Source organism: Bubalus kerabau, chromosome 18, assembly GCF_029407905.1.
Source record: "Bubalus kerabau isolate K-KA32 ecotype Philippines breed swamp buffalo chromosome 18, PCC_UOA_SB_1v2, whole genome shotgun sequence".
In the NCBI taxonomy this organism is placed as follows: domain Eukaryota; kingdom Metazoa; phylum Chordata; class Mammalia; order Artiodactyla; family Bovidae; genus Bubalus; species Bubalus kerabau.
Window position 1 is genome coordinate 73,456,804 of NC_073641.1, and position 142,012 is coordinate 73,598,815.

The window sequence follows — 142,012 nt, forward strand, 5'->3', positions numbered from 1 at the left end:
CCACCTGGACAGGGAGGGGCTCACCTGGGTAAGGGGGGACACACCTGGGCAGGGAGGGGCTCACCTGGGCAGGGAGGGGCCCACCTGGACAGGGAGGGACACACCTGGGCAGGGAGGGGCTCACCTGGGCAAGGGGGGACTCACCTGGGCAGGGAGGGGGCCCACCTGGACAGGGAGGGACACACCTGGGCAGGGAGGGGCTCACCTGGGTAAGGGGGGACACACCTGGGCAGGGAGGGGCTCACCTGGGCAGGGAGGCACCCACCTGGACAGGGAGGGGCCCACCTGGACAGGGAGGGGGCCCACCTGGACAGGGAGGGGCTCACCTGGGCAGGGAGGGGCCCACCTGGACAGGGAGGGACACACCTGGGCAGGGAGGGGCTCACCTGGGCAAGGGGGGACTCACCTGGGCAGGGAGGGGCCCACCTGGACAGGGAGGGACACACCTGGGCAGGGAGGGACACACCTGGACAAGGAGGGGCTCACCTGGGAAGGCAGGGGCCCACCTGGGCAGGGAGGGACACACCTGGACAGGGAGGGGCTCACCTGGGAGGGAGGGAGGGGTTCTTCCAGTGCCAGGCGCTGACCCCAGGACGCACCTGATGAGGCGCTGCCTCCACAGGTATCTCCAACAAGGACACGTGGCTGCTGTTCCTCCCGATCTCCCCCGTGAGGACCAACCCCTGCGTCCTCCTGGCGCTTGGGCTGCTGGTGCTGCTGCTGGCGCTCATCAGCCTGCTGCTGCTCGGCCACCTGCTCTTCTTCCACCTCTACCTGAGTACGTGCTCCCCAGGTCCCCTCTACCTGAGCAGGTGCTCCCAGGCTCCCCTTCTACCTGGGCAAGTGCTTCAGGCACCCCTCTACCTGAGCAAGTGCTCCCAGGCTCCCCTCTACCTGAGTACATGCTCCCAGGCTCCCCTCTACCTGAGTACGTGCTCCTAGGCTCCCCTCTACCTGAGTACGTGCTCCCAAGCTCCCCTCTACCTGAGCATGTGCTCCCCAGGTTCCATCTCTACCTGGGCACATGCTTCCCAGGCTCCCCTCTACCTGAGCAGGTGCTCCCAGGCTCCCCCTCTACCTGAGCAAATGCTCCCAGGCTCCCCTCTACCTGAGCAGGTGCTCCCAGGCTCCCCCTCTATCTGAGCAAATGCTCCCAGGCTCCCCTTCTACCTGGGCAAGTGCTTCAGGCACCCCTCTACCTGAGCAAGTGCTCCCAGGCTCCCCTCTACCTGAGTACGTGCTCCCAGGCTCCCCTCTACCTGAGCACGTGCTCCCCAGGTTCCATCTCTACCTGGGCACATGCTTCCCAGGTTCCCCTCTACCTGAGTACGTGCTCCCAGGCTCCCCTCTACCTGAGTACGTGCTCCCAAGCTCCCCTCTACCTGAGCATGTGCTCCCCAGGTTCCATCTCTACCTGGGCACATGCTTCCCAGGTTCCCCTCTACCTGAGTACATGCTCCCAGGCTCCCCTCTACCTGAGCAGGTGCTCCCAGGCTCCCCCTCTACCTGGGCACGTGCTCCCAGGCTCCCCCTCTACCTGAGCACGTGCTCCCCAGGTTCCATCTCTACCTGAGCACGTGCTCCCCAGGTTCCATCTCTACCTGGGCACGTGCTTCCCAGGTTCCATCTCTACCTGGGCACGTGCTCCCCAGGTTCCCTTCTACCTGAGCACGTGCTCCTAGGCTCCCCCTCTACCTGAGTACGTGCTCCCCAGGCTCCCCTCTACCTGACTACATGCTCCCCAGGCTCCGCCTCTACCTGAACACATGCTCCCCAAGTTCACTGGCCTTCACCCCTGTGCTCACACGGGTCCCCGGCAGGCCGCCCCCTCCAGCAATGAGTTCAGGGTAGAAAGGAACACCCCAAGAGGGCAGAGGGCTGAGTTCTACTCTGAGACCTGCAGAAACACAGAGGGGTATAAAGTGGGTGGTGCCAGTGTTGAGAGAGATGAGGGGATGGAGTCTGTGAGGCAGGAACAGGGCGTTTAGAGAAGCACCTGCCAGAATCCCGGACGATAAGAACATTGGACCCGCCGACGCCGTTTCCAGCTCCTGTGTGGTTGGGGGGCAAGGAGGTGGAGGACGAGCCCCCGCAGACATGGGGCCCGAGGCAGAGCCAGCAGGCTAGCTCACGGCCGCGGCCTCAAGGAGCCTGGCCTGGCTGTGGCGAGTGCTCAGCGAGCCAGGGGGAGATGGCCTCAGGCGGAGGCGTGAGGAGGCTCCGGGCAGCTGCACAGAGGCCGAGGGTCAGACCAGGGACGCAGGCCCGTCCCGCATCTCCTCCTCTGTGGGCTCACCGCCGTCCACGCCCGTGTCACTCCAGGCGGGCTCTAGGAGACACGCAGAGCCTGCCGGCAGCCTGCGTCTGGGGGCCTTTGTGCAGACCCGGGCAGAAGAGTGGATGTCTTCACTAGAATGTCAGCAAGGCCCAGTTCTCATCCCCAGACTGCGACGGCCTCTGAGGGAGTGTGTGCAGTTAATGGAGAAAGAATTGAAGGCCCGAGAAGAAGCAGCCCTTGTAGGAACCCCCGGGGAGGGGCCGAGCCCTGGCCCGCCTCAGGGAGCAGACCCCGGCCAGGGGCTGTGGGGGCGGCGGCCTTCTGTCTGCTCCTCAAGCTGCAAATAGGCTTCTGTGGGAGGCCTTTTCTCTTTCCAGAAATAATTATAAACCATCTGTTCCCATGTTTGTCAGTTTTCGGAGAAAGAGAAATGGAAAAGTTAGGCCCCACCCCACACCACCAGGGCGAAGACACATGACTGGATCGTGTTTCCTTCCGTTAGTGGTGGTCTTCTGTTGACAAACACGTTAGAGACTCTAATAACCTGAGCCTGTCTGCCACGTGCTGGCCGCTATCTCACCTTAATTAAGACAGAGCTGCATCCACACTGCTACGGGCCTGTGAGGCCCCCTGGGGCCAGGGCTGGTGGGCTCCACGGGTGCGGGCACCTGCCGGCTTCAGCCTGAAGGTCAGCCGGGCTCGGGGTGGCCTTCCGGCCGCTCCCCAGGCTCCAGGCTGGGAGCATCTCCCAGCACTGCGGGTGGTGGACGGGGGGCGGTGACTCTGTCTCTTGCCTGCGTTCTCCTTTCTAGTGGCCAAAAGGTTGAGCACGTTTGATTACATGACACAGGGCCGCCAACAGCAAAAGTCAAAACACGAGACAGGGAAGAAGGATGTGAGTTTACAAATGGAAGATCTGTCACAGGTACGGGCGCCCCGCTCCCCCATCTATCCGCCCAGGACGGGGGGTGGCCCGAGGCCACCTGTCACAGGTACGGGCGCCCCTGATCCCCCATCTGTCCATCCAGGACTGGGGGCAGCCCAAGGCCACCTGGAGGCCGGGACCTCTGTGCTGGTGAGGTGGGGGTGGGGCGTTGCACGTACATGTGAGTGTGTGGTGTGTGTGTGTGTGATGCAGTGCACGTGCGGGGTTCTGTGTATGTGGGTCTTTGGCGAGTCCTGTGAGTGTGTGTGTTGTGTCGTTTCTGAATTCACTCTCCACAAGGTCAAGCCCGCGGGGCTGACTCCTTTCAGACCCACCCATTTCTGCAGCTCCTTATCAGAGTTAACTTTTAGTCTTTAAAGGTCACCATTCAGAAAATGAAAATATAAGCCACAGAGAGAAATAATTATTTGCAAATCATATACATGTACCCAGAATATGTATAGAACTTTCAAAAGTCAATTACAAGAACACTGACCAGGTTTTTTAAATGGGCAAAATATCTGAACACACTTCACCAAAGGGGGATCCCATAGGTGGCAGACAAACCCAGATGGTCAACACCAGCATCGTTCCACGTTAAGGAAACACAAGCTAAACCACGATGAGACACCGCTACTCGCCCCCCAGAGCGGCCGTAATCAAAAAGCCCAACCGCCAGGGCTGGCAAGGCTGTACACAGCAGGCTCACATGCGGCTGGCGGGTGTGCAGCTACAAGCCTTTGCAAAGAGTTGGCATTTTCTTCTAAAATAAATACATCCCAGCCTTCTCCTTCCTGTTTCTTACCAATGAGAAGCAGACACATTCACACATGAGCAAGGGCACGGGGAAGGGGGCTCCCCCGTGAGACCCCGAGGCACCTCTCCTCCACGTCGGCTGCAGATGCGCGGGAGCTGTGCTGGTGAGCGCGGTGTCCACAGTGGCCGCATCCTGTGCTTCCCCCCACAGCCTCAGGACAGCTCCCTGGGATCCTCCGAGCAGGGGTAAGTTGCCATTTCCCTAGAGTTGTTTTGTGCGTCTGAAGTAGCTATATTGTCCTCTACTGCCTTGCTTTAAAAAATCGTTCTTTTTTTCACAGAATATCCTCCATACTCCTTGCTAACACTTTCGTAATTTTTATTTGCTTCATATTTTGGTTTTCAAACCATCTTCAATTAATTTTTTTTATTTAGTGAAGTAGGAGCCAAGGTTGTCTTATTACAGCCTAACTGGTGGTTGTTTTCTCGTTAACTAAATGGTCCTCTTTTCCTCATCCAGTCTAAGGGCGCCTTCCTGACACCCCAAGTTTTCCTGGAAGCTGATCCGTCTGCTTCTGGACGCTGGTCTGTCCATCTGCTGTGTGTCCTACAGGACACTGTGCTGTTTAAGGACTGGACTTTACTTGCTGCTGTTCCCTCACTGGGTTAAGTCTGACTCTGCGACCCCACGGACTGCAGTGCGCCAGGCTGCTCTGTCCTCCACTGTCTCCCGGAGTTTGCTCAAACTCATGTGCATTGAGTCGGTGATGCCATCCACCATCTCATCCTCTGTTGCCCCCTTCTCCTTTTGCCTTCAATATTTCTCAGCATCAGGATCTTTTCCGGTGAGTCAGTTCTCGTCAGATGGCCATAGGACTGGCGCTTCAGCTTCAGTGTCAGTCCTTCCAGTGAACATTCAGGACTGATCTCCTTTAGGACTGACTGGTTGGATCTCCTTGCAGTCCAAGGGACTCTCAAGAGTCTTCTCCAGCACCACAGTTCAAAAGCATCAGGTCTTCAGCGCTCAGCCTTCTTTATGGTCCAACTGTCACATCCATACATGACCACTGGAAAAGCCATACCTTTGATTAGATGGACCTTTGTCGACAAAATGATATCTCTGCTTTTTAATACACTGACTAGGTTTGTCATTGATTTCCTTCCAAAGAGCAAGCGTCTTTTAATTTCACGGCTGCAGTCACCATCTGCAGTGAGTTTGGAGCCCAAGAGAATAAAGCCTGTCACTGCTTCTACTTTTTCCCCTTCTATTGACCATGAAGTGATGGGACCAGAGGCTATGATCTTAGTTTTTTTCATATTGAGTTTAAAGCCAACTTTTTCACTCTCTTCTTTTACCCTCATCAAGAGGCTCTTTAGTTCTTCTTCACTTTCTGCCATTAGAGTGGTTTCATATGCATATCTGAGGTTGTTGATATTTCTCCCGGCAATCTTGAGTCCAGCTTGAAGTTCACCTGGCCCAGCATTTTGCATCAGGTACTCTGCATATAAATTAAATAAGCGGTGACAATATACAGCCTTGACGTACTCCTTTCTCAATTTGGAACCAGTCTGTTGTTCCATGTTCAGTTCTAACTGTTGCTTCATGATCTGCATACAGGTTTTTCAGGAGGTGGGTCAGGTGGTCTGGTATTCCCATCTCCCATCACTTGAAGAATTTTCCATGGTTTGTTGTGATCTGCACATTCAAAGACTTTAGTGTAGTCAGTGAAGCAGAGGTAGATTTTTTTTTCAGGAAATCTCTTGCTTTTTCTATGATCCAACAGATGTTGGCAATTTGATCCCTGGTTCCTCTGCCTCTTTGATACCTTCGTGGTCCACTGGAGAGGGAAATGGCAACCCACCCCAGTATTCTTGCCAGGAGAACCCCATGAACAAACAGTATGAAAAGGCAAAAATATAGGACATCAGAAGATGAGTATCCCAGGTCGGAAGGTGTCCAATACGCTCCTGGGGAAGAGTGGAGGACGATTACTAATAGCCCCACAAAGAATGGAGCGGCCAAAGCGGAAACGACGCTTAGCTGTGGCTGTGTCTGGTGGTGAAAGTCAAGTCCAATGGCTGTAAAGAGCAATATTGCATAAGAACCTGGAATGTTAGGTCCATGAATCAAGGTAAATTGGACATGGTCAAGCAGGAGATGGCAAGATTGAACAGTGACATTTTAGGAATCGGGTGAACTAAAATGGATGGGAATGGGAAAATGTCATCCAGATGACCATTGTATCTACTGCTACCGGCAAGAACCCCTTAGAATAAACGGAAGAGCCCTTATAGCCAATCAAAGAGTCTGACATGCAGTACTTGGGTGTCATCTCAAAAAAGACAGAAAGATCTCAGTTTGTCTCCAAGGTAAACCTTTCAACGTCACAGTAATCCAAGTCTATGCCCCAACCACTAATTCTGGAGAAGATGGAGTTGAATAGTTCTATGAAGACCTACAAGACCTTCTAGAACTAACATGAAAAAAAAAAAATATATATATATATATATATATATATATATATATGTCTTTTTCATCACAAGGGACTGGAATACAAAAGCAAGAAGTCAAGAGATACCTGGAATGATAGGCAAGTCTGGCCTTAGAGTACAAAATGAAGCAGGAAAAGGCTAACAGAGTTTTGTCAACAGCCTGCCTGAAGAACTATCGACAGAGGTTGATAACATTGTACAGGAGGAAGTAACCAAAACCGTCCCAAAGAAAAAGAAATGCCAGAAGGTAAAGTGGTTGTCTGAGGAGGCTTTACAAATAGCTGAACAAAGAAGAGAAAGACATACCCAACTGAACGCAGAGTTCCAGAGACTAGCGAGGAGAGATTAGAATGCTGTCTTCAATGAACAATGCAAAAAAATAGAGGAAAACAATAGAATGGGAAAAAGTAGAGATCCCGTCAAGAAAATTGGAGATATCAAGGGAATATTTCATGCAAGAATGGGCATGATAAAGGACAGAAACAGAAAGATCTGACAGAGGCAGAAGAGATGAAGAAGTGGTGGCAAGAATACACAGGAAAACTACACAAGAAAAGGTCTCCATGACCCAGATGACTGTGACGGATGGTCACTCTCCGAGAGCCAGACATCAGGGAGTGCAAAATCAAGTGGACCTTAGGAGTCATTAGTATGAACAGAGTTAGTGGAGGTGATAGAATTCCAGCTCAGCTATTTAAAATCCTAAGGGATGATGCTGTTAAAGTGCTGCACTCAACATGGCAGCAAATTTGGGAAACTCACCAGTGGCCACAGGACTGGAAAAAGCCAGTTTTCATTTCAATCTCAAAAAAGGACTTCATTTAGCTACCTTTTAATACCTGGCAGGTGAATCCTCCTCTCATATTTTTGTTTTTCTTCACATTTGACAATTCTTTCACATTTATTTTTCCCTATAGGCTTAAAGATCATTTTGCGCAGTTCCAAGAAACCTGGGATTTGAACTAGAGTTAGGTTAGGTATGCACTTTATGTGAGAGGGACAAAGCCTACCTTCCCACCTGCCTGCTCAGCAGCTGTGTTGAGAAGAACCAGGAAGCCAGTCTCCTGGGGTGGCGGGGGCATCGAGGGCCTGGAAGTGCCGGGCGCACCTGCCCCTCGCGGCCTCCTTCTTCCTGGAAACCTGCAGGGCAGGCACTAGCGTTCCTGGCGGAGAAGATCGGGCTGCTGGGGCTCCACATCTCCCCTCCCTCCAGCCCAGCTGGCAGAGAGACCCGGGAAAGGCAGGCATGCACCGGGAGTCCATTTCCCCAAAGCTGACAATTCCTGCAGATTTCTGCTTGATGACTAGGGAGCAGCTTAGTGTGAAAGGTCAGTCCCTTTCAAACGTATTAGAAACTTGCTGGCACTTAGTGAAAATCTTAGTCAGCTTGAATTCCACCTTCAAGAATCACCCAGCTGTAGCGTCCTTTACATAAAATCTAAGAATAGTTTTTCCTTTATCCTTTGGTAAGAAACTAACTGGAATCAGTCTGGAAACTTAGCTCTAAAAGTAAACAAGACAAAAGCCTCTTTTTTTTTTTTTTCAAATTGCCTAATCAATGTATACTCATCACACAAAACTGGGAAACTGCAGAGCTTCCCAGTGTGAAGCGAGCAGCCCTCCCCCGGCGGCACAGCTGGCGTGTCGATTAGTGTCTTTCGAGTCTCCTTTAAGAATGTTTTGTGTGTATTAGCATACATCATGTCTTATAAAGTTACAATCATATTGTAGAACTCTTTAGAAGCCTTAAAAACTTCATATATTGTGAATATATGGCTTTTTATGAATGTAAGTTACTGCATCTTTGGAATGTACTGTATTCCTCATTTTTGGAATACTGTTCTTCATTTTCAGTCTGATCTTGCATTCCTTTACTGAGAGGTTGATTGCGTGGGAAGTGTGCCAGTTTCCCACCGTCCAGACCCAGTGAGCAAGAGAACATGCATCCCTTTTGCTGCGGAAACCTTCCTGGGCTCATCTGCAGTCAGCCTAGCGACGGACTCGTTGTTGTTCAGTCAGTCGTGTCCGACTCTTTGTGACCCCACGGACTGCAGCACGCCAGGCTTCTCTGTCCTTCACTATCTCCTGGAGTTTGCTCAAATTCATGTCCATTGAGTCGGTGATGCTATCCAACCATCTCATCCTCTGCTGCCCTCTTCTTCTTTTGCATCAAGTGGCCAAAATATTGAATATTTTGCTTCAGCATTTATCCTTCCAATGAATATTCAGAGATGATTTCCTTAAGGATGGACTGATTTGATCTCCTTGCAGCCCAAGGGACTCTCAAGAGTCTTCTCCAACACTACAATTCAAAAGCATCATTTTTTCAGCACTCAGCCGTCTATATGATCCAACTCTCACAGTACATGACTACTGCAAAAACCAGAGCTTTGACTACACAGACCTTTGTCAGCAATGGTCTCTAAGTGATGTCTCTGCTTTGCAATGTGCTGTCTAGGTTTGTCTTAGCTTTCCTTCCGAGCAGCAAGCGCCTTTTAATTCCACGGCTGCACTCACTGTCCACAGCGATTTTGGAGCCCAAGGAAATAGTCTGCAACCCTTTCTACTTTTTCCCCTTCTATTTGCCATGAAGTGATGGGTCCTGATGCCATGGCCTTAGTTTTTTGAACTAAGCCCTCCTTTTCACTGTCCCCTTTCACCCTCATCAAGAGGTTCTTTAATTCCTCTTCTTTCTGCCATTAGAGTGGTATTGTCTGCATATCTAAGTTAAAAAGAGTGAGAATATACAGCCTTGATGTACTCCTTTCCCAATTTGGAACCACTCAGCTGTTCCATGTCCAGCTTTAACTGCTGCCTCTTGACTCTCATACGGTTTCTCAGGAGACAGGAAGGTGGTCTGGTGTTCCCAATCTCCTGAAGAATTTTCCGCAGTTTATCGTGATCCACACAGTCAAAGGCTTTAGCGTAGTCAATGAGGCAGAAGTAGATGCTTTTCTGGAATTCCCTTGCTTTCTCTGTGATCCAGTGAATGCTGGCAATTTGATCTCTAGTTCCTCTGCCTTTTCTAAATCCAGCTTATACATCTGGAAGTTCTCAGTTCACGTACTGCTGAAGCCTAGCTTGAAGGATTCTAAGCATAACCTTACTAATACGTGAAATGAGTACAATTGTCCTATAGTTTGAAAGTTGACATTGTCCTTCTTTAGGACTGGAATGAAAACTGACCTTTTTGAGTCCTGTGGCCCCTGCTGAATTTTCCAAATTTGCTGATGTATTGACATGCTAACTTTAACAGCACCATCTTTTAGGATTTTAAATAGTTCAGCTGGAATCCCATCACCTCCACTAGCTTTGTTCATAGTGATGCTTCCTAAGGCCCACTTCATTTCACACTCCATAACGTCTGGCTCTAGGTGAGTGATCACACCATCATGGTTATCCGGGTCAGGAAGACATTTTTTATATAGTTCTGTGTATTCTTGCCACTTCTTCTTAATCTCTTCTGCCTCTATTAGGTCCTTACCATTTCTGTCCTTTTCATTCCCTTGATATCTCCAGTTTTCTTTAAGAGATCTCTAGTCTTTCCCATTCTATTGATTTCCTCTGTTTCTTTGCATTGTTCATAGAAGAAGGCCTTCTTATCTCTCCTTGCTATTTTCTGGAACTCTGCATTCAGTTGGGTATATCTTTCCCTTTCTCCCTTGCTTTTTGCTTCTCTTCTTTGCTCAGCCATTTGTAAAGTCTCCTCAGGCAACCACTTTGCCTTCTTGCATTTCTTTCTTTTGGGGATGGTTTTGGTCACTTCCACCTGTACAATGATATTAACCTCTGTCCATAGTTCTTCAGGCACTCTATCAGATCTAATCCCTTGAATCTATTAATCGCCTCCACTGTATAATCACAAGAGATTTCATTTAGGTCATACCTGAATAGCCTAGTGATTTTCCCTACTTTCTTCAATTTAAGTCTGAATTTTACAATAAGGAGCTGATGATATGAGCCAGAGTCAGCTCTAGCTCATGTTTTTGCGGACTATATAGAGCTTCTCCATCTTCAGCTGCGAAGAATATAGTCGATCTAATTTTGGTATTGATCATCTGGTGATGTCCCCATGTAGAGGTATCTCTTGTGTTGTTGGAAGAGGGTGTTTGCTATGACCAGTGCGTTCTCTTGACAGAACTCTGTTAGCCTTTGCCCTGCTTCATTCTGTACTCCAAAGCCAAACTTTCCTGTTAGTCCAGGTATCTCTTGACTTCCTACTTTGCATTCCAATCCCTTATGAAGAAAAGGATGTCTTTTTTTAAGTGTTAGTTCTAGAAGGTCTTGTAGGTCATCATAGAACCGGTCAACTTCAGCTTCTTTGGCTTCAGTGTTGGGGCACAGACTTGGTTAGTGTGATGCTGAATGCTTGGCCTTGGACATGAACAGCAAGCAGCAGACACAGCCTGGGGGGTGCTGCTGGGGCAGGTCAGGCATCTGGGCTTCTGGAGACCTGGGAATATGCTTGAATCCTGGGCACTGCCGTGTCTCACGGGTGCTTAGTGGAAGCACCTTGCAGGACTTTACAGAGTGTGTCTCTGGCAGCAGTGATCCGACCGATTTATGGGGAGTTTTCCTTTTGGATTGTTTGCTGCTGGGGACTGTAACTGGGTTGGATTATTGGGACTGACTGGCCAGGATGAAAACGTGAGTGGGGATGACCGCAGACAGGCAGGCGTGCACTGTCCAATCTTGCGGGTGTGGCCTGCGCCCATGCCCATTGCTACATAGACCAAGTGACAAAGCGGACACGGTCCCAGCAGCTCACATGCCAGCCAGCGTGTTGGGCTGTGCTCAGTGCTATGCGCGGACAGTCAAGACTCCTGGGGCCGCGTCCCCATGGATGGTGGGCCTGGAGCTCTGACCGGCCAGAGCTGCCCTTATGCTCCGCCGTCAGGTCGGTAGTGCAGGGCCGAGCCCCCCTCTTGTTCATGTGATGAGGCCGCCCCCTGAGGGTCCATCTCCTGGGGCCTCCGCAGGGAGGGGCCATGCCATGGCCGCGGGCCCAGCTCTGTGCCCTTGTGCGTTTCTGCAGGCCCCTGCCCCACTGCTGCCAGACTGGCACGCACAGGGGTCAGGGTGCTCGGGGTGGGGGACAAGCCCAGGCAGCTGCTCGGAGCCCTGCAGGGGAGGGGGGCCGTGTGCAGCACCCCACCCGCAGCCAGGCACCCCTGCTGACCGCCCCCACCCCCGTCCTCACAGAGAGACGCCCAAGGAGCTCCTGCCCTCTTCCCGGCACCCGAGTCTGTGTTCCGCCACCACCATACAGCCAGAGGACACCCCGACATCACTGAAGGTGAGCCCCCAGCCCCCAGCATGAGCTGCCCCACCGGGCTAGAGCCAGGGCTGGGCCCAAGGCCCTCCAAGAACCCGGGCAGAGCCGTGTTTGGAACCGCTTGTGTGAACTGCAGCCCTTATGTGGTGCCTGGGGAGTGCTGCTCACAGGGGAATGAGGAGGTGGGGACAGAAGAGGAAGTGAGGGACGGAACTCAGCTGAACCGTGGGCGAGTACTTGTGTGAGTGTGAGTGTGTGTGAGTGGTGTGTGTGTGCGATGTGATGCGTGTGTTTTCTGTGGGGTGTGTATGTGTGTGACGTATGTATTCTGTGCGTGGTGTGTGTGTGCCCTGTGTGTCTGTGTGTGTGTATGTGTGGTGTGAGGGTGACGTGTGAGTATGCTCCGTCATCTCCGCCATCCCAGGATGGAGACAGCGGGGCTGCCACCTTCAGCCCCCAGAGGTCAGGTGCCCCGGGGTCTCTGGTGGGTTAATGTGAGCAGGTTTGCAATTGTACTGATTCCTGCAGGCAACTGGTGACTTCACTTTCTCTGCAGCGGAGATTCTTCTCACGACCCCTGCAGGGCATCAGAGAAGGGGCTTCTTGTAATAAGATAGAACTAGGAAGGGGGTCAGTACCCACCTTCGGCAGCAGTGATGTTTTTCTTGTTTACACTTGTACCAGCAGCTTCCACTCGAGGTTTGGAAGCACATTTATGGGAACCTATAATCCTGTCCCTATCCCAGACTCAACCGCTACATGTGATATCCACTCCAAGGTGGGAGCAGGCAATCAGGGGTTATGCTTTGCTGTTGTGGAAGCCAGGGTGACCCCAGGTCCCAACGTGCCCGGGACAGTCCCACTGGACGCCCGTTGCCAGCCCTGACCATGCAGCCAGCACCCTGACGGACGCTTGTCACTGACCTTTGTGTTAAATCTCAGCAAAGGGTCCCCTGGATGCAGCTTTGTTACATTTATTTGGTGGGAAACAGGAGAGAGCAAGGCAATCTCTAAGACTCTAAGAGCTGAAAGCTTCGTCTCTCCTGCACAGGACACATCAGCTCTGGCATTCAGGAACATGAAATCCAAATCGCCAATGTGCCGATGACTTGCCAATGCAAAAATAATAACGTCATGGGTTTGGGTCTCTTAGACTTTTCTATGCTTAATTATAAGTGTTCCAAGGTTGAAACATGCTTTGTTACTTAAGAAAGGGATTTACCATTCTACTTAATTGATACAAATTACTAAACGATTCAAGAAGAAATAGAAAATTCAAATGGACATATAACAAGTAAAAACTGTGAACTAGTAATTTTAAATTCTCCACAAAGAAAATCCTAGGCCCTAATGGCTTCATTGGTGCATTCTACCTGATGTTTTAAGGGGAAAAAAACCCAAATCAATCATGTGCAAACTTTCAGAAAATGGAAGAGGAAGAAATACCACCCAGTTCATCCTACGAGGTGGGTACATAATCAGTTCAGTTCAGTCGCTCAGTCGCGTCCGACTCTGCGACCCCATGGACTGCAGTGCGCCAGGCCTCCCTGCCCATCACCAACTCCTGGAGCTCAAGCTCATGTCCATCGAGTCAGCGATGCCATCCAACATCCCATCCTCTGTACATATATGAGTACATAATACCAAAGCCAGATCCTGTTGCCAAAAAAGAATCTTATAAGCTGATGTCACTCGTGAATATAGAGGCAAATATCATTGACCAGACACAGGCATATACAAACACACACAACAGGTGCATACACTGTAACTAAGGGAGGGTTATTCCAGAAACGCAAGGTTGGCTTAACATCTGAAAATGTAGTAGCGTAATCAGCGTCACTCCAGTCGTGTCCGACTCTGTGCGACCCCATAGACGGCAGCCCACCAGGCTCCCCCGTCCCTGGGATTCTCCAGGCAAGAACACTGGAGTGGGTTGCCATTTCCTTCTCCAATGCATGAAAGTGAGAAGTGAAAGTGAAGTCGCTCAGTCCTGTCCGACCCTCAGCGACCCCATGGACGGCAGCCTGCCAGGCTCCTCCGTCCATGGGATTTTCTAGGCAAAAGTAGTGGAGTGGGGTGCCATTGCCTTCTCCAATTAATAAAATAAAGTAGAATAAACATGAGCACACCCAGTCAGAAAAAGCAGTTGCCAACAGCACATCTAGATATGATAAAACCATTTCACAGCCTAAGGGTGGAGCCCCCAAACCTGATGAAGAATCTGATGAAACTCACCACTAACTCATACTTAATTCATGCTGAAGCAGTGTCCTTAAGACTTGGACCAAGACAAAAATGTGCACTCCAAACGTCTGTCTGACATTTTACTAAAAACTTCCAGCCAGTACAATAAAGCAAGAAACAGAAGTTACACGCACATCTATCTGAAAGTGCAACTGTGTTTATTTGCAGGTAACGTGATCCTAACAAACCTGCAGAAAAGCTAATAGGAATAATAGGATAACTTAGCAAGGTGGTAGGATACAAAATCAATATTAAAAAATTGAATTATACTCCTGTATACTCGCAGAGAAAAGTCTGGAAATAGTACTGAGGAAACTACTCCTTTCACAGCAGCGTCAAAAAACAACAAAACACAAATACAAAACCCATACATGTGAAGCTACAGCTGCTGTTGAGAGAAATTAAACACAACCCAGATAGATGGAAAGACTTATGATATTTAGGGATTGGGGTACTCAGTATTGTCATGACAGGAGATCTCCCCACACTGATCTACAAACTTAAATGATCCCCGTTGAATTCCCAGCAAGCTTTTTTCTTTAAGGAAGTATCAAGCTGTATGTGGAAATTCAGAACCCTTACGAATGACCAAAATAATTTAGAAAAAGAAGAAACACATTGGAAAGCTTCCATAATCTGATTCCAGAATTTACTACGAAGGTACTGTAAGGTGCCGGTGTTAAGGACAGACATACAGACAGACAAACAGAGTCGAAGCTCCAGAAACAAAACATTTACATTTCTGATCATTGGATTTTAAACCAAGATGCCAAGGCAATTCAATGGGGAGCAATGTATTTTCAATAAATGGTACTGGAATAATCAGATACCCACAAGGAAAAAAAATGAACCTCACGTGCTATTTCACAGCAGATACAAAAGTAACTCAAAATCAATCTTAGAGCTAAATTTTAAGGGTAAACCCATAATACTCTGGGAAGAAAACAGAATAAAATCTTGTGGGCTTGCGTTAGGCAAACTTTTCTTTAACATGACACCTAAAGCGCTATTAAATAAAAATATGAAGAAGTTGGGCTTCATAGAAGTGAAAGCATTTGCCCTTTGGGAGTCACCATTTCAAAAACAAAAATACTTTGGCTGGAATATTTCCAAATCGTCTACTTGTATCCAGAATACATAAAGAATTTTCAAAACTCAATTATAAGAAAAATGACCCAGGTTTTTTTAAATACGAAAAGATTTTAACGAACTTTGCACCAAAATATATATATAGAGAGAGAGAGAGAACACAATGGCACCCCACTCCAGCACTCTTGACTGGAAAATCCCATGGATTGGAGAGCCTGGTGGGCCGCAGTCCATGGGGTTGCTAAGAGTCAGACACGACTGAGCGACTGAGCGACTTCACTTTCATGCATTGGAGAAGGCAATGGCAGCCCACTCCAGTGTTCTTGCCTGGAGAATCCCACAGACGGAGGAGCCTGGTGGGCTGCAGTCCATGGGGTCGCACAGAATCGGACACGACTGAGTGACTTCACTTTCACTTTTCACTTTCCTGCATTGGAGAAGGAAATGGCAACCCACTCCAGTGTTCCTGCCTGGAGAATCCCAGGGACGGGGGAGCCTGGTGGGCTGCCGTCTATGGGGTCGCACAGAGTCGGACACGACTGAAGCGACTTAGCAGCAGCATATATATGTGTGTGTGTGTGTATATATATATATATATATATATATAGGTGGCAAATAAGCACATGAAAAGATGGTCAACACCATCAGACATTAGGGGAATGCAAATCAAAACCACAGTAAGACCCCACCACACGGAGTCAGGGCTTCCAGGTGACGCAGTGGTGAAGAATCTGCCTGCCAAGGCAGGAGATGCAGGTTCAGTCCCTGTGTCAAGAATGGCCCCTGGAGGAGGGCATGGCAACCCACTCCAGCATTCTTGCCTGGAAAATCCCACAAACAGAGGAGCCTGGTGGGCCACAGTCCATGGGGTCGCAGAGTCAGACACGACTGAGCACACACGCACTCGTGCACACCTGAATTGGAATGGCTAACACTGAAGAGGCAGCAACACCAGGTGATGGCGATCCGTGGAGGAGCTGGGTGTCTAACACATTGAAAGTAAGACGAGGACTTACAGTGGCACGGCTTGGGAAAGCTGTTTGGCAGTTTTCTTAAAATTTAAATATATTCACACTCACTAAGGAGAAATTAAGCCACCCTGGGCGCACAGCATGGCTGGGGAGGACAGAAGCTGTCCCCTCGGTGAGGCCTTCCCCAGGCCTCAGACATCCCCGCAGCAGCATCAGGTGAGTCCACTAACAACAGACGTGAAGTTTCCAAAAAAATAACCTCAACGTCGACAATATCTCTTGTGCAACGTTACTGATTTTTTTTTTATTTTCACAGAAATCAGTTGCCAACTTAAGTTCATCTGTACAGAGGTAAGTTAGATCAAATAGTTCGCTTAACATTACTAACAATTACTCATATCTCAGTTTTACTTATTTTGCAAAAAGTACAATAATTCTTCTCAGCCTGCTTTACAAACTAACATCCGGATGAATGCATGAAAGTAAGAGCGCCCATCTATCTTCTGTGCCACCTGGAGAACACGGGCAGTGTTGCGTCTGAGGGTCTTCTGTACGGTCCCCAATAACATTTGGTTTCTGCTCGATGGATGTGAGTCTGAGTGAACTCTGGGAGTTGGTGATGGACAGGGAGGCCTGACGTGCTGGGATTCATGGGGTCGCAAAGAGTCGGACACGACTGAGCGAATGAACTGAACTGAAGCTCCTAAAAGTCAGGCTGGCTCATTCTGAGTCAGTTGATCAGTTAACGCTAACATTTTAGGGCTCCAATGCAGTCGTACTTGGTACTTGTGGGACGTTGGCTCCAGGAGCCCTTGCATTTAACAAAATCCACGGATGCTCAAGTCCCATAGTTAGCCATCCACATCCATGCATTCTGGATCCAAGGGCTCAACCAAACACAGACATTTCAGTCCAAGCTTTGGTGATCCTTGGATATGAGACCCATGAATCCAGAGGGCCAACGGTATACTGAAACACACACACACATGTGTTAACCAGCACAGTCCAAACTCGTGTTGTTCAAGGGTAAACCACTCACCTTTTTTGAAGAGACACAATTTGGTCCACATTGTCTGCCCTCTGGCCCCCGAAAGCCCACTGTCTTCTGTCACACAGAATAATTCACTGCATCACAACTTCCCTGAATTCAAGCATCAGCTCTAAGTCCCAAAGCCTGTCACCTAAGTCATGCAGATCTGTGATGGCTGAGACCCCAGGCAGGATTCATCCTGGACCAAAGTCCTCTCCATCTGTGAACCTGTGAAACCAGACAAGCCATTTGCTTCCAAAATGCACTGAGGGGACCATCATAGGCTAGACACACCCATTCAAGAAGGAAGAACTCAGAAGAAAGCAAAGGTCACCAGCCCCAAGCCTGTCTGAAACCCAGCAGGGCAAATGCCTCAGGTTTCAAGTCTTGAGAGCAACCCCCTTTGGCTTGGTCATCTGTGGTATCGCCAGACCCCCCCCCAGCTCCACGCCAGGAAGCCGGGCTGGTTACCCATTTAAAGTGTGAGAGTTGGTTGAGATTGGTTCCTCACTGCTTCTTCATTATTATGTCGTGACATGGGCTCGTGAACCAGTGTAGAGACAGCGGCACCCCCAGCAGAACCTCAAGGGTGACGCCCGAGCAGCTCTCAGCGCGCTCCATCCACGCATGAAACTCACAGGGTTAGGTGACGCCGCACCTGTCCGTCTGCCACGCCCTCGTTCACACCCCAGCCATACGCCAGGGCAGCTCCTGTCACCCTGCGGGCAGATGTGACCACCTCTCATCGGCAGCGTTGTCCTCCATGGGCGGACCATGCCCTGACAGACCGGGAGGCTCTGGCCTCCTGGTGGTTTGTTCTGACAGCTCTCTGGGAGTGTCTCTGTGCCCACATTGTCAGCTGCACACGTGTGCTGAGTCGCCTCCGTCGTGTCTGACTCTTTGCTATCCTGTGGTCTGTAGCCCGCCAGTCTCCTCTGTCCATGGAATTCTCCAGGCAAGAAGCCTGGAGTGGGTGGCCATGGCCTTCTCCAGGGGATCTTCCTGATGCAGGGACCGAGCCCGCGTCCTGTGCAGTGCAGCTGGGCGCTTCACCGCGGAGCCCCTGAGGGGCCCTGTTGTCAGGTACAGCGGCTTTACTGCTGTCGGACGTCCGAAGGCAAAGGGCTGCCTGTGCTACATCTTCATAAGTCTTCACGATGACTTTCCCCAAAGCTAGAGGGACCACCAATTTCCCCAGACTCTGCAGCATAAGAACAGTATATTTGGTTTTATCCAAGTAAAACAATTGTTTCTATGTGCATTCCTCTTGACACCAGTGGGAACGTACATCATTCCATCTGTCTTGACTGTTCGACAATCTCTCTTGTGTGCATTGCATTAGGTTTTCAAATATTTTCCCCATTTTTATACTGGGGTATTTGCATATTATCCATTCTAAGAGCTCTTTGACTATTGAAAATACTGATTAATTCTTTGTTCTTTGTGTCTCAAATATATTTCATCCAATCTGTCGTTTTAAAAAGTTTATTGTGTCTTTTGCAATGTAGAGGTCACAAATTTTTCTGAAGCCAAATGTGTCAAATTTTTATTTTGTCTTTTAAAAACCTTCTTTGCTTCTGAGTTTTCCAAACATTCCTCCAATCTTTGTAATATTCTTGCAGTTTTACTTGCTTCCTTTGCACTTTGATCCTCAGGCCATCTTAGCTTTTGGATACAACGAGAGAGGGGACAAGCTCAGTGATCCCCATGGCATAGATGGCCCGCTGACCCTCCGTGTCTGGACGCACTTGCTTCTGCCTCCGTCATCTCTTTCTTCTGCAGCCTCTCTTTACTCCCTAGTAGACAAATTCTTCCCAAGCCTTTCTCATTTTTCACATTTTTTGACAATTCTCGCACATTTGTTTTTCCGTGTAAACTTTCAAGTGATTTTGTCCAGTTCCAAGTCACTTGCATTTGGGGTTGGCGTTGTGCTGAATACACCTTCACTCACGGGGGACTAGGCTCCTCCCAGCGTCGCTGCCCCAGGTGGGGGCACAGAGTCATCTCCTTTGGGGGCGGGGAAGGGGCCTGGAGTGACTTCAGGAGGGGCGCCTGGAGCTGGGGGGGGCACCAGGGCTGTGGCCCTGGGGTCACTGCGTCCCTGTCCTGCATTCAGAGGGGCAGAGAGGGCCCACAGAACCCCAGGAGCGGGGAGCTTAGAGAAAGACAGCACTCGGCAGTGTCCCAAAGGCTGAGCGTTCCTGAGGTTCTTGCTTAGTTAGCAGTTGGCCAGGAAATGCAGTTCACCGTGCAAGGCCTGTTTTCTTTCAAACAGCCCAATAACTTTTCTTCCAGGTTTTCTTCCTTAGAAATCTGATTGGCAATACTAACATGTAAATCCACATCATTTTGAATTTCACTTCAAAATATCATTTAACCATGATCCTTTAAGTAAAATCTAGGAACTTTTTCTATTTTTTCCTTTTCTGGTAAGAAAGACAGAAACTTAACTGGAACCAGGATGGTAGACCTTTGCCTTAATTTTTTTTTTTTTTTTAGAATCAACGTGTATTTATTATACAAAATTTGGAAATACAAATTCCCAGTATAAAAGCAGAAACACACAGATTTCCCCACCCACTAATAACTGTTGCTGGGACATTGATTTGTATTTTTTACATCTTTCTTTCCAGTACCTTTTCTGTGCATATATATATATACACACAATGTTTTATTTTATAAAAGAGTGAGCATATACGATTCCTTAGGAGCTTCTTGTTTTACCTCATGTATTGTGAGGTTCTTTCTGTTAAAAGAAAATAACAAGACTTTTACGGGTACACTCACCCCCCTTGGGCAGGTGCCACGTGCATATCTACGGGAACATTTGTTTTCATTTCCAATCCAGCTTGTGTTCCTTCTCCTGGAAGAGGAGCCCGCCCTATTTAATCAAGGGTTAGCAATGGGTAAAATGTGATACAAGTAAGTTACAAATCCGCTAGATGAGATGGGAAGTAAATTCTGTAGTCTTTTGTTGCAGGGAATGTTTTCCAGGTAAAGCAGTTTCTGGGTCCAGTTGAGCAAATTGGCACTGCTGACGGCCATTCCCAGCCCCACTCCCGAGGTTGACCCTCTTAGAGCCAGTTAGAGCCAGTGGGGTCGAGTTCACAGCGATCAGAGGACGTTTCTAAGCCTCGTGACACCTGCCAAAGGAAGGAACACGCCCAGCACACACCCGTGCGGGGTGTGGGAGCTCCGCGGGCACGTTTCAGAGGAAAGCCTCTACGGAGGACGTTACAAAGTACCCCTGGGGGCGGTGGCTGGGCCATTTCTGAGAGAGTTTCTTCTGGACTGTTTCGTCTGTTCTGAAAGGTTAAGTGGGTAGGATGAGAATATGAACAAGGATTATGGTCTCACACGTGAAGACACACCAGCATGCATCTTCTCATGGTTTCCTTGGAGCAGAAACCCGGCCAGGTGAGCCTGGTCTCTGCTCTGACCCCGCAGGGGAGGACCCCAGGAGCGCCGGGAGACGGGCTCACACCCTCCTGCTGCGCCCCTCCCGCCAGCCACAGCAGTCCCAGTCCTCCTCATGTTCCGATCTATCTCAGCTAGCCTTCCCGGGCCCTCCATTCCTCAAGGCTCAGGTGACCACATGTGGATAATTCAACGTGACCCTCCTGTGGCATTTTAGGTTCAGTGCGACGAATTCCCACAAAACGGGGGCTTAAGACAGGAGGCCCCGGTTCTCCGTCCATGTCGGAGGCTCCGGGGATCAGCAGGGCTGCTTGCTTTCTGACTTTTCTGGGGCAGGGGGATCCCGCGACCCATCCCAAGCTGTGAGGTCCTCAGGAAAATGGAGAACCACGACAGAGAGACTTTCTGGGCCCCCAAGAATCCCCGTTTGCTGACACATGCACTTTCTCTCTCCTGTGCGTCCCCACCAGCGTGAAGTCCATGCAACTCTTGCCAGCAGCCCTGGACCACTGGCAGGTCTCCAACCTCAACATCCATGCCAGCAGCTGCTTGTCACAGCAGGTGAGCCTGGTGCGGGGGGTGGGGGCCAGAGGCAGGGGCGCGGCCACCCCGGGACCCCGCAGAGGACTGCACGGCACAGGAGGTGCTGGTCTGACGTGCTCACTTTAAGCGTTTGCAGTGTTTCGGGGCGTGCCACTTGCCCGGGAAAGTGGTGGGCACGCGTGTGAGAGAAGCAGGTGCAGACCACAGGCTACGGAGGCCTGTAGGGCCAAGCGCACTGTGTCTGCGTGGCCCCAGCCCATCTGCTGCGGGTTTGCCCCTCGTGGGCTCAGCAGCCCGCGGGCACGCAGCGCAAGGCTCTCCGAGGCCTCCCGGGGCAGCAGCGTGGACATGGTCCGCCCCTGAGGATGTGCTGGTCCTGGGCCCTCACCGGGTCAGCCTTCAGCAGCAGAGGCTGGTCAGTTCCTGCCGGTCCTCGCAGGCCTGGGTGTGGCCGTCTGGAGACGCTGCATCTGTCCAGTGGGCACCGCGTCTGAGGCCTGGGTCTGGTTAGGGTTGGACAACCATCGTATGGATGCGGCAGTCACTGCAGAGCGAGGACCGGACAGCAACAAACTCCCTTTCATGATTTTAAAACAGCCCCAGCTTGGGAACGCAAAGACAAGATCCCCATTCCCTCAGGGGGCACCTTGAAAGCTCACAGCTAACATCTTACCTCGTGATGAAAAGCTGAAAGCTTCCCCTTAAGACACGGGGTCCGCACTCACCACTTTTACCTGATGTCGTGCTTGAGCCCCAGCCCGGGTGAAGGTGAGGGTTTGACCTCCTGCATGTGGGTCTGTGTTCACTTTTGAGACACGTGTTTGTGTGGGTGAAGCAGGGTTCTGTGTCCATTCTCAGGTCCAGATGGGCACTCAGACACACACGCGTTTCTCCCCGTTTACTGCTTCTGGGATGAATCGCGTGTGGTCTTGTGTTAAGATTTCCTGTGTAGGGTTCCCTTTGGTATGGCGCACAGTGCTACCTGTGAAAGAGGAAGAAGACCCACGCGTCCTTCGTGAGACGACTGCAAGTTCCCACCCGTCTCCTTTGTGTGTGAGAGGCGACCTTGAGACGCACTCTGAAATTGCAAGTTCAGTCACCATGAGGCATGTTAGGTCACTGGTTTACTTTTAAAGGGTCTTCCTTTGGGTAAACTCACTGATAAAGCTTTTGGACCCAGGAATTGCACTCCCAAGAATTAAAATAGACTCGAAGGCTTCCCGGGTCCGACCCTGTTCTGCAGTTACCTGGGCAGGGGGCCCCGCGCACACCTCTGAGCGTGCGGGTGACGATTAAAGGAGACGGCCCGCTGCTGCAGCCTCAGCACGCGGCGCATCGGCTGTCTACCACCAGTAACTTAAAGCCCAACCTCAGAAAAGCAGACAAAGCTCTATGACAGAGATGTTCCCTGTAACGTTGTTTATAAAAACAAAAATCTGAAATAACCTCAGTTCAGTTCAGGTCAGTCGCTCAGTCGTATCCAACTCTTTGTGATCCCATCAACCACAGCACACCAGGCCTCCCTGTCCATCACCAGCTTCCGGAGTTTACTCAGACCCATGTCCATTGAGTCGGTGATGCCATCCAACCATCTCATCCTCTGTCGTCCCCTTCGCCTCCTGCCCCCAAGCCCTCCCAGCATCAGAGTCTTTTCCAATGAGTCAGTTCTTCACATCAGGCGGCCAAAGTATTGGAGCTTCAGCATCAGTCCTTCCAATGAATATTCAGGACTGATTTCCTTCAGGATTGACTGGTTTGACCTCCTTGCAGTCCAAGGGAGTCTCAGGAGTCTTCTCCAACACCACAGTTCAAACTGTAGATTTTAACGAACTCTTCACCGAAGCGATCTATGGGTGGCAAATGAGCACCTGAAAAGATGCCCAGAATCAGGCCCAGAGGACACGCAGATGACAGCGACAGGAGGCGTAACCACACACCTGCCCGTGAGGCTCCAATCTACGGAGGCCACGTCTGAGCCAGAGGCGGGGAGGCCAGGCCTGTGCCCAGGAGTTAGGTGGGCGCCTTCAGAGCTGGGGCTGTCCTGCTCCCACCCTGACCAAGGAGAAGCAAGCGCAGGCGTGTGTTTCTCTGCTGGGGCTGCAGAGGCTGGCCAGGCAGCTCACTTCCTTCTCCCATCCTGGAGCTAGAAGTCTGCGGTCAGGGCACCGCCAGGGCACCTGGCACAGGCCAGGACATCAGGCCTCGTGCTCCGGGACCCACACGGGTGACCTGGCTCCACTGTTAATAGCCTCCGTGGGGCCCCGTTTCCAAGAATGGTCACATGCTGCGTCACGAGGGACAGGACTTCAATCACGGAAGGGAGGGGACGCAGTTCAGCCAGAACTCGAGGGTGGGGCCGGGCGCCATCCTCCAGCGCCCTCCCTGGACCCGGGGCCCCCAGGCGCCCTGACATGACATCCAGGGTGGGGCTTGGCTCCTCCTGACCGGCTGGTCCTCCCCTCCTGCCCGCAGGAAGCTAGTGCCGGCCGAAGCGCGTCCGCAGTGCGGTGAGTTGCCAGACTTTCTACCCGACGGGGGCTGGGGGTGCGCCTCGGCGCAGGTCTCCTAGGAGAGCGAGCATCTGTGAAGGAGATTTGGGGCAGGAAACCCCTGTGCGGATTTCAGTCACTGACTCTGGCTCTCAGCTCTGCCCCAGCCTGGAAGGCACGACCCCTCACGGTCACCCTGCTCACGGCTGGCGCCTGAGCTGGACACCAGGCATCACACTCGTTTGACTTCTGTCTGTGGAAGTGTAGGCAGCCCTTCCGACGGTTCACACACATGCAGACGAGCACACACGCGTGAGCGCGCGCACACATGCACACGGGCACACACACACTCTCCCCTGCAGCCCTCAGACACCCCCCGCCCCGCCCCCCGGCTCCCTCGTGGCGCCGCCCCATGTCTGTCTGTCTCGTCGGGCAGAGTCAAGCGGAAGGAGTTCCTGCCCCCGCTCTCCAGGTGCTCCAGCCTGAGCTCCGTCAGCACCGTCACCCCCGAGAGCTCCCCACCACCCCAGGTAAGCCCGCGGGCCCGGGAGTCACAATTACGAATATTTTAAAGATAGTGCTTTGGGGCTGTATTCACAAATCTTGCACCCAAAAACCTAAAGGAGAGTCTTCGATACTTCCTACCGAAAGTTTAACATTTTGATCTTGAGAGCTGGGTCCTTTCCTATCTGTGGTTGGTGTGTGCGGTGTGAGGCAGGGGTCTGGCTCCCCAATTCCCATGGGATTTCTAGTGTTTCCTGCTTCATTCATGTTTAAGGTAATTAACCAGTAGATAAGGATTTACTTCTGCTACTCAGCTATTATATATATATTGTTCCTCAATTCCTCCATTAGGAGTCGAATAAATACAACTGACTTTCTGTATTTAATTGAACTTTTATGCGGTACCCATTGATTACCTTCTTCCTTTTCTACATGGTCTTTAGTCATCTTAATGGTTACCTTGAGGATTACAATGAACATTCTAAATTTATAACAATAAAGTTATACTTTATTGAATAATACTAATTCAGTTTCAGTAGTATTTTAATTCAGTATTCAATAGTGTTCCAAGACTCTATTCTCATACATTTCCATCTCTCCTCCTTTATGTTGTTAATGTCACAGATTACATATTTGTATACTGTGTGCCCATGAACAAAGATTTATAATTACTGTTTTATGTTTCTATCTTTAAATCATATAGAAAAGGGGAAGCATTACGCATCCAAGCACAACAGTACTGGCTGATAAATTAACATACGTAGTTACCTTTACGGAGAGGGCAGCAGCGCCCACTCCAGTGCTCTCGCCTGGAGAATCCCAGGGGACGGGGAGCCTGGTGGGCTGCAGTCCATGGGGTCGCTAAGAGTCGGACACGACTGAGCGACTTCACTTTCACCTTTCACTTTCATGCATTGGAGAAGGAAATGGCAACCCACTCCAGCGTTCTTGCCTGGAGAATCCCAGGGACGGGGGAGCCTGGTGGGCTGCCGTCTATGGGGTCGCACAGAGTCGGACACGACTGAAGCGACTTAACAGCAGCAGCAACAGCAGCAGCATCTTTTTATTTTAACCTGAAGAATGTGGAGAGACTAGTAAACTGTGTAAGTCTTTTTAGCATTTCTTGTATGGCAGGACTATTGTGATAAAGTCCCTCAGCCCAACTACCTGAAAATGTTAGTTTCTCCATCATTCTTAAAAGATAGCTTTGGGGGGTTTGGAATTCTTGGTTGGCAGTTTTTTTTTTCCCCCTTCATGATCTCATGCCACCCCAATGCCTTCTGGCCTGCATGGAATCTGATGAGAAGTCACTGTTTATCACATTGAGGAGCTCTCCTTTGTGATTAGCTCTCTCTCTTGCTGCTTTCAAAATTCTCTCTTTAGGTTCTAAGAAATTGGCTGTAATATATCTCACTGAGAGGTTTTTTTTAGTTTATCTTGCTTGGAGTTAAGTTAAGCTTCTTGACTGTGTTGCTGTTGTTCAGTCGCTCAGTTGTGTCTGACTCTTTGTGACCCCATGGAATGTAGCACACCAGGCTTCCCTGTCCTTCACATCTCCTGGAGCTTGCTCAACATGTCCATTGAGTCGGTGATGCCATCCAACCATCTCATCTTCTGTCATCCCCTTCTTCCTTCTGCCTTCAATCTTTCCCAGCATCAGGGTCTTTTCTAGTGAGTCAGCTCTTCACCTCAGGGGGCCAAAGGATGGGAGCTTCAGCATCAGTCCTTCTTTGGCGCTCAGCCTTCTTTATGGTCCAACCCTCACATCCATACATGACTACTGGAAAAACCATAACTTTGACTATATGGGACCTTTGTTGGCAAAGTAATGTCTCTGCTTTTTAATATGCCTTCTAGGTTGGTTTAATATGCTTTTCTTCCAAGGAGCAAGCATCTTTTAATTTCATGGCTGCAGTCATCATCTGCAGTGATTTTGGAGCCCAAGAAAATAAAGTCTGTCACTGTTTCCATTGTTTCCCCATTTATTTGTCATGAAGTGATGGAACCAGATGCCATGATCTTAGTTTTTTGAATGCTGAGTTATAAGCCAGCTTTTTCACTCTCCTCTTTCACCTTCATCAAGAGGCTCTTTAGTTCCTCTTCAATTTCTGCTATTAGGGTGGTGTCCCCTGCATATCTGAGGTTATTGATATTTCTCCCGGCAATCTTGATTCCACTTTGTACTTCATCCAGCCCAGCATTTTGCATGATGTACTCTGCATATAAGTTAAATAAGCAAGGTGACAATATACAGCCTTGATGTACACCTTTCCCAATTTGGAACCAGTCTGTTGTTTCATGTCCAGTTTTAACTGTTGCTCCTTGACCTGCATACAGGTTTCTCAGGAAACAGGTAAGGTGGTATTCCCATCTCTTGAAGAATTTTCCACTGTTTGCTGTGATCCACACAGTCAAAGGCTTTGGCATAGTCAATGAAGCAGAAGTAGATTTTTTTTTCTGGAATTCTCTTGCTTTTTCTATGATCTAACAGATGTTGGCAATTTGATCTCTGGTTCCTCTTCCTTTTCTAAATCCAGCTTGAACATATGGAAGGAAGTTCTTAGTTCATGTACTGCTGAAGCCTGGCTTGAAGAATTTTTAGCATTACTTTGCTAGTGTGTGAGATGAGTGCAATTGTGCGGTAGTTGGAACATTCTTTGGTATTGCTTTTCTCTGGGATTTGAATGAGAACTGACCTTTTCCAGTGCTGTGGCCACTGCTGAGTTTTCCAAATTTGCTGGCGTATTGAGTGCAGCACTTTCACAGCATCATCTTTTAGGATCTGCAATAGCTCAGCTGGAATTCCATCACCTCCTCTAGCTTTGTTAGTAGTGATGCTTCCTAAGACTCACTTGACATCACACTCCAGGATGGTGGCCCTAGGTGAGTGACCATACCATCGTGGTTATCTGGGTCATGAAGATCTTTTTTGTATAGTTCTTGTGTGTATTCTTGTCACCTCTTCTTAATATCTTCTGCTTCTGTTTGGTGCATACAGTTTCTTTCCTTTATTGAGCCCATCTTTGCATGAAATGCTCCCTTGTGTCTCTAATTTTCTTGAAGCGATCTCTAGTGTTTCCCATTCTATTGTTTTCCTCTATTTCTTTGCATTGTTTACTTAAGAAGGCTTTCTTATCTCTCCTTGCTATTCTTTGGAACTCTGCATTCAGATGGGTATATCTTTCTGTTTCTCCTTTGCCTTTTGCGTCTCTTCTTTTTCAGCTATTTGTAAGGCCTCCTCAGACAGCCATTTTGCCTTTTTGCATTTCTTTTTTTTAGGGATGGTTTTGATCACCACTTCCTGTACAACTTACGATCCTCCATCTATAGTTCTTCAGGGACTCTGTCTATCAGATCTAATCTCTTGAATCAATTTCTCACTTCCACTGTATAATTGTAAGGGATTTGATTTAGGTCATACCTGAATGATCTAGTGGTTTTCCCTATTTTCTTCAATTTAAGTCTGGATCCGGTAATAAGGAGTTCGTGATCTGAGCCACAGTCAGCTCCCAGTATTGTTTTTGCTGACTGTGTAGAGCTTCTCCATCTTCAGCTGTCAAGAATATAATCAATCTGATTTCGGTGTTGACCATCTGGTGATGTCCACGTGTAGAGTCTTCTCTTGTGTTGTTGGAAGAGGGTGTTTGCTCTGACCAGTGTGTTCTCTTGGCAAAACTCTGTTAGCCTTTGCCCTGCTTCATTCTGTACTCCAAGGCCGAACTTTCCTGTTACTCCAGGTGTCTCTTTACTTCCTACTTTTGCATCCCAGTCCCCTGTGATGAAAAGGACATCTTTTTTGGGTGTTAGTTCTAGAAGGTCTAGAAGGGCTTCCCTGGGGGCTCAATTGGTAAAGAATCCACCTACAATGCGGGAGACCCCAGTTTGATTCCTGGGTTGGGAAGATCCCCTGGAGAAGGGATAGGCTACCCACTCCAGTATTCTTGGGCTTCCCTTGTGGCTCAGCTGGTAAAGAATCTGCCTGCTATGTGGGTGGCCTGGGTTTGATCCCTGGGTTGGGAAGATCCCCTGGAGAAGGGAAAGGCTACCCACTCTGGTATTCTGGGCTGGAGAATTCTGTGGATTGTATAGTCCGTGGGGTCACAAAGGGTCAGACACAACTGAGTGACTTTCACTTTCACTTTCTAGATGGTCCTGTAGGTCTTCATAGAACTATTCAATTTCTACTTCTTTGGTATTACTGGTCGGGGCATAGACTTGGATTACTATGATATTGAATGGTTTGCCTTGGAAACGAATAGAGATCATTCTGTCATTTTTGAGATTGCATCCAAGTACTGCATTTCAGACTCCTTTGTTGACTATGACGGCTACTCCGCTTCATCTAAGGGCTTCCTGCCCACAGCGGTAGATACAGTGGTCATCTGAATTAAATTCACCTATTCTGGTCCATTTTAGTTCACTGATTGCTAAAATGTAGGTGTTCACTCTTGCCATCTCCTGTTTGACCACTTCCAATTTACCTTGATTAACAGACCTAACATTCCAGGTTCCTACGCAATATTTTTTACAGCATTGGGCTTTACTTCCACCACCAGTCACATTGACAGCTGGGCATTGTGGATTTTTTGCTTCGGCTCTGTCTCTTCATTCTTTGTGGAGCTACTTCTCCCCTCTTCTCCAGTAGCATATCGGGCACCTACCAACCTGGGGAGTTCCTCTTTCAGTGTCCTATCTTTTTGCCTCTTCATACTCTTCATGGAGAAGGTAGATTGGATGTGTAGATTCATGTTTTTATCCATTTTGGGAAGTTTTCATTATTTATTCAGCAATTTTTCTGCTCTGTTTCTCTCTCCTCCTCCTGGGAGTCCTACAAGGCATATCTTGATACCTTTGATGGAGACCCACAGGCCCACGAGGCTCTGTTCACTTCCTTTCATTGTTTTTTCTTTACAGTTCAGACTGGATATTAATAATTTCAGTTTAGACAAGTTTTTTTTTGGATGCTTTTTTCACTGGTCAAATCTGTTGAGCTCCTCTAGTGAATTTTTAAATTTCAATTGTTGTACTTTTTAGCTCTAGAATTTGTTTAGTTTCTGTCCATAATTTCTACTTCTTTGTTGATATTCTGATCTGTTCTTACACTATTATCCTGATGTCCTTTAATTCTTCATCCTTGATGTCCCCTGACTCATTGAGTATTTCTGAGACAGCTGATTTAATATTCTTGACTATTAACTTGAAAGTCCAGACTTCCTATTTCTTCGTAATAAATCGTGATAACGATGGAAGTCAGATTTGTTCCTTGGGGATTATAGATTTTTGCCTGTTGAAGGCTGAATTTTGCCAAGAGTGTGTTTCTTGCCACTGAAAATTTTCTTCCATTGCCTGTCTGGTCAGCCCGTGGCCTGGGGAAGACATCCTTGACTGTCTGGCTGCAAGCAGGAGGGGGAAGGTCCTGTCTCTTTAAGTCTTCCACTGGGCGGCACTTGGGAGGCTGTTGCTGCCAAGGGGGCCAGAACCAGGACAGCAGCTGTGCCCACCCCTCAGGGCAGGGCCAGGCCAGCCAGAGTGCACGCCCCCCACGCGCGGCACGCCAGCCACCAACACTGCACAGCGTGGGGAGTGGGGCTGCCCTCCCCTGAAGCTGCAGCTGGACCCCGTGGACTGTAGCCCACCAGGCTCCTCTGTCAATGGGGTTTTCCAGGCGAGAATACTGGAGTGCCTTGCCGTTTCCTCCTCCAGGGGATCTTCCTGGTCCAGGGATTGAACCTGTATTTCTTACCTCTCCTGCACTGGCAGGCAGGTTCCTTACCACTAATGCCACCTGGGAAGCCCTCGGTGGAGAGCAAGCTTCTGCAGCTTCTGACGGCCCCGCTCTCCTTTGGCAGACCCCCGTGTGCTTTGATGCACAGCCCCCCCCACCAGCCCCCATGTCCTCCTACAGGCTCTGCTCCACACCCTCCTGCGCCTCATCCACCCGCTGCGTCGCGTTCTCCTCTTCACCCCACAGCAGCGCTTTGCTCCTGATTCCCAGCGGCGCTTGGGTGTTTGGTGACACCTCGACCCACCTCCGCTTCCTGGGCACCACGCCCTTGCACGTGTGTGTGCTCACACTGCCCTCTGTCCACTGAGGTTACCGTTTTCATGCGGGGCAGGCACCCCGCTGTTGCTGTGGATTCAGGAGGTTTTGCAGCAGTCACCTGCTGCCTGCCTGGCCGCTGGGCCTGCTGAGGCCCCAGCAAGCTATCCATCGGGATCCCCACTCCCACGGCCACCCCGCCTCCCTCGTGGTGGATTCCACGAGAGCCTCACCCGCCGTCCACAGCAGCCTCCTCTGGGCCTCTGCTTTCTCCTCTTGTGGTATCCGTGCTTCTGGCCCAGCGAGGAGTCCCTCCTTGTTTCCCCTGAAGTTGTATCTTCACGCACTCACGTTATCTATCGATATTTGTACTTTGATGATAATTTTAAAGTCCTGGACCAGGGAAGGGTCGAGAGCATTTACAGATGTGCTGTTTGGACTGTTTGGACTGTTTGGACTGAGAAGTCTCCCAGCAAGAGATCTTCTTGTGAGTCTGTCCAGACTCTCAGAAGTTTTGCACAGGCCCAGTCTCTGGGACCGCACGTGCGCCACTGAAAGCTGGAGTGAGTGCATCCCTGACCCTTTGGCGAGTCTGGCAAGAACTGTGGTCACCCCTCCGACCTGCCAGCCAGCGGACGCAGGACAATACTGCCGTTGGTCTGCAGGGCCAGGGCAGGAGACACACGCCTGTGTTCAGATACAGGTGAAATGCTCAGGCTTCTTGGTAGGCAGAGCCCCGCACAGGGAGCAGCCAGCCTTTCTCGTGCTGGGAATCACAGGGGTCTCCCTGGCTTCCTGAGACCCTCACACGCATCAGACAAAGCACACCTGTGTCCGTCCTGACGCACAGGCCGGAGGAGGGTCAGCCTCTCGCTGAGGCTGCCGGGTTCCAGCCCCAGGTTGAGGGGAAGGTTCTGAAGCTCTAGGTGACCGCCGCAGCTCACGGGGGGTGGGGCACAGACCCGTCTGTCTCTGAAGCATCCTCTAAAGTGTCACCTGTTTTGTTCTCTTGGGCAGTATGACGAACCCTACATCACGGATTCCCTGTGATTTCTCTTTCTGTAGAACACAAAGGATCAGAGAGAAAGAAAGCAACTTCGAGCAGGAGACACGGCTGAAAACCAAGCCTCCGCCTCAGGTGAGACCCTTCACAGTCTGGGCACGTCGAGATCTACCTACATTTGATTGTCTAGAATGTCCAATATTCTCAAAAGAAAAAGAAGGAGAGAAACCGCCAGAGAAAGCTAGGGCTGGGACCCTTGTGTCTGTGATGCAGACAAGGGGGAGCCTGCCAGGAGGTCCGCAGACAGCCCCTGCCCCTGCGTGCCAAACAGCGGTGGGCTCCAGAGGAATAGCTGGGCACGGGTCTAAGCAGCAGCAGCAAACATCTGCCCGGGCTGAGGGCCGCCCTGTGTCCTCTCCTGTGGCCCCACCAGAGCTGAGGAGCCCAAGAGTGACGGCGGCTGAGCTTGTGGTGGCCGCAGGGCAGGGTCCTGCAGACACTCGGGCTCAGCTCTGCCGCACCCCGCCCGCCAGGGTCTCCAGAGCTTTCACACAGACCTCTTCATTTGTGAGTCTTCATCCTTTCCGAGTGTGAACAACACCCACCACTCAGCTTTTCAACAATGAACGTTCACGATGCTAACCTCTCACGAGCGTGTGCCCCTGAGCACAGGACACCTGAGCTGTTAACTCTTCAAAACGCCTGACACGGGGCTCGGCGCCTCCGACCCCTGGGAGGGAGCTGGCGGCCGGGAGGGCTAGTTTGATGTCTACGTGGTTCCACGTAAGGACCACAAAATACAAACGTGCTGTCAGTGAAACTGGTGGAGAAGAAGGGAGGTTGTTCCGTGAGCCTGAGCGAGCAGACTGACTCCAAGGAGGAAAGGCACGGGGTGTGCCCCGCATGTGGGGAGGGCCTCTTGTGGGCGGTGAACCCGCTGGGAGGTAAGGGAGTCTCGGGCGGGGACTGAGGCAGAGGGATGCCCAGAGAGACGCCCAGGGCACAAGCCCTGCTGAGTTTAACCTTCACAGACATGAAGGAGACAGAAACAGAGGGCCAAGTCCAGGGCTGACTTGCTTTACGGGTTAAGTTATCCCATAAAACTGGGACCCCCAGGTGTAGAGGTGAACAAGAGGGCCCCAACGCTCCACCCCCAGCCTCAACCCTTGGGGAGAGGGGAAGAGAGCAAAGTCACTGCTGACTCTTGGACCCCGGCCAACCCGACTTTGTGAAAGGGGGTGACCCTCTGAGACTCGCCCTTCATCACGCAACGCTGCTTCCTTGCGGACGACACAGACAGAACACGGAAAACCGGCTGCTCCTTGTCCAAGTGGCTGACACCCTGTGGAGACAAGGCCCCTGAGTGAGAGAGTCAGCAAAACCACGGGAGAAACAGCCCAAGGGCCTTGGGACTCAGCAGGTGAAACCACCAAATAACTACGGGGTTTACTTTGCTTAGAGAAATAAAAGACAAAGTTCAAAATATCTGAAGAGAACAGAAAACTATTAATTACCAAACACATTTGAGGGGCTTCCCTGGTGGCTCAGTGGTAAAGGCCCAACTGCCAGTGCAGGAGACCCAGGTTCCATCCCTGGATCAGCAAGATGCCCTGGAGAAGGAAATGGCAACCTGCTCCAGTACCCTTGCCTGGAAAATCCCATGGACAGAGGAGCCTGGTGGGCTACTGTCCATGGAGTCACAAAGAGTCAGATGCGGCTGAGTATGAGCAAAACACGTTTGAGAAAGAATGAAATAGAGCTTACAGACATGCAAAGGGGCAGGAAGAGGCGCACAGGGCTGAGCCTGGGCTTTGCTGCCAATGCCGGTCCCCGCTGTCTGGGGGCCTGCGTGCAGGGCCCTGTGCGGTGTCTGGGCTCCACTCCCATCCCTGCCCTGAGGTGCTCACGGGGACGTCTCCTTTCTCTGCAGGAGCCCAGGGACCCGAACCAGCCGAGTCCTGCACCCAGGTGTCCTTTTCCACCGGGATCCCAGCTGCGGAGTCTGTCCCGGAAACCCTCCAGCTGCTGTCCCCGCTGCAGGGCCGTGACCAGGACGTGTGGCCCCAGATGCACCAGGACACTGTCCCCAGCCACCAGGAGCCCTGGACCATGGAGTCCACAGTCATCAACATCCCTGGAGGGCTGGATGGCGAGCTGGACGTCCAGCACGTGCCCCGCACGCTGGCGGTGATGCCGTTAGTCCAGGCGCCTGAAAGCCTGCCTGGCATCAAGGAAGAGTGTGGGGAGGAGGGGACCCTGGTCATCAGAGAGATGGGGGTCTGCACCCCCACGAAGGCCCCTGTGCCCAGCAGCCCCACCCCCGTCACCATGATCATGATGCCGGAGGACCCTGAGCTGGGGGACAGGGCACCTCAGCTCGTGTAGAGCCAGGGTGCGTCCCCCAGGCCCCCAGGCCGCCCCTCCCTCTGGCTGGCATTGCCTATGCTGCCCAGCCTGGCTTCCACCTCGAGGAGGACACCTGGGCCCCGCCACCCACCTTCAGAGTCCCCCCACCCCTGCCCCGGCATCAAGAGGGAACAGAGCCGAAGCCCGCTGCTCTGGCTATGTGGAAGAGTCTCATGAACTCGCATCTCCCTCACTCCAGAAGCCGTATCTTAAAGACCCGCCTAGTTTTCTAAACACGTCTATGTTATTCCAGAAAGAAGGCAGATTCACGACGGGCTGGCTGCCATGCTTTCACTTTCGTTGATTATTAGTGTTTTGGACTGTATGACTTTAAGGAGCTTTTTAAGGAAATTCTTCGGAACTCTTTATTAAGTTTTATAGGAAATAATAAAAGTTAATTCTAACGGCAATGAACTTGAAACCAGTCCTGGTAGATGATTTGGGCAGCGGCTTCCGTGGAGGGCTGGCGACTGACCCTGGCCCTCCCCCATGCTGGCGTTGGGCTCTGCAGCCTGGCAGGAACCAGGCCTGGTTTGGGCCTCCAGAACAGGCTCCCAAGCCCGTCTCTGGGGGGAGACCCCTGAATTGAGGTGTGACCCTCCAGGCCTCTCTGGCTGAAACTAAAGGAAGAAAGTGAGCTTGGAGATAAGTGGTGGGCACACAAAAGGGCGGGCTTCTTTGAAACCAGGCCTCGAATCAAAAGCAGGCCTGGGTGCAAGATTCCAAGACAAAGTCAGGGACTGAGGCAGAAACTGAAATAAAGTGGCCAAAGCTGAGATTCTAGATTTCTGAGCACTCTAGATTTCAAAGTTTAAGATCAATGAAAACGAGCTCACAATCAAAGATCAAAAGAAAACACTATCATGAGTAGAAGTCAACAAACGACAAAGGTGGATTCAGGCCCTGGGAACTTGAGATTTGGAATCAGAAATGAGGAGTATTCAGTTGGGTGCATAAAATATGTAAATACATGACAATCACAAAAAATAAGCAATAAGTGGATTTTCTGCATGATCAGAAGGACATGTAAAAGAATTTTTAGAAATAAATACAGTTGTTAAAGTAAATGAAACAATAAACAGAGTTGAAGAAAGACTTATTAAACTGGAAGATAAATGTGAAGAAATTACCCAGCAGAGAGGATGAGATGGACAGAGGAAAGGTCAGCAGAGATGGAGGGCAGAAGGGGATGTCGTGTGTCCAGCTGGAGGCCAGGAAGACGAGCATGCAGGGAGGTGAGCGTTAGGGGTGACAGGGTCCCCTGAACTGACAAAGGATGTGGAAGCACAGATACGGGAGGCATAGCGTGTGCCAAGCTGCGTAAACAGACACCTCTGCCTAGAGATCTTGTGGAGGAGGGCAGGAAGGTAACACCAGGAGGGGTGACATCACAGGGTGACAGAAATAGCAGTCAGTATGGAAGCATGGACTCAACAACGCCAGCATAGGGCAAAGACATTGGAGGGTCAGCACCGCAGGTCTGGCACAAGCAGAGGTGAGGAGGGATGGGTGGGTGGCGGGTCCCCAGACCCAAGGGGAAGCCCCTGGCCTCCTTGCTGAGCTGAAGCCAGGCTAGATTTTCTTAGAAGCAGAGTAAATAACAGGTCCCAGGTCCTGAAAACCTTATTACAATAAAAATTATGGAATCATCTTAAACCATGAGAAATTTATATGGCTTTCTTAATAAGACTGTATGCCCAGATGGTGACTGCAGCCATGAAATTAAAAGACGCTTACTCCTTGGAAGGAAAGTTATGACCAACCTAGATAGCATATTCAAAAGCAGAAACATTACTTTGCCCACAAAGGTTCGTCTAATCAAGGCTATGGTTTTTCCTGTGTTCATGTATGGATGTGAGAGTTGGACTGTAAAGAAGGCTGAGCACCGAAGAACTGATGCTTTTGAACTGTGGTGTTGGAGAAGACTCTTGAGAGTCCCTTGGACTGTAAGGAGATCCAACCAGTCCATTCTAAAGGAAATCAGCCCTGGGATTTCTTTGGAAGGAATGATGCTAAAGCTGAAACTCCAGTACTTTGGCCACCTCATGCGAAGAGTTGACTCATTGGAAAAGACTCTGATGCTGGGAGGGATTGGGGGCAGGAGGAGAAGGGGATGACAGAGGATGGCATCACTGACTTGATGGACGTGAGTCTGAGTGAACTCCAGGAGTTGGTGATGGACAGGGAGGCCTGGCGTGCTGCGATTCATGGGGTCACAAAGAGTTGGACACGACTGAGGACTGATCTGATCTGATGCCCAGCTTTGTGACTACAAGGGTGAACCTAGGGTCTCCAAGGTGAGCATCAAGCACATGCTGGTGCTGGGCGCCAGCCCTGCCCCGAACCCACTGTGTGTCCTGGGTCAGCAACTCGGCCTCTGAGTCCCAGGGGCACTGCCTTAAAGTCGGGATGGCAATCAGGCCCATTCACACCTAGGACCCCGGGGGGTGCTGGGGCTGGTCCAGTGCTCTGCTGCCATCGTGAGATTCTTCACGATCTGGAGCAAGTGTCTGGCCCCTGACGGGCCTTGGCTGGACGTCCACCCCAGGAGGCCTGTATGTGCAGGGGGACAGGGCCCCCATGGGCACAGAGCGGGTCTGGGCATCCCCAGCCGCCACGCTGGCCTGTCCTGAGCATGTTCCTCCAAGAAGCTGACTGTCCACCCTCCCCACACACCTCCCACAGGGGAGGGGACCCCGCCAGGCGCTGACCTGCAGCGAGCTCACAGAGTGGCCCCGCCCCCACGCAGTGTCCATCCGGGGCTCTGCACTGAGGTCTCCCCACTCCCTGGGCTGCACAGAACTCCTCAGGCCTCGTCTGTGATGAAGGGCAACCCTGCCTGAGCTGAGCAGCACCACCAGGAGGCCCAGAGCTCTGCCCCCGGCCCCGGCGAGATTGACGGGCCCCCACTGCCACTCGAGTGGAGCCTGGACACAGCCCGCGGCCCAGGAGTGGCTTCCCACCTGGGGAAGACTGCATGGTCCAAGATGCAGCCACCCAGGGCCTCCAAGCATGTGGAAAAGGATGCATTTCAACCAAGAAGGTGTCCTTCGGGATTTAAAATAAGGACCACGTTCACGCCCAGCATGTGGAGTTTGGTACTGCCCGAGAGCCCAATGCCTTCCTGCCCACAGCCGCCTCCCATTGAAGTGGTCAGTGGGGAGGGGGCCCAGGGTCCAGAGCCAGGCTGGCGCAGTCGAGACACGGGACGCAGAACCTACCCAGGACGCTGGGCTGGGGCCGCTGGGCCGCGGAGACTTAGCGCCCATCCCAGGGGACAGCACAGATGGTGGTCTCTGCAGGCATACTTAGGGGCTCGACAGGAGGGCACCCCAGACGACCCGCATGGGCCCTAAATCCACGCATGTCCTGGTGCAAGACGCAGGGCGGAAACAGACACGGGGGAGGACGCCATGTGAGGACGGAGGCCTGGGTTGGGTGATGCAGCCTGGGGCCCAGGGGCGCCTGGCGGCCCAGAAGCCGGAGGAGGAGGACGCCATGTGAGGACGGAGGCCTGGGTTGGGTGATGCAGCCTGGGGCCCAGGGGCGCCTGGCGGCCCAGAAGCCGGAGGAGGAGGCCATGTGAAGACGGAGGCCTGGGTTGGGTGATGCAGCCTGGGGCCCAGGGACGCCTGGTGGCCCAGAAGCCGGAGGAGGAGGAGGCCATGTGAGGACGGAGGCCTGGGTTGGGTGATGCAGCCTGGGGCCCAGGGACGCCTGGTGGCCCAGAAGCCGGAGGAGGAGGAGGCCATGTGAGGACGGAGGCCTGGGTTGGGTGATGCAGCCTGGGGCCCAGGGGCGCCTGGCGGCCCAGAAGCCAGAGGAGGAGGAGGCCATGTGAGGACGGAGGCCTGGGTTGGGTGATGCAGCCTGGGGCCCAGGACGCCTGGCGGCCCGGAAGCCAGAGGAGGAGGAGGGGCCCCAGAGGCGTTGCAGGGAGCGCCCTGGCTCTGGACTGTGCGGCCTTCTGCTGTTTAAGCCACCAGCATGTGGTCCTCTGCCCCGTGGCCCTGAAAACCAGCAGTGTTCCGCAAGGGCAGATCGTCCCATCCGTGGGCCTCCACACGGCCACGGTGCAGACCTGCTCCTGCCCACTCAGGCTGGGTTGTAATAACTGCAGGGTAGACGGGGATCATCCAGGTCTTGTCAGAGGACCAAGGGCCAGGGGGTGGTCATCCCCCACAAAAGATGAGTCCGGCAGCCACAGATGGAATAAGGGTCCCCTGATCCCAAACCAGGACATAACCTGCCTCCCCTAGAGAAGGAAATGCTCCCAGCAAAACAGCCAACGTCACTATTTCAGGGGATTTTCTGAGTGTGCCCAGAACGGACCCCACGCTACGAAACAGCACACTGTGAACTCAAAATTTCACTCGCAGACAACCAGAGGCAGCCTTCAGAATGGCACCAGGGCTCCCCTCTGCTTCTGGCAGTCTGCACCTGGGCGTGGGGCGGGGTTGAGGGCTGCGGCTCCAGCCATTCTGTCGTTGGGGGGGAGCACATGTTGTGGGAGCCCACCTTGGCCCCCAGGCCCCGTCTCTGCGTCCCAAGGACACTGTCCCTCAAGCGTTTCTACCCCTGAAGCCTGCTACGCGCCTCCCAGAGCGGTTCTCCGTTGGCAAAACCACCAGCGGTCACGTCACGGCATTCGCACTGGTTTTGAAAAATGGATTGAACACCTGCCTTTTGGCTGATACGAAAATGGGGACATAATACTGAGAAGTGGTCTTTGTGACTTCGTTTGCGTTAAGAACAACGTGGACGGCAGTCAGGGCTGTGGGGGCCTGGTAGGGCGCAGCCCAGCATCCACCTGGAAAGTCAGGACCAAAATTGGCCAGGAGCGGGCCTCGGGTGACTCCCTGCTCTTCCTGCTCTTCCTGGTCTAAGATTCTGGACTCACCGAGCTCCGCAGTGCGAACCTTTGCAGAGGAATTAGAACTAGAAGCCCATCTTCGGCCGGTTTTGAGCAGAAGCAGAAACCAGAGGGCTTGAGGGAAAGGCCCAGGGCCAGGGTGGGGAGGGCAGAACTCACCTGCCTGCTGCGCTCCCCAGGGGGAACCGCGTCCTCTCACCTGTGGGGCTGCCTGTCGGTCACTCCTCCTCCAGCTCAGCAGCCTAGCTTCCTCTGCTGCCTCCATGGCCCCCTGGCCTGGCTGGAATCCCAGGTGAAGTCAGAAGCTACTGGCACAATTCTGATTCAGGTGAGACTCAAGTCAAGTTGGGGTGCGGGGGCTTTGCAGCCAGGACAGAGGACAGGTCCTGGGGGTGGGGGTGTGGGGGGTGGGGTGTGTGTAACCGTGGGGGAGGGGGTGGCTTTGCAGCCAGGAGGGGAGGAAGGGCCTGGGGTGGCTCCTTGGCCAGTCACAAAGCAGTGAAACTGGAAACGACCTGAAGGCCACTCTTCCCCAGGAGGTTGGGCATCCCGGCAGCCTGGGGCAGCTTCCTCCACCGGAGGGGCTCCTGGAGGATCCACAGGAAGACCCCTGCACCCCATGCCATAGCACTCAACACTAGCACCTCCGTCACCCCAGCCCGAGAACCTCTGCTGAGCACTGCTGTCCAGGGCAGCGGGGGTGCCCGCGAGCTCACCGCCTGGAGGTGAGAGGGCAGCAGGTGCCCCGAGAAGGACGGAGACAGTGGAAGAGGGTCTGAGGTCTGCGCTTTCACACGGGAAGCCTGGGGTCCAGGCTGTCCGCAGGAAGACCGATCGCCTCCAGCTGGAATGGGGTTACACCCCGCCCCCACCCCCCCACCACCAAAGCGGCCCAACTGCGCACGGCGCCCAGTGCCCGGCCCCGACCCCACCGAGGCGCTCACCGCACGCTCCCGTCGTCCCCCAGCTCTCGCAAGGCGCCCCCACTCCCCGCCCCCTGCACTCGCTCCGTGGGGTCCCAACCCCGCAACCCCGGCCCCCAAAGCGGACCCACAGCGTCTCCGCGGAGAGGCTCGCACCCGACTGCCCGCCCAGGGAGGCCGGTCCGCGCGCCCCTCCGTCTCCCAGCGCCCGGGGGCCGGAGGGGCCGGGGCGACCGGGAGGGCCGGGAGGGGCCGCCCCCGCCCGCGGAGCCGTGTGGCCCCGGGGCCCGCGCCGACCCGCCTTGTAAGGCAGAGGCCGAGCGAGGCCGGCCTCCGGGCGCCGGGCGGCCGGGGGGAGGGCCGGGCGGGGCGGCCGGAGCGCACGGGGCGGGCCGGGGCCGCGTTTCCCAATGAGAGCGCGCGGCGCGCAGGGCGTGGGCCGGGCCGGGCGCGGAAGCGGGGGGCCGGGGGCGGGCCCGGGCCGGGGGCGGGGCCGGCGGCGGGGAGCGGCGGCGCGAGCGCAGGCCGGGCACCGGGTCGCTCGCGGCCGAGTCGCGGAGGCGCTGCCGCTGCGGTCGCCGCATCTCCGAGGTAAGTGGCCGCGGGGCGCTGTCCCGGGGCGCCTGCTTCTCTAGCCACCTGCACCCGCAGGTCGGGGCGCGCCTCCCGCTCCGCGCGCCGGCCGCGTCCCTTCCCCGAGGCCCCGCGCCCCGCAGCTGCCGGCGCTCGGGCCCCCGCGGCTGCGTCCGGACGCGGGTCTGGGGACGGGTGGCGGGGCGCGGGGGGCACAGGCTGGAGCGACCGGCGATGCAGAGGACGGGTTTGTAATCGGCCCTCGCTGGGGCGCCCCGGCCTTTCTGCCCGTCGGTGAGCAGAGGACTGAGCACGCCCCTTGCAGCCCCTTCCCCCTCCGGGTCCATCTGCATAAACAGCGTTCACATGCCCAGGCCCAGGGTGGCGGCTGCTAACGAGACGGCAGAAATTTAGGGCTTGGAGGCTTTGAAAAGGGGCCGCTGTCACGCTGCACGAATCTCAGGGCCACAGAAAGGGCCGTTTGCGTCCGCGGCCCAGAATGAGCGTGATCCTCTGGCGAGAACACCGCCCCTCTGTGTCGGGCATTGCTGTGCCCTATCGGAGCAGGTGAGTGTGTCAGACCGACACTCTGCGACTCAGAATCCGCCAGAGGGGTGTTATGTTTTCTTATCGCATGTGGGCGCATAACCGTCAATCTAGATAAAGAGGTTGGCGGCCAGTGCGTGCGTTCCACACGCCCCTGGGGACCAGAGCCCCGCCCTTGAAGGAGGATCCGGAGAAACCCTTTATCTGCGGCTTCAGTTATGTAAATGAAGCCTGGAAACGTGGTGGGAAGAAGGGCCCCCTGTGCCTGCCGTGTTGATGGGCGTCTTGTGTTCTCTGAAGACCAGACGCCTTTTAGGATAAGCTGGCTGTGCGGTCACGCGTGTGTGTATTTACTGGCTAATTCATCTGACATTTACGAATGATCAAAGACCTAGCTTCCCAGGCCCCCAGCACACATCCTAGGGCTCCCCAGGGCCGGTCTCTCAGGGAGGGGTGCTGGCAGGGCCTCCCCAGAGCCTGGGAGGTGGTCAGTGAACCCTGACCTGAACTCCAAATGCCCTGGGACCACATCCGGGGATGGAGCGATGGGGTGGGGAGGGCGAGCTTGGAGCAGGCAGGAAATGGGGTGGGGCGGGCCGCGGGAGGGGCGCCTTGAGGGGGCCTTCCCCTGGACTCTTGATCCCGGCTCTGGTACCGGCCCCTGTTCCAACCCCGCGGTTGGAATCCCAGGGCTCAGGGATAGCGAGGGGGCAAGCCGGTGTTGGTGAATTTCCTGGGAGTATCTGCCAAACGTGACACACAGGAGGGTGCGTGTTTTCCTGGGGAAAGGGCCCGTGGCCTTCATGGCTTTCAGAAGGATCTCTCAGGAAGGTGTCATCATTTAAGTACTACATTAAAAAATTCTCCTTCATTCTGGAATGACGACATGAGAGGGACCAGAGGAAGCCATCTGGGGCCGTGTTCCTATCGCCTGGGCATCGTTTGTCTCATCTTTGCGAATCCTTTGAAGTCGCAATAAATAAACTGTTTTAACTACATACAAGGTTATAGATGCTCACTGTGGGAAATGTGCAAATCACAGGAGAATTTCGTAAAGAAAATTAAAATGGCTTATCACTGATTGAGGTATAAGAGAAAACCATGAGCAGCCAAAGTGCCCTCGGGGCCGCTTCCGCGTGGCTCCCTTCCCCGGTGGGTAGAGGAACCGTTCCCTGCAGAAGAGGCTGAGAATTAAACGCTTCCTCGGGGAGAGGCTTGCTGACTTAGCGCCAGGGCTATTTATAGCTGGTGATGTTGCTGGTGAGGCTGGAGGAGCACATACAAGAGATGCCATCCGGGGATGTGGGGGCCACGCGGCACCGGGCATCAGGTCCTCCTCGGGCCCCGCCTGTCGCCACCCTGGAGCCACTGCAGACCCAGGGTGCAGGGCACTGTGAGGAGCCCACGCGAGCTCACAAGCCAAAGACCAGGCAGGCCACGGGCACAGGCAGGAGGAGCGACCCGTGTCCAGTCCCGGCCGCTCCATCGACAGGTGTTCCCAGGGCAGGAAGGAGTGGAGCCCTGATGGGGCCTGCGGGGCCCTGGTGCATTCATTCACCATCCAGCCCCTCCTGGCAGAGCAGCTTCCTCTCTGGCTGTGGAGGTGGCTGTGGGGTCACAGTCCGTGGATCCGCAGAGCTGGCACCCTCGAACCCCAGCATCCTCGACGGGACCTCGGTGTACCAGCTCAGCAGTGCCTCTGCGGAGGGCACGTCCTCTGCGGCATTCACGTGGCTGCTTGCTCCTGGGGTGCGTCACGGGGGGTGTCACCAGAGGGGTGCATCATGGGGGGTGTCACCAGAGGGGTGCATCATGGGGGGGTGTCACCAGAGGGGTGCATCATGGGGGGTGTCACCGGGGGGTGCATCATGGGGGGTATCACCGGGGGGTGCATCATGGGGGGTGTCACCAGAGGGGTGCGTCATGGGGGGTGTCACCAGAGGGGTGCGTCACGGGGTGTCACCAGAGGGGTGCATCATGGGGGGTGTCACCGGGGCGTGCGTCGCCAGGGGGTGGGTCACTGGGGGGGTCACCAGGGGGTGGGTCACTGGGGGGTCACTAGGGGGGTGTGTCGCTGGTGGGGGGGTTGCATCGCCAGGGGGTTGGGTCACGGGGGGGAGGGCGTGTTGCCAGGGGGTGCAGGTTCTGTGGTCTGCAGCCTCCAGGAGAGGCGTGTGGGGGAAGGGCGGGGCTGGGAGAGGACCACGGCAGGGTCAGGAGTGCGCTGTCACCCTGGCAGGAAAGCAAGACTCCTTGCAGGTTGCAGAGTTGCCCTTTGACTGTACCAGGACGTGCGGCGACATGCAGTGAAGCTCAACTGCAGTGCAATGTGTAAGTGTCCAAAGGAAGGACCTTCTTGGCTGGGAACACGTAAACTGGCTCCCACAGGGCGTGAGGATGGTGAGGCTTCTGAGCCTCCAAAGGGCTCCAACTTTGGCACGGAACACATGTGTCTTCTGTGACGTGGGGGCGGGGAGCTCATTCTCTCATTCACACCGCTTTCCCTTTTCTTGCTAGATTTGTGGAAAGGAAGGACTGTCCTTTGTCCAAGCCTAGGGGTTAAGAACACCCGGGGCCCTTCCCGCTCTGCATGGCGCCCCTGAGTGTGCCCCTCCTGCCCCACGTGTGCGTGCCTGGCACAGTCCCCTGCCCTGGGCCGAGTTCCCCAGGGCCTCACCCTGTTGCACCCGTGTGTTAGGGGCCAAGTGCCCGGTCGCAGGTGAACCCTGGGAGGGCCGCCCCAGCGGCAACGTCACGAAGCCAGATGTCTCACACGCCCTCTATCTCTGGCCGCCGTGGCCACGGCTCTGAGCCTGAGCAGCCTCCGGGAGCAGGTTCAGGGCTCACTCCGCTCTGCAGCCCTGGGCCCACGCCTCCCGGGGTGCCCTCCTGTCTCCTGCAGAGGCCGGGCTCTGCCTCCTGCTGGCTTTGCTGCCTGAGCCTGTCCGCCCCCCGCCCCTCGTCTAGTCTAACCTCGGCTCAGAGCATGTGCTCTTGCACCGTCAGCGCGTGTCCGTTCTGTGAACATGCCACCGCTGTCCGCTGCTCCGCTGTGCCCCACAGGCCCTGAGTTGCTTCTGATTTCTGGTTCCTGTGAGCACGGCCACCAGGAGTCTCCCTGCTCTGCTCCTTGGGGGACAGGCAAGCGTCTGCAGGGCCCCGGGCGCCACCTCCCAGTCGCAGCCCCATCGCCAGCAGCGCCCGGCAGGCTGTGGCCACCTGCAGGGCGCATGTCAGAGCCTGCGCTTTGGGCCACGGTGACAGGCCTGGCGTCCCCACCGAGGCCTGGTGCCCGATGCCCCCGCGCCTTGCGGATTCCTCCGGGGTTCTGGTTGACCCACGGGGCTCGCTCTCGATTCTGGAGACCAGCGGTGTAGGTTGCACGCAGGAGACACCTTGTCCACCCCACAGCCACCTTTTCACTCCTTAAATGATACTTTTGGAGGAACAGAAGCTCCACATTTTAATCTGGGCCTGTTTCAGAATCTTCTGCTTTGGGGACAGTGGTTTTGTATACCATGTACAGTCTTTCCCACACAAGGACATCGGATGTTCTTAAGCATCACCCACCTGGGGCTTAATGGCCTCGCCTCCTACTGCCGTCGGCACCTGAGTGAATTCTCGTTTCTCGCCGTGTGTCTAGTCAGTAAGCCTGTCTCCTTTCTTGGAGAACGTTTTCTTCCCTCTTTTCCTGCAGGACCACCTTGCCATCCACACCGTCTCCGCCTTGCGGGTGGGTGGGGAGCTTTTTTCTGCCCCGTGGTTTATTCTCTGTCCTAGAGCAGGACCACACACCACTTCATTTCCAGAACTTCCCATCAAGTCTGAAAACTGCTGGGCAAATCCTCCACCTGTTCTTCCTCCGAGATGGCTAGTTAATTCACGATCTTTTGCCGTTTCGTTTGCTTTGCATTCAGCTTGTCTCACAACCCAGACCAAAAAAAAAGTGTAGGAATTTTTGATTGGATTAAATTAAAGCTGTGTGTGAGTCTGGGGATAATGGGCGTCTTTGTGTTCAGACTTAGTCTGTGTTCGTGATGTCACTATTCTCTCAGTGATGTGTCGATGGTCTTGCACAACTTTTGTTAAATTGATCCCTAGGAAATTGATTTCCTCACATTATTTTAAATGATGTATTTCTAAACACTGTTATTGTCTGGTTTTGCTGCTTCATGGAAATAAAATAGACTTTTGTATGTTCACCATGTAGGCAGGAATCTTGATAAACTTACAGTGATTCTGAAAAGTCTCCCAGGACCCCTTCGGACGTTGTGTGTGCACAGTCATGGAGACTGCAGCAGAGGCAGGTCCACTTCTCCCTGCCCGTGTTTATGCCACTCTGCCCTTGTCTCACCACTGAACAGAGGCGAACAGAATGGCGCCAGCAGGCAGGCATCCTCCCCTTACTCCAGCTTGAAAAGAAACATTTTCAGTATTCACATATTTTTGTAGTTTTTTGTAGGTGCCCATTATCAAGGGCTTCCCTGGTGGCTCAGATGATAAAGAACCCACCTGCAGTGCGGGAGACCTGGGTTCGATCCCTGGGTCGGGAAGATCCCCTGGGGACGGGAATGGCGACCCACTCCAGTGTCCTGGCCTGGAGAATCCCGTGGACAGAGGGGCCTGGGGACCACAGCCCATGGGGCTGTAAGGAGTAGCACGGCTGAGCAAGCAACACACCATCCATTATGAAGCTAAGAAATGTGTTTCCTTTTCTGATTTGCTAAGAGTCTTTATGATGAATAAATGCTAAATTCCATCAAATGATTTTCATTTGTGTGTACACCATGTGTCAGTCACTCTCTGCAACCCCATGGGCTGTAGCCCGCCAGGCTCCTCTGTCCACGAAATTCTCCAGGCAAAAGTCCTGGAGTGGGCTGCCATTCCCTTCTCTGGAGGATCTTCCCCACCTGGGATCAAACCTGGGTCTCCCATACTGCAGGTGGATTCTTTATCATCTGGGCCAGCAGGAAAGCCCATGTACACCATACACACGTGTACACAAACATGCATGTCTGCACGCGTCCGTCTGTATACACTGTGTACACACATGTGTTTGTATACATGTGTGTACATACACACGTTGACACCACATCTAGGTGTTTTCTTTTGGGGATTTCTGATCCAGGAGTTCTTTAATCTTCCCTGCTGTAAAACTGATCCACTGAGTTCTGAATTTTAGTTGTTAACCTTTTCAGGGCTAGACTCTGTGTTCTCTTTTCAAAGCCGCTTCCTGCATTCTCACAGCCGCTGTTCTCTTCTGGAATTCCTCATCCCGCCCTTCCTCTTTGCACACGGCATGCACCACCCATTTCTTCTGCACACAGCACATGCTGTTACTTTGAATTAGTGTCCAGTTGAGTCCAGTATGGAGAGCGGAGCCTCTCGTTTCTGTCTCCGCTTGTCTCTGCAGGCTCTTGGCACTTCCCCTGTTAAGCTCAGCTGTTTCTTCACCATGTGTGGATACGGTGATCTAAAGATGTCACAGAAACGTCTCTGTCTCCAGTGGGAGTCTCTTCCTCTGGAGCGGGTGTGTCCAGTGGTGTCTGGGGCACCAGTGATCCAGGGCTCCCAAGTCCACGTTGTGAGCTGAGAGGAGCCCACTTGGTGGCCCTTGCTGGCTGCCTGTCCACTCCCGGGCATCCCTCCGTCCGGCAGGCCTCGCCTCGCCTCGCCCCCAGCCCTGAGCACGGGGCCGGCCGCTATGGGGCCTCCCTCCCCCGGGGTGAGCCGGGGGCTTCCTGCTCCCCAGGGATGGTGGCCCGGCCTCCACTCCAGTGCCACCTCTCCCCTCTGCGGGGCTTTGAGGCCTGTGGGCCACACTGTTCCTCACCTTCCAGCCAGTCAGGTGTGGGCAGTGGCCCACCCCCCAGCCCTGGGCCTGCCCCTGGCCTGTGCGTGGCCTCCCACTGTCTGTGGCCCCGCCGGGCCCACCCTTGGCGCCGTGGTGTCCAGGGGTCTTGGTGGTCCCGGGCAGGAGAGGCCTGGCTCTGGGACCAGCTGTGCGGGGCCATGGTGACTGCCGGGCGCTGCCGTCGGAGACAGGCCAGGCCACCCGCTGCAGCCACGTTTCTGGAACAACAGGCTTCCTGCTGCGGCCTCTGCCTCTCCCACCATGCACAGCAGCAGGGGGCCAGAGCCCAGGACGGGCCCGCTGCCAGCTCTGGCCGCCGGGTCTGTGTGCCCGCCTGGCGCTTCAGCACTTGGGCCTCCGCAAGCACTTTTCTCTGGGACAGGGACCCCCTCCCCAGCCCCCCGGTCTCTCCAGTGTGTGAGGGTCCAGGGCTGCTGTAACAAATGCCTGTAGGCTTGGCTGCAACAGCAGAAACGTGTCCTCCTTCCGCTCTGGGCCAGAGCCCCGTCCGAGATGAAGCTGGTGCAGGACTGGGCTCCCTTGGGAGGCCCCAGGAGGGTCCCTCCTGCTGCTTCCGTCTCCCAGGGTGCCAGGGGTCCCTGGGCTCGGGGCCACGACGCTCCTGTCTCTGCCTCCATCTGCACATGGCCTCTCCTCTGCGTCTGTGTCTCTTCCCTTCTGTCCTTCTCAAGGACGCCTGTCGCTGGACTTAGGGCCACCCTGGTCCAGAGTGGGCCCATCTAGAGATCCTTAGCTTGATGGCGTCTGTAGGGACCCTTCTTCCAAACAAGGTTCACCCACCTTGTGAGCGTGTGACCACACCTGACTCACCCTGGCACCAGGTGGGCTGCAGGTGTTGTGTTCTTGGGCTTTGTAAGAAGCAGGCTGATGGCAGTGGCCGGCTCTGGGGCCTGGACACTGGGGCCCGGGTGTGGGTCCTGGGAGGCCAAGGGGTCCCCAGGAGGGAAACCCCCAGCCTCACAGGGACCCAGTGACCTCTGTCCACATGAGGTCTGCTGAGGGCAGGGCTGGTAACTGTGTCCTGGCCTCTTCCTCCTCCCCTTGGTCCAGCAGCAGCAGCCCCCAGGTTCGGGGGGTGGGGTGGCTCCCACAGCAGGCTCGCTGCAGGAGAGTGGCCCTGGTCCTTGGTGGACGCCTCCCTCGGAAAGACTGCCCACCCACCCCTTTCTTCTCATCCCGGAGACATCACCTCTGACTCTGGGACCCAGACCAGTGTGGCTGTGACCAGGCTGCTCCAAGGGACACCTCGCCCCGTGCAGGAGGTCCCCACTTCCAGGGGCCTTTCCGGGCCCCTGGCCTGAAGTGCGTGACACGGGCCCCGAGCGTCTTCCTTGTCCGACAGTGCGGTCACGCGCCCCTCCCTGCCGAGGTCTCTGCAGAGCCTGTGAGAGGCAGGCTGGGGCAGGGGGCTGCGTCCACGCTGAGACTCCAGGCACCATCAGCTCCGCAGGGTGGGTGCCCGCCTGGGGAGGCTCCGCTGACTGGTATGGGTGGTCATTCACGTCGAGTGCTGGGCAGCTGTGGAGTGGTGGCCGTATCGTGATTCGAATGTGAACAACTGCCAAACGGCTGCGTTGGGCTCAAATGAACTCTGGGATAAAGGGCCAAGGCTTCAGGCCCCGGGCAGCCAGCGGGTCTGCAGGCTCGGCTCTGCTGCTCCCGGGGCTGTTTGCTTGGGGACTGTGCCCTTGCCAGGGGCTGGACCCGACCCTGGGAGTCGAGTTCTGGTGGGTGGCGGGCTGCAGAGTAGTGGCGTCCGCTCCCTCGGCTTGGTCTTTTGAATATACTGTCTACCTCCTCCCCCCGCCCGCAAGCGCTTCTGCAGGGGTCCGGCGCCCACACTTGGCAGGGGTCTGGGGGGCCGGTGGGGGTCCTCCCTGGCCCAGCTGACCCGGCGCCCAGCCTCCTCTGCATGGCTGCAGAGCGAGTGTGCTCGGGGCTCCCGTGAGGGCAGCAGGCGTCACGCCCCCAGCCTCCCCACTCCACCACATCTGCCCTGAGACCAGGCCCCCAGGGGCTGAGCCAGCCAGGGGGCTGAGGTGCCCCGGGAGGCGCCCGCTCATTCTGCACTGCCTCTGCTCCGTCCGCCCGCTGCACAGGGCCTCTGGGTTCCCTCCGTGTGTCCAGCGGTGTCTGGCTTGGGGCCTTCTGTGGCTCGGCCTCCATGGGGCCGAGGTCAGGTGCCCTCAGCAGACAGTCAGCCTGGCCTGCGTCCGGCACTCTGTCGAGGTCCAAGCTCGGCCCACTTGTCAGAGGCTCAGGGACCTGCTGTTTCCAGGGTCCATGCAGTTCTTACACAGATGCTGGTCAGCAGGACCCTGGGCCTGGGGGTCACGCTGGCTGGCCTGGCCGTGGCCCAGGGACTTGGGCTCCCGGCCGGGGGGGAGGATGCTGCCTGTGACCTGGCTCGTGGGGGCGGCCAGCTGCCAGCTGCCCTGAGGACCCACAGGAGCCTCCAGGGCCTGGGTTCCCTCCTGGCCCGGCTCCCACTCCAGAGCGTCTTCTTGGGACGTGGTCCCCAGCGTGTGGTCACTCAGCGGGGCAGGGGCCCCCAGCTCTTCAAGTAGGGGCTGCGATGCCGGCCCGACAGCCCAGCCCAGTGACCTGAAGGGGTCCAGGCACCATGGTTCCTGGGCCGTGGCCCCAGCTCTCCCGCGTTGCCAGCCCGGCTCGCTGGGTATGAGGTGGGAGAATCACAAAGCTTGTAGCTGGGGCATCCTGAAGCCTGAAGGCCCCTCGCCTGCTTGGGGCTGGTCGGCCCTGGGTTTTGCAGAGGACCTCACACAGCCCCCAGGGAGGTGCTGGGAGCTTGAGGGGTGGGGGGTGGGGGGCGGAGGGTCCCCTGTGCAGGTCCGAGCTCCAGACATGCGCATTCTGCCCCTCTGCACACCAGCCTAGACCCCTCTCCAGCGACGCTTGTCCCCCACCCAGGGAGGCTGGGTCATCTGGGCATACCTGGCACCCACAGGAGGCAGTCCATCTGGTGTGCACCGAGACTTCGGGCCCAGAGCACATGGAGGGGTGGGAGGGGCCTGGGCTGAAGGCAGCCGGCTTCCCAGGGCAGGATGCTCCATCCTATCAGGAAGTGCCTGCAGGCTGGGGTGTAGTTTGTGGGCAGGATGAGGGGCTGAAAGCTGAGGGAACCAGGGAGCGGAAGTGTGTTCACACCTGCAGAAGAAGGAATCCACATTCCCTCTTCACTCTCAGGCCAGATCTGCCTTCTGCTCCAGCAAGAACCAGGAGAGGCAGAGTTGATGCTGCCTTTAAAACAACACCCGGTCCCGCTCACAGACACACCTGGTCCCGCTCACAGACACACCTGGTCCCGCTCACAGGCGCACCTGGTCCCGCTCACAGGCGCACCTGATCCTGCTCACAGATACACCTGGCCTAGATCACAGACACACCTGGTCCAGGTCACAGACACACCTGGTCCCGCTCACAGACGCACCTGGTCCCACTCACAGACGCACCTGGTCCAGGTCACAGACGCACTTGGTCCCGCTCACAGGCGCACCTGGTCTAGGTCACAGACACACCTGGTCCCACTCACAGACGCACCTGGTCCCGCTCACAGGCGCACCTGGCCTAGGTCACAGACACACCTGGTCCCGCTTACAGACGCACCTGGCCTAGGTCACAGACACACCTGGTCCAGGTCACAGGCACACCTGGTCCCGCTCACAGGCGCACCTGGTCCCGCTCACAGGCGCACCTGATCCCGCTCACAGACGCACCTGGCCTAGGTCACAGACATACCTGGTCCCGCTCACAGACACACCTGGCCTAGGTCACAGACACACCTGGTCCCACTCACAGGCACACCTGGTCCCGCTCACAGACACACCTGGCCTAGGTCACAGACACACCTGGTCTCGCTCACAGGTGCACCTGATCCCCTCACAGACACACCTGGCCTAGGTCACAGACACACCTGGTCCCGCTCACAGGCGCACCTGGTCCCGCTCACAGACACACCTGGCCTAGGTCACAGACACACCTGGTCCAGGTCACAGACACACCTGGTCCCATTCACAGACGCACCTGGTCCTGCTCACAGACGCACCTGGTCTAGGTCACAGACACACCTGGTCCCGCTCACAGGCGCACCTGATCCCCTCACAGACACACCTGGCCTAGGTCACAGACACACCTGGTCCCGCTCACAGGCGCACCTGATCCCGCTCACAGACACACCTGGCCTAGGTCACAGACACACCTGGTCCAGGTCACAGACACACCTGGTCCCACTCACAGACGCACCTGGTCCCGCTCACAGACGCACCTGGCCTAGGTCACAGACACACCTGGTCCCACTCACAGACGCACCTGGTCCCGCTCACAGGCGCACCTGGCCTAGGTCACAGACACACCTGGTCCCACTCACAGACGCACCTGGTCCCGCTCACAGGCGCACCTGGCCTAGGTCACAGACACACCTGGTCCCGCTCATAGGCGCACCCAGTCCAGCTCACAGGGGACTCCTGCCTGGCTGGGCACTGCTTTCTGTGCTCTGACTCAGACCTGACGGTTTTCTGTGGGTTCGGCCGTGAGCAAGCTAGCTGTCCGCGGCTCTGGGCGCCCAGCCGGCCTCTGTGCTTGGGCCGCATCCTGCCTTCTCTCCACTTGCTGACCTGCTGGTTCTCCTGAGGCCGCTGCTCCTCCGGGGGCTGGGCTCACGGGTCCCACCCTAGCCACCGGCTGTGCCTCTGGGGGTGTCAATGCTCAGCTCCGGGCCCCCCAAAGCTGCTGGAGGTGGAGGTGTCTCAGCCTCACGGGGACCCAGGCCCAGCCTTGGGGATTCACTGGGCTCCGGACCCCGTCAGCCGTCCCCCCAACATGGGGCCTCCACCCTGGGCCTGGGCGCAGCTGTGCTCAGCCCTTAGGGTCCCCCAGATGCCTGCCCTCACCTGGGGCCCTCTCTGCCCCCAGTACTCAGCTTGGCCACCCGGGTGAGGGGTACCCCGGTCAGCAGGCCAGGCCCTGAGGTGGGGGCAGTTGTGTGACTGCTCTGGATCCTCGCCACAAGGATCATGTCACCCCACCGGTGTCCAGAGGGGTGTTGCTTGGGGAGCCCCCAGAGCAGTAGCTGGAGGGGAAGGTGAGGGGGTTCTGGAGTGGTCCTGCACCCCTGGGCTGCTGGCTGTGTGCTCCCCCCATGGCTGGGGCTGGGACCTTGGGGACAGGTGGACAGGGTGCCAGGGCCGGAGGGGCTGGGCTGTGTCTGCAGCAGACACAGGACACTGTGTCCCCCATGGTTGCGAAGTCGCTTCTGGACAGGGCTGCTGTCCGTGGGTGGCAGGGGGTCTCACACAGCCGCCCACAAAGCAGGTGACCTCTCGTCTCTTCCTCCCAGCAGCATGGCTGACAGCAGGCCCAAGCCCGCCAAGCCCGCCAACAAGACGCCCCCCAAGTCCCCGGGGGAGCCCGCCAAGGACAAGGCAGCCAAGAGGCTGTCGCTCGAGGCGGAAGGGGCCGGCGAGGGGGCGGCCGCGGCGGGCGCGGAGCTCAGCGCCCTGGAGGAGGCCTTCCGGAAGTTCGCGGTGCACGGGGACGCCCGGGCGTCGGGCCGGGAGATGCACGGCAAGAACTGGTCCAAGCTGTGCCGGGACTGCCAGGTGATCGATGGCCGGAGCGTGACCGTCACTGACGTGGACATCGTCTTCAGCAAGATCAAGTGCGTGCTGGCTCCGCCTGGGGCTGTTGGGGGTGGGGGGCTGGGTCCCTCGGGAGGGGCCAGGGGCTCGGGTGGGGGCAGTCACAGCCGGCTGCGGGGGCCCGAGGGTCCCGCGTGGGTGAGTCCTGCCTGCGGGAGCTGGTGGGGGTGGGGCTGGGTCCCTCGGACGGGGCCAGGGGCTCGGGTGGGGGCAGTCACAGCCGGCCGCGGGGGGCCCAAGGGTCTTGCTGGCGGGGGCTGGAGGGGGTGGGGCTGGGTCCCTCGGACGGGGCCAGGGGCTCGGGTGGGGGCAGTCACAGCCGGCCGCGGGGGCCCGAGGGTCCCGCGTGGGTGAGTCCTGCCTGCGGGAGCTGGCGGGGGTGGGGCTGGGTCCCTCGGACGGGGCCAGGGGCTCGGGTGGGGGCAGTCACAGCCGGCTGTGGGGGCCCGAGGGTCCCGCGTGGGTGAGTCCTGCCTGCGGGAGCTGGCGGGGGTGGGGCTGGGTCCCTCGGACGGGGCCAGGGGCTCGGGTGGGGGCAGTCACAGCCGGCTGTGGGGGCCCGAGGGTCCCGCGTGGGTGAGTCCTGCCTGCGGGAGCTGGCGGGGGTGGGGCTGGGTCCCTCGGACGGGGCCAGGGGCTCGGGTGGGGGCAGTCACAGCCGGCCGCGGGGGGCCCAAGGGTCTTGCTGGCGGGGGCTGGAGGGGGTGGGGCTGGGTCCCTCGGACGGGGCCAGGGGCTCGGGTCGGGGCAGTCACAGCTGGCCGCGGGGGTCTCGCGTGGGTGAGTCCTGCCTGCGGAGGCCGTCGGGGGCGGGGCTGGGTCCCTGTGTGCGGAGCCAGAGCCACACCCGAGGGGCAGTGGGTCGGAGCCGAGGGTCTCGCGAGGGTGAGTCCTGCCTGCGGGGCCTGGCGCGGGTGGCAGCCGGAGGTAGGCGTCCGTGGTGCGGCTCCTCAGCTCTGGGGGGCGTTCACATGTGAGGAAGGGCAGGGGTAATGAACAGTGGCCTCTGCATGCGTGTCCACGTGTGTCCACACGCGTGAGCACCTCCAGGCGTCAGCACGCCCCTCCCCCTCTCCTGGCCGCCACACCCGGGACCACACCCGAGAAAAGCACCCGCTGCATCACACACGTGTGCACATGTATGCACACGTAGAGCTCAGGGCTCCACTCCCTGGTCAGGGCTCACCTGGAGGACAAGCGCTTTGGACAGGCCCTGCGACTCCTTGTGCAGGACGCGTGGACGGTGGGGGGACACGGGCCCTCCTGCCCCAGCAAGGGTGGCCCCTTCTGGCCCCAGCCTCACTCCAGAGGGCAGGACGCCAGCTGCTCAAACATGCAGGCCGCCCCAGCCCCCCGGCTGCCCAGACCCCAGGGTCACTGCCTCAGCTTGCGGGGTGCTGGCCGTCTAGGGGTGCGGACCCAGCAAGGGTTATGATCAAGACACAGTTAAGAGCAGCCTGTGGCTCCTTCCCGCTGCCCTCCTGAACCTAGACTCCCCGTGGGGTCCCTGTGACCTGTTCCGGGGGCGGACCCCCCAGACCTCCTGGGTATGGAGTGAGGGACCCACCCTCACGCTCTTGTCCTTGGGGAGAGGCGGGCGGTGCTCCAGGTAGGGTCTTGCAGGACAGGCCGGGGCCCCCTGGTGCCCAGGTCTGCGGAGCGTGGTGCGGCGTGGACGTGTGCATGCTGGTTGAGGGTCCCCAGGTGGTGGCCCCGGCAGAGGCGGCCCAGCTCGTGGGAGCCGCGTCCACGGACGCAGAGCCGCGGGGGCCGATGGCGACGGCTGTTTCTGTTTGGGGCGGTTGCCATGGCTCGGTGGCCCTGCTGCGCCGGTATCTGCAGCCTCTGTTTGGGCCTGTCGCCGTGGCAGCGCTTGTTTGTTTTGATGTTACTATGTGTTAAGTTTTAAACAAACTTCTTGCCGCTCTTCCCTAGGCCTTAATTGAAAACTATTGTTTCTGAGACGGGGCTCCCCACCCCCATCCCTGCTCCGCTGCCCCAGGGCCAAAGGAGTGAACGCAGGACACCATTCCCACGAGCACGTCGGGGGTCCGACACCGCCGTCAGGGGTCCATGGGCGGCGGGGTCCCTGTGTGTGTGCCCAGGTGGGGCAGGCAGGGATGGGGGGCTTCCCCTCCTGGCCCCCACTACAGCTTTCTGGACATTGGTCACGTTCCCCGTGATTCTGGAGACTCGTCTGGGCTGGTTGGGATGGCGCAGGCTGGGGCAGGGTGGGGCGGGGCGGGGCGGGGACTGTCCGAAGCCTGGAGCTTGGCGCATCCACGGGGCCTGAGGGAGCAGGTGGGGTGGGCTGAGCTCCGGGGACGGGGTGTCCCAGGCCCGCCAGGGGCCGCCCCTGTGTCCAGGCTGGTGGGGACGCCGCCCCTGGGCCCTGCTTCCAGCTCTGGTGGTGTGGTCTCACAGGGTCCGGGGGTCCCTCTCCCGGCCCGAGGCCGCGCAGGCATCCAGCAGAGCCCGGCCTGGCTTGCTGTGGCCCTCCTGGCGCATCTGCAGAGCCTGGGCCCAGGGTGGGGGGCCGGCCGGCATCCCAGAGCTGCGTGAGCAGTGTCGCCCTCGGGGCCCAGGCCCAGGCGGGGGTGAGGCCAGGAGGCGGCCCGCAGAGGGGAGCCGGGCAAAGAGCAGGGGCCGGTGTCTGGCGCCACTTTTGTGGCAGCCTGCATGTCTGCTACGGTCCAGTCCCCCAGGCCGCCCCCCAGCCTGGGCCTGCTGGGGGTCAGGTCCCACCTCCTGCTCTCTGGATGGGTCACCGTGTCCGGCTCTTGCAGGTCAGGGGCGCCCGGAGTCGGCTTCCTCCAGCCCCGCATGCGGCAGGTTATAGTCCAGGGCGGGTTGGGGGGCCCTTGCGTTGTCCTGGGACGTGTCGGCCAAAGTCCAGGGCCCTTCGTGACGCTGGCCCTGGAGGCACAGACCTCTGTCCTCGGAGGGCTGGCTGGCCCCCCGCCAGGATCCCTGGCCGCCCGGCGTCCCCGGGTGACCTGCCCTGGGCCTGCAGGCCCAGGAGTGCAGCGCCCAGGGAGCTCAGCGCGGGGGCCACGTGTGCGCCCGGTGACCCCGTTACCGCCGGGCCAGCGTCCCCACAGGACAACAGCCTCTGACCCAGGTGCCAGGCGGGAGAAGAGGGCTGTGCTGTGGGGACCCTCTCATCTCTGTGCTCTGCAGAACAGGCGCCCTGTGTCTGCGCAGCTGTGTCAAGTACCCAGGCGTCTCCAGGGAAGAGCTGGCATTGTCACTGGAGCGCTGCCCGGGGACTGCTCTCAGCGGCGGGCCACGGGCCCCTGGGGAAGCTCCCTGCTGGTCCCGACCAGGCCCCGAACTCTGTGGGGCAGTCACGGTGGGGACGCCTGCCCCGCCTGGTGCAGCAGGCAGGTCAGCCCTGGGCCCTGCGTCCACACGATCTGAATGTGGCCTCTGATGGAGGCCCGGGCGGTCGTCCCCCCACCCCGGCCGAGTGACTCACGCTGGTGGCGCCTGGTGCCGTGGTGCGGGGAGGGCTGTGTGCCCCCCGGCTGGACACTGGGCTGCCGGTTGGGCCTGGAGCCTGTGAATAGAGACAGGCTCGCCTTTGACGGCCCGGGACAAACAAGCGGGACCCCGTGGCTGTGGAGGGTCACCCCCCAGCTGGGACAGCGGGTTCCCTGCCCATGGCAGGGCCGGGCCCATGGCCTCAGAGTGGCCATGCAGGGCAGCGGGGCTTCCAGGGGCGGGCGCAACCCACGGCCTGGACGTCCAGTCTCAGGAGGCCTCCTTCCACTGTCGCCCTGACCTCGGCATAGTCGGATAGCGTGTCCTGTGTCCTCAGGCTCACGTGTCAAATGTGAGTCCCCGTGTGTGCCGGGGATGTCCTGAGGTGTGTCTGTCCATCGTCGCCGAGCTGCTTGAGTTCTGGTGACTGAACAGGTCCGTGAACAGGAGGGTGAGCGAGTGGGCCAGGAGGGGTCATGGGGCTGTGTGGGCCGCCGGCCTCCCAGGGCCCTGCCACGCCCCGCTGTGCGCTCATCCGGCCTTCATGGCAGCTGTGCCGGTGGGTGGGTGCCTCACCAGGCCACGCTGGGATGCCCTCTCACTTTCCTCACGCCCAGCAGCATGGAACAGCCTTCTTGGGCTGGTTTGCATCTGGTAGACACCTTGGACAAAGTGCCCGGTTCAAATATTTTGCCCAACTTTTTACCTTGGGTTTTATTCTTCTTGTTATTTGCGTATTCAGATATGAATACTTCAGTGAACTTTCTCCAGTCTGTGGCTTGTCTTTTGCTTCTCTTAACAGTATCTTTTTGAAGAGCATGGTTTTAAAAGTTTTGGTCAAGTCCAATTCATTTTTTTTTTTTCTGGATGGTTTTTTGGGGGCTGTTTCTAAGAAGATCTCTGCCTAAGACAGGGTCACAGCGACTTGCACCTGGATGGCCTCTCACAAGGCGGCCGGTTCAGGCACTATGACAAGCTCAGGACTGTGGTCCAGTTACTACCGCAGGTGGTGTGGGGCCAGCCCAGGCCTGTTCCTCTGCACACGGCCCACCGGTCGCTGTGGCTCTGTTTGCTGAAAAGACAATATGCGACCACTCACTGCCTTTGTGACCTTGTTGAAATCCTGTGCTCCCCATCTCTGACGCCATCCTGCGGCTGCTGTGGCCAGTGCTGACATGGGCGTGGCACCTTCCACCCAGGGTGCCCTCCAGCCAGGACCCCGGGCACCGCAGCCACGCTGCCCCTGGAGTCCTGGGCTCCTGCAGGCGGCCTCTCTCATCCCAGGCACGTCCCCCACCTTCTCTTGCTGTAAAACACTGAAGCCCTCACTGAACGGATTAGCTGGGGGAGATCTGCTCCAGGGAGCAGAACTGTACCAGTTAAGATTCTCAGAGATGGAGAGTCAGTTCAGGCATCTTGAAGTTGGGAGGATGACCCGCCAGGTCCGGCCGCCAGGGGCTGTCTTCATGGAGAGCTGCTCCCAGGCCCCTGGTCAGGCTGGAACGTGGGGAGGTGGCTCCCAATCCTGTCCTCGGGGGACGGTGCCTCCATGCAGGCTGGGGGCCCCCGGCGGGACTGAGATGCCCTCCACACCGCAGGGGGCGACGTGCTTCCCACCCTCTCTGCGGGTCCGTCTCCCACGGAGGCCGCACGCTCGCCTGCTTTAGAACCAGACGAAGCTGTGTTTTGATGTCCAGTCTTTCATAAATGATGTGCTTTCTTTAAGCTTCTCTCCAAGACAATTTGTATTTGCTGCCGTTGCCAATGGCAACCAACTGCTGGGTGCAAATGCTGCAGACTGAGGTGGGGGAGGGGCAGGCTCACCTGGGCTCTGCAGGGGAGGTGGGGGTCCCCGATGTCACGGGGCCTGGGGCAGGGTGGGGGTCCCTGGGCGCCCCCTGAGGCTCCGCTCCCTGCAGGGGCAAGTCCTGCAGGACCATCACGTTCGAGCAGTTCAAGGAGGCACTGGAGGAGCTCGCCAAGAAGAGATTCAAAGACAAGAGCGCGGAGGAGGCTGTCAGGGAGGTGCACAAGCTCATCGAGGGCAAGGCCCCCATCATCTCGGGGGTGACGGTGAGTGCCCCGGGCAGGCAGGCGGGACAGGTGTGGGTCCCCGCACGGGTGGCCCCTGTCTGTGGTCTGGGGCCCAGGCTTACCTCCCCCACGTCCCTGCTCTCTTGCAGAAAGCCATCTCCTCGCCCACTGTGTCACGGCTCACGGACACCAGCAAGTTCACGGGCTCCCACAAGGAGCGCTTTGACCCGTCAGGCAGGGGCAAGGGCCGGGCGGGCCGCGTGGACCTCGTGGATGAGTCGGGCTACGTGCCGGGCTACAAGCACGCAGGCACCTATGACCAGAAGGTGCAGGGGAGCAAGTAGCCGGCGGGCCTCCCGTCCCTGGGCCCTCACCACCTCCACTTCGTTACATTCCTGTGCTCACCGGCAGAACTCGGACCTGGGGCTGGGTGGCCGCAGAGCCCCCGGCCTCCCTCCTGCCCAGCCCTCGTGCCCCCTGGACCCCAGCTTTGGCCCCTGAACTCACCTTTCCTAACACACATGCTTCGTCCCTGCCAGGAATTAGACGGCCCTTTCCAAAGTGTCTCCCAGAACCAGACCATACCGGCCACTGGCTTGCAGCAAAGGGGTGTCCAAAGGAGCTGGTGGGACAGGCCCCGTCGGGTCTGTGCTGACGACGGCGCCGACCTGCAGCCCCAGTGACGCGGAGGAGCCCAGTCAGGGCCCCATGGGGCCCAGAAAGCACCGTGCAGGCAGGGGAGGTGGCACACGCGTGCACATACACACACGTACCCACACGCTGTGCACGCACACACACGCTACGCACACACAGGCTGCACGCACACACGCGCACACGCTGCACACATGCGCGCACACACACACATGCACGCCCATGGACCAAGGCTGTGCTAAGGGTGGGCGCTGAGCTGAGGGCTGCTGTGCAAAGGAAGGAGCCTTCTCCGTCGACCAAACTGACTTGAAGTGTGAAGTTACAGGATTCTAAAACTAAGGGCAATTCATTTCATTTTGCTTTTCTGAGAAGAAATAAGAAATGGTTATTAGAGTTTGACCTCAGAACGGCTCAGGGAAGACTCAGAATAGCCTGTCTCTGGGCCTCTCTCCCACAACCCCTGTGCCTCGAGTCCTGGGCCAAGAAGACTCCTGGGCTCAAGGCTGCGGGTGGCTGGCTGCCCCCTCCCTCCCCCTCCAGCCGGCCGCTGCAGCCTCTGCAAGTGGCCCCCTCGTCCACCCCTGCCCAGGAAAGCAGAAACCGCAGGGCGAGACCAGCCCAAGGAGGGCCTGAGCAGCCAGCGTCTGCATTCGGGGTCTCCGAGGGGCCAGGGGCGGGGCCTCCTGTGGCACTGGCCCCTTGGCAACGTGTCCTTTTGTGTGAACACAGGCGCAGCCTGGCCCGTGACCCCTGGGCCCCAGGGTCGGGTGTCCGTCTTGGGAAAGCCCATGGCGGCCCCTGGGGAGTGCCTCCTGGAGCCCAGTGCTCTGCCACTGTCTGTGCTGTGTCCAGGGCAGTGGGCTGCCTGGGGCACCCCTCCCTGGACGCACGGCCGGCCCACAGCACAGGCAGCTGCGAGAAGGCCAGCTCTGCCACGCACACTGGTCCCTACTGGACCTGCAGGCCCTGCCCACCGCAGAGGGGCTCAGGCTAGCGCTGCACACGCCGGATCGGCAGTGGCTTCCTTGGGCAGCTTTGTTCTAAGCCCCTGACACCTCACTGTAGAAACACCTGGGAAGCGAGAGATGGAACACAGGGGTCCGGAAGCACTTGGAGGACATGGTCACTGCCATCTTGGAAGTCTCCAACTTGGGGAAACAAGGCTGCCTGGCCAGGCCCTCACTCCACTGCCAGGAAGCCAAAGGCTGGGGGGCAGGCGGGCAGGACACCAGCCCCCGCCCTGGGCTGTTTTCCTCTCAGAGGCAGCTGTCAGGTGGGGAAACATGGGTCCCATGGCCCCCAGGGCTGGCCTGCAGGGCAGCACCCCCGCTGCGGGAGACCGGCTTCCCCGGCCGCTGTGGCCCCGCCCCTGGGCCAGGGAAGGTCAGTGCATGGTGGCCACCGAGGCCCAGCCCAGCCCCGCGCTCTTGGGCTCCTGAGGCGTCTAGAGGCATCCGGCGGGTCTCGAGTGTCCCTGGCCCGGCTGAGGTTCCCTTCCTTAAGTGCAGCTCTGGGAATGCGCCTCCAGCTCAGGGCAGGGCGAGTGGAGGTCCCAGGCCTGCCGGCCCTGTAACTCAGCACGGACACGGATCCCACACTCAGCACAGATGCTGCGGACACAGGAAGGTGTGCGTCTCGCTGCATGTTCTCTGCAACACCCGCTCGCTTCTGCTAACCGTGGTCAACTAGAAATTACATGTCTGTGAGCCAAGGGAACTGCACAACAAGCCCGCTGGGGCACGGGGATGTGGTTGGGGCGCTCCTTGTACAGGGCGCCCAGCCAGGCCCGCAGCGCGCATGCGAGCACCGCTGCCCCCATATTTATTTCTATTTAACGCTGTAGGAGAAGCAACCGGGCAACAGTCAGGTCGCCAAAACTGAAGCTGAAACCACGTATGTTTAAAATATTACAGGAAGAGGTCTATATTTGTACTGGAGTATTTTTACACCTTGAGTATCCTCAGTCTTAAGGTTCGAGCAGGTGGAAACCGGTCGGGAAGAGGCAGGTGGGGGCTTGGGCCATCCACACTCCAGGGGCCGCCAGCTCAGGGCAGGCCGAGGCGGCCCCTCGAGGCCTGGGGGCGGAGGCTTTGCGGGAAGCCCAGCAGCCTGCGGTCAGGAGGCCTCTGCGGCCCTGCGGGCGGAGGGAGGCGAGGCGCAGGCACGAGGCCCACAAGGCCCGCGGTCACCGGGAAGGCCGCCGCTGCGGACCCCCAGGACCCAGCGGCGCGGACGCCACGGTCACCTGTCCCCACGGCACAGGCCGCCGACTCAGCCACACTGTGAAGTGGCGAGGCCGTCCTCAGAGCTCTGACCCCGAGCAGCCTCCCTCCAGACCGACTACTGAACGCTCTGGGGCCCCGCGCTCAGTGGTGTGGCCTCGCCTGGGGAGGGAGGGGGCTGCTCCGCACTCGGGGGTGCTTCCGCTAACGCTCTCGTCCCCACACCAAGCCAAACAACAAGGAAAGGCACATAGCTCAGACTTGAAAGGGATCATAGGCTACTGGTTTGTACTGTCTTTTCAGGAAAGGGAAATAAATGTACATAGAGATGCGGTCTATTTTTGCACTGTTTTCTTACTGTGAGGGAGTGATGAGAGCATTGCCTGGTCAGTGTGCTGGGGCAAGTAGTAGGCGGTGGCACGGAACCCGGACTCAGGGCTGCTCTCCAGGAGCTCCGGGGCGTCTGGGGGACTCAGAGCTGCTCTCCAGGAGCTCCGGGGGCGTCTGGGGGGCTCGGAGACAGCTCTCCAGGAGCTCCGGGGCGTCTGGGGGACTCAGAGCTGCTCTCCAGGAGCTCCGGGGGCGTCTGGGGGGCTCGGAGACAGCTCTCCAGGAGCTCCGGGAGTGTCTGGGGTAGGCATGGTGTTCCACTGGAGCTGCTGTCCGAAGCCTGCTCGCAAACCTGTGGTGAAAGCTCATTGTCTGTCTGCATACCTCCTTGTGTGCTCCCTGTTGTTAACATTGTGTCCGGTTGGTAAAGTGACAAATAAAGGTGTTGAATCATGGCTGTGGTCCTACAGCTGCGCCGTGTGCGCGGGCGTCACGTGGGGCCACAGCAGCACGGACTGCCCGCAGGGCCCGCGGCTCACAGCAGCGCCTGCCGCGGGCCAGGCGCGAGGCGGGGAGTGGGGTCTGGACACAAATCACAGCACTAACGCCTGCAGCAGCCCCGGACGCGGCTGATGGCGCCCTCGGGAATGACATAAAGGGCGTTTCTGGATCGTAACGGGGGGTCTCCAGCCAGTAGGTGAGAAAGGAGATTCCAAATGCAGAAGGCGAGGACAGAAGGCAAGTCTGAGCCCTAAAGGGGGAAGTGGGGTGAAGAGTGAACGGTAAAGAACTACAAACAGCGACCGTGTCTGGTTACACAGAAGACGTCACTGAGGCCCGAGTGCTGCGTGAGCCAGAGGAGCCCCAGGGAGCCACATGCTCAGAGCTCGTGTGTGGCGTCAGCCATGCTGATCAAACACATGAGCATGCTGTGATGCCCCCCACACCGGGAACAGAGCACACAGCGTCCACACTTGCAGAGGTGGAAATGTGAACGACAGAAAACTATCCAAAAACAGCAACACCAGAGAGGAAAGATCACACAAGAAGAACAAGCAGCACAGAATGAGACACGATTCAAACTAAGACCTATCAACTGCATTGGCTGATAAAGCAACAGAAACGCACCCGAGTGCGCTGCGGCACCGCCCAGCTCGGGAGGACACGGGAGCGAGCGGGGCCCCCGCCCACGGCCAGGCGCGCCAGGGTCCTGGTCAGGGACCGGAGGAGCCCCCGGCCCTGCTGGGGCCGCTCGGTCAGTGGCTGGGGCACAGGCAGCAGCACGCGTGTAAGGAAAGGTTTATAGGGCAAGGGAGAAAAATCATATAATCATCCCAAAGCGTAAGAAGAGTGTTTTTTATTAATAAAATTCATCCATTCATGATGACAAATTCCTAGCAAACAAGAGAAGGAGCAAGGTCAAAAAATCTATTTCAAATTTGTCGGAGAAATGGTGAAAGCCCCCCCTTGATTCTGTATCAAGACAGGCGCCCTCTACGGCCACACATAATCCACACTGCACCAGATGAGCCCGCCGGCATGGAAAAGCAAAACTCGGAGAAAGACCAAAACGAGCGCATCCAGTAAAACCCAGAGTGACAGCATGGAACAGAGAGAAGAGCCATTTCTCACGGAGCTACAACTGTCCTAGGAAGGTCAGCACACCTACAGGAAAATTGGTAAGAGTCTAACAGGACTGCTGAGTATAAAATTAATATACCAAAAAATCAATTATATTTCCATATAATGAAACAAACACATTTTAAAAATACATCTTTTAGATATGGCATCACAAAATAAGAAAAACCTAGGAATAAACAAGAGGTAGATAAGACCCCCACCAAGAAAAATACAGAACTGTAATTAGAGGAGATCTGGTCAGTGGACACAGACCCTAGACTCATGGCTTCTAAGACCCAATCTTACCTGTGTCCACTCTTTCCAAGTGACAACGCAGTCTCAGACAAAACCCCAACTGAACCAGCTGATTCTAAAGTTCATGAAATTCAAAGGGTCACAAGCAGAGCGAATGTCCTGAGAGCGGATGGGAGGCCCTGACCTGTGGCTGCGGCGCTGCTCAGGGATGGACGGGACAGCGTGGGAAGCACACAGAAACCACTCTGACCGAGCGGCCGTGCGAGTGATGACGCTGGGCAACTGAACCTATGGAGGGACCCTGGAGCTGGGCTGCTAACCCACACACATGCACGCAGTCAGCTCCTGGGGAACGTGTCTAAAACTCAAAACAGACAGAGCTGTGCACTCTTTTAAAAGATCCACGCAATGTGTTACGATAACCACAAACAAAAATCATCATGGAAAAGACTGATTCATTAATTGCCTCCTATTCAATCTTCTCTTCCTCAAAAGACACCATTAAAATGTGAAAAGACTAGAAAGAGCTATTTGCAAACATATTCCACAAAGTACTAGTATCCAGAATTATAAATAACTCCTACAAATAAGTAAGAGACAGACCCTCCTGTAGGAAAACAGAAGTCTTGAAGAGGCCCTCTGGAAACCCAGGTGCTCGCCCAGGGACAGGGCGGAGGCGGGGAGCAGGGTGCGGGCTCTGGGAGGGAGGCAGGGCACAGGGGTGCGGGGCTCTGGGAGTGAGGCGGGGCGCAGGGTGGCCTCTGGCAGGGAGGCGGGCTCGGGAAGCTGCCAGTGGGAGCAGGGCCGGCAGCGCCCCCAGACCCGCTGGCAGGCGTGTTAGCTGCCTCAGCACCACAGTTTCCCTGGACCTGCACTAAGGCTGTTCAGAATACGGTTGAAGACTCACATGAAATGTGAACATATGGGAAATAAAACCTTTACAAGAAAGGCTTCTTTCCTTTTTATAAAAGAAGACCAAATGGAATTTTAGAACTAAGAAATATACAATCTCTGAAATTAAAAATTCACTCTACAAGCCCACACAGCACATCAGATAGGTGAAGGAAAGGGCAGTGAGCTGCGCCGGGACGGGAGAGGCTGAGAACCGAGGAGGAGATGACCTGAGTGCAGGGAAGTGGGGGCCAGACCCAGGGTTTGAGGCAGCGGCATGGAGTCCCAGGAAGGCAGGCGGAGGCTGGGTCAGGTGAGAAACACCAGGGAACGGTCGCCAAAACTTTCCCACATTTGATGAGAAATACAAACTCAGGTTTCCAAGAAGATCAACAAAATCCAAACCAGAAACAAACAGCACGGTGATAATTTCCTACAGGCTGAAAATGGATTAATGCAAAATCTTTAAATTAAAAAAAAATCCGATGATGACCCCCTCCCCCAACTTTCCCACAAAGTTACAGAAACAAAACATGACCTGAAGGGGCGATACCCCAACCCGGGACCCACACAGCCCCCATCTCCACCTGCAGCTCTGCCCCCAAATCTACCACAGGCCCTTTCAGCAGATCACGTCATTTCACCAAAGACAGCAAGAGTCCCATGAGATACGTTTCCAAACTCAAAATCTAGCTCTGTGCTCTGCTAGGACGTAATTCTCAGAAATGCCCTGCAAACAAGAGCTGGCACTCGGGCAGGCATTCCCCCGTGGACGTCAGCTCTGCAGACAACAGTCTCCACAGCCCTAAGGGCTCCTTGTATTCAGTCTTGGTTCTGACAGTTCCTGCTCATCAACCGTGGAGCACAGCTTATTTCATAACAGAATTCATTGTGAAACTCAGTTACAATTAGAGCCACTTTCTAGAACGTGTTTATTAAATAAGGTTGCCTGTTACACAATAAATTATTTTCTTTAATCGCCCTAAAGAGCTGCTTTCTTGCACGTTAAGCAGAAAAATGCAACATTTTCTTTACCTCAAGACAGTTGATGAAAAAGTAGACATCTGACGGACGGACACGTGAAGGGTGTGGATGAACCTGTCTTTTTAGGATGTTTTGGGCCCTGAAGACAGCGAAGAGGGGCTCACAGGGCGCGCGGCGGGGAGGCGGGCCGCGCGTCTCGGGGGCTGCCAGGGAACAGTGCCAGGGTCTTCTTGAGCTCCTTGTAGCTCCAGTGCAGCTGCTCCACCTCCGCCTGGTGTTGCGCCCGCACCTGGTCCAGCTCCTGCAGCAGGCGCTCGTTGGTGCTGACCAGGGAGCTGGGGGCGGGGACAGCGCTCAGCCCGGAGCCGCCCGGCCCCCTCGTGGCCCTGCCTCCCCTGCTGCTGCCCAGTGCCCCCCGGGCGGGTCTCCTTGGCCCGGGGCTGGCGGGTGCCCCACTGGCCTGTGAGCTGAAGGGGTAGGGAGGGCCCTCAGCACTGACAACTCTGTTCCATTTCTAAAAAAGGCTCAAAGACGGAGACACTTCTAATTCCTGGTCAAACACAATTCTGATGTGGACACAGTAAACTGGAAGTCCTGATTCTGGGTCACTGGGGCCGTCTTTAACTCTGGAGGGGTCTCAGGAGGAGGGTGGGGCTGGACACTGCCGACCCCGGCCCAACGCTGACTGAGGGCCTTCACGGCACCAAGAGGGCCGTGGTCTCCACAGAGCTGCCCCCAGGGACAAGCCCCATCTGCCAGGGCAGCAGAGGCCAGGTGGATGCCCAGCGCTGCCCACGGCTCCCAGAGGTACCACAGCCCCGCCTGTCCACTCCAGGCTGTGGTGCCCCGTGGCCAGGACCTGCCTGGCCCTCCCCTCTGCGTCAGGGGCTGGGTGGGCATGGGGCCGTGGCCCTCCACCCCCACAGGGTCACGGCCTGGCTCCACTGGCCACAGGGGAGCTGCGGAGACCTGAGCCCAACAGTGGGGAGGGGCAGGGGAGCAGAGGACGGGGGAGGGCGCCGCCCGCTGGCCACCCCCCGGCCGGTGTCCCCTCTCCAGACCCCACCCACTCTCCCCACAGGTCTCTTCACAAAAACTGGGCCAGGGAGTGAGGTGGCATCTCCACTTTCCCAGAGAACAGTCGAGAACCACGCCAGGGGCTGTGTGCAGGCTACCAGGCACCGCCCCCCGCCCCGGAGGCTGCAGGGGAGGGGCCTCGCCGCCCGGGGTCGGGGCCGCGGGCAGCACCTGTGGCTCTCCTGCAGCATCTGCGTGAGTTCCTGGATCTTGTCATAGTGCTCCAGGTGCTGCTTGAGCTCCACAAGCTCGCCCGAGAGCCGCTTCACGCTCGCCTGGAGTCCTGACGGGACAAGGGTGGCCGTGCTCAGGAAAATCACTCACTCCTGTGCTGGGAGACTAGATGATTCTAGGGTGTCAGTGAGCCTGGGGAATGTGGGGCGAGGTCATTGGGGTGGACAGCACGGCCCCCTCATCCCACCCAGGCCCTGGGCCAGCCCTGCTGGGGGCGAAGCCCCGGACCCCGCCCTCTGGACGCCCCCAAGGGGCGCGTGTGCGAGGAGCAGAGGAGGGCAGAGGGGGCTGGACCTGCTGGACGGGCGGCCTTCAGGGAGAGCACAGAGCCAACACAGCTGGAGTGAAGGTCAGGGGGGTTGCTCACCGGGCAGGAGGGCCCAGGAGAGCCTCCGCAGTGGCCGTGCTCATGCCTGAGATGCATCTGCCCGGCGGGGCTCTGAGAGACCAGAACGGAGCAGGTGCTCAGGCAGATGCCCCCGGGGGACCCTGCGATGCCTCACCTACCCCAGGGCAGGCTGCACCCCAACTCCAAGTCCCAAGGGCATGCCTGCAGAACTGGCAGCACAGACTCCAAGAGAAGGGAGAGAGGAAAACATCGACCTGGGTATGGATGGAGCCGTGAGCAAGGAGTGCCGGGGAGGGTCCTGCAGCCTCTAGGGGTCAGCGGGCTGGCCCTCTGCACGCCCGCCCAGATGCATTCACAGCTCCTGCCGAGCCTGGGCCCAGTGACATGGGGACGCACACACATCAAGAGCCACGAGCTCACCGGAGATCTGCAGGTTCAGTGCGGACGGAGCGTCAGTGGTCCTCACATCTTTCTTCATGCTCAACAAAAGTGACTTCAAGCTACTGCTCTCCTCCAGAGATCTGTCCAGATGCTGCCTCAGGTAATCCTGGACAGAACAACGCATGCAAACAGGTCAAACTCTGCCCACTGCACTGGTACAAAGCCAGCACTCAGGTCCGTTTGCCTGGATGCACAGGGGAAGGGGAAGGGGTACCACCTGCTCATCCGCCCAAGCCTCCAGATCTGTGGTCCTGCTTCCGGGCCGCTCTGCCCAGAGGGATGCCACGGGAGCCGCCGGCGCAGACGCCCAGCGGCTGCCGGTGCTATATCACTGCCTTCACGCGTCCTCTCAAGCGAGGCTCTGTGTGGGGTCTCTGTCTTGATAAAACAGTGAGCACCAGACATTTCCAACACTTGTCTCCAGCAACCTTGTGGCTGCTGTCCCTCCTGTTCTACAAACGAGGGGACGGAGCAGAGGGTGCTCTCACCCTGGAAGCCGCCCCTTTAAGTGGGCTAGCCCACTGCACGAGACACACAGAAGCCATGACACACACGCTCAGGGTGGCCTTCCGCCTGGGCTCCCTTGTCAGCAGCTGTCGCGGTGTGACTCCCGGGACTGCCGGGAGTAAGTGCAGAGGACCCACACTCCCTTGAGCCTTGGAGGTGACCACAGCCCCAAGTTACAGCCTGATGGCAACTTCAGGAGACCCCGAGTCAGCCGCGTTGGGCCGTGACCAGAGGCCACACGGGGAAGCATGTGTTGTCTGAGGTGTGGCCAGGTGGTAGCTCCCTGGGCAGCAACAGACAATGGAACACAGAGGGCTCAGCACCTGCTGCCCGCCCCCACAGCCCCTCCTCTCAACCACGGACAGAAACCAACAGCTGCTGCACAGCCAAGGAAACCAGCAACGAAACGCAAAGCCAGCTTACGAACTGGAAGCAAAATATCCGCAAAGCATTTATCTAATAAGAGGTTAACATAAAAAATACATAAAGAACTCACACAACTCAACAGTGAAAAAACATGATTTAAAAATGGGCAGAGGATCCGAACAGACATCTTTCCAAAGCATACAGATGGCCAACACGAACATGAAAAGATGCTCAGCATCACTAATCACCAGGGAGACGCAGATCAAAACCACAGTGAGGTATCCCCACCCTTGTCAGGATGACCGGCATCCAAAAGACAAGTGACAGCAAGTGTCGGTGAGGGTGTGGGGAAAGGGGAGCCTCCTCTGCTGCTGGGGGTGTGGTGTAAGTTGGTACAGCTACTATGTAAAATCGTATGGAGATCCCTCAAAAAGTTAAAAACAGAGCTACCAGAGAAAGCAATTTCATTTCTGGGTATTCATCTGAAGAAAACAAAAACACTAATTTGAAAATATATGCCCACCTCCATCTTCACAGAAGCATTACTCACAATTCCCAAGATACGGAACAACCTAAGTGCCCGTTAACAGATGAATAGATAAAGATGTAGTATATAAATACAATGAAGAAAACAAATACCACGTGATCTCACTCATATATGAAATCTAAAAGGACAAACAAACAAAAGAGCTGAAGCTCATGGATGCAGAGAACTTGGTAATTGCCAGACAGAGGACAGGGCTGGGAGAAATGGGTCAATGGTTTTGGTTTTCTAGTTTAAATCAACTGAATTTTTAAAAAATGCTGCTGCAAAGAAAAGGAAGAGGTTGTTAATTAGATAAAAACAAAAGACCCAAGTGTATGCTGCCTAAAAGGAACCCACCTTAAATATAAGCACTGAGGCAACACTAAGGTGGCTATGCTAACATCAGACAAAGCGGAATGAGACGCAAGCACGTGTGGGCGCAGGGGGCAAGCGCGAGGGAAGCACGGCACACTCAGGGCCCTGACGGGAGTGACACGGCAGGCGGGAGCCAGGTGGCAGCACCGCACGGAGCCAAGGCGGAGAGGGGCCCGGAGGGGCGCACGCGGGACGGCAGCGCCCAGAGGACTCTCGTTGCAGACCCCGTGCTGAACACACGGGTCACCACGGCAGCTCACCCGCACACGCGGGCACAGCGGCGGGCCCGGCCACATGGCGCAGGGTGACCAGGCTCGCACCAGCAGGCAGCCTAACTCCAGCGCCCACACACTCACCTGACGACACCCGAGCCTGACCACAACAGCAATTATAGGATGTGAATCGAATCTTTCTTGTTATAAACTATAAATAAACCTGAACTAACAGGACAACACTCTAAATAGTCCCCATACCATCACACTGAGCCGTAATCTTCGGAGGTGAAAGCCTCTCGCACTGACGCACGCTGGTCTCCCTACAGCACACGGTCGAGGCGCCCGTGACGTCACGTGACCTGCACAGCGACGCCACGACCGCAGTCAAGCCAGTGCACACGTCTCCTCACAGAGGAAACATGTTTTGGTGAGGAGAGCACCAGGACTCTGCTCTCAACACAGCTCCAGGGTCAACATGGTCCGACTAACGTGACTGTCAGCCATGCTCAGAGCCCTGGACTAACCCCTACAGAACTGCTGCTCTGCCTGGGCCCACAGCTCCCCCACCTCCCGCTGAGGGTGACCACCGGTCTACCCTCCGCTTCTGTAAACTCATAGATCCCAGGTATGAAGTCACGGAGGTTTTTCTTGCCACGTCTGACTAACTTCACTTAGACAACGCCCTCGAGGTCCATCCAACAAGACCAACTCAATGGCCAGGAGTTTGAGCAAGCTCCGGGAGATGGTGAAGGACAGGGAAGCCTGGTGTGCTGCAATCCACGGGGTCGCAGAGTTGGACACAACTTAGTCACCGAACAGCAAGACCGCCCCACTGTAGGCTGTCTGAGGAGCCCCTAGACTGTTTTCCAGTGTCTGTGCCAAGTCACACTCCCACCACAGAGCACAAGGGTTCCCCCGTCTCCACACCCTCCACGTGCTGTCTCCTTTGACGAAAGCCACTCTGCAGCTGTGCAGTGGTGTCTCGCTCTGGTTTTGACTTGCATTTCCCTGGTGATTAGTAATACTGAGCATCCTTTCCACGTGTCTGTGTGGCCACACCACGTGGCCTGTGGGATTACAGTTTCCAGCTGGGGACTGAATCCACACCCCGACAGCAGAAGCAGAGTCCTAACCACTGATTGCCAGGGAGCTCCGTCCCAGGAGTTTTATAGTTTCAAGTCTTATACTTAAATCTTTAGTCCATTCTGAGTTGGATTTTGTGTGCGCTGTTAAGACAAGGGTACAGGTTCATCTTCTGCATGTGAACATCAAGTTTTCCCAACACCATTTACCAAAGAGATCACTGTTTCACCACGGTGTGTTCCTGGTGCCTTTGCCAAAACTCAGTTGACATCTATGTGAGGGTGTATTTCTGGGCCCTCTATTCTGTTCCGGCAATCTATCCCTGTTTTTATGCCAGAACCATACTGTTTGATTACCAAAGCTTTGTAACATAATTTTAAACTAGGAAGTGTGATGCCTGAAAAATGATCTTTCTCAAGATTGCTTTGGTGATTTGGGGTCTTTGTAGAACCAGAAAACGAAGAATACAAATGATAAGAAACATACAAATTTTAGAATTGTTTTTTCTGTTTCTGTGGAAAATGCCATGGAATTTTTACAGGGATTACACTGCATCTGTAAATGTCTTTTGTTTAAGATCTTTAACCTTCTTGGTTAAGCTTATTCTTAACTGTTTTATTTTTTTGACACTATAAATGGAATTGTTTTGGAATGCTCATTGCTATAAAGCAATAAGAATGATCTCTGTTATGCTTTGTATCCTACAACTTCACTGAATTTATTCTAATCTTCTCTCGTGGTATCTTTAATGTTTTATACATCATTTATAAGCAGAGGTAACTTTACTTCTTCCTTTCTAATCTGGATGCCTATATTTCCTTTTCTTGTCTGCTTGCCCTTGCTAGCATACCTGACCCCTGAACAATGGTGGGTGGAGAGGGTAGGGGTGCCAACTCTCCTTGCAGCTGAAAACCCACAAATAATTTATACTCAATTTATAGTCAACTTCCCAAATCTGCAGTTCCGTATCCAAAGATGCAACCAACTTCCAACTGTACAGTATCACTGTATTTACTGGGCTCCCCAGGTAGTGCAGTGGTAAGAATCTGCCTGCCCATGCAGGAGACACAGGAGGCACAGGTACTATCCCTGGGCTGGGCAGATCCCCTGGAGGAGGGAATGGCAACCCTCTCCAGTATTCTTGCCTGGACAGAGGAGCCTGGCAGGCTACAGTCCATGGCGTCGCAAAGAGTCGGGACACAGCTGAGTGCCTGAGCACAGCACATATACTATTTACTAATAAAAAAATCTGCATATAAATGAATCCATGTAGTTCAAACCCACACTGCTCAAGGGCCAACCGTCCTTCCAGCAGAAGAGACGATATAAGAGTGGACATCCTTGTCTCATACTGGATCTTAGAGGAAAAACTTTGTTTTCTCCACTGATCATGAGGCTGGCTGAGGGCTTCTCATAAACAGCCTTTATCATGCTGAGGAAATTTTCTTTTACGCCTATTTTGTTGAGCTTTTTTTACTAACCCTAACCCTAATCATGAGTGGATGTGGAACTCAGCCAGATGCTGCACGGGCGTGAACCGCGCTGAGGTGCTCCCTCTCCCTGTGAGCGTCTCTGTGCGCACAGCCCCCTCGGGCACAGTCTTCTTCACGCTGCTGCACTCAGGATGCCAGTCTCCCGCTGAGTCTCAGACAGCAGTCTGTAGTTTCTCTTCTTGTGGAGTCTTGGATTTGGTGTCCAGGAAATGCTGGTTTAATAAAACAGTGTGAAAGGAGGCTCCCTACTTCTATTTTTTGGAAGTTTGAGAAGGATAAGTATTGATTTTTCTTTGAGTATCTGGTAGAATTCAGCCATGAAACCACCTGGTCCTTGCGTTCTTAAGAAGTTGGTTACTGTTCCATCTTATATGTTATTGACCTATTAAGCTTTATTTCTTCTTGACACAGCCTTAGTAGGTTGTACGTTTCGAGGAATTTATCCATTTCTAGGTTCTCCAAAATGCTTGTAAATAATCATTCCTTGACCTCATTTCTGAGGCATCCATTGTAATGTATCCACTTTCAATTCTGATTTTGGGTCTTCTCTCTTGGTCTACCTAAGAGTTTTTTGTGTCTTTTCAAAATCCAACTCAGTTTTGCTAATTTTTTCCTGTTGTTTTCTACTCTGTACTTATTTCTGCTCTGATCTTTATTATTTCCTTCCGTTTACTTTGGGTTTAGCTTCCTCTAGTTCCTCGAGTTGTAAAGTTAGGTTGTTTATTTGCTATTTTGAGACCTTTTCTCCTCTTCAGCGTAGGCATTCATGAATGATGGTCTCATGGTGAAGTTACAGAGGACGAGGGAGTTGCGCTCCACTGCCAGGTCCGTACCACACTGGCTCTGGCTGCCCAATGGTGCCACCTGGTGGTGGAGCTGTTGCAGGTCCAACCGGACCCACGCTGGCTGGGGCAGGCAGGACAGCATCAGGGACCCAGGTCACCCAGGTCCCTGGAATCTCCTCACCAGCGGTCTCGGAGCCTGGGGCAGGGAACACCGAGACCAGAGAAACTCCCCCGCAAGCCCAGCCTCATCCTCCCGCCTCTCTCAGAACAGAACAAAGCCGCTGGGGCAGGCAGAACTGGGACTGGCAGCAATGCAGACATCTGCAGCCACTGTCATGAGGGGTCCTGGAGCGAGAGCCAGGCCGCGCTCCTCAAGGGCAGCTGGCATCCTGGATGGGGAAGCCTGGTGGAAGAGGGGGTTCATGCTCTGCAAAGGCAGGAGGGGCCACAGGGTTGTACCCGACAGCTGTCAGGGGAAGCACAGTTGAGAAGCTACGCTCATTCTGTGATGTCAAGACCGTTTTTGCCCCTACTGGGAATAAACGGAACAAACCATCTCCTTCCGCGTGTCGCTGAGCTCCAGCACCACCTCAGTCATCTTCATGCCGTACTGTTGCTGAAGCTCAGCAAGGCGACTGTGCAAAGTCTTATTTTCCAGAGTCAGAGAGCTAATTTCTTCATTCACAGTTGTCGAAGTGTCCTGAGTGGTTGTAAACTCTTGAACAGACGACAAAATGTGTCTCGCCTGAGCTAGAAGAGAGAATGTTAAGAGAATGAGTATAGACAAAACGTGTTCAATGCGTTTTGAAAAATACAGGCTGCACACCTCAAAAACATTGACAGGTATGAAGACTAGAAAAGGGACATGTATGCCATTGAAATGGCCTTGTCAGGCCTGTTTACCCCCAGGCGTGGATGGGGACAACAGGCAGACAGCAACAACTCTAGGGACCTAGGGGAAGGAGCCAGCGTTGCTGGCTGCCGATGCCTTCCAGGAAGCTGGGCACCAGGCAGGCGGGGAGGAGCAGCCACCGGCCACGGGTGCCTCCTCATCTGCTCCTCCCGAGCACCCTGACACCATGAGCAGGGCCCTCGGGACGCCCCCGCAGCCCAGAGGGCAGTGAGGCCGGGGACGGGTCCAGCGAGGCCAGGGGACCAGGGCCCAGCAGCGGGCACAGGCGCTGGCACGCGGCACCCTGAGCCAACTCACCAAGGAAGGCTTCGCTGCTGTGCAGGGACCTGCGGCCACTCCAGTGCCTGTCCACCAGGTCGAGGAGCGCTTCCAGGAACAGCGCCTCCAGGGTGGCCTTCTTCCCGGGCAGCACGGTGGAGTGCAGTTTGGGACATGCCTGCCCAGAGACAAACCCCCCCTTGGCTCCCGTGCCCAACCCAGCGGGTGCGATGCAATGTCAGACTGCTGCCTCGTCCGCTGCCTACGCCACGGAGGAGGGTCACACTGCACACACCTGCAGGCATGGTAGGTGGGACTCGCCTCCCTACCCCCTGCATGCCTGTCCATGTCTGTGGGGCAGGGAAACCATCCCTCAGCGGGAGGAACGGCTGAGCTGTGGCCTGTGTCAGTCAAGAGACCAGGCGGTTCTGAGCGCCGGCGTCCTGGGCCTTCCTGACCAGCCCCCGCCACTCTTGTGGGGTGGGGAAGAGACAGTCTCGGCCCAAACGCTCACTGGAGCTTGGTGGCCCGAAGTGTGACCAGCGCAAACAGGACCAGAGGGAGGGCTGGCTGGGCCTGTGCAGCAACAGGCTGCCAGGCAGAGCCTCACGGCCCCAGCCATGCTGGGCCCACAGCCACCGGCATTTCCATCAGTGTTCATTTTTTTCCCTTTAGAAATAATTTCATCAATTTTAAGGGATTACTGCAGAAAGGGAGCTGGCTCCTGCCCTCCGGCTCACTTTCTGAGTATCCAGGGAACATTTCCTGAGAAGTGGGGACTTAGCGAGTCAATACCAGCAGGGCCAGAGCTGGGATGAGGCCCGGTGTCCTCACTGTTAGACAAAGCAAAAGTTTCCTCATAAAGAGCATCTGGGACAGCCAGCCAGACCTGGAAGGGGGTGCAGGAGCCACCGGGCCCCTCACTCCCGCCACCCCCTACCCGTGGGAGCCCAGGGCACGGGGACGCACAGGCCCACGAGGGGTCATCGGGCCGGGGCAGCCGTCCCCTGGGGCTGGTCGGCGTGGGGACACTGAGGCCAACAGCTGGCCACAAGCAACGGAGGGTGAGAGAGTCCAGGGGCACCAGCATCAGCACTTGCGTCAGAAGCTGCACCGACGCGGCCTCAGGCACAGGAGCAGAGCCCAGTGGGGTCAGGCTTCTGCCTCCCAACTGAGGAGCTGGGGTCAAGCCCTCTCCAAGACAACCACCTGGGGCCACAGTGCTGGAAGGCGGGGAGCTGCAGGCAGCATTCCCTCGTGCAAAGTCCCAACCCCATAGTGAGTGGGGTCCATCGGGGCAGCTCCGCCCACAGTTAACATCCTTTTGGGGACAGGAAAGCCCCAGCACAGTCCCGCAAATCTCCATTTTCACTCTTTCCCTCAGTCCAGTAAGAGACTGAAGATGCAGCCAGACCAGCCGTGGAAGCAGACCTTGGCCCATGGCCTGAGGCAGCCACCCCAGGAGCCACCCAGCACCTATGACCCCAGCGTCCCTGGTTCTGCTGGTCTCCATTCAGGACCAACCACAGGGGCTCAGCGCTCCCCTGGCCCACTTTGAGCTGGTGGAACCCCCCAGGCCCTCTCAGCTGGGGTGCTCTCCCCTCCTCTGCCCACATGGGGCGCTGTGGCAGGGCTGCCTGCTGCCCCCTGTCCGCACAGTGGTCTTTACTCGAACCTCAAACCTTTGAGAACATCTCAGTCTCCAACTTGGCCATAACAATGGCCTACGACCACTGTCTACGACCACTGTGGGACAATCTAGGGAGAACCTCCTCTTGTGAACCCGGAGAATCACAGCACACACAGCCGGGACCACGTTCACGACAGCCCTGGGGGAGCACCAACCACAGGACGAGAGGCCGTGTGGGCGGCAGGCCCGAGTGGACACCTCAAGGCGCCCCGCACCAGAAGACAGCCCGGAAGTGCATTTTCTAATGGCAGCGGTGACCACACTACGGAGACGTGCACGTGAGGGCCGCGTCCACCCCGAGCACCCCCACCCCTGCTCACCTTGCTGGCGCTGGGCGGTCTTGGCTGCTCGGGCCCCGGGGTGGCCGAGAGGGAAGAGGCGGCCTGGCCCCAGCCCTCTGAACTGCCCCTCCGGCTCACACTCAGGCTCCCCTCCAGACAGCTGAGACAGGCCTCGTCCGCAGGCGCCTGGAACCTCCCGCCAGGCATCCTCCGCTTCCTGTACTTCTCAGGAGCAGGTAGGGGGTTTAACATCTTTTGTGTCGACACACTGGACTTCTGAGAAGAAGCGCCTGAGTCCTCAGTCTCCGTGGAGTCTGTAACAGAGAAGCAGGCAGAGCCCTCACCGTCAGGCTCCGGGGCTCAGGGACCAACGCTGCAGTTGTGTGCACACAAATACGGGAAATTAACCAGAAAGTGAAAGACTGACCAATTACTGTGTCTTCCTGCAAAACTATGTATAACAAACTGGGTCAACTGGGTCTGTGAGCAGATGAACCACTGCTGTCTGGCTGCCTGGGTCAGAGACCACCTGGACACCAATGCCCCCCGGCTGCATGTCCGTCACCAAGTTCACCTGACCAGTGTCAGCAGGCCACCAGGACCCCCTTGCCAGGACTGGTCTGACTCACAGACTCAGAGGGACCCAGCACCCACCTTCCACAACCCAAATGCACACCAGTCACTCTCCATGCTGCAGGCCCCACTATGTGACACTGCCCCATTTCCCCCTGACCTGCAACAGCCTGGGGCTTCTGCACGAGCCCATGTCCCCACAACACCCCAGCTGAGTCTGGCCACAAGGAGCCAGCAGAACAAGCCACCTGGGACTGAGGGTGACCCCACAGAAGTACAGTCTGAATGCTTCAAAGCTCCAGGAGAGAGACTATGGAAACTGAGAACGTGTTCCTACTCACAAGCATCTGAGACGTAACATTAAGATACTCCACATGGACTGGATGGATCCTGGACCAGAACACGCACACATGCACCCCCACGTGAATCCGTGTAAAGGGACACGTGTGAGATCTCACGACACAAAGTACATGAAGCGAGAGGCCGTGACTGCGGGCCACGGGCACTGGGCAGGCGCCACCACGACCTGCCCTGCCTCCAAGGCCCCACAAGCTCACCTGGATACAACTCAGGAAGGGACTAGGTTTGCTCACACTCGGGAGGTTTCTGACGCTTTTTCCACATTCATGCAAACAACACTCTCAATTAACTTATTTAGTTTCCCTTGTCTTTGTGTTATTCAGTTGCAAAGTTGTGTCTGACTCTTTGTGACCCAAAGGATCGCAGCATGCCAGGTTCTTCTGTCCTCCAGAGCAATCTCCCAGATGTTGCTCAAATTCATGTGCATTGAGTCAGTGATGCTATCTAATCATCTCATCCTCTGCTGCCCCCTTCTCCTTGTGGCTTCTATTTTCCCAGCATCAGGGTCTTCTCCAATGAGTCAGTTCTTCACATCAGGTGGCCAAAGTACTGGAGCTTCAGCTTCAGTTCTTCCAATGAATATTTAGGGTTCATTTCCTTTAGGATGGACTGGTTTGATCTCCATGCAGTCAAAGGGACTCTCAAGGGTCTTCTCCAGCAACACCATTCAAAGGTATCAATTCTTTGGCACTCAGCCTTCTTTATGGGTCATACTTGAATGGTCTAGTGGTTTTCCCTACTTTCTTCAATTTAAGTCTGATTTTGGCAATAAGGAGTTCATGATCTGAGCCACAGTCAGCTCCTGGTCTTATTTTTGCTGACTGTATAAAACTTCTCCATCTTTGGCTGAAAAAAATTTAATCAATCTGATTTTGGTGTTGACCACCTGGTGATGTCCATGTGTAGAGACTTCTCTTCTGTTGTTGGATGAGGGTATTTGCTATGACCAGTGTGTTCTCTTGGCAAAACTCTATTAGCCTTTGCCCTGCTTCATTCTGTACTCCAAGGCCAAATTTGCCTGTTACTCCAGGTATTTCTTGACTTCCTACTTTTGCATTCCAATCCCCTATAACGAAAAGGACATCTTTTTGGGTGTTAGTTCTAGAAGGTCTTGTAGGTCTTTATAGAACCGTTCAACTTCAGCTTCTTCAGTGTTACTGGTTGGAGCACAGACTTGGATTACCGGGATATTGAACGGTTTGCCTTGGAAACGAACAGAGATCACTCTGTCGTTTTTGAGATTGCTTCCAAGTACTGCATTTCGTACTCTTTTGTTGACTATGAGGGCTACTCCACTTCTTCTGAGGGATTCTTGCCCACAGCAGTAGATATAACGGTCATCTAAGTTAAATTCACCCATTCCAGTTCATTTTAGTTCACTGATTCCTAAAATGTCGACATTCACTCTTGCCATCTCCTGTTTGACCACTTCCAATTTGCCTTGATTCATGGCCCTAACATTCCAGGTTCCTATGCAATATTCCTCTTTACAGCATGGGACTTTGCTTCCATCAGCAGTCACATCCACAACTGGGCATTGTTTTCACTTTCATTTCACGGCCTCTTCATTCTTTCTGGAGTTATTTCTCCACTCTTCTCCAGTAGCATATTGGGCACCTACTGACTTGAGCAGTTCATCTTTCAGTGTCACATCTTTTGCCTTTTCATACTGTTCATGGGGTTCTCAAGGCAAGAATACTGAAGTGGTTTGCCATTCCCTTCTCCAGTGGACCACGTTTTGTCAGAACTCTCCACCATGACCCGCCTGTCTTGGGTGGCACTATACAGGTTCAGTTTCATTGAGTTAGACAAGGCTGTGGTCCATGTGATCAGATTGGCTAGTTTTCTGTGACTGTGGTTTTCAGTCTGTCTGCCCTCTGAAGGATAAGAGGCTTATGGAAGCTTCCTGATGAGACTAACTGAGGGGAAAACTGGGTCTTGTTCTGTTAATCCAATTTTCTCTTGATGGGTGGGGCCATGTACCCTCCCTGTTATTTACCTGGGGCCAAACTAAGAAGAGGTGGCAAGAATACACAGAAGAACTGTAGAAAAAAGATCTTCACGACCCAGATAATCACGGAGGTGTGATCACTGACCTAGAGCCAGACATCCTGGAATGTGAAGTCAAGTGGGCCTTAGAAAGGTGTCACTACGAACAAAGCTAGTGGAGGTGATGGAATCCCAGTTGAGCTATTTCAAATCCTAAAAGATGATGCTGTGAAAGTGCTGCACTCAATATTCCAATAAATTTGGAAAACTCAGCAGTGGCCACAGCACTGGAAAAGGTCAGTTTTCATTCCAATCCCAAAGAAAGGCAATGCCAAAGAATGCTCAAACTACAGCACAATTGCACTCATCTCGCACACTAGTAAAGTAATGCTCAAAATTCTCCAAGCCAGGCTTCAGCAATACGTGAACCGTGAACTTCCTGATGTTCAAGCTGGTTTTAGGAAAGGCAGAGGAACCAGAGATCAAATTGCCAACATCCGCTGGATGATTGAAAACACAAGAGTTCCAGAAAAACATCTATTTCTGCTTTATTGACTATGCCAAAGCCTTTGACTGTGTGGATCACAATAAACTGTGAAAAATTCAGAAAGAGATGGGAATACCAGACCGCCTGACCTGCCTCTTGAGAAATTTGTATGCAGGTCAGGAAGCAACAGTTAGAACTGGACGTGGAACAACAGTCTGGTTCCAAATAGGAAAAGGAGTACGTCAAGGCTGTATATTGTAACCCTACTTATTTAACTTATATGCAGCATACATCATGAGAAATGCTGGGCTGGAAGAAGCACAAGCTGGAATCCAGATTGCCGGGAGAAATATCAATAACCTCAGATATGCAGATGACACCACCCTTATGGCAGAAAGTGAAGAGGAACTAAAAAGCCTTTTGATGAAAGTGAAAGAGGAGAGTGAAAAAGTTGGCTTAAGCTCAACATTCAGAAAACAAAGATCATGGCATCCAGTCCCATCACTTCATGGGAAATAGATGGGCAAACAGTGGAAACAGTGTCAGACTTTATTTTTTGGGGCTCCAAAATCACTGCAGATGGTGATTGCAGCCATGAAATTAAAAGACGCTTACTCCTTGGAAGGAAAGTTATGACCAACCTAGATAGCATATTCAAAAGCAGAGATACTACTTTGTCAACAAAGGTCCGTCTAGTCATGGTTATGGTTTTTCCAGTGGTCATGTATGGATGTGAGAGTTGGACTGTGAAGAAAGCTGAAGGCCGAAGAATTGATGCTTTTGAACTGTGGTGCTGGAGAAGACTCTTTTGAGTTCCTTGGACTGCAAGGAGATTCAATCAGTCCATCCTAAAGGAGACCAGTCCTAGGTGTTCACTGGAAGGAATGATGCTGAGGCTGAAACTCCAATACTTTGGCCACCTCATGCGAAGAGTAGACTCATTGGAAAAGACCCTGATGCTTGGAGGCATTGCGGGCAGGAGAAGGGGACGACAGAAGATGAGATGGCTGGATGGCATCACCGACTCGATGCACATGAGTTTGGGTGAATTCCGGGAGCTGGTGATGGACAGGGAGGCCTGGCGTGCTGTGATTCATGGGGTTGCTAAGAGTCGGACACGAGTGAGCGACTGAACTGAACTGAACCTACAGTGGAGGTAATGAAGATAACGGCAATCTCCTCCCATGTATGCACTGCTATACTCAGTGCCCCCAACCCTGCAGCAGGCCACCACCGACCCACACCTCTGCTGGAGACTCCTGGACACTCACGGGCAAGTCTGGGTCAGTCTCATGTGGGGTCATTGCTCCTTTCTCCTGGATCCTGGTGCGCACAAGGTTCTGTTTGTGCCCTCCAAGAGTCTGTTTCCTCAGTCCTGTGTAAGTTCTGGCAGCTCTACGGTGGGGTTAATGGTGACCTCCTCCAAGAGGGCTTATGCCACACCCAGGTCTGCTGCTCCCAGAGTCCCTGCCCCTCCGGCAGCCCACTGCTGACCTGTACCTCCACAGGAGACACCCAAACATAGTTCTGTCTCAGTCTCTGTGGGGACTCTGGGTCCTGGTGTGCACAAGGTTTGAGCCCTCTGAGCTTCCCTGGTGGGTATGGGGTTTGATTCTAAACGTGATTTCATCCCTTCTACCGTCTTGCTGGGGCTTCTCCTTTGTGTAGAGTTACCTCCTGGTTTATTGGAAAAGGATGTTTGCTATGACCAGCATGTTCTCTTGACAAAACTGTTAGCCTTTCCCCTGCTTCATTTTGTACTCCAAGGCCAAACTTGCCTGTTACTCCAGGTATCTCTTGACTTCCTACTTTGCATTCCAATCCCTTATGAGGAAAAGGATGTCTTTTTTCAGTGTTAGTCCTAGAAGGTCTTGTAGGTCATCATAGAATCGGTCAACTTCATCTTCTTTGACATTAGAGGTTGGGGCATAGACTTGGATTACTGTGATACTGAATGGTTGGCCTTGGAAATGAACAGAGATCATTCTATCATTTTTGAGACCGCACCTAAGTACTCAATTTTTTATTCTTTTGTTGACTATGAGGGCTCCTCAATTTCTTCTAAGGGATTCTTGCCCACAGTAATAGATAAGATGGTCATCTGAATTAAAATCTCCCATTCCCATCCATTTTAGTTCACTGATTCCTAAGATGGTAACATTCAATCTTGCCATTTCCTGCTGAACGCATCCAATTTACCTTGATTCATGGACCTAATATTCAAGGTTGCAATGCAATACTGTTCTTTACAGCATCGGACTTTACTTTCACGACCAGACACATCCACACCTGAGTGCTGCTTCCAATTTTGCCCAGCTGCTTCATTCTTTGTGGGGCTATTAGTAATTGCCCCCCACCCTTCCCCTAGCATACTGGACACTTTACAACCTGCAGGGCTCATCTTCTAGGGTCATGTCTTTTTGCCTTTTCATACTGTTTGTTCATGGGGTTCTCGCAGCAAGAACACTGGGGTGGGTTGGCACTTCCTCCTCCAGTAGACCACGATTTTCACAACTCTTCACTATGGCCCGTTCACTTTGGGTGACTCTGCATGTCATGGCTCAGAGCTTCACTGATTATGCACATCCCTCTCCACGACAAGGCTGTGAGCCATGACGGGCTTTCTAAATTGTAGCTATTGTCATAGGCCCATGATGTATTCAGAAGACAATGTGTATGCGAGTCCAAGTGTATCAAGCAAGTCCCAAAGTACTCACAGAGCAGGAACCTACACCACGCAAGTTTTACAAATGTTAGCTTCCATTTGTAAAGGAGCGTATTCCCTTAACACATCTCAGGGTCACACACACACGTAGTCGAGAGAAGAGGCGCACAGCACACCGGGGGGCTCACCTGGGGTGAAGCGCTGTGGGGGGAGCTCGCCGCAGTGCTGGTCCTGCAGCCTCGGCTCCACGCAGCCCGCCCTGGAGCTGCTCCTGCGCCGCTCAGGGCCCTTCCACAGAGAGTCCCCGCACTGGTGCTGGACTGACTGAGGGCTCAGTCGGTGCCGCGACTCTGCTGTGTTCAAAACATTTAAAAAGTTTATTCCATTAAAACTTACACTTCCGGTTTCTGACAGTGTAGCGTATCTGTCAAGCACACTCCTATGTGGGGTACACAGGAAAAAGAAAAGCTGAGTGGATAACACAGCGCCGGCCACCCTGCAGGCGTCACTGCCCACAGCACCCCAGGCGAGGGGACCCCGCCCCACCTCCAGCGGGAAGCACCATCCAGCTGATGAGTTGGGACAGACACAGCGGTCAGCGGATCCAGAGACTCCGACCACTGAATGAACAACCTTGCAAGGTTGTCTTTGCAATAAATGGCACTGGTACAGCTGGATACACGTTGGGACAGACGGACAACCTGAGCCACTACCTCACACCACAGCCAGAAATTCACTCTAGAGAGCAGCTCTCAGATCTAAGTGCAGGTCCCCAGGAGGCGGACAGGGGAGGAAGCCTCCACAAGCACGGCCAGCACACTGAAAAGCACCACCACGAAGGAAAACAGGGTGGAGCGACCTCACTCAGATAGAACCGCTCCTGGAAGCACTGCTTAGGAAATGAAAGGCAGGCCACAGGGTGGGCAGAAATCTGAGACAGGCTGTGTTCTACCAGCATAATGGAGTCCGGGGCGTCAATACCAAGAAAGGAATAGGGGAGGAGGGCAGCAGGAACAGAAACGGCTCAGAAGATGACATGAGCGCATGAGCAGGCTGCTGGGACTCATCTCCAGGAAACGAGAACTAAAGCCCTCAGTAGACATCGCCGCACGCTCAGGACGGGCGCCACACTGGAGGGCCCGACAGGCCCAGGAGGTGGCGGGGAGGCCGAGGCAGGGTGCTACTGCAGCAGGAAGACCCAGACGCTGTGACTTCACGAAAAGCTCCTGGGACCCGTGAGAGAAGCAGCAGCAAAGCAGCTGAAGCTCACACACAAGTCCTGGCGGAAAAGCCGGCACGGGTGTGAAGGAGCTCACATGCCCGCCCTCGTCAGGTGTCACCCCCTCACTCACATGCAGCCGGAGGAGCCAGAGAGGAGCCCCCTCGAGGCCAGCGGGGACTCAGCCCCTCCAGCACAGGACACCCCACATCTTCGCTACCCCCGCAACTGACCTGAGAGGGACCTGAGGTGACAGACTTGCATTATGACTACATCCACCTAAACATACTGACTTCTCCTGCAATTCCACGATCAAATTACTGATATTTCCAGGTGCACAAGACTTCCTGAAGAGTCTACATTTAAAGGTAAATTCTCTTAAAAAGACGGCGTGGATCCTGAGGCAGCAGACATCAGCCCCCCGAGCCGGGCTTGTACCCACCCTCTCGGCGAGGAGCAGCCTACCTTGGGAGGTCTGGAGGCTGGCCTCTGACTCCTTCTGGCTGGAACTCATGCCCCCAGGAGGGTTGCTCAGGTCCCACTCGCACTCAGCAATGAGGCTCAGGACCGCCTCGTCATCCGCATCCATGACCAAGCACTTCTTGGCGGAGGAGTCAGTGCACTTGACTCTGGAGTGATGAGGTCTACAAAGACAAGCAAACCTGGCTCTGTGCTCCCACCCGCACCCAACGCGTGCAGACCCCGGGACACAGCCGCCCGCACTGCTGATCCTGCCTCAAGGTCTCAGGAGGAGCAGCGGGGGCTTCTGCCACAGGGAAGGCGGAGTGAACTCGGCCAGGATGACTGGTCACCACACCCGGCTTCATTAAAGGGTGGCAGTTCCAGGAAGCCCCCAGTGCGAGGATCTCCTAGCACTGTGGTACACGTGACCAGCAAAATTCAAGGAGGGACTTGCCTGGCAGTCCAATGGTTAAGACCCCATGCTTCCAATTCAGGAGGCACGAATTCTATCCCTGGTTGGGGAAGCTAAGATCCATATGGACCGACCAAAAAACAAAACAAAAAGAAAGTTCAAGAACATGGTGTTCCAAACTTCTATTTTCACATTAAGTGAATATATCTCTCTAGCAACTGAAATGTGAGGTTGTAGAATAGGATGTCCCTCCATACAAAGGCAAACATTCACAAGGGACCTAATTTCTAACAAAGGCAGCTTAAGAATCACTCTTCAAAACAGAACTCAGTCACACACTACAAACACCGGCTTTATGACCCTGATCACACTTTGAGAAGTCAATGACACTCTATTTTCTAGAGCTGAGAGTCTTCCAGGTCCCTGCAGAAAGAAGGGGACTGGGTTCTCCTTCAAGGTCTGCCCACAGACACCTGATGGTGGACACAAACAGCCTGTTGGGGTCTCTACTGTCACCTCTGGATAATAAGGTCATTGCACCAGATCATCTAAACTCTGTGATAACTTAAGTCTTGAGATAATCAAGGATAGGTCAACTGAAAACACGCTCCCCAGGTGGCTCAGTGGTAAAGAATCCATCTGCTAATGCAGGAGATGCAGGAGACACAGGTTTGATGCCTGGGCTGGGAAGATCCCCTGGAGGAGGGAATGGCAACCCACTGCAGGATTCTTGCCTGGAGAATCCTGTGGACAGAGGAGCCCGGTGGGCTACAGTCCATGGGGTCGCACAGCGTTGGACATTACTGAGCACACACAGACTGCAAAACATCGCTGAAACAAAGTAAAGATGACATAAGTAAGTGGAAACACACCACATACGCATGGACTGGAAGACTCAACACTGATAAAATATTCATTGCCTAAAGAAATCCACAGAATCAGTGCAATCCTATCAAAATCCCAATGATATTTTCCCCAGAAATAGAAAAGCCATCCTAAAATGCATCTGGAATCTCATGGAGCTCCAAACAGCCATAACAACACTGAGAAGAGTAAGCACTAGAACCAGGTTCAGAAACGCTGGATGAAACCAGGCTCTGATTTTAGACAACTGTGAGTAATAAGGTCTACAAGGTCTAATGGAAAAAAGAGACAATGCGAAAGAACGGATGGGAAATGCAAGCAGAGACAGGGAAATTCTAAGAAAGACCCTAATAGAAACATTAGTTGAAGACACTGTAACAGATGAAAAGTGCCTCTAATGAGCTCAACAGTAAACTGGATGTGGCTGAGGAAAGAACCTCTGAACTTGATAACATAATAATAGAAACTCTAAAATGAAAAGTGAAGATTAAAAAAGACTGGAAAAAAAAGAAAAACCAGAATAGACTACCTAGAATTGTGGGCCAACACCAAAAGGCATAACATTCACACATGAGCCTGCCAGCAGGAGAGAAGGGAACTGAAGATGACTAAGAATCCCTCAAGGGAATGTCAGACACCAAATCACACAAACAGGAAGCTCTGAGAACAGTGGCAGAATAAATGCTGGGAAAAATTACACCAAGGAATATATCCAAACTGGAGAAAAGCTAAGACAAAGAAAAAAATCTTCAAACAAGTCAAAAGGGAAAATTCTTTATGTACATTATTGTTGTTCAGTTGCTAAGTCGTGTCTGGCTCTTTGTGACCCCATGGACCTCAGCATGCCAGGCTCCCCTGTCCTTCATCATCTCCTGGTGTTTGCTCAAAATCACCATCATTGAGTCCACGATGCCATCCAACTATCTCATCCTCTGCCGCCCCCTTCTCCTCCTGCCTTCAATCTTTCCCAGCATCAGGATCTTTTCCAATGAGTCGATTCTTCACATCAGGTGGCCAAAGTATTTATTGGAGCTTCAGCATCAGTCCCTCCAATCAATATTCAGGATTGATTTCCTTTAGGAATGACTGATTTGATTTCCCTGCAGTCCAAGGGATTCACAAGAGTCTTCTCCTGCACCACAATTCAAAAGCATCAGTTCTTCGGCATTTAGCCTTCTTTATGGTCCAAGCCTCATATCCATACATGACTACTGGAAAAACCATAGCTTTGATTATGTGGACCTCTGTCAGCAAAGTGGTGTCTCGTCATAGCTTTTCCTCCAAGGAGCAAGCGTCTTTTCATTCCATGGCTGCACCCAAGGTGATTCTGGAGTCCAAGGTGAGAAGAATCTGTCACTGCTCCCACGTTTCCCTCTTCTGTCCGCCATGAAGTGGCAGGACCAGATGCCATGATCTTAGTTTTCTTACTGTTTACACTGTACTTAAGTCTATTAAGTGAGCAACAATATTATGTTAAAAAACAATGTATACACTTTAATTTTAAAATGTTTTATTGCTAAAAAGTGCTAACCATCATCTGAGGCTTTTGCAAGTCATGGAAGCAATGGGATCACAGATCACTGTAATATAAAAAGCTGAAAAAGTCTGAAATACTGCAAGAATTACCAAAATGTGACACAGAGACATGAAGTGAATAAGGAACAAATGCCACTCGGAAAATGGCACGACAGACTTGCCTGACTCGAGGTTAACACAAACCTTCAATCTATGAAAACACAGAATCTGCAAAGCACAATAAAGCAAAGCACAGAAAACGAGGTCTGTCTGTCCTGTGTGCTCAGGGCGACCACCAAAGTGAAAACATGCCCATAACTGATGTGCTAAGGGGGAAAACGGAATCACTGGATGATCACGTAAAACCACAAAAGGAAGGGAAAGATCAGAAGACAAAGTAAGAACAAGGCATCAGACAGAAACAGCAAACACAGCAGCTGTTAACCCAGCTGCATCAAGAATCACTTCAGACATCAGGGTCTAAACGCACCAAGTGGAGGGCAGAGACGGTCAGCGCAGATCAAAATACAAGGCCGACTACATGTTACCTACAGAAGCCCCCTTCAAATATAAAGATGCACAGGTTAAAAGTAAATGGACAGAGAAAGAAAAACAGACTATGCCAACACCAGTCAGAACAAAGTGGAAGTAGCTACATCACTTTCAGACAGAGCTGACTTTGGGCAGTGAGAGCAGCCTGGGATAAAGAGGGGTCAGGACTCAGGGTGGCTCTGCAGGAAGACGCAGCAGCCCTGGACGGGCTTGCACCAATAAGACAGCATCAGGTTTCCCGACACAGACGCTGAGGGAACTCAGGAGGACGGATCCACTTCCCCACCCCCACATCAGAAAGGGGTGGATCCCGCAGGCAGACAGTCACCAAGGACACAGCTGGGCCCGACACCACCACCTGGAGGAGCCGGTGCCCACCGTGTCCAGATAGCAGGACGCTCGTCCCACAGTCACACGGAACACTCACCAACACAGATTCGTCCTGGGCCACAAAACACGCCTCTATACGTTAAAAAGAAAACAAATCACACGATATTTGTTCTCAGGGCACAATGAAATTAAACTTGTAACAAAATAAGTAACAGAAAGATAACTGGAAAATCTCAAAAAAAGGAAGATTAAACAACATATTCCCGAATAACATGAGTCAAAGAAACCTCAAAGTATTCTGAAGTAAAGTACTTCAAAATAAAAATATTTTCAACCAAATTAAAAAGAATATACATCTCACCGAAATTTGTGGGATGCAGTGAAAGCAATGTGTAGAAGGAAATACATAATATTGAATGCATAGTAGACGCAGTACAATCCAATATCAATGACCTAAGCTTCCACCTTAGGAAACTAAGAAAATAAATTAAATCCAAAGCAGGAAGAACAAAACTAATAGTAAAATTTAGAGCAAAAATCAATTAAGTTGAAAACAGGAAAAAAAGAAAATCAACAAATCCAAAAGCTAGTTCTAAATTTAAAAACATAAATAAAATGGAAAAACCTCTATCTATAACAGGTTAACTAGGGAAAAAAAGACGTGTCACTAACACAGGAAGTAAGAGCAGCAGCACCACTGGAGACCCTGTGGAGCAAGAGGGTAACAGAGAGCACCTGCCCACAAACGGGGTAACCCGGATGAAACGGAACCATCCTGGAAACGCACAATCTTCCAAAACCCACACCAGGAAAAGTGGGTAATAAGAACAGACTTGTATGGATTACAGACCTTGAATCAATCATTGATAGCCTCCTAAAATACCAGGTCCAGATACATTCACTGGTAAATTCTACCAACATTTAAGGAAGAAATTATACCAATTTTCTATAAGACAGAAGAGGAAACAGAGGGAATACAGCCTAACTTATTCTATGAGGCCAGCATTACCTTAATGCCAGAACCAGCAAAGACAATGCAAAGAAACTACAGACCCTTTATCTCCCATGAACACGGATGCAAAAAATCCCCAACAAATACCAGCAACTTGAGGCCAACAAGGTATGAAAAGAAGTCTACACCACAACAGAGTGGGGTTTATTCCAGGTGCACAGCTGGTTCAACATTTGGAAAAAAGTCAGTGTAATGCATCACATCAACAGGCTCAAGAAGAAGAGTCACGTGACAATATCAGTAAATACAGAAAAAGTATTCGACAAAGTCTGTGATAAAATGGTCAGTAAGCTGGGCATGGATGGGAACCTGCTGCACTCGATAAAGAACACCAACGGAAGCCTGCAGGTGGCAGCAGACCTGGTGGGAAAGACTTGCTGCCACCCCGCTAAGACCAGGAGCGAGGCGAGCAAGCCCCGCTGCCCACGGCCTTCACACCATACTGGATGTCCCAGCCAAGCAGTAAGATGAGAAAAGGAAATTAACAGCATACAGATTGGGGAGGAAGACACATACAACTACAGATGGCATGTTCAAAGACGGCATGCCATCTACAGAAAATGAAAAATCAGTCTTACAGCAAGCTCATAAAATTCAAGATGTGTGGGTTACACTGTGTCCCCTAAAAAGGGATGCTGAAGTCCTAACACCCTACACCTCAGAGCACGACCTTATTTGGAAATAAGAGTCTTTACAGAGGTAATCGAGTTAAAATGAGGAAATTATGGGGAGCCCTCGGACAAGGCAATGGCATCCTACTCCAGTACTCTTGCCTGGAAAATCCCATGGATGGAGGAGCCTGGTAGGCTGCAGTCCATGGATGCCAAGAGTCAGGCATGACTGAGCGACTTCCCTTTCACTTTTCACTTTCATGCATTGGAGAAGGAAATGGCAACCCACTCCAGTATTCTTGCCTGGACAGTCCCAGGGACGTGGGAGCCTGGTGGGCTGCCGTCTCTGGGGTTGCACAGAGTCGGACATGACTGAAGTGACTTAGCAGTAACCAATATGACTGATGTCCTTAAGAACGGGGAAATCTGGACACAGAACAGACGGGCACAATGGGGAGCTCTGTGAAAAGACGCAGGGAGAAGACAGCCACAGTGAGAAGACTGGAGAGAACGCTGGAGATGGTCAGCAAACCGTTGAAGCCGGAGTCACAGAATGGATTCCCTCCCAGGGTCTCCAGGAGGAAGCAGGGCTGACAACACCTTGATTTCAGATTTCCAGCCTAAGAACTGTAAGGCAATAAATTTCTGTTATTTTAAGCCACCCCGTTTGTGCTACTTCGTCACCAGCAGCTGCATACAAGCCAAATGCTTTCATATATTGTCAGCAATGAACAACTGGAATTTTAAATTAAAAAGCCTAAATTAGCCTCAAAAGACCAACATACTAAAGCATAAGTCTAACAAAATATGTACAGCATCAAATCAGGAAAACTACAAACCTCTGATAAATGAAATCAAAGAACTAAATAAATGGATATTCCATGTCCATGGATATGAAGACTCAATAGTGTTAAGATGTCAGTTTCTTCTCATCTGTAATTCAACACAATCTCAATCAAAATTCCAGCAAGGTATTTGGTGGATATTGACAGATTAATTCTAAAAGTTATATGGAAAGTAACTGGCAACTCAATGTTGAAGGAGGACAAAGTCACAAGACTGACACTGCGTAACTCGTAAACGCACATGGATGTGGACGAGGCTAGAGAGCTCTGCGGGGTCTCTTCTGTAGGAGGGCACCAACTCCATCACGAGGGCTCCACCCGCAGGACCTCATCGCCCCTAACAGGCCCTGTCCCCTAAAGCCACTGAGTTGGGGGTTGGGGCTCCAGCATGTAAATCTGGGGCACACAATACTTAGACCATTCTGCAGGGTCAGTTAGCTGGGTTTGAAATAGGGATGTGAGGGGAGGGGAACTCCAAGCGAGGCAGCTGAGGGAAGAGGAGATTCCCGGAATTTGGAACTGATCTTAAGATGTTAGAACATAGGTTGGCAAAGCATGGCCCACGAGTCAAATCCAACCCACACCTGTGTTGTAAAAGGTTTATTGGAACACAGTCTTTAGTTTATGTACTGTCTATAGTTGCTTTCATCTACAAAGTCAGGGTTGAGAAGTTAAAACACAGATCATACAGTCCACGGAGCTGAAAACACTCTCTCCAGCCCTTTAAAAAAAAGTCAGCTGACCTCTACGTTAGAGAAATTTACAGATGAACTAAGGTGTGTAATGGAAGAGAAAGAAAACTATTAAAAGCTTCAGACAAAACAAAATGGTATTTAAGAAGGAATATATAATCCTCACACATTACAAGCTAGGTCAACACCATGGACTGACTTATACCTTTAGAATCAACCAAACACACGAAGACTGTGCTTTCAGAACACACGTGCTACCACCCCGACATCTCAAGTCAGACATAAAGATGTAGACGGCAGGCGCTGGGAGGCGCTGAGAAGCCAGGCACAGGCGGCACAGGCTCCCACAGCCTGGCACAGCGAGCGGGAGCCCTGCCCGCAGAGCAGAGAAAGGAAGGGGGACACCGGAGGGAACGGAGCCCAAGAACCGACACGGCCAGGTGGGAAGAGGCGGCTCCAGAGCTGCCAGGTCTGTCAGAGTGCTCCCGTCCACAAACAGCAGTGTCTGCACCATCCGAGATCAGAAAGGAACAAACAGCCTGGAAGCAGCAACCATTAGAGACGGGCAGGCGGCTGCCTGAGGGGTGGGCGGGCGCTGGGAGGTGGGACCGCGGCTTCTCGCCACAGGCCTTTCGTGCTACTTATCCGACGTCAATTACTTTAACAACGTTTTCAGTATTGGGTTGGCCAGAAAGTTCTTACCATCTTACAGAAAAACTCAAATATTTTGGCCAAACTAATATTGAAAAGTAACCTACAGAAGATGTGATGGACAGGAAGAGAGGCTGTCCCGCGGTATCCTTTATCGCCAGCTGGTGTGGGGCGTCTCTCCCACCCCCACCACGCCCCCCGCAGGCCTGCCCTCTCAGTGGCAATCCGCATGCAGAGTTTGCATCTTCAGTTAATACAGAGGCTGGCATTTTTCTATCAACAGTGAACACTCCTCAAGAAGTTCAAACACCACTTCTGTTCATGGGCTTCCCTGATAGCTCAGCTGGTAAAGAATCCACCAGCAGTGCGGGAGACCTGGGTCAGGAAGACCCCCTGGAGAAGGGCAAGGCTACTCACTCCTGTATTCTCGCCTGGAGAATTGTACTATATAGTTCATGGGGTCACAGAGTTGGACATGACTGAGCGACTTTCACTCTCACTCTTCCTGTTCATACCTTTCTTCTCTGAAAACAGATGGGAAGCTCTGCTCTGAGTCCAGCGATTCCTCCGAACCAAAATGCAGCCGGGACGCTCTCCGCTCACTCTCCCTCACGGGGCGGTCATCTACAGAGAAGACACCACGGGAAAGTAGGGATCAGAGGCAGGTGCCAGGCCCGCTGTGGCGCACCTGCCGGCCTCCCATGGTCCTGCCGCCCACTCAGACTCACACACACCTGACCAGGGGCACTGCCCTGTTCTGGGGCCCTTCCCTACCCCGAGGGCCAACCCGCCACAGGAGCCCGTGGAGGTGCTGAGTGTGATCCCCGGAGGCGGCAGCTTACACCCGGCTTGAGCCTCAGACAGGAAGGGAAACACACACGCAAGTTCACGTGCAGGCACACCCTTCTCGTCTCCTCTTGACACATATCAGGGATGCTGGGCAAGGCCCCCAAACCACACTGAGTACCCCTAACAAGTGTCCACGGGCAAGGAGCCCAACACACTGGAGAGAAGAGGCCCAGGCCACGTGCTGGCACCCAGGGCTCACCTCTCAGATCCTGGGACTGGAACAGGGGCAGAGCCAAGCCTAACTGTTTCCACACGTGCCCTGGACCCAAGAAGGCCTCATGTGTCCACAGCCACACCTCCTCGGGAGTGCCCGAGGGAGGCTGCCCTCCCAAACGCTGGTGGCCAGCCCTCAGGAACTTGTCAGGACCGCCCCAGACTTGCTCAGGAAGCCAAGCCCACAGCGCCCAGAGGCGCACGTCCCAGTGAGAAACAAGGACCAAGGTGTGGACTCTGCATGGCAGCCCTGGCCCCACGCGGGGTGCCCCCGGGAGCCCCCTCCATCCCCTCGGGGACTCCGTCCCCCACACGCAGGTCTGAGGCCTCCTGGGCTCTGCACTCTCACGGCCTGGACGTGGCCTTCATGCCAGCAACTCACGACTCTACTTGCTCAGCCTGAACTTCACTGAGTCAGCGCCATGCCCCTCACTCTGAACTCAAGCTCCATGTGGCTAAGACCAGCGCAAACCCGTCTCACCCAGACCACACCCTCTCTGCACGGCAGCGGCCCCCAGGCCCGGCGAGGGCCTCCTCTGCTCCCGGCCAGAGCGCTTGGGTTACTCCCTCGGAGCTCCCACGGTGCCCCCACGGCGCCCGGCAGGAGAGCGGGCCTTCCAAGAGCTCCAGGGCTCCCGCAGCACGGACTCCAGTGACCCTCCTTTCTCATGTCTGAGTACCTTGCAGACTGGAACAACTCTATAAGACTGAATCTAAAACTTTTATCAAAAGTAGAAACTAATCATTTAAGACTGAAGACTGCACAACTTTCAAGAAGGATTGTAATGCTTCAATAGTTTACAGAATACTTATACAGTCAACTAAGGAGACCTGGGTTCGATCCCTGGGTCTGGAAGATCCCCTGGAGAAGGAAATGGCAACCCACTCCAGTATTCTTGCCTGGAGAATCCCATGGACGGAGGAACCTGATGGGCTCCAGTCCACTGGGTCGCAAAGAGTCGGACACGACTGAGCGACTTAACTAACTAAGGACACAAGCATTTAATCCTCCCAAATATCTAAACACCAACAAAACGTTGAAACCCTAAGTAGGTCTGAACAAACAGTGCGCCTCTGGGGGTCAGTGCCCCAGGCCCAGGCCAGTGTGGCCTAACCACGCAGCCAGGCTCCCTAGAGCCAGGGCCACCAGCCCGGGGACAAGGAGGTGAGCCAAGGCAGGCACAGCTGGGGTGCTTGTGAGAGACGCTCTGTGCAGTTGAGGGGGCAGAACCCGGAGTGTCTGCGGGTCCTGTGGACACTGAACGTGCAGGAGCCATGGTCTGCCCACTGCCCAGCATCTACCAGACAAGCGCTGCCATGTGGGTCTCATTTCACTACCTCAGCACCTGGGAGGTGGAGACACCCTGGAATCCCTCCAGCCTCCCTAAGCGGTCAAAGGCCCTCTGAGTAGACAACACACACTGATCACTGGGGGCACAGAAGGACCACCACCCTCCAATCAGGCAGTCGTAATTGCCCTCAAGCGGCACTTCCACAGGAGGACCAGGTCCAAGACCCTAGGCCCTCCTTCCCAGGGCCTCCCGACTGGCACACCCTCGGCTCCCGCTGCAGCGCCCTCCTCTGAAGCAGGATGAGGGGTGGGGCGGGGTCCACCAGTGGTGCCTGGGCCACAGTGGTCACAGCACAGGGGCTCCTGAGAGCCAGGATAGCGGGTGAGGGCTCTGGCCTCCCTGAGCACGACGCTACTGACTGGGTGTGGCTGGCTGGCACCCTGGTCGCTCGTCCTGCAAGCCCCAGAGATTTGGTTCTTCCTGGGCCATGGCAGCAGCCGCACCTGCCAAGAGGCCCTCCTGCGGAGGCCCTCCCGCTCTCTCACGCTGTCGCCCGGGGTGTGCGCAGCACAGTAACCTCTCGTTCCTGTGCTCTAGGCGCACGCAAAATCAGGCTGAATCCAGCCGTCCGACTGAGCCTGGGACAACACCCAGGAGGCCATGCGAGGAAACAGACAGCAGAGCTTCAGAACAGCTGGAGAGCCGAGCCAGCCCACACCTGCGCCCCGGCCAGCCCAGCAGGCACTTGTACTCTCAGGAAGTGGCTTCCCGCTGCGTTCCCAGGCGGCTTTCCTGTGAGAGGAGGAAACCAGCTCCCCTCTCCAGAAGGGGCAGCAGCGTGATCGCCCCAAGAACACAAGCAGGGCACCGAGCGAGGCTGGGAGCGCAGCCGGCCTACCCAGCTGCTGGAGCCCCGGGAGCATGTGCACCACGAAGAGGCGGTAGTCAGACTCGCTCTTCACCACGGGGTTCAGCCGCAGGTCCACGTCCAAGAGCCCCGCCAGGGAGTGGAGCCGGAAGACCTCCGCCAGCGAGGAGATGCGGTTGTAGTAGAGGTTGAGGCTCTCCAGCGCCGTCAGGCATTCAATGCCCTGCCAGGACAAACGCACGGTGAGACGGGCGTCGACACACAATCACTCCACACCCCCCGCCCCATCACCGGACAGCAGAGCACAGGTGAGCTCCGCCGCGAGCGCCGCTCCCGGGCACGAGGCGGCCGAGCGGGTCAATCCCGCCGGGCCTCACGCGCCAGCTGAGCGACACATCAAACACCAAGCTCTCACACCCAGCCCCGTCAGCGGAACCGCCGCTGCCCCCGCTTCACAGATGAGAAGACTGAGTACAGCCTGGACGAGATCTTGCGGCAGACGCTGATGCAAGGGGCAGGGCTCCCAACCAGGTTGGGGCGCTGACAGACTCGCGCTCCAGGCAGGGGTGTCCTGCCTCCCTTTCTCCCCACCGCAGGCCCTGGCAGTTCACACGGCGTTCCCGCTCGTCATCGCCTGGTGACTTCTTGTGTCCTCTCCATCACCAGCGCCTGCTGCATCAGACACGGGAGCCATTCAAGGGCCCAAGGCCGCTAACAGTCAGACACACACGGATGTGAAGTGCAGTGTGGGTGCAGAGGACAGCTGATGCAGGATGAAGACGGGCACACACACGCTCATCTTTGGGGCCTTTTTTCCTTTACAGACACAACCATCTTTGTCAGAGCGGGGTGATTTCATGTTATAGTTGGAATACAATGCGATGCATAGGAAATCCAGCTCACAGCAAACACAAGAGAACGCGGCACAGCTCTTGCAGTCACTTTACGTGCACAGTTTACAAGTTTTAGAAGCAGTCATAAAACAGAGTGCTTTTTTTTTTTTTTACCATAAATGTACTTCCCCCTGCTATTATAGCAATAAATTTTTCTTTTAAGAAACAAACCTAAAACTTACCTCTAGACTAACCAAGGAGTTTCGTGAGAGATCTAGAGATTTTAGACTTGTTAAATTCATCAAAGAATTTCCCAGGTGAGTAATCTTTTCTTGGTAAGTTCCAGGAATAGATAATGACCGAAGTTCAGCTAAGAATAAAAAATTAAGAGATTTTAAGTTTATTATTTTACTGAAAATAAATTATTACAGTAATTTAGTCTCCCTCCAAAACCCACTCACCAGGAAGCCCTAAGGGAGCTGCCAGCCCACTGCCTCTAAGCTTCCACACAGGGATCACATCTGAAACCCTCTCAGGGGCTGACCTGAGGTCACGCCATTACGGGTGAGGGCCAGTGGCACTTGGGGGGAACCATACACTTCTCTGGGACACACCCAGTGAGCACTCATAAGACAAATGTCACTACAAATATAAGTTTCCCCTCCAGGATTTGGTGATGGACAGGGAGGCTGGACGTGTTGCAATGTATGGGGTCGCAAAGAGTCAGTCACGACTGAGAGACTGAACTGAACTGAACTGAAACTGAATGAAACAGACACTCTGTGTTTGGATGCACCAAATATTTTCCTGGAAACTTTTGTTTTAAAACACATTTTGATTAAATACAAAACTGGTTTTTGGCTTTCCAGTTTCAGACAAGACAGAGCAGACACATTTCACCCTATTCCTCCCATTAGACCTAACAACCCTGGACAACAACACAGGAAGCAAGTGCCTGGCAACTGAAGGGTGGGGGCAGAAGGCCAACCGTCTAGGGACCTAAAAAAACAGGGTCAGGCACTGAGGGTTGGTTTTGTTGTCTCCTATACATCCCAATCTGAATGCAAGAGAAGCTGGCCACCCAGAAACACCCATGGACATCTACCAAAAGATATGGGTAAGCCTGCTGTCCACTGTCAAAGATGGTCAGTGATGGCCTTGCAGGACAGACTCCTGACAACCCCAGCCCCACTCCCACCCAACATCATGGGAAAATCATGGACCTCGTACCCTTGGCCTTGCACAGTGGCCAGCACTGGGACCGTGAGAGTGGACCTGACTACTGTCCTGGGCTGTCTGTAATGAGGCATCTGTAGAGGCTGTGTGTATGACAGGGGCCTGGCCACCGCCTCAGCCACAAGGCAGCATCCAGGCAGTGACAGAACCGAGTAACAAGATTTAAAAAGGAAGCAGAATCCCAATCAAAACAATCAATCAAAAGTGATGAAGAACTAGGAAAATCTCAATCTGAATGAGAGAAAACAATAGACACCAATAATGAGATGAGAGAAGCCAGAATTATCTAACAAGGATTTTAAAGAAACTGATACAAAAATAGTTCAATGAGCAATTATGAACATGCTTTAAAAAATGAGAAAGTAGGGATTCTTGGCAAAAACCCAGAAGATATAAAGAAGAAACAAATAGAAATTTGAGAAGTGAAAAATAACTGAAAGAAACAAACAAAAAGCATGGGAGAAGCTTAATAACAGAATGGAGATGACAGGGAAAAATTCAAAGAGAGTAAATGCAAAGATAAATTAAACAAAATTGTCCTATCTGACCAAGAGAGAAAACAGACTGAAAAAATGAACAGAGCTTCAAGGTTCTGTAGAAATAGAAAAAGCAATCTAACATTCATGTCCTTGGGAACCATGGAGTTCCAATTAGAGTTTCAAGAAGAGAAAAACAGCATGGCTTTAAAAAAAAAAAAAAAAAAATTAAAGAAGTAACAGCTGAAAACTTTCCAAATTTGGCAAAAAAACAAAAACCTACACATTCAAGAAGCTGAAAAAACACCAAACAGAATAAAGGCAAAAGCTAACACATCAGAATCAAAACCACTGACGGCAATGAAAGAATCTCGAGAGCAACCAGAGAGAAAGGCATCACCCAGAGGGAGACACAACTCCCGTGGTAGGGAGTGACTCTTCATAAACCATGGTGGCCTAAAGGAAGTGCTCTCACATTTTTCAATTGCTGAAAAAAAGAACTTTCGTCCTAGAAATCTATATTCTCCAATTACAGTCTTTACGAATGAAGGTGAAATACAGGTATTCTTAAATGAAGAAACACTAAGAGAACTTTTCACCAGCACACCTGCCGGAAGATAACTGCTTAAGAAAGATCTTTAAACATTAAGGAAAGATAAAAGAAGGAAACCTGGGACATCAGGCATGAAGAAATGAAACACGTAAACACGTGGGTTAATGCTTCCTCCTAAGCTATTTAAACTGTCAGATGATTGTAAAAAGCAAAAATCTCACCATTACTGTGGCTCTCAGGTATGCAGATGAAATATCTAGACAAATCATATAGTGGGAGAATAATGAAACCTAAATGGTGGTACACTTGCAGAGTACATCATGTGAAATGCTGGGCTGGATGAAGCACAAGCTGGAATCAAGACTGCCAGGAGAAATATCAATAACCTCAGATATGCAGATGATATTTGCATATATCATACAGGGTGGCTGCATTCCCTGGTGGCTCAGACAGTAAAGCATCTGCCTGTGAGGCGGGAGACCCGGGTTCGATTGCTAGGTTGGGAAGATCCCCTGGAGAAGAAAATGGCCACCCACTCCAGTATTCTTGCCTGGAAAATCCCATGGACGGAGGAGCCTGGTGGGCTACAGTCCAAGGGGTTGCAAAGAGTTGGACACGACTGAGCGACTTCATTTTCACACAGATGACACCACCCTAATGGAACACAGTGAAGAGAAACTAAAGAGCCTCTTGATGAGGGTGAAAGAGGCGAGTGAAAAAGCTGGCTTAAAACTCAACATTCAAAAAACAAAGATCATGGCATCTAGTCCTATCACTTCACAGTAAATAGATGGGGAAAAAATGCAAACAGTGAGAGACTTTATTTTCTTGGGCTTCAAAATCACTGAGGATGGTGACTGTAGCCATGAGATTAAAAGACACTTGCTCCTTGGAAGAAAAGCTATGACAAACTTAAGACAGCGTATTAAAAAGCAAAGACATCACTTTGCTGACAAAGGTTCATATAGTCAGGCTATGGTTTTTCTAGTAGTCACGTAGAGATGTGAGAGTTGAACCATAAAGAAGGCTGAGCGCCAAAGAACTGATGCTTTTACACTGTGGTGCTGGAGGAGACTCTTGGTCCCTTGGACTGCAAGGAGATCAAACCAGTCAATCCTAAAGGAAATCAACCCCAGATATTCACTAGAAAGACCTATGTTAAAGCCCCAATACTCTGGCCACCTGGTGCAAACAGCTGACTCATTGGAAAAGACCCTAATGCTGGGAAAGATTGAAGGCAGAAGGAGGGGGCAGGAGAGGACGAGATGGTTGGATGGCATCACTGACTCAATGGGCATGATTTTGAGCAAAGTCCAGGAGATAGTGAAGGACAGGGAAGCCTGGCGTGCTGCAGTCCACTGGATCTCAAAGAGTCGTACACAACTGAGCAACCGAACGACAACAACAAAAAATGGTGGTAAAATTTCTATTTTCACTTGACGTGGTAAACCATCCACACAAGTAAACTGTGTTAAATCACATAAACACTGTACACTGTAATATGTAGAGCAATGACTAAAAAAGGTATATGAAGAGATATGGTCAGAAATGTAATAGATAAATCAAAATGAAATAATAAAAAATACTCAAGGAAGGAAGGAAGGGGCTTCCCTTGTGGCTCACCTGGTAAAGAATCTGCCTGCAATGCAGGAGACTTGGGTTCGACCCCTGGGTTGGGAAGATCCCCTGGAGAAGGAAATGGCTACCCACTCCAACATTCTTGCCTGGAGAATTCCATGGACAGAGGAGACTAGCAGACTACAGTCCATGGGGTCACAAAGAGTTGGATACAACTGAGCAACTAACATTTTTACATTGTAAAAGACAGAGGTTAGCAGAGTAGATTAGAAATTATATATAGTATATATTGATTCCCCTGTTAATTCAGTCAGTAAAGAATCTGGCTACTACGCAGGAGACCCGGGTTCGATTCCTGGGTGGGAAAGATCCCCTGGAGAAGGAAATGGCAACTCATTATAGTATGCCTGCCTGGAAAATCCCATGGAGAGAGAGCCCGGAGGGCTAGTCCATGGGGTCACAAGAGTTGGACACAACTTAGCGACTAAACCACCATATACCGTCTACAAGAAACTCATTTCAAATATTACGATATATGTACGCTTACAGATGAAATAGTAAACAAATAAATAAAGACATGCCCTGCAAATACTAGACAAAAGAAAGCTGGAGAGGCTACACTCAGTCAGTTCGGTCGCTCAGTCCTGTCGAACTCTTTGCAACTCCATGGACTGCAGCACGCCAGGCCTCCCTGTCTGTCACCAACTCCTGGAGCTTGCTCAAACTCATGTCCATTGAGTCAGTGATGCTATTCAACCATCTCATCCTCTGTCATCTCCTTCTCTTTCTGCCTTCAATCTTTCCCAGCTTCAGGGTCTTTTCCAGTGAGTCAACTCTTTGCATCAAATATTCAGGACTGATTTCCTTTAGGATGAACTGGTTGGATCTCGTTGCAGTCCAAGGGACTCTCAAGAGTCTTCTCCAACACCACAGTTCAAAAGCATCAATTCTTTAGCACTCAGCTTTCTTTATGGTTCAACTCACACATCCATACATGACTACACTAATTAGGCTACAGTGTTGGAGAAGACTCTTGAGAGTCCCTCGGACTGCAAGGAGATCCAACCAGTCCATCCTAAAGGAGATCAGTCCTGGGTGTTCATTGGAAGGACTGATGCTGAAGCTGAAACTCCAAAACTTTGGCCACCTGATGCGAAGAGTTGACTCATTGGAAAAGACCCTGATGCTGGGAGGGATTGGCAGCAGGAGTAGAAGGGGACGACAGAGGATGAGATGGCTGGATGGCATCACCTACTCGATGGACATGAGTTTGAGTAAACTCCGGGAGTTGGTGATGGACAGGGAGGTCTGGCGTGCTGTGATTCACGGGGTCACAAAGAGTCGGACACAACTGAGGGACTGAACTGAACTGAATATTAGATAAAGTAGATGTCTCACTGTAGAAAATTATCAGGGATAAGGAGGAATACCACATATGTTACAAAGGTCACTCCAATATGAAGACATAAAAATCCTAAATATGTATGCACCAAATAGCAGTTTCAAGACACATGAAGTGGAAAGAGAAATAGATAAATCCACAATTATAGTTAGGGATCTCCATACCTATCTCCTGGTAATTAAGAGACTCACTGGACAGAAAATCAGCAAGGATAAAAAAGAACTGAGCAACGTAAGTCAACAGAATCAAACTGATGTTTATACAACACTCCAGTCAGTGACAGAGTACACATTCCTTCCAACTGCACTTGGTACATATAGGCCAGATCGTGGGCCATAAAACCAACTTCAACAAATGTAAAACAATTAAGACCATACAGAGTATGTTTTCTGACCATAATGGAATCACATCAGAATAAATAACAGAAAGAAAAAAATACCAAACAAACTAGGAAAACCTCCAGTCACACAAAAATGAAAAAACACATTTCTGAACAATCCATAGGTCTAAGAGAAAGTCAAGGGAAATGTAAAAAACGCAGTGAACTAAATGAAAACGAAAATACAACAAAACTTTTGGATGCAGCTAAAGTTGTGCTTAAAGGGAAACTTATAGCACTGAAATGAAAGTCTCAAATCAGAATCTAAATTTTCATCTCAAGAATCAAGAAAAAGAGCAAAATAAATGCAAAGCAGCAGAAAGAAGAAAATAATACAGAATCAATGAAATTCAAAACCAAAAAACCTATGAAGAAAACCCCAAAGCTGGCTCACTGACAAGTGTAATAAAATCCATAAACTTCAAGAAAAGACCAGAAAAGAGAAGACAGAAATGACCAGTATCAGGAATGGAAGAAGGGTATCACTACAGACCACACAGACATTAACAAGCTAATAAGGAAATACCACAAACTCTATACACATAAATTTAACATGGATGAAATCAGTTTTGCAAAACCCCACACACCCATAAGTCACTTAAGATGAAGTCGATAATATGAATAGTTCTATAACAACTGCAGACATTGTATTTGTAATTTAAAAGCTTCAAATACAGAAATTTTCAGGCGCACAAGGTTTCGCTGGAAAGTTCTATCAAGCAAAAAAGACCGGGCACCAATTTTACAGACTCTCTTCTAGAAAACCGAAGAGGCACTTTGCCCACGATGTCATGGGCTCGGTGTCACCTTGATACCAGAACCAGACAAAAATAATAAAAAAAGAAAACTAGCGCCCAACGTCCGTCTGGAACACGAGTCCAGGGATCCTCGGCCTGGGAGGGGGAACGAGTCCCGCCACAGGAGAGGTCGCCCCTCCTCCGGGAACGAAGGTGCTTCAAGCTTTCGCAGAAAGCCCTCCTAACCCAGCGGACGAACGGGTGAAAGGAAACCCCAGCGATCTTCCCGATGACGCCAAGAGCACCGCCGCCAAGGCCCCGCAGACGCGCCCCAGGGCAGCTCCGCAGACGGCGCGAGGGCCCGCCGCCCCCGCCCCTCAAGGGCCTCCGCTCGGGACCCCAGCTCGCCCCGGGCCCCGCTCTCAGCCCCACCGCCGCCCGCCCCGCTTCGCGCTCCCCGCGCCCGCCCCTCAGGCCTGGGGCGGCTCGGAACCTAGCGGTCTCTTTAGGCACCTCTGCCCTGACCGGTCCTCCGACACGGCGGCGGGAAGCTCGCGCCCTCGGTCAGCGCCGCCCGCCGCCCGCCGCCCGCCGCCCGCCGCCCGCCCCTGGCGCGCACCCAGGTCGCAGGGAGGCGCCAGGCCGCTCTTCTCCCGGATCTTCTCCTCACACAGCACCACCCGCCCGCCCGGCGCCATACTTTCAAACGGCGCGCACCTGCCCGCGCCTGCGCGCCGGGGACGCAGAGGGCCGCGGGGAGGGGCGGTGCCGAGGGCGGTGCCAAGGGGCGGGGCTGGAGGGAAACGGCGGGGGTCGAGGGCGAAGTGGGCGTGGCCAAGGCTTGTAAGGTGCGGGGGGTGTGGGGGCTGAGCGAAGGGGCGGGGCCGAGGGCGGGTGGGCGGAGCCAAGGCCGTAGGGCGCAGGGATGTGGCTCTGGCCGAGGCAGCCTGGAGGCGGGGTTAGGGTAAATTGGGGCCCGCCCCACGGCATACCTGAGTTCCCGCCCCACTTGGGGACCTCGCCTCACCAGGGCACCTGCCCCAAATGGGGCCCCTACCCACCCCCAGATTAGTCTGCATCCTGGGCTGCGGACCCGCGGGTTCTGCGGGGGTTGCGGCGGCCTACGTGGAGTCTCGGGGCTCTCCCGCCCTCCACGGTCAGGTCACTCGGCCACGGTGGGTCCGGCTCTGCCCACGTCCGCAGTTCCTAGGTGACAAGCCTGAACCGCGGGGTTCACGGTGTGTCGGGCTCCCTGGGCCTTTTGTGGAGCGCCTCCAGGGAAGACCTGCATTCCCGTCTGCCTGACTCTGCCCCAGGCAGCCCGCGTCCTGGGGGTTCCCTTGCCCAGGTCTGGCTTGTTGGTAGCTTCCCCTGGCATGTCACAGCCTGGGTGGTGGCACCGGGGGTGTAGATAAGATTGTAGGGGCAGGTATAAGGCGCTGGTGTGGGACAGTATGGCAGAGTGTAGGAGAGGTGTAGACAGAGTGTAGGGCAGGGTGTAGACAGGGGCTGTGCTCAGGGGGCTGGGGTGTGGGCCCCCTGCAGGGTACCAGAATCTCTCCTGAGCAGGGCAGGGCTTCAGACCTGCTGGGCCAGGCCCCATGGGGCCCTGTGCCAAGTCATCTATGGAGACCAGCAAACATTCAGTGATGCTTCATAACTGCCTAGGGAGGCTTCCACTTGGAAGCCTCCCTGGAATGTTCTAGAAAGCTGTAGAGGACTCAGGATTGGGCTACCCGACCTGAAGTGACTGGCAGCAGGAGGAAGCAGTGGTGTTTGGAGTGTGGGCTGTGCCCTGACTGACAAGCTGCTCAGCCTTGAGCCCCAGACCGCAGGGTCAGAACATCCCAGGGAGAAGATGGCCACAGAGATGGAGACCTGAGGGTGAGCCCACGGCAGTCATGCACTGGACAGTCAGAGGGAGCCTCCAGGGCGCTGGTGGCCTGGGACGTCCTGGACTTTCCCCGCACTTCATCTGGCCTTGGCTGGGCGGTGAGGGCAGGAGGAGACAGGGCAAGCGCCTGTGGCACTGGCCGTGGGCCCTGGGAACCGTGACCTGTTGGATCAGTGTCTCTCTACCCTGGGGTGGATGCCGGCATGGTCACTTCAGCCCCGAGGAAACACCAGCCGACTAGGGGCACCTGGACCGAGAATCAGACGAGCTCAGCCCAGGGGAGCTTCTGCACCAGGCCCTCCACACAGGAGGCAAGGAGCTGCACAACCCCACCTCCACTCCACTGAACGCCTCTGGCAGCCCAAGCTCCAGCTCAGGCGGCCATTCCCCTGCCAGATGGCAGGGAACCCCCGGTCACATGCGAGGCACCGCCCAGCGGCCAGGGCTCTGGGGCCTCACCCATCAAGTGACAGGCATCTGGTCAAGGACAGCTGCTCACTGGTTCTTGTGCTCATTCGTTCATAAATGTTGAAGGAAAGAGCCCTTTCCCAGCGGTTTTTATATACAAGGTCAACACCAATATGTGTGAATTGTCAATGCATCATTTTGCCAACTAGCCTGTATCCAAAGTGTGGCATACCATGGGGTGTGATGGTGCCTACAGCTGTTTGGAAGGTGAACGGAATTGAGAGTGGGCAGGGGCTCATGTAAACATCTTACTATCGTGACTACCTCAACTGAACACAGAACGGAGTCTGTGTTCACACGTGCGTGTAAATGCTTATATCCAACTGAGCTTTCAGTTAAGATGCAAGTAAAACCCACTGGACCCAGGAGCTATCAGGGGAACCTGATGTAAGGACAGCCGGCTAGAATCCCTAAAGTGGGCTGAGCTCAGCTTGGCTGGCTGGCAGCCAACCCTCTCTCCTGGACACTTGGCCACGCAGCTTGGTTCACAGGGGCAGGGCTCCTTCCTGGCTTTGTCCAGCTAGAGATCCTGCCCTGCCCACAGAGTCCACAGCCCCAAGAGTCCCCTGTTCTGCTGACCTGGGTGGACCGTCCCCAGAGCTCCTGAGCCACCTCTGTGCCCACCAGGGCTTCAGCTAGGTGAGGAGGTAACTGAAGCCAGCTTCTCCCTACAGTTGCTGACACCTAAAAGCCTGAGTTCCGTTCAGTCGCTCAGTCGTGTCCGACTCTTTGGGACCCCATGGACTACAGCACTCCAGGCCTCCCTGTCCATCATCAACTCCCGGAGTTTACTCAAACTCATGTCCATTGAGTCAGGATGCTATTCAACCATCTCATCCTCTGTCATCCCCTTCTCCTCCTGCCTTCAGTCTTTCCCAGAATCAGGGTCTTTTCCAATGAGTCAGTTCGTCGCATCAGGTGGCCAAAGTATTGGAGTTTCAGCTTTAGCATCAGTCCTTCCAATGAATATTCAGGACTGTTTTCATTTAGGATTGACTGGTTGGATCTCTTTGCAGTCCAAGGGACTCTCATGAGTCTTCTCCAACACCACAGTTCAAAAGCATCAATTCTTCAGTGCTCAGCTTTCTTTGTGGTTCAAAGAACCATGTCCATATATGACTACTGGAAAAACCATAGCCTTGACTATACAGACCTTTGTCAGCAAAGTAATGTCTCTGCTTTTTAATATGCTGTCTAGGTTGGTCATAGTTTTTCTTCCAAGGAGCAAGTATCTTTTAGTTTCATGGCTGCAGTCACCATCCACAGTGATTTTGTAGCCCAAGAAAATAAAGTCTGTCACTGTTTCCATTGTTTCCCCATCTATTTGTCATAAAGTGATGGGACCAGATGCCATGATCTTAGTTTTCTGAATGTTGAGTTTTAAGCCAACTTTTTCACTCTCCTCTTTCACTTTCATGAAAAGACTCTTCTCTTTAGTTCCTCTTCACTTTCTTCCATTAGGGTGGTGTCCTCTGCACATCTGAGATTATTGATATTTCTCCCAGCAATCTTGATTCCACCTTATGCTTCGTCCAGTCCAGCATTTCTCATGATGTACTCTGCATAGAAGTTAAATAAGCAGGGTGACAATATACAGCCTTGACATACTCCTTTCCCAATTTGTAACCAGGCTGTTGTTCCATGTCCGGTTCTAACTGTTGCTTCTTGACCCGCATACAGATTTCTCAGGAGGCAAGTAAAGTGCTCTGGTATTCCCATCTCTTGAAGAATTTTCCACAGTTGGTTGTGATCCACAAAGTCAAAGGCTTTGGTGTAATCAATAAAGCAGAAGTAGATGGTTTTCTGGAATTCTCTTGCTTTTTCTATGACCGGATGTTGACAATTTGATCTCTGGTTCCTTTCTCTGCCTTTTCTAAATCCAGCTTGTACATCTGGAAGTTTTCTATTCATATACTGTTAAAGCCTAGCTTGGAGAATTTTGAGCAGTACTTTGCTAGCATGTGAAATGAGTGCAATTGTGTGGTAGTTGGAACAGTCTTTGGCATTGCGTTTCTTTGGGACTGGAATCAAAACTGACCTTTTCCAGTGCTGTGGCCACTGCTGAGTTTTCCAGATTTGCTGGCATATTGAGTGTGGCACTTTCACAGCATCACCTTTCAGGATTTGAAATAGCTCAGCTGGAATTCCATCACCTCCACTAGTTTTGTTCGTAAGTAATGGTTCCTAAGGCCCACTTAACTTCACATTCCAGGATGTCTGGCTCTAGGTGAGTGATCACACCATCATGATTATCTGGGTCATGAAGACCTTTTTTGTACAGTTCTTCTGTATATTCTTGCCACCTCTGCTTAATATCTTCTGCTTTAGGTCCATACCATTTCTGTCCTTTATTGTGCCCATCTTTGCATGAAATGTTCAGTTGGTATCTATAATTTTCTTGAAGAAATCTCTAGTCTTTTCCATTCTATTGTTTTCCTCTATTTTTTTGCATTGATCGCTGAGGAAGGCTTTCTTATATCTCCTTGCTATTCTTTGGAACTCTGCATTCGAATGGGTATATCTTTCCGTTTCTCCTTTGCCTTTTGCTCTCTTCTTTTCTCAGCTATTTGTAAGGCCTTACAAAAGCCTGAGACTTCTCAGGAAAATCAAAACTTCCAGCTCTTTCTGAAAGTATGGAGACAGGACACCTGGGCATGAATTTCTGCATGGGCGCGTGGGCGTGAGCAGCGGCCGCCCCGCAGGCAGGCCATGGCTCCATCTGGACAGCCCCTCAGGACTCTCACCCAGAGAAGCGGGACTGGGTGCACCTAGCCTCTTCCAGGTGGGAGCTGCCCTGCCCGCCCCTCCCCGCCACACACTCCTGCTCATCCCACCGGGAGAGACACAGGGATGAGGGCAGACCTCAGCCGAGACACCAGGAGCCCTGGCCCTCCCGAGGACCAGGCAGAGTATGACCTGGGGTCGGCAAGCCTCACAGGCCTGCTCCCACCCTGGTCCCTCACCACCAGCCTTGGTCAGCTGCTTTCACTCCTCCCGGAGAACCTGCCTGTGCTGACCCTGAAGATTCCAGCATCGCCCTGCCTGCCCTGGAAGCGCTGGTTCCCACTGGGCTTGGAGCCCTCACGTGGCAGAGCTTGGTGAGTGCCCAGCAAGGGGCCAGGCGCTGCAATGCTTTTGAGGGTCATTGGTTACGCCTCCTTTACAGCGGGCAGCGTGGAGGGCCACAGGGCTGAGAGCCAGGCACTCAGGTTGAACAGTACAGCTGGAGGAGGGCCTGTTGTGGGGCGTGGGGGAGCCAGCCTATGACCAGCAGGGGTGCCCTGGGCTGGCTTTCTGGCCTGTGTGGCTTGGGCAAGCTGCTCTCCACACATAGTCTTCTCGTCTCTGTAAAAAAAATTAACAAGGTTCTCCAGGGGAGCAGGGGTTCCTAGCCCTCTCCGACCTTGTCTGTTCATAATGTAGGGGGTGGAGACCCTCTCTACATCTCTTACAGCAGAGGTTGGCCACTTCTGACTGGTAAGAACCGAGCAGGCGGCTGCAGTGGCACTTGGGGGTAAAGTTTCGATTTTCTGGAAGGAGGAATACGTGTAGGTGACATATGCCAGGACCTTCTCTTTTTGCCTTGACACAGTCGTGATACCTGGAGCTGCAGCAGCCATCTTGGCACAATGAAGGAGGAAGGAAATGGACATCACAGAGGTGCCCAGTCTGTGCTCCAAACCAGTGCCAGTCGCTGGCCTCCAGCCTCCTGGCCCAGAGAGAAGAGACTAATGCGGAGTGACCGGTGCTGCAGCTGAAGGCACGCCCACCTGATCCTGGGGTCAGTTGAGGTGGGAGATGGAACGTGTGTGATACAGACCAGACCACTCAGTCAAGCATGTTCAGAGCACGGGCAGCTGTAAGGCACGTGTGTAGAGGCAACTGTGCCACAGGAGGGCTCCCTTTCCACTCGGGGGAGACAAGACATGGTCCCCGAAGAGGAGGGGGAGGGGGTGTGGGGCTGGGTGCTCCTAGCAGAGGAGTGGGGAGTGAGAGGCCCCCAGGCTCAGTCAGGGAAGAGGAGACGGACCGGGTGGACCTGTCACTTCCTCTTCTCAGGGGCCCAGTGTGGCTCTGAGTGTGGGTCCAGCCTGGCCTAGTCCAAGCTTCTTGATGATGATGGAACAGATCAGGGCGAAGTACAATCAGAACCTGAAAATTAGCCGACTGGTTTCCCAGCTACAGAGTGAGTGTGAATTCTGAAGCCATGCCCTCTGCCCTTTGTCACTTATAATGATCAACAGTTGAAATGAATAGTCCATGATGAGGCTCCCAGAAAAGCAAACAAACGTAGAGGGAAATCTTTGCTCCGGGAAGCTTACAGTTTCCTGGGTAGTGTGTTTTGTGAAACTGAAAAATGCTCCTTTCCCCCCAAAGAATCCGTGTGGAACCTGTGGTGCTCCTGACTGTTGCCTGTGTGTCAGAAGACGAGATTAACCTCAGGGTCTTGGGGGATTTTCTCCTGGGTTTCTGGGTGGGCCCATGCCCCTTCACAGGTGTCCTGGTAAGAGGAGAGCAAACGCAGACACACACACACGCCGAGGACCACACGCTGACGGAGGCAGAGCGGGCGCGATGCCGCCACAGCCCCGGGGCGTCCGGAGTCCCCAGGAGCTGGGGGAGGCAGGGAGGCCCTTCCCTGAGGCCCTGTGTAGGCGGGCACGGCCCTGTGACACGGGCACCTGTCCACGTGGTCACCGTGACCCTACACGTGAGCCTCTGCGAAGAGGCTCCCCGGGGTTCTGCACCCTCTCATGTCTCAGGGGCACCTGGAGGGACCCGGAGGCCCAGGCAGGTGTCCAGAGAGGAGCTTTGCCAGCCACGGAATCTCAACCGACAGCACAGGATCCCCGGGGTGAGGAGCATCCGAAAGCCACAGGACCCCCAGGGTGAGGGGCATCGCTCGGCACTCACCTGAGCTCCACTCTCCAGCAGTGATGGAGACCACCCCCCACGAGACCCCAGGCACCATAAAGGAGGGGCGGCCACGTGGCCAGCCTGCCACAGAGGGCCCAGGCACAGGCTTCCTGGGGTGGGTCCCCCTGGAGCCGTATCACCTGAGGTGCACCTTCCTCGGGACCCCAAGGGAAAGACTGAGGTGTCTCCTGACCTCTGCACTTGTGTGCGTGCCCAGTCATGTCAGACTGTTTGTGAGCCCATGGACTGCAGCCTTCCAAGCGTCCCCGGGATTTCCCAGGCAAGAACACTGGAGTGGGTTGCCATTTCCTCCTCCAGGGGATCTTCCACCTGGGAAGCCCCTTTCTGTACTTGAGTTAACCTCAAGTAACCGTTTTCAGAACTCAGTCTCTGTTAATGGGTTCGTTCAAAGGGCTCTTTTCAGTCTCAGGGAGCAGGAAGCAATATCCTTTCAAAAACCAATTAGCTCCATATTTTGGCTCATTAAATAAAGAGTTTTCCTTTGGACTCCATTGATTTTTGAGATAGTGAACAATGGGCTGACTCACCTGTTTGCAGCCCCTTTCCTCTGGGACCTTTGAAGTCCTGGGAGGCACCTGCTCCTCACAGGGTGGGGCCCGGTCACGTCCCGCAGACACACACCTGAATTCTCACCAGCTTCATGGAAGTGAAAAAGTAGGCTTTGATTTGCTGACATCTTCCTGCAGGGAAAACGCCAAGAGGACTCAAAGGGCCTCGAAGGGGCAGGACAGAGACGTGGCTCTGGGCCAGGTCCAGCTTTCCATGTGGGTGTCTGAGCTGACCACGAGGTCAGCTGTGATTCCCTGCGCGGGGGCACAGAGAAAAGCCAGTGGCGGTCGCCTTGATGCAGAAACGAGACAGCTCCCTCACCCGAAAACTTCCTTTGAGCTTCCCTTTTGTAGTCAAACCCTTCCTCCAGCCCAAACCCCTGGAAAACCGTCATCTGTTTCCCCATCTCTGAAGTTTTGTCTTTTCCGGAAGGTCATGTGGATTCACCTTTTGAGACCGCTGTCTTCACTCAGCAGCGTGTGTTTGGAGTCACCCGTGTTGTCATGGCATTCAGTAGTTTGTGCCTTTTAACTGCTCCCTGGTATTCCATCCACGGACATCCACTCACCTGTTGAGAGACATGAAGTTGTTTCCAGATTTTGATTGTGGATTAAAATTACTAAGAAGAGTGAGGTATAGATTCTACTGGAGAAGGCAATGGCACCCCACTCCAGTACTCTTGCCTGGAAAATCCCATGGACGGAGGAGCCTGGAAGGCTGCAGTCCATGGGGTTGCGAAGAGTCGGACACGACTGAGCGACTTCACTTTCACTTTTCACTTTCATGCATCGGAGAAGAAAATGGCAACCCACTCCAGTGTTCTTGCCTGGAGAATCCTGGGGACGGGGGAGCCTGGTGGGCTGCCATCTATAGGGTCACACAGAGTCGGACACGACTGAAGCGACTTAGCAGCAGCAGCAGCATGACTAACAATGTTGAACATCTTATGTGCTTATATGCCATCTAAAATTCTTTAGTGAAGCGTCTGATAAAGTCTTTTACCTTTATTAACAGGGTTGTCTGGTTGTCTGTTTGACACCTGCTTCCCAGGAGGCACAGCGGTAAATAATCTGCCTGCCAAAGCAGGAGATGCAAGAGACGCCGGTTCCCTCGTTGGGTCAGGAAACTCCTCTGGAGGAGGATACTGGCAACCCACTCCAGTATCCTTGCCTGGAAAATTCCATGGACAGAGGAGCCTCATGGTCTACAGTCCGTGGGATCGCAAAGAGCTGGACATGACTGAATGATTAACACTTTATCTAGAAACATTTGCTGAGATTTTTATTGGAATTGCATAAAATACATAGATCGATTTGGGGAGAACTGCCCTTTTACCTTGAGTCTTCCAGTCCACACATGCTTTTTGTCTTCTTTGATTTCTTTCATCAGCTTATTGTCACTTTCAGCTTACAAGCCTTGTCACGCTTTGTTAAATGCGTGTACTGACTGCTAGGTCGCTCAGTCGAGTCCGACTCTTTGCGACCCCGTGGACTGCAGCCCGCCAGGTTCCTCTGTCCATGAAGTTCTTCAGGCAAGAACACTGGAGTGGGTAGCCATTCCCTTTTCCAGGGGATCTTCCTGACCCAGGGATCGACCCCGCGTCTCCTGCCCCTCTTGCATTGCGGGCAGACTCTTTACCGATGAGCCACCAGGGAATGTATATGTTATGTATACATATGTATCCATTAAATCTGTACATAGTTTATTTTGGAGCAATTATGAATGGCTCAGAGCTGTAAATTTTGGTCTCTGTGTGTCTGTTGTTAGGATATAAAAATGTGATTGATTTTGTGTGTTGAGCTTATATTCTGTGACAAATTCTGTGACAAATTAATTCTAATTTGTTTGGTAGCCCTAGTTGTTCTTTTTTGTAAATTGCTTAATTTTTTACATAAACAATTGTAACACCTACCAACAGATATGGTTTTATTCCTTCCTTTCCAATCTGTAAGTCTTTGTGGCTTTATCTTCTTTTGCACTATGGTTTCCAGCGTGATGTTGAAAGGAGTGGTGAGAGCAGACACACTTTCCTTAATCCAGATTTTGGGAAGAAAGTATTCAGTTTTTAGCCATTGAGTGTGGTGTTAGGTGTACATTTTTAAATAGACGACGTTCATCAGGTTAAGGGTACTCCCTTCTAGTCCTAGTTTGCGGAGACTTTTTGTCATGGATGGATCTTACGTTTTATCTTCTTTTTTTTTGTACCATCTGAAATGATCACATAGATTTTCTTCTCTGTCTGTTAAATATGGTAGACTATACTGGCTGAATTTCAAGTGTTTATCCAGCCTTGACATCCCCCTCCGTCACAGTGCATCATCATTTTCACACCTTGTTTAGTCTGACCTCCTAATATACTGTTGGGCATTTTTGCATCTCGGTTTATGAAGTGTGTTTCCATGCAGTTTCATTTCTCAGCTGTCGCTTGCCTAGTCTTGCTATCAGGGCGATGCTGGCCTCGGAACGTCAGATAGGAAGAACTGGTCTCTTGTCTTCCGGGGGAGATTGTGTAGAGTTGGTTGTTTCTTTTTTAAATATTTGTAAGATTCACTAATGTAACAATCTGTATCTGGAGTTTTCACCAGGTTTTTCACTGCAAATTCAATTATTTTACTACAAGAAGGATTATTTGAGCTGTTTATTTTTTCTTGGATGAGTTCTGATAATCTGTGTTTAAAGTAATTGGTCTGCTGCCTCTGATTTGCCAAGCGTACGCACTGGAGCAGCTCTCAATGGTCCATACGACGCCTTAACATCTGTGGGGTCGCCAGGCACCTCCTCTCCACTTTCTTTGTGTTTCCTCTCTCCCTCTCTCATCCGTTTGGTTAAACGTTTGTCAGTCTTATTGATATTTTCAGAGAACCAGCTTTTAGCTTCATTGATTTTTTTCTGAATTATCTTTCTGCTTTCAATTTCATTGATTCCTCTTATCTTTATTCTTTCTTTCCTTCTGCTTGCTTTCAGTTTAACTTGGTCTTCATTTTCTAATTTCTTGGTGGAAGCTTACATTGTTAATTTCTAATTTCCTTCTGTCTTTAATATTTCTTTATTATTTCAAGTTAAATGCTTATAGTATAAGCAGTTATTTCTATAAATTTCCCTCTAAACACTCTTTAGTTTTGATATATTGCATCTTTATTTTCACTCCGTTCAAATAATTTCCAGTTTTGCTGAAATATCCTCCCTGGTACGTAAATTATCCAGAGGCATGCTGTTTAATTTCCACATATTTGGGGAATTTTCCAGATGTTTGTCTGTTATTGATTTCTTCATTAATTCCTTTGAGGATTTTGTTTTTAAGCTTATTAAGTGTGTTCTGAAGGCAGAAGGAGAAGAGGGCATCAGAGGATGAGATGGCTGGACGGCATCACTGATGCAAAGGCGAACTTGGGCAAAACTTCAGGAGACGGTGAGGGACCAGGAGGCCCAGTGTGCTGCAGTCCATGGGTCACAAAGAGCTGGACGCGACAGCAACAAAGTGTGTCTTATGACCAAAGATATGTCTATCGTGGTGAATGTTCCATTGGTGCTTAAAGAGAATGCATGTTTTGACCTTGTTTGGTGTGTTCAATAAATGTCGATTAGATCCAGTTGGTTCATGGCCCTGGTGGGTTCTTATATAACCTTGCTAATTTTCTGCCAACTGTTTTGTCAATTACTGAGAGAGGAGTTGTTATGGACAGAATTGTGCTTCCCCGAAACATATTTTGAAGCCCTAACCTCCAGTGTTTCTGTATTTGGAGAGGGGATCGCTAGGCGGTAATTAAGGTTACATGAGGTCATGAAGATAGGGCTGTAAGCCACAGGATCAGAGAGGGAAATATCAGATCTCTCTCTGTGTCTCTTTCTGTCTCTGTCTCTCTCTGTCTCTGTCATTGTCTGTCTCTGTCTCTCTATCTCTGTGTCTCTGTCTCTCCATGTCTGTCTCACTCTCTGTCCCTCCATGCCTCTGTCTGTCTCTGTATCTCTGTCTCTGTGTCTCTGTCCCTGTCTTCCTCTCTCTCTGTCTCAGTCTCTGTCTCTGTCTCTCTGTGTCTCTGTCTCTCTGACTCTGTATCTCTCTGTCTCTCTCTGTGTCTCTGTTTCTCTGACTCTGTATCTCTCTGTCTCTGTCTGTCTCTGTCTCTCTGACTCTGTCTGTCTCTGTATCTCTCTGTGTCTCTCTCTTTCTGACTCTGTATCTCTCTGTCTCTCCATGTCTCTGTCTCACTCTCTGTCCCTCCATGTTTCTGTCTGTCTCTGTATCTCTGTCTCTGTGTCTCTGTCCCCTTCTCCCTCTTTCTCTGTCTCACTCTCTGTCTCTCTCCCCCACAAGCACAGAGCAAGGTCACGTGGGGATGCAGCAGGAAGGTGACTGTCCATCTGCCTGGGAGAGGACTCTGGCTGGGACCAGCCCTGCCAGCCCCGTGATCTTGGACTCGCAGCTCCAGGATTTGGGAAGGTCGTGTGGCTCTGGCCGCTCAGGCCCCACGGAGCCGTGCCGGCTGCGGGCTGGCTGAGACTGGCGGGTGGAGCCCCACTTACAGCGGTGGGGCCACCATCCCTCTCAAGTCTATCGCGCTGGGCTCCTGTGATTTGAAGCTCTGCTCTCAGATGCCCACGCATTCAGGATTGTCATGTCTTGGTGACTTGGTTATTTTGTTGTTACATAATCTTCTTTACTCTAAAGTTCACTATGTAACCTTAGCTTTTTAAGTTGGCATTTGCTCAGTGTCTTTTTCTATCCTTTTATTTTCAACGTCTGTATCTTCATATCACAGCAGCTTCTGTAGGTGGCTGTGGAGAGCTCTTGTTACCTGTGTCCAGGCTGACCGTTTCTGTCTTCATTGGATTCTTAGGTCATTTGCCCTTATTCTAATAGTTGATACATTGAATTTAGAGCAACTGTTTTAATACATGTTCTCTATTTGTCTCCGCCTCTTCTCCCCCATTTCCTGTCTTCTCTTGGATTATTGGAATATTTGTCAGTATTTCATTTTGATCTGCCTGCTGGTTTTCTAACTAAATCCATTTGCACAGGGATTACTATATACACACAAACTTCTCCCTCTACTATCAATCTAGTAGAATTCGTATTTCACCATCTCAGGTGGGACGTAAGCGGCGCATCCGTCACTTCCGTCCCCGTGTGCTGTGGTTGTCTTGCACGTTGCATCAGCACCCACCGAAACTCCAGCGTCGTGTTATAATCGCTGCTTCTAACAGTCGCACCTTAAAGTCACATCTGCAAGCTGCCTGCAACTCAAAGTATAGTAGTGTAGGTAGGTTATAAAGGAATGGAAGAGCTTATATCAGACAAACATCAATTAAATAAAACTCCTCCAATGGCCCTGTCACTGCCAACAAATGGACTTCAGGACCAGGAACATGCGCAGGAGTGATGAGGAAGAGCCACGTGCTGAGCCTGCCCCCTTCCTCTCCTCCCTTCCCTCATTTTGATGACGCTCTGATGAACACACAACTCTGATAGATGGCCCTTTGGGTTTGGCTTAAGTGGTTTTTTTTTAAGTAAAATTGATTTACAATGTTGTGGTGGTTTCAGGTGTACAGCACAGGGATTTAGTTTTATGTACATACATATATGTATTCTTTTTCAGACTCTTTTCCCATCTATATTATTATACAATATTGAGTTTAGTCCCCTGTGCTGCTTATCTATTTTATATATAGTAGTGTGCATGTCTCTTGACTTTCCACTTTTGCATTCCAGTCCCCTGTGGTGAAAAGGACATCTTTTTTGGTGTTAGCTCTAGAAGGTCTTGTAGTCTCATAGAACTGTTCAACTTCAGCTTCTTTGGCGTTAGTGGTTGGGGCATAGACTTGGATTACTGTGATATTGAATGGTTTGTCTTGGAAACAAACTGAGATCATTCTGAGATTGCACCCAACTACTGAATTTTGAAAAAAGATCTTCGCGACCCAGATAATCACAATGATGTGCTCACTGACCTAGAGCCAGATATCCTGGAATGTGAAGTCAAGTGGGCCTTAGAAAGCATCACTACAAACAAAGCTAGTGGAGGGGATGGAATTCCAACTGAGCTACTTAAAATCCTAAAAAATGATGTTGTTAAAATGCTACACTCAATATGCCAGCAAGTTTGGAAAACTCAGCAGTGGCCACAGGACTGGAAAAGGTCAGTTTTCATTCCAATCCCAAAGAAAGGCAATGCCAAAGAATGCTCAAAGTATCTCACAGTTGCACTCATCTCACACGCTAGTAAAGTAATGCTCAAAATTCTCCAAGCCAGGCTTCAGCAACACGTGAACCATGAACTTCCTGATGTTCAAGCTGGTTTTAGGAAAGGCAGAGGAACCAGAGATCAAATTGCCAACATCCGCTGGATCATCGCAAAAGCACGAGAGTGCCAGAAAAACATCTATTTCTGCTTTATGGACTATGCCAAAGCCTTTGACTGTGTGGATCACAATAAACTGTGAAAAATTCAGAAAGAGATGGGAATACCAGACCGCCTGACCTGCCTCTTGAGAAATTTGTATGCAGGTCAGGAAGCAACAGTTAGAACTGGACATGGAACAACAGACTGGTTCCAAATAGGAAAAGAAGTACATCAAGGCTGTATATTGTCACCCTGCTTATTTAACTTCTATGCAGAGTACATCATGAGAAATGCTGGACTGGAAGAAACACAAGCTGGAATCAAGATTGCCGGGAGAAATATCAATAACCTCAGATATGCAGATGACACCACCCTTATGGCAGAAAGTGAAGAGGAACTAAAAAGCCTCTTGATGAAAGTGAAAGAGGAGAGTGAAAAAGTTGGCTTAAAGTTCAACATTCAGAAAACTAAGATCATGGCATATGGTCCCATCACTTCATGGGAAATAGATGGAGAAACAGTAGAAACAGTGTCAGACTTTATTTTTTTGAGCTCCAAAATCACTGCAGATGGTGATTGCAGCCATGAAATTAAAAGATGCTTACTCCTTGGAAGGAAAGTTATGACCAACCTAGATAGCATATTCAAAAGCAGAGACATTACTTTGCCAACAAAGATCCGTCTAATCAAGGCTATGGTTTTTCCTGTGGTCATGTATGGATGTGAGAGTTGGACTGTAAAGAAGGCTGAGCATCGAAGAATTGATGCTTTTGAACTGTGATGTTGGAGAAGACTCTTGAGGGTCCCTTGGACTGCAAGGAGATCCAACAAGTCCATTCTGAAGATCAGCGCTGGGATCTTTGGAAGGAATGATGTTAAAGCTGAAACTCCAGTACTTTGGCCACCTCATGCAAAGAGTTGACTCATTGGAAAAGACTCTGACGCTGGGAGGGATTGGGGGCCAGAGGAGAAGGGGACGACAGAGGATGAGATGGCTGGATGGCATCACTGACTCGATGGACGTGAGTCTGGGTGAACTCCGGGAGTTGGTGATGGACAGGGAGGCCTGGCGTGCTGTGATTCATGGGGTCGAAAAGAGTCGGACAGGAGTGAGTGACTGAACTGACTGAATTTTGGACTCTTTTGCTGACTATGAGGGCTACTCCATTTCTTTGAAGGGATTCTTGCCCGCTGTAGCAGATATAATGGTCATCTGAGTTAAATTCACCCATTCCCATCCATTTTAGTTTGCTCTTTCCTAAAATGTTCACTCTTGCCATCTCCTGTTTGACTGCTTCCAATTTATCTTGATTCATGGACCTAACGTTCCAGGTTCCTATGCAATGTTGTTCTTTACAGCATCAGCCATCTGATGAGAAGAGCCAGTTCATGGGAAAAGATCTGATGCTGGGAAAGATTGAAAACAGGAGGAGAAGGGAACAACAGAGGATGAGATGGTTGGATGGTGTCACCAACTCAATGCACATGGGTTTGAGCAAGTTCCAGGAGATGGTAAAGGACAAGGAAGGCTGGCGTGCCGCAGTCCATGGGGTCGCAAAGAGTTAGATGCAACTGAACTGAACTGAACTGAGTGTGAATATATTAATCCCAAACTCCTAATTTATCCCTTCCTCCTTTTCCTCTTTGGTAACCATGAGTTTGTTTTCTTTCTTCCCCCTTTATTTTGTAGTGTTTTATTGAAGTATAGTTGATTGCCAATATTATATTAGTTTCAGGTGTACAGCATAGTGATTCAATATTTTTACAGTTTATTTAAATGTGATTACAAGATAATGGTGGGACTTCCCTGGTGGCTCAGAGGTTAAAGCATCTGCCTGGAATTCAGGAGACCTGGGTTTGATCCCTGGGTCGGGAAGATCCCCTGGAGAAGGAAATGGCACTCCACTCCAGTACTCTTGCCTGGAGAATCCCATGGAGGGAGGAGCCTGGTGGGCTGCAGTCCATGGGGTCACAAAGAGTTGGACACGACTGAGCGATGTCACTTCACGAGATATGGCACCAGTTCCCTGTTCTCTTCACATCATGTGGCCCAAGTACTGGAGTTTCAGCTTCAGCATCAGTCCTTCCAATGAATATTCAGGACTGACTTCCTTTAGGATGGACTGGTTGGATCTCCTTGCAGTCCAAGGGACTCTCAAGAGTCTTCTCCAACACCACAGTTCAAAAGCATCATTTCTTTGGTGCTCAGCTTTCTTTATGGTCCAACTCTCACTTCCATACGTGACCACTGGGAAAACCATAGACTTGACTAGACGGGCCTTTGTCAGAGAAGCGATGTCTCTGCTTTTTAGTCTGGGTTTGTCTTAGCTTTGCTTCCAAGGAGCAAGCGTCTTTTAATCTCATGGCCGCCGTCAGCATCCTCAGTGATTTTGGAGCCAAAAAAGTAGTCTTTAGATAGTGGCACTCACTGTGCTCCAGAAGACAGATATAAGAATGAAATTTCAACAGAAGATTGGAAACTATCAAAATATGACACAGCAGATTAGAACAAGAGCCAAATAGAAATTCTAGAACTTTACTACAATAACTAAAAATTTAGAACCCACAAAAAATAAGTTTAACAGAAGATTAGCAAGAATGAAAGCAATTCAGTAACTTGGAAGATAATTCGGGAGAAATGATCCAGAGTGAAGTCAGGAAAAGAGAGGAGGGCAAAGAGGAGAGGGCCCGTCACAGTGAGGTACCTGACCTGTGCGCGATCAGAGCTGCTCGAGAAAAGAGGGAGAATCCACATAGAAGGAGATGGCAGTCGAGACGTTTCCAAAAGTGGGCAAATACACCAATCTACATGCTCAGAAATTCCAAAAAACTCCAAACGAAATGAATTAGAAATGAATCCAGGAGTGGATTCACGGTGCTTCCACTAGCAGGGTCCGGGTTCAATTCCTGGTCGGGGCACTAAGACCTTGCACGCTGCGTAACACAGCCAAAAGAAAATGTATAAATATTTTAAAAAGCCACAGTTAGGCACGTTATAGTAAAACTGCAGAAAATAAAAAGGAAAAGCATAAAAGCAGCTGGAGGGCAAAGTAAGTTTACTTTAAAAGGAGCAACACTTCCCTGGTGGTCCAGTGGTTAAGAATCCGCCTATCAACGCAGGGGACCTGGGTTAGATCCCTGGTCCAGGAGGATCCCACATGCTGCGGGGCAACCAAGCCCGTGAGCCACAAATACTGAGCACATTCTCTAGCATCTGCAGGCTGCAATTACTGAAACGTGCATGCTCTGGAGCCTGTGCCCTGCAACAAGAGACGCCACCGCAATGAGAAGCCTGTGTACGACAACAGAGAGTGGCCCCGCTCGCTGCAGCCAGAGAAAGCCCGCGCACAGCAATGAAGAACCAGTGCAGCCAATAACAAATGCAATAATTAATAATTAATTAAAAAATAAAGACAAAAAAAGGAGTGACACTTTGATAGACACCTAACTTCTCGACAGAAGTAATGAAAACTAGGGACTTCCCTGGTGGCGCAGTGGATAAGAATCTGCCTGCCAGTGCAGGGGACATGGGTTTGAGCCCTGATCCAGGAAGATTCCACAGGCTGTGGAGCAGCTGAGCCCGTGAGCTGCAGCCACAGAGCCTGCGTGCTACCGCTCCTGAGGCCTGCAGACCTAGAGCCTGTGTTCTGCACCGGGAGAAGCCACCACAGCGAGAAGCCCTCGCACCACAAGGAAGTTAGTCCCTGATCCCCGGAACTAGAGAAGCCCACGCAGAGCAGTGAAGACACAGCACAGTCGGAAATAAAAATTAATTGATTTTAAAAATAATGAAAGCCAAGGGCAAGGGAATCATGTCTTTAGTGCTCTAAGAAAGAAAAAATAACTCCCAACCTAGAATATTGTATCCAGTAAAGATGTTATTCAAGAATGAAGTTAAAACATAACTATTCATACTAAAGATAAAAGAAAACAAGAGTGTGGGAGAGCAACAAAGGTGCTGCAAAGCAGTCTGGAAAACACGATCTTTTCAATGAAGAGCGTGGGATCAGTTTCATGTCTTCGTGGGAAACGCTGAGATGTGCCTGACACAGGGCATCTCCTCTGAGCCCTGAGAGCCCAATCCTGACACCAGGTGCCCCTCTCAGAAGTCTGAGCTTTAAAATTTTAATAATTGTAGTGGTTTAAAATTTTAATAATTCCAATCTTCCCCCTCCCCCTCACCCACAAACATGGTAGCTGCTTTTGGAAGTTTCTACTTATTGATACAAGATACCCTTCAGAAAATTCCCTAGTGGTCCAGTGGCTAAGACCTTGAGCTCCCCATGCAGGGGCTGGGGTTTGATCCCTGGTTGGGGAATTAGATCCCACATACCACAACTAAGACCCAGTGCAGCCAAACAAATTAAAAAAATAAAAGATACCCTTCAGTTACCTGATAAACATCATATCCAGTTAACAACACTTTCTATTAAACTCCCTATGTAAATGCGACGGTGGGAAATTGTGGAATAAAATCTGCACCTCTAGTGTGAGAGTCGGACCATAAAGAAGGCTAGGTGCCAAAGAATTGATGCTTCTGAACTGTGGTGCTGGAGAAGACTCTTGAGAGTCCTTGGACTGCAAGGAGATCCAACCAGTTCATCCTAAAGGAAATCAGTCCTGAATATTCATTGGAAGAACTGATGATGAAGCTGAAATCCTAATACTTTGGCCACCTGATCCGAAGAGCTGACTCATTGGAAAAGACCCTGATGCTGGGAAAGATTGAAGACAGGAGGAGAAGGGGACAACAGAGGATGAGATGGTTGGATGGCATCACCAACTCGATGGACATGGGTTTGGGTAGACTCCAGGAGTTGGCGATGGACAGGGAGCCCTGGAGTGCTGCAGTCCATGGGGTCACAAAAAGTTGGACACGACTGAGCGACTGAACTGAATATCTTCTAATAATTGAGGTTCTGCTTCCTGCCTGTGCCCTTATTCACTGATACACAAGGTATATGACTTGTTATCATTGACTAAAAAGGTAATTATATTTTCAAATAGATAGTGAAATTTCATTATAATACATCATTGACAGTGAATATTCTTAATAAGAAAATTATACCTTTAGGTTGTCAAGGGAACCCATCTAATTATACCTAAGGCCTTCTCTCTGGTTGCAAGAGACCCTGATGCCGTCTCTCTTCTACCCTGGCTGCTATGTTTCTGTTTGGTCATCTCTTGTACCCCTGAATCAGCTTTCTTTCTTGATTATTCCAAACTATGCCTTCACATGCTGAGATCCCTATTTTTCTCTTACTTTCACTGTGGACCAATAACTTTATCTATAGTTTATGGAAAATATTGTGTCTGTGATTATTCATTCATTCATTAGAAAGCATTTATCTTCCAAGAAATTTTTTTCCAGATTCTTCCTCAAGGCAAAAATTGTGCTTTTCTCTTAGAAATTGTGTGGAGTAGAATAGAAATGGAAATTATCTCTATCACCAGCTAATTATGCCTTTGTGTCTGAGGCAGTTTCTGCATCTCTCTGCAAGGCCCATTCCTTCTGCAGAAAAACATGAAGATTAAACAGTGTGACTGTTAAGTTCTTGTCAGATGTATAATCTTTTGCTACAAAATGTAGAACAACATTAGAGACACACCAGGCAGCCAATAAATGTTCATTTAAAATAAAGGAAATCCACCTCAATGTGTTCGCGTGCGTGGCCACCCCGCAGAGCCCGTGACCCTTCCGGCCTCCCCCTTGTGCAGTCGCCTCCTTCACGCACCAGGGAGGCTGGGGAAACGGCAGGTGTGAAGGGGTGTCACGGCGAGCTGGGCAGTGTTCCTCCCTGAGAGCTGTCTCATGGGGCTCTGGCTCTGAGTGTTGCCCCGGCAGCCTCTGGGGTGAAACCGATGCCTCCTGCTAACCCATGTGCACGAGCTTGGGTGGGCATCCACCTCCCCACAATGAGCCTCCAAGTGGGAGTGCAGCTCCCCTGAGACCCCCTGATTCGGAGCAGCCGGCCAACCCCCAAACCTTCACCCAGGAGCCAGGGCTGCGAGTGTCTGTTCTTTCCAGCTGCTAGGGCAGTTAGTTATGGGACAACAGATAACTTCTCTGTAGACAGTTTGGGTGGAGATGTGGAACTCAGGGGTTTGAACCCTGGATGGTGCTCCCTTCAAGCATGAGCCATGACTTGGTAGTTGTCTTTCTTCGGAGGAAAAAAAACAACATGTTCCCAATTGCATCATTTATGACTAAGCAAAGCAGTGGCATGACTGCAAAACAAGGCTATAGATCACAGTGTCCTAAGGATTAGCTGTCAAAGTGCCTGGGTCAGCAGGCTCAGCCTGGGCTTCTGGAGATGCTTCCTGCAGGACCAGGTGGCACGAAACAATCTCTCTATTCTGAAGGTGGGAACCTCTGAGCCATGAACAGCAAGGTGGGCCCCCAGGCCCTGGCACATTAACTGAGGTCCTGAGGGGGTGCCCAGAACAACACAGACCTCCACCTTCCATCCTGGAAGAGCTCTGGCTCTGTGGCCACTCCTGTGGGTATTGCTGAGAGCTGAGCCCCAGTGCTCAGGGAAAATCTCACTGGAAAAAGGCAAATAGACAGGAAAGATAGGAAACCAACCACATATACTAAACATTCCTACTAGTTAGTAGGAAGGTTAAAAGACAAAAGTAGTCAAATCATCTATATCCATGATAAGTAATTAAGAGACACCACAAAACAAAAAGATACAAAATATAATGTCAAAACAGTAATCATGAAGGAGGGAAAAAATTTAGAGTTGTTAAAATGCATTGAGCTTAGGAGATCAAGTTAAGAGCAACTTAAAATAATCACGTATAAATACAGATTGCTATATAAAAACCTCATAATAGCTACCAACCAAAAATTTATAATAGGTGCACAAAAAAGAGAAAGGAATCCAAACATAACACTAAAGCCAGTCATCAAATCACAAGGGAAAAGCAAGAAAGAAAACGAAAGGAACAGAAACAACCTACAAAAACAGCCCCCAAACAAGTAACAGATGGCAATAAGGGGACTTCTCTGGAGGAGAAGGCAATGGCACCCCACTCCAGTGCTCTTGCCTGGAAAATCCCATGGATGGAGGAGCCTGGTGGGCTGAGTCCATGGGGTCGCTAAGAGTCGGACATGACTGAGCGACTTCACTTTCACTTTTCACTTTCATGCATTGGAGGAAGAAATGGCAACCCACTCCAGTGTTCTTGCCTGGAGAATCCCAGGGATGGGGGAGCCCGGTGGGCTGCCGTCTATGGGGTCACACAGAGTTGGACACGACTGAAGCGACTTAGCAGCAGCAGCAGCTGGTGGTCCAACGTTTAGGACTTTGCCTTCCAATGAGGGGATGTGGGTTTGATCCCTGGTTGGGGAGCTAAAGATCCCATATACCTTGTGGCCAAAAAACCAAAGCATAAAACAGAAGCAATATTGTAACAAATTCAATCAAGATTTTTAAAATGGTCCACATAAAAAAATGATTTTAAAAATGGCAATAAGTACATACCTATCAATAATTATTTTAAATGTAAATAGACTAAATGCTCCATTTAGAGTAGCTGAATGGATATAAAGACAAGACTCATATATATACTGTCTACAAGAGACTGACTTCAGAGCTAAAGACACACCAACTAAAGTTGAGGGGATGGGAAATACACTCCATGCATGGAGATCAGTAGAAAGCTGGAGTTGAGGGGATGGGAAATACAATCCATGAATGGAGATCAGTAGTTGAGGGGATGGGAATACACTCCATGAATGGAGAGCAGTAGTTGAGGGGATGGAAATACACTCCATGCATGGAGATCAGTAGAAAGCTGGAGTTGAGGGGATGGGAAATACACTCCATGCATGGAGAGCAGTAGAAAGCTGGAGTTGAGGGGATGGGAAATACACTCCGTGCATGGAGATCAGTAGTTGAGGGGATGGAAATACACTCCATGAATGGAGAGCAGTAGAAAGCTGGAGTTGAGGGGATGGGAAATACACTCCGTGCATGGAGATCAGTAGTTGAGGGGATGGAAATACACTCCATGCATGGAGAGCAGTAGTTGAGGGGATGGAAATACACTCCATGCATGGAGATCAGTAGTTGAGGGGATGGAAATACACTCCATGCATGGAGATCAGTAGTTGAGGGGATGGAAATACACTCCATGAATGGAGATCAGTAGTTGAGGGGATGGAAATACACTCCATGCATGGAGAGCAGTAGTTGAGGGGATGGAAATACACTCCATGAATGGAGAGCAGTAGTTGAGGGGATGGAAATACACTCCATGCATGGAGAGCTGTAGAAAGCTGGAGTTGAGGGGATGGGAAATACACTCCATGCATGGAGATCAGTAGTTGAGGGGATGGAAATACACTCCATGAATGGAGAGCAGTAGTTGAGGGGATGGAAATACACTCCATGCATGGAGATCAGTAGTTGAGGGGATGGAAATACACTCCATGAATGGAGATCAGTAGTTGAGGGGATGGAAATACACTCCATGAATGGAGAGCAGTAGTTGAGGGGATGGGAATACACTCCATGTATGGAGAGCAGTAGTTGAGGGGATAGAAATACACTCCATGAATGGAGATCAGTAGTTGAGGGGATGGGAATACACTCCATGAATGGAGATCAGTAGTTGAGGGGATGGGAATACACTCCATGAATGGAGAGCAGTAGTTGAGGGGATGGGAATACACTCCATGTATGGAGAGCAGTAGTTGAGGGGATAGAAATACACTCCATGAATGGAGAGCAGTAGTTGAGGGGATGGGAATACACACCATGAATGGAGATCAGTAGTTGAGGGGATGGGAATACACTCCATGAATGGAGAGCAGTAGTTGAGGGGATGGGAATACACTCCATGAATGGAGAGCAGTAGTTGAGGGGATGGGAATACACTCCATGAATGGAGAGCAGTAGTTGAGGGGATGGGAATACACACCATGAATGGAGATCAGTAGTTGAGGGGATGGGAATACACTCCATGAATGGAGATCAGTAGTTGAGGGGTTGGGAATACACTCCATGAATGGAGAGCAGTAGTTGAGGGGATGGGAATACACTCCATGAATGGAGAGCAGTAGAAAGCTGGAGGTGCAATACGCATATCAGGCTAAATAGACTTTAAGACAAAGACTGTTACCAGAGACAAAGGACTCTACGTAGGATCAAGGGATCGATCCAAGGGAAGCGTAACAGTTGCAAATGTATACGCCCGCAACGCAGGAGCAGCTCAACACGCGAGGCGAGTACTAACAGCCGTCGAAGAGGACGGCAGCAGTAACACAGTAACACAGTGGGGAACGCCAGCACCCCACTTACACCAATGGGCAGCTCTCCCAAAAAATCAGTGAGGAAGCACTGATATTAAGCGACACATTAGATCGGATGGACTTACACGGTTTTTTGCTGAACATTCCATCCCAAAGCAGCAGGATACACATGCTTTTCAACTGAACACGGAACACTCTCCAGTATAGACCACATGCTAGGCCACAAAACAAGTCTCAGTGAATTTAAGAAAACATTCAAAAATGAAATATAAAATGCCTAAATGTGTTTCATCCCAACGCCACCCACTGCACGAAAAGCCTGCCCTGAAGCACTTTGCTGTCTCAACAGCTTAGTTATTTCTTGGAGCCAGTTCATGTCCCCTGTGCCACATGCACAGATCCTGCTTTTTTTTTTTTGACCAAAACACTTGAATCGTAACCAGGAGCCCTCAACAGACACGTGATGTCCGTGTGGGGGCGTGCGGGCAGGGTTTAAATGCATTTGTCATCTCAATGATTAAGCAGGTGCAGGAAAGACTATTTTTGTGATCCCTTTATCTTCACACCCTATTAAATGCAGTGTGGTATCTGTGACAGGCTTTCTGTTTCATGATATGTCTGAAGAATGTTTGAGTTATTGCTTCTATAAAAAAGAAATAATTTTTCAAAGTTGAGAAAACAATGATTACCATTAGGAGGCATTAGAAGGCAGTGGGAACACTTAACACCCAGCTTTGAACTTGATGCACCACAACCTGATCTTGGGTGAACTTCCCAAATATATAATGTTCATGTAGTGTTCACCCTTGCTTTTCACAGAGCTGGGATTAGGTGAGATCAAAACCGGTCTGCCAGCTGTGTGATAATGCTTCCTTTCCTTTCGCAACTCAGGCAACCTTGGAGGTACTGTGGGTTTGGTTCCAGATACCAGTAAAGCTGGAGAAGGAAATGGCAACCCACTCCAGTATTCTTGTCTGGAGAATCCCATGGGCAGAGGAGCCTGGTGGGCTACAGTCCACGGGGTCACAGGAGTCAGACCTGACCGAGCACACAGCACACACCAACAAAGTCAGACAGGACCGAGCACACAGCACACACCCGAGCACACAGCACACACCCGAGCACACAGCACACACCCGAGCACACAGCACACACCCGAGCACACAGCACACACCCGAGCACACAGCACACACCCGAGCACACAGCAACACCAACAAACCAAGCATCACAAGAGTCGCACAAGCTCTGGGGTTTCCAACCCGGACGTGTGTATTAAAGTTGTTTACTTTGTACTACAGTCTATTAAGTGTGCAAAAGCATTATATAAAAAAATGTATACAGCTAAATTAAAAGTAGTTTACTTCTGAAACATGCTAACCATCTTCTGAGTCTTCAGAGAGTCATACTCTTTTTGCTGGGAAGAACTTAAAATATTTTAAGAATCACCAAAATGTGACAGTAAGTGAGCAAATGCTGTTGGAAAACGATACTGATGGGCTTGCTCAACATGGGGTCGTCACAAACCTTCAATCTGTAACAAACAAACAAAAAACTCAGTGTCTGTGAAGTGCAATACAGGGAGGTCTGCCTGTGTCAGCCTTGAGTGGCCCACTCTGTGAGGTCAGTGAGTCTCTCCACTTGGTAAGGACAGGGCTGGTGCTGGCGGGGACAGGAAGCGCATTCCAGGAGTCAATCCCAGCGGGTCCAGACCAGTCATGAAACAAACGTGCACCCTCCTCCCCCCACAGCATGGGAACCCAGTGTTGGGGTCCTGCCCCGTGATCCCAATTTTACAGATGAGGGAGCCAAGATGGGGTCAGGCTTGCCGAGGGGGTCTCTGAGCTAGGATTCAGGACCAAGCTCTCTCCCTTCAGCCTCCAACCTCTCAGTTCACTCCCTCATCCATCCACCAGCCACCCATTCTCTGTCTACCCATCCAGCCTTGTGAGTTCATGGGTGCCACACTTTGTATCAGCTCTGATATGACAAACCCAGGTAGCCAGAGTGACCTCCCCGACAGCTAGAGTGACCACGCCCTGTGTGAACCCTGCATGGGTTCCTGGCAGGGAAGGACCCAGCCCCTCCCAGTGAACCAGCCCTCCTTCCCACCTGGCACTCTGGCCCCGCCCCACCGCTCCTGTCTGCAGAGTCCTGCCCTCTGCCTGTCCCACAGCGGAGCACACTTCTCCTCCCCTAGCCTCACCAGTTGGTGGGTATCTTCTACGGCTGCAGCTTCAGCTTCCCTTCTCTGATTTCGAAGTCCAGGTTTTCCTCTGGGACTGCCTCTGCCCCTCTTGGTCACGTGTTTCCAAGGTACCAGGGTAGACCCCAACTCAAGGTGATTGAGGGAGAGCCTGAATCAAGACTTGCTAACTCTTAGGAAAGAGGTGGTTGGTGTTTGTACCAGATTTTGGAGCTGAGATCTATTTGCTGCTACTCAGGACAGCCCACATGACCACAGAGAAGAAAACGGCTAAGAGATGGACTTTAACAGCTTTGTGAAGTTATCACTTAAGCACCTGGATCCAGCCATGCCTGAAGGAGTTGGGGTTGCCCCAGAGCTAGAGCAGGACGTCATTGTGGCTCCTCTACAGCATCTGCCAAAGAGGCAGTGCCTAGAGGTGCAGCTTGCTTTCTGTACAAGCTGAAAACAGCCAAGTTCTGTCCTACGATTCCATCTGTGGCTTCAATCACAAAATGTCAAAATGAGTTCTGTCCACGACTTGAAAAATTACCCTAAAAGCAAGCATGCTGTTCCAAGAGGAAACACGTTGCTGATTCACACAGTAATTTTAGGTTGTAAATCTGCTTTAAAAGTACAGTTATAAATAGTGCACACTTGGTTTTCCTCAAGCTCCTCCCGTCTCCCCTCCGCCCAGCCACTTTAGCACAGTTTCGAAAGGCCTGGTGGTGTGACACCTTCCACACCTGCCCAGGTGGCTAGGGTGCTGGGCAGCCACCCTAACAGGAACCCCAGGGGTGAGGGCCACGGGAGTTTGCCACGCAAAAGGCATTGCTTTGTTTATTCTCCTCCTGCCTTTAATTCTGTAGCAAACAAGAGCATAATACCCGTGTGAAGGCTCAGGAGTTGGAACTATTAAGTATCAGCAGAAATCGAAGGATTAAGAGCAGAGAAGGGAACGCCTTATGCTGGGTGTCACGTGATGCCCTAAGTAGGGCAGAGCAGATGTGAAGAAATCTTTAAAACATAGTGTTCTGAGACTGGGTGACATTCAAAACAAGGCCGAGCTTATCAGAGGAGGAAGCTTGCTGCCACTTTAGGGATTAGGATGGAGGATGCTGTGTTGCCCACGTACTCCCTTAGCTCCATGCTGCTCCCAGGCCTGCAGGGAAACCCCGACAGCCCTCTCAGTGGTCCAGGGGCTTCGTCAAAGGTCCTCATCCCGCCAAGGGAAGTGAGAGCTCCCCTGGGCCTCGCTCACACCTGGGGCTTTCAGGGCCAAGGTGGGTCCACCCGCTGCTCAGTGGTGGGCAGGGCAGGGCCCGCCTGGTGAGGAGTCTCAGGGCAGGATGGCCTCAGAGGCCAGGGTCCCACGTCCTCATCACAGGCAGCCCCGTGATGTCCCCATGCTCGTGCGATGCAGGGAGGCTGCGAGTCCCAGGCCCTGGTCCCCAGGAGCCCACCTCTGGGATGCCATCCCCACCTCCCCTGACCCCAAGGCTTTAGAGCAAAGGCCCAATCTGGGGTTAGCCTGTCTTTCTCAACCCTGAGAATGAAGACAGGAATCCCCAAAGAGTGGTCTACAAGTACTATTTTAGGCCTCCGCTCCCCTGAGGGACAGGATGGTGATAAGGAGATAAAAGCGTGACCATGGATGCCCCTTGCACAGGTGCGGTGAGCGCCTGGGGCCCAGCACGGTCTTTGGCCAGGCCAGCAGCCTCTCTGTGCCTCAGGGGGTGCCTCCTTCCCTCTCGTGGGGTGAGGACTCAGGGGCTCCGTGTCCCCTCCCAGGCCGAGCCACAGGGGCTAGAACAGAGCCCGTACTGGAGCCATTCATGCTGAAGGCTGCTTGTGGAATCAGGGTCTCCCCACGCCCTGCCCCCACCCCAAGTCAGGCTGACCCACCTGGAGTCCACAGTCCAGCTGGGGGACAGCTGGTGACCATCAACAACAAACGTCCCAACCCGAGAAGGCCATCTCCCCAGGTCTCCTGATCTTTCATTTCCTCTCGGTAGGTCTCGGAGATGCCCTGTAAAACTTTTGTTAAATTTAGTCCTAAGTATTTTACAGTTTTGATGCTGTTAAAAACTGAGTAATTCAACATTTTTATTTTCAAGTTATTTGCTGCCACTGTATAGAGACTTAACTGATCTTGTATTCTGGGATACAGCTACGCTCTTAACAATGCTAATTGTTGTTTTAAAGATTCCTTAACCTTTTCTAAGCTAACATTTGCATCATCAGTGGATAGTTATGTCAGGCGAGTGTATGCTCTTCGGTTTTTGTCACGTCACAACAAAGATTTGGAGGGACGGTTAGAAGGGGTTTTACCTTTCCTTGGCCAATCTTTACTCCCGTTTCTTTCTTGCTTTCCTGCTCTAACACCTGCAGTAAAGTGTGAACTAGACACGGTCAGAATAGGCTTGCTTTCCTTATCCCTGGGATCAGAGAAGCATTTGGTATTTGGCCATTAAGTCCGATGTTAGTGGTTGATTTTACCCTGATGGCTTTGTTGCTGAGCCCTTTTATCTTGCAAGGGTTTTGAATTTTGGTAAATGCCCTTTCTGCTTCTATTTTGATGTTTATATGATGTTCTCCTTTATTTTGCTGATGTGATGGATTCCATTGATTTGATTTTCAATACTAACCTAGTCTTGCATCCATTCCTGGAAAAACACTACTTTGTCATGCTGTATCGCCTTTTGCAGAGCTTCCCAGGTGGCTCAGTGGTAAAGAATCTGCCTGCAGTGCAGGAGAAGCAGGAGATGAGGGTTTGATCCCTGGGTTGGGAAGATCCTCTGGAGGAGGAAATGGCAACCTACTCCAGTATTCTTGCCTGGAGAATCCCCATAGACAGAGGAGCCTGGTAGGCTACTGTCCATGGGGTCACAAAGAGTTGGGCACAACTGAAGCGACTTATCACAAGCACACAGGCCAGGCATTCATAACAAATTCAGTTTCTTGAGTAAATAAGGAGCTGTCTGTAATAGTATTCAGTTCATCGAAGTTCTCACCCAGGAAACAGGGCATTCTCTGTGTCTGTCACCTGTCTCACAATGTTGGTAAGTTGTGTTTTTAACAGGACTTGTATGCTATGTAAATGGTCAAATGTATCAGAGTGAGATTGTTTATGGTGTTCTGATAGTGTCCAGTGAAAGTCCACAGAATCTGTAGTGATATCTTCTCTTGTGTTCCTGATATTAGTAATTTATGATCATTTTTTCCTTTGACCATCACTTTCTTCTTTCTATTTGTTTTGGATTTAATTTACTCAGTTTTCTAAAACTTCCTAAGGTGAATTCTTAGATATTTCTTGGAATTTTTTTCTGACGTGAGCATTTGAAGGTATAATTATCCTGTTAAGGTCGTTTTTGCTTAGTGTACAGATTTGATGCATCATATCCTCATTATCTCCTGGAGAAGGGAATGGCAATCCACTCCAGTGTTCTTGCCTGGAGAATTCCATGGACAAAGGAGCCTGCCAAGCTACAGTCTGTGGGGCTGCAAAGAGTCGCACATGACTGAGCAGCTAACACACACACACTCATATACTCTTTATCGGGCTTCCCCAGTAGCTCAGCGATAAAGAATTTGCCTGCAATGCAGGAGGCGCTGGAGACTGATCCCTGGGTGGGGAAGATCCCCTGGAGGAGGAAGCGGCAACCCATTCCAGTATTGTTGCCTTTAGAATCCCACGGATGGAGGAGTCTGGTGGGCTATACGGTCCATAGGGTCGCACAGAGTCAGACGCGACAGAAGTGACTGAGCACGCACGCACGCATACTCATTATCACTCAGTCCCAAATGTTTTCTAATTTCCCTGGTGATTTTTTTTGACCCATGAATTGTTTAAAAGTGTGTTCTCTAATTTACAAATATTTGTGTCCAATCCTTATTGATTTCTAATTTAACTTCATTGTGATCAGAGAATATACTCTAAGATTTCACACTGGAAATATTTGAGACTTGTTTTATGACCCAGCACATAATCTATAACATTTTTAAGTCCCAGAATTTCTGTTTGGTTCTTTTCAAAAAATCATTTCCATTTCTCTGCCGAGACTTCCTGTTTGTTCGTTATGACTGCGTTTTTCTTGAATTCCTTGCACAGGTTAAAGTTCGCCCTCTGTCACTGCCTGCCTCCAGGCAGGCTTCTGCGGAGCGCTCTTCACTGGACTGGCCTCCCGTCTCCTGTCTCGCCGGCGCACACTTGTTGTTGGTCCGTATGCTGGTTCGTGTGTAGCGACTCTGGATTCTGCGGTCTTCATGTGACGAGGGTTCACCTTCATCCTAGCCGGCCGCTTGCCCAGCTGAACTCAGCGCCAGCTCCGTCCCTGCCTCGTGGGTAACAGTCCCCCCCACCCCAGTTCTTTCTCGTGGGACCCTTGGCATCTTCCCTACACAAGTCAGCTGAGGATTTGGGTGGATTTGCACACAGATGTGAGTTCCTTCTGCTTTGTGATTTTAGCCTTCATTCCTGATGTCTGACTCTTCCAGCCATCAAGGCTGCAGTGTTCTCTTGGGTTCCACCTGCCCACACCACACAGCTGTCTCCTCAGGTGAAAAGCTGTAGCATGTGACTCTCACCTGCTGCAGGGCCTCCTTTCAAGGACTGTCTGTGTCTCAGTCACTCCAGTGCCTTCGACTAGTGTTTCCTGTTTTCCCCTGAGTGCATGATTGGTATCTGTGGATGAGCTCCTCTGAGCCAAGCCACTCTGCCATCTACAAAGCTTAGTTCCCATTTTTGTTTTTGTTCACTCCAAAGTTTCCTTTCTAAGCTACTGTATGCTATTTACATTTACTAAGAGGACTTCCCTATAGCTCAAAAGGTAAAGAATCTGCCTGCAATGCAGGAGACCAGGGTTCGATCCCTGGGTCAGGAAGATCCTCTGGAGAAGGGAATGGCAACCCACTCCAGTATTCTTGCCTGGAGAATCCCATGGACAGAGAAGCCTGGTGGGCTACAGTCTGTGGGGTCACAGAGAGTTGGACACGCTGAGCGACTCACACAGACATAATTGCATTACCACGCGGTGTTAGTTTCTGCTCTACGACAACAGAGAGGGCTTATCCATTTCTGCTTCACCCCACTTCCTCCATCCTAACTAAGTGGGCACTTGGTGCTGACTTCAGGGACACTCTAAGAGCTGTACACAGATCGGATGACAGCTCAACCGACATTAGATCTATTTTTCAGTCCTTCAGTGAGATGAGATACCAGGAGAGACAGCACAGGCCTCCCAGTCCCTTCATTCTCTGTCCAAGACGGTGTCGCGTCCATGCTCCCACCACAGACGGAGGTGAGAAGTCCGAGGGCCTGCGCGTGTGGTGCTGGTGCTGGGCAGAGCAGAGGAGGGCCCCACTGTCTGGAGCCAAGCTTGCAAGACTGGCCCAGCATCTGTCCCAGAGGGAGGAGGTGTTCTGGCTGCTCCCAGCATCCTCCTCGGGGACCTGCGACAGAGTTCTCTCTCTTCATTTGGGACCGTCAAGAGCTGGCCTCTTCTTGTTTTCCTTTGAGATATGTGTGGTGAGGGTACCATTGGAGGAGCCCCACAGCCAGAGGGGCCTCCCTGGACCCATAAGGCCACGTCGTGCAGACCCCCTCAGCTCTCAGCCACGCAAGCCCACAGGGTGTGGTCTCCACTGTCCAATGCCACGTGCAAACAAATCTGGTCTGTTAGGGGCATGCCATCTGTTCACAAGACTCTACACACCAGATAATATTAGGCATCAGTTCAGTTCAGTCGCTCAGTTGTGTCCGACTCTTTTCGACCCCATGGACTGCAGCCCGCCAGGCCTCCCTGTCCATCACCAACTCACGGAGTTTACTCAAACTCATGTCCATTGAGTCGGTGATGTCATCCAACCATCTTATCCTCTGTCATCCCCTTCTCCTCCCGCTTTCAATCTTTCCCAGAATCAGGGTCTTTTCAAATGAGTCATAGCCTACCTACTATTTCTGGTCACCACTTCCCAATTGAATTGGGACAACCACATACCTGGGAGGAGGAAATAAAGGCAATTTAAGGCAGGTTAATGCCACAATCTTCAGGATGAAGGAAACGATATGGCAGGGGGAAATGCTTCTTTTAAAAACAATTGAGAGGGGATTCCCAGAGATGGAGGAGGAGGAAGCAGGACTGTGTCTCCCCAGCCTCCCGGAGCAGCACAGAGCATGTGGACTTAAAGGGTCAGTGCCTTCCCCCCTTCAGAGCTATGGAATACACACACAAGCAAATGAGGAAGAAAAGGGAAAGTTATACTACAAAAAATCAACTAAACTCAAAAGAAGACAGGAAATGATGGACTAAAACCTGTAAGGCACATAAACAAGTAGCCCAATGACAGTAAGTCTCTACTCATTAGTGATCACTTATTAAACTCTCCAATCAAAAAGCAGAGATTTGCAGAATGGATAAACACTTATGATTCGATGAAAGGTGGCCTGCAAAAGGCTCAGCTCAGTTCAGTTCAGTCGCTCAGTCGTGTCTGACTCTTTGTGACCCCATGAACCACAGCACGCCAGGCCTCCCTCCCTGTCCATCACCAACTCCCGGAGTTTACCCAAACTCATGTCCACTGAGTCTGTGATACAGAGATCCAAAGACACAAATGAAGCGAAAGGCTGGAAAAAGCCGCTCCATGCAAACAGGAACCGAGAAAGAGCAAGGGTGGCTGCACTAACATCAGACAAAACAGACCTGCAATAAGCAAATGGGGTAAGAGACGAAGGAGGGCATCCTACACAAACAAGGTTCAGTACAGCAAGCAGCCGTAACAGTCATAGGTATGCACCTAATATCAGAGCATCGAAACTTATTAGGCAAACACCAACAGAGCTGGAAAAACAGACGATTCTCCAGTAACAGTTGGAGATTTCAACATACCACTCACAACAATGAACACGACAACCAGACGGGAGATCGGTGGGGAAAGAGGACTTGAACCCCACGACAAACTAGCTAGTCTAACCGAACACTTGCCCCAGCGCTACAGCATGCAGACGCCTCGCAAACGCGCACCAGCCATTTTCCAGGGCAGACCATGCATTAGGCGATGAATTAAGTCTCAATAGATTTTAAAAGACAAATGTCAGGCAAAGTATCTTCTCTGACTGTAACAGATAAAGTTAGAAATCTGTAACAGATGACGAATTCATACATCTGTGGAAATTAAACAATACGATCGATGGGTCAAAGAAGAAATTACAAGGGAAATTAGAAAATACTTAAAGATGAATGAAAATGAAAACACAATGTAACAGAACTTACAGGATGCAGGCAAAGTGGGGGAGGAAGGGGATCGTTCCTGCCACAGCGGTAAATGAAGGACGCCGCAGTCATCAGCAACTGCAGCCACCCACGGGGCGGCGAGCTGCTGGGCCCTGAGGGACTCAGGAAGGAAGGAATACCTGCCATCCAGCAGCTATCAGTCGGAGGAGGAAATGGCAGCCCACTCCAGTGTTCTTGCCTGGAGAATCCCAGGGACGGCGGGGCCTGGTGGGCTGCCGTCTATGGGGTTGCACAGAGTCGGACACGACTGAAGCGACTCAGCAGCAGCAGCAGCGGCAGCCACCAGCCTGCCCAACCACCTCCAGTGGCACACACAGCCTGAGGAAGCTCAGGAGGTGAGACACAGCGCCCTGGTCCCAGGCAGCTGAGGTGCATGTCAAAGGAATGGCTTCAGTGGGCCCGGACTCTTGCAACTTCCAATTACTGCTAAATTGTTAGGTTTTTTTGACTGCACTGCATGGGGGATCTTTGTTCCTTGACTGGGGATAAACCCATGCCCCTTGTGCTGGAAGCCTGGCGCCTTAACCACTGGACCACCAGGAAGTCCATAGTCTTCTTTTATTAGCAGTGATCTGTTGTTTGAACATTCTTTGGCCATGCCTTTCTTTGGGATTGGAATGAAAACTGACCTTTTCCAGTCCTAAGGCCTCTGCTGAGTTTTCCAGATTTGCTGACATATTGAGTGCAGCACTTTCACGGCATCATCTTTTAGGATTTGAAATAGCTCAACTGGAATTCCATCACCTCCACTAGCTTTGTTTGTAGTGATGCTTTCTAAAGCCCACTTGACTTCACGTTCCAGGATGTCTGGCTCTAGGTGAGTGATCACACCATCATGATTATCTGGGTCATGAATATGTTTTTTGTAAAGTTCTTCTGTGTATTCTTGCCGCCTCTTCTTAATATCTTCTGCTTCTGTTAGGTCCATACCAATTCTGTCCTTTATTGTGCCCATCTTTGCATGAAGTGTTCCCTTGATATCTCTAATTTTCTTGAAGAGATCTTTAGTCTTTCCCATTCTGTTGTTTTCTTCTATTTCTTTGCATTGATCACTGAGGAAGGCTTTCTTATCTCTCCTTGCTATTCTTTGGAACTCTGCATTCAAATGAATATATCTTTCTTTTTCTCCTCTGCCCTTCACTTCTCTTCTTTTTTTGGCTATTTGTAAGGCCTCTTCAGACAACCATTTTGCCTTTTTGCATTTCTTTTTCTTGGGGATGGTCTTGATCCTTCCTCCTGTACAGCATCACAACCCTCTGTCCATAGTTCTTTAGGCACTCTGTCTATCAGATCTAATCCCTTGAATCTTTTTCTCACTTCCACTGTATAATCATAAGGGATTTGATTTAGGTCATACTTGAATGGTCTAGTGGTTTTCCCTACTTTCTTCAATTAAGTCTGGATTTGGCAATAAAGAGTTCATGATCTGAGCCACCGTTAGCTCCGGGTCTTGTTTTTGCTGACTGTATAGAACTTCTCCATCTTTGGGTGCAAGAATATAATCACTCTGATTTCAGTATTCACCATCTGATGATTTCCATGTGTAGAATTGTCTCTTGTGTTGTTGGAAGAGGGCGTTTGCTATGACCAGTGCGTTCTCTTGGCAAAACTCTGTTAGCCTTCGCCCTGCTTCATTTTGTACTGAAAGTCCAAATTCGCTTGTTACTCCAGGTATCTTGACTTTCTACTTTTGCATTCTGGTCCCCTATGATGAAAAAGGACATCTTTTGGGGGGTGTTAGTTCTAGAAGGTCTTGTAGGTCTTCATAGAACAGTTCAACTTCAGCTTCTTCAGCATTCCTGCTTGGGGCATAGACTTGGATTACTATGATATTGAATGGTTTGCCTTGGAAATGAACAGAGATCATTCTGTCATTTTTGAAACTGCACCCAAGTACTGCTTTTCGGACTCTTTTGTTGACTCAAAATTCTCCAAGCCAGGCTTCAATAGTACATGAACTGTGAACTCCCAGATGTTCAACATGGATTTAGAAAAGGCAGAGGAACCAGAGATCAAATTGCCAACATCCATTGGGTCACAGAAAAACCAAGAGAGTTCCAGAAAAACATTTACTTCTGCTTTATTGACTATACTAAAGCCTTTGACTGTGTGAATCACAACAAACTGCGGAAAATTCATAAAGAGATGGGAAAACCAGACCACCTGACCTGCCTCCTGAGAAATCTGTATGCAGGTCAGGAAGCAGCAGTTAGAACTGGACATGGAACCACAGACTGGTTCCAAATAGGAAAAGGAGTACGTCAAGGTTGTATATTGTCACCCTGCTTATTTAACGTCTATGCAGAGTACATCATGAGAAACGCTGGACTGGAAGAAGCACAAAATGGAATCAAGATTGTCGGGAGAAATATCAATAACCTCAGATACACAGATGGCACCACCCTTATGGCAGAAAGTGAAGAAGAACTAAAAAGCCTCTTGATGAAAGTGAAGGAGGAGAGTGAAAAACTGGCTTAAAGCTCAACATTCAGAAAATGAAGATCATGGCATCTGGTCCCATCACTTCATGGCAAATAGATGGGGAAACAATGGAAACAGTGACAGACCTTATTTTCTTGGGCTCCAAAATCACTGCAGATGGTGACTGCAGCCATGAAATTAAAAGACGCTTGCTCCTTGGAAGAAAAGCTATGACCAACCTTGACAGCATATTAAAAAGCAGAGACATTACTTTGCCAACAAAGGTCCATCTAGTCAAAGCTATGGTTTTTCCAGTAGTCATGTATGGATGTGAGAGTTGGACTATAAAGAAAGCTGAGCACTGAAGAATTGATGCTTTTGAACTGTGGTGTTGGAGAAGACTCTTGAGAGTCTTGGACTGCAAGGAGATCCAACCAGTCCATCCTAAGGGAAATCAGTTTTGAATATTCATTGGAAGGACTGATGAAGAAGCTCAAACTCTAACTCTTTGGCCCCCTGATATGAAGAACTAACTCATTGGAAAAAATCCTGATGCTGGGAAAGATTGAAGGCAGGAGAAGGGGATGACAGAGGATGAGATGGTTGGATGACATCACTGACTTGATGCACATGAGTTTGAGTAAGGTCCGGGAGTTACTGATGGACAGGGAGGCCTGGCATGCTGCTGTCCATGGGGTCACAAAGAGCCGGACATGACTGAGTGACTGAACTGAACTGAACCGAGTCTTTTGTTCCTACCCCCTGCCCTTTGCTGCAAAACTCCTATATATCTTGACTCCTTTCTCAGAGCAGGTCTCTCCAGGTCACTTGAGATGCAGTCTCTTGGGCTTGGAGTCCTTAGAATGCCCACTGAACGAGACATACCTCTCAACTTTTAGCTTATGAATGTAATTTTTGGTTTTTGTTGACATGCTGCTAAGCGGGTATGACTATAAACATATTTTAGAAAGAAGATAGATTTCAAATCAACAACTTAATTTTACAGTTTGTTAGGGGGAAAATCGCACAGTGTCAGAGTTGTGAGTGACGTTTCATTCGGGGCAAAACGAGGCCTGCAGCCCGGGGACAGTGTTTCAGGCGGTTCCGAGGAGCTTCTTTGAGGGGGTGTGGGGGGAGCTTGGACATATAGCCGTTTTTGCAACAAAGGACAAGTGGCAGGAACATCAAGATTATTGTTAGTTAAAGAAAACCAGATATCCCAAGCTAAGGAATGTAGCGCTGTTCTGTATTTGGGAGGCTGCGCAAGTCTGGGCTCACTTTGGTGGGCACCTTGGCTCCCTGGACCAGGCCCCGTGTGCTCACGGCCTGCGCCCCTCGGGGCTCACGGGGGAGAGGCTGCATGTAGGGCTGGATGGTGGGGGTTCTTCTCCCCTGGGTCCCCTCAGGGCTCGCCAGCTCTTGTTGGAGGGCTGAAATCACTGAGGACTGTGATGTTCTTCGTTTACTGATGGAAGGAAATATTCCACTTCTCAAATTAAACAGACTAGAGAAAAAAAGCTAAACCCAAAGCAGCTAGTGGAAAGAAATAACAAAGATTAGAACAGAGATAAAGACTAGCAAATAGAAAAACAAAGCCAACATAAACAAAAGGTAGTTCTTTGAAAAGATTAACAATTGACAGATTTTACCTAGATGAACTAAGAAAAACAGAAGGCTCAAATACTAAAATCAGAAATTAAAGTGGGGACATTACTGTCAACTCTACAGAAATAAGGATTAGAAAAGAACCTTATGAGCAAATGTAACCCAGTTGGGTCACAGATGAAGTGCACATTCTGAGAAACACAAAACCCAAACCAGCAAGAAATACTGAATAGAAAATCTGAATAGACTTTATATTATACTAAGAAGGAAAGTGAATCAGTAAATTAAACATCTCTCAGCAAAGAAAATCAAGCTAAGCACTCAATGGCTGACCCTGGCGAATTCTTCAACTATCAAACATTCAAAGTGCTAAGACCAGTCCTTCTCACACTTCTCCAAAAAAAGACTGAAGAGAAGGAGACATATCCTTACTATTCTACAAGGGCAGCATTACCTGACAACTGAGCCAGACAAGACCTAGACGATAAAAAACTACCGACCAATGTCCTTTACGGGCTTCCCAGGCGGTGCTAGTGGTAAAGAATCCATCTGCCAATGCAGGAAACATAAGAGACTTCGGTTAGATCCTTGGGTTGGTAAGATCCCCTGGAGGAGGAAATGGCATCCCACACCAGTGTTCTTGCCTGGAAAATCCCATGGACAGAGGAACCTGGCGGGCTACAGTCCAGGCGGTTGCAAAGAGTCAACTGAAGCAGCTCAGCACGCGTGCGATGTCCCTCATGAAGATCCTCCACAGACGCTGGCGGGCTGAGCTCAGCAGCGCATCACGCGCTCATCAACAAACGATACTGGATGCTTGGGGCTGGTGCACTGGGATGACCCAGAGGGATGGAATGGGGAGGGAGGAGGGAGGAGGGTTCAGGATGGGGAACACATGTATACCTGTGGCGGATTCATTTTGATATTTGGCAAAACTAATACAGTTACGTAAAGTTTAAAAATAAAATAAAATTTAAAAAAAAAAAAAAGGAGAAAAACAGCAAAAAAAACAAAAAACAAAAAAAAAAACAACAAAGAATGGGTCAAACCTGTCCATGCATCGTAACTGCGGACAGAAACGTCACCTGCCAGTAAACGAAGGAAGTTGCGGCCATCAGGCCGTCACATCGCAGCTGCCACAACCTCCAGCAGGGCATGCCGAGGGCTTTCAGGAGGGAGAAAGGCGGGACTCTGGCCCTCGGTGCATGGCATCAGAGGAATGGCTTCAGTGACCCCAGAGAGAGCGCTCAGTTCATTAACTGGAGATACCTGGTGTTGTGATTAGCAGTCATATTCTGAGGCTTGACCACACTCTTTTTTTTTTTTTTTTTTTTTTTCAAAAAACTCCAATATATCCTGGCTCCTCCCAACTTCTTCAAATCAGTCTCAGAGCTACCGAGAGCCTGTCTCCTGGACTCTAGTCCTCAGGAGTGTCCCCAAATGAAACAATTCTCAGCTTCTAGGCTGTGCATTTTTTCAGTTGGCATAACTTGCCTGACAGCCTGCCTCTCTGACCATGGTGTAACGCCTATGAAGTAAAATCCATATTTTACGGGGATATAAGAAGAATCTGCTGTTTGCCTCCGTCTTCCCCCAACCCCGCACATGTGTGTCTGTATCTGCATCGACCCCATTAGCAGGGACACCCGCTCAGTCTTGAAGAGTGACGTTCGCCCAGCACCAACAAGACAGCTCCGTGAAGACGGCATTCCTTCTTGGCCTTGTGCAGGTCGCCAGGACCCCACCTTGCCCTCACAGACCTGGATTGTGCAAGCGACCTATGGCACGTCACGCAGAGCCTGTCTCAGAAACCCGTGTCGCTGTGGGTTGAACTCTGATGACCAGTCAGCTTTCTGAGAGGTTCTTCCTGGGTGATAATCTTCACCTTGGCTTGAGTAATAGTTTCTATTTCTTCCTTAGATGGACAGCCTTTGCCGTGAGGCATCTGCTTCACAGACGGCCCCCGGATGAGCACGCTGCAGTGGGGTCACCAGCAAGGTGCCCAGTGAGGAGCCGGGCCAACCACCGCCAGCCTGAGCTTCCGCCTCCCAAATGCCCTGGTGACCCACACAGCGGAACACTGCAGTGACCCCTCTCCCCTCCTTCCCTAACTTCCACCCTTCTGCCTTCAATTCACTGCTGAAGAGTGAACCCTCAAGCCCCAGGCCCCACCCTCACGCCCACAAAGGCAGAGCCCGATCCACTCTCTCCCCGTGACCTGTGACCTTGCTGTGCCCGCGCCGTGGGCCCTCCAGGACCTGTGAGTGATGGGCCTGTCCTCTCAGGGTTCCCTGAGAGGGAACAGCCATCGCTGCGGGCGTCTTGGAACTGCAGTGAGGCCACACGGGCCGCTGCGTCCACAGCCCATCTCCAGGGACTGTCTGTGGGGCGCCGCACGGCCCAGGCGAACCTGGGCCTCCCCAGGGGTGTGTCAGCGTCCGCGGGCCGAGACCAAACCAGCCCGTGGCGGAGCCTCGCTCAGCCTTGAGGCCGAAGGACAGTCTGACACAGGCTGCAACACGACCAGAGCTCGAGGATGCTGCGCTCTGAGAGGTGAGCCAGGCACAAGGGCAAAGGCTGCTTGGTTTAATAACATCAGGCACTCAGAGGAGCCAAGTCATGGCGTGGAAGGTGGGCTCGTGGGGCCGGGCTGGGGCGGGGCGGGCAGTGCTGCTCTGGGGACAATAAACAGTTGTGTAAACAGTTGCAGTTTTCCAGGATGAAGAGTTGCAGAGGTGGGCGGTGGTGATGCCAGTGAACACATAAAACTGGCTAAAACGAGAAACTGTATGTCGTATGTATGTTACCACAGCAAAAAATTTGAAAGGATAAGTGGTTGAGAAGAATACGCCTAGTTTGGAGGAATAAATAAGAATTGTGGTCAGTTGCGTCCAATTCTTTACGACCCTGTGGACTGCAGCCCACCAGGCTCCTATGTCCATGGGCTTTTCCAGGCAAGATACTGGAGTGGGTTGCCATTTCCTTCTCTAGGGGATCTTCCTGACCCAGGGATCGAACCTGTGTCTCCTGCATCTCCTGCATTAGCAGGTGGATTCTTTACCACTGAGCCACCTGGGAAGCCCATTTGGAGGAATAGGAGTAACCAATACATTGTGTGATATCCACTCCTAAATATATATTCTCCACATTAAAAGAAAACTCATACGTGGCTGTTCACACTGATACTAACTTGCACTAGCCAAATGGCCATAGACTGGTAAGTGTGTCCATCCACACAGTGCAATATTACTTGGAATAAAGATAAGTGAAGCGCTGACACCCCCTTCAGCATGGGTGAACCGTGGAAACACCCGCTGCAGGAGAGAATGAGGCGCCAGGTCACCTGGCTGCGGTTTCTTCTCACGAAGTGCCCCAAACAGGCAAATCCACAGAGACAGGGAGTAGACTGGTCATTGCAGGGGCTGGGGAGGGAGTGTGCAAGGGGAGAGCCGGGGGAGCAGGGTTGCTCTAGGGGAGTAAGAAGGGTCTAAAATAAATTATGGAGAGGGATGCACGACCAGGATTCCTCTAAAAACCATCATAACACACACTTCAAATAGACTAACCACATGGCATATGAATTATATCTCAATAAAGCTGCTTTTGAAAAAAAAAAAAGCAAGCAAGAAAGAAGCTATGTAACGACATAATGACTCATGATTGCTGAGGTAGCTGGCTCAGTTCAGAGGAGGGTGGGGGGTGATGAGCATGGAGTCCTGACTTGGGAGGATCTCACCCAACGGCTGGGCCAGCCCTGCCCCCTGCACCTCGGGAATCACCTCCTCTTCACGTGTCTGCCCCAGAGGGGCTGTGGAACCCGGGGACGGCGGGCCTCCTGGCCCGGCTGGGAGCCCAGGGCAGGGCTGAAGGCCTGGCTGGCTCTGCTGGTCAGCGGTCCTGCCAGGGAGCTGGGCCTGCTCTTTCTCCATGCCCTGCAGGCCAGCTCGTGCTCAGGGAGAGAAGCAGCTGGCATTTGTATAACGTTTGAGGTCATGTTTTATTTATTTATTTAAACAGAAAACACACATATGGTAGAGAAGTCAAAGGGATAAATGAGGTTCACACAAAGAGTGGGTGCCCCAGACCCCAGAAGTTATCAGTCACTAAGGTGGCCTCCGAGCTTCCAAAGCCAACCACACTGCAACAGTATTTTCCTCATGTTTGGGCATCTTCTGCCAGACTTCCACTCCTCCACGGATTGATCTTTTGTGCCCTGGAGCTTGGCCTGCTTACCCAAGCTTTGTAATGCATCTTATTATGGTAGAGTCAGCCCTCAGGGCCAGGCCCTTCCCAGAATGGCCAGCTGCTATGTGTGACAGTTACCAGGAACCTTCACTCAGACCGTCCGATCCACCGACAGGCGTGACGCTTTCCCTGTCAAACCACCCATGACGTTTTGCACAGAACTTGAAAAAATAATCCTGAAATTTAA

The 142,012-nt window shown here is 52.3% G+C and overlaps 2 protein-coding genes across 8 annotated transcripts; one reads left to right on the forward strand and one right to left on the reverse strand.

The window, feature by feature from the left end:
* Positions 1-39,761: 39,761 nt before the first annotated feature.
* TPPP (tubulin polymerization promoting protein) lies at positions 39,762-60,636 on the forward strand. Of its 2 annotated transcripts, none has more exons than XM_055554922.1 (4): positions 39,762-39,850; positions 51,613-51,930; positions 57,313-57,466; positions 57,577-60,636. In XM_055554922.1, the coding sequence occupies exons 2-4, from the start codon at positions 51,614-51,616 to the stop codon at positions 57,769-57,771; spliced, it is 666 nt and encodes a 221-aa protein (XP_055410897.1). In that variant the 5' UTR covers positions 39,762-39,850; position 51,613; the 3' UTR covers positions 57,772-60,636. The 2 variants fall into 2 exon arrangements, with proteins under 2 accessions (XP_055410897.1, XP_055410898.1); XM_055554923.1 differs by having other exon boundaries at positions 39,766-39,850; positions 51,610-51,930.
* A 3,662-nt stretch (positions 60,637-64,298) lies between these two features.
* Positions 64,299-101,414, reverse strand: CEP72 (centrosomal protein 72). Of its 6 annotated transcripts, none has more exons than XM_055554750.1 (12): positions 101,248-101,407; positions 94,510-94,637; positions 93,465-93,657; positions 90,728-90,836; positions 82,732-82,910; positions 81,236-81,397; positions 75,013-75,287; positions 73,042-73,180; positions 72,385-72,581; positions 66,461-66,587; positions 65,629-65,740; positions 64,507-64,715 (listed from the first exon to the last, which is right to left on the reverse strand). In XM_055554750.1, exons 1-12 carry the CDS (start codon positions 101,324-101,326, stop codon positions 64,541-64,543), a joined length of 1,875 nt encoding a protein of 624 aa, XP_055410725.1. In that variant the 5' UTR covers positions 101,327-101,407; the 3' UTR covers positions 64,507-64,540. The 6 variants fall into 6 exon arrangements, with proteins under 6 accessions (XP_055410720.1, XP_055410719.1, XP_055410725.1 ...); XM_055554746.1 differs by having other exon boundaries at positions 81,236-81,400; XM_055554745.1 differs by lacking the exon at positions 65,629-65,740 and having other exon boundaries at positions 64,299-64,715; positions 101,248-101,409.
* Positions 101,415-142,012: the final 40,598 nt, after the last annotated feature.

Excerpts from the sequence above, each read along its gene's own strand:
- TPPP (XM_055554922.1), top strand. The coding sequence starts at position 51,614 with ATGGCTGACAGCAGGCCCAAGCCCGCCAAGCCCGCCAACAAGACGCCC. Across the intron at positions 51,931-57,312 it reads ATCGTCTTCAGCAAGATCAA|GGGCAAGTCCTGCAGGACCA; the intron begins GTGCGTGCTGGC and ends CGCTCCCTGCAG. Across the intron at positions 57,467-57,576 it reads CCATCATCTCGGGGGTGACG|AAAGCCATCTCCTCGCCCAC; the intron begins GTGAGTGCCCCG and ends GCTCTCTTGCAG.
- CEP72 (XM_055554744.1), bottom strand. The coding sequence starts at position 101,326 with ATGGCGCCGGGCGGGCGGGTGGTGCTGTGTGAGGAGAAGATCCGGGAG. Across the intron at positions 90,837-93,464 it reads CCCGGGGCTCCAGCAGCTGG|ATGACCGCCCCGTGAGGGAG; the intron begins GTAGGCCGGCTG and ends TCTTCTCTGTAG. Across the intron at positions 73,181-75,012 it reads GACCGCCCAGCGCCAGCAAG|GCATGTCCCAAACTGCACTC; the intron begins GTGAGCAGGGGT and ends GTCTCTGGGCAG.